We start from the raw sequence: 113,137 nt of genomic DNA, 5'->3' as shown, positions 1-113,137 counted from the left end.
AAACATATTGTTATTCAATGGAACATGCAAATTAGTAATGAAAAACTTTGCTCAATGAATCTCAGTTAATGGATGTGTATAGAGAAGACACATTTTAAAAGGACAGAAAAAGCACCCACAGAACTTAGTATCAATGAGATCATCCTTTTCTTTAGTTCTCTGTAGTGAAAAAACTATACAGATAGATAAGAAACAACAAGTATTGGTGAGGATGTGGAGAAAAGGGAAACCTTGTGCAGAGTTGGTGGGAATGCAAGCTGGTGCAAGCACTGTGGAAAACAGTATGGAGGTTCCTCAAGAAGTTAAAAATAGAATTATCCTATGATCCAGCAATTGCAGTACTGGGTATTTATCCAAACACTAATTCAAAAAGGTATATGCACCCCTTTGTTTATAGCAGCATTATATAATAGTCAAGACGGGGAAGCAACTCAAGTGTCCGCCCATAAATGAATGGGTAAAGTGATACAGATGTTATGTAATATAAAATATATAAAAAGTATATTTTTATATTATATATATCATATAAAAGGTATAATATATTGTATATTATATATAATATATCATATTATGTATTATATATAAATATAAAATATAAAAATCTATAAAAGTAAAAATAGATAAAGATGTATATAATAGACTACTATTCAGCCATTAAAAAGGAATGAAATCTTGACATTTGCAACAGCATGGATAGACCTAGGTGGTATAATGCTAAGTGAAATAAGAAAAGTCAGAGAAAGACAAATATATGATTTCACCCATATGTGGAATTTAAGAAACAAAACAAATGAACAAAGGAAGGAAGAGACAAGCAAAAAAACAGACTCTTATATTTAGAGAACAAACTAGTGGTTACTGAGGGGGGGGTGGTTAGGTAATATAGATGAAGGGCATTAAGAGTATACCTATTGTGAAGAGCACAGAGCAATGTATAGGATTCCTGGATCACTATATTGTACACCTGAAACTAATACAATACTGCATGTTCATTATACTAGAATTTAAAAGAAAGAAATAAAAGCTGGGGAGAAAAAGACTACCAGGATGGTAAAAATTAAGATATTTTATGGCCTTGGGGCACTTGGGGGACCCTTCAGTTGAGTATCAGACTGTTGGTTTCAGCTCAGATCATGATCTCACGTCAGGCTCCACACTCAGTGGGGAATCTGCTTGAGATTCTGTCGCTCCTTCTGCCTCTCCCCCTCCCCCTGCTCGCTCTCTCTCTCAAATAAATAAATCTTAAAAAAAAAAAAAAGGATATTGTATGGCCTTTGTGGTGAATTGATACCAAGTAAAGCTCTATGTTTGCACCACAAATAATTCATATTACCAAACACAGATTTATTCTAAATGTCCAAAATTAACTTTGGTAATATTTCCTCTCTGAAATCTTAACTAGATTTCTGGGTCAGTGTAGAAATTTGTCTGTAAGAAGCAGGGCCCTCAGAAAAAATGACAATTGATTTCGTTCGTTTTACCTTCACTTTCCTCATCTGTTAAATGGAAGTAATAATCCTTATCACATAGAATAGATGACATATACCTAGCTTTAGGTATATTGCTTTAGAAGATATTCAGTAAATGTTATTTTGGATTGTCTCTCTCTAAAGTACTTGAGGTCCAGAAGCCCTTTGAGTAGCATCTGGCCTTCTGGTCTGTGATCTGCTTCAGCCACACTGAGCCCTATGACGGAATGTAACACTAGGGGCACCTGGGTGGCTCAGCGGGTTAAAGCCTCTGCCTTCAGCTCGGGTCATGATCTCAGGGTCCTGGGATCTAGCCCCGAGTCAGGCTCTCTGCTCGGCAGGGAGTCTGCTTCCCCCTCTCTCTTTCTCTGCCGGCCTCTCTGCCTACTTGTGATCTCTGTCTGTTAAATAAATAAAATCTTAAAAAAAAAAAAAAAAGGAATGTAACACTAACAAGGTATCTGGGGTACGACTGAATGGTGTGCATTAGGAGCCTATGCACCCATTCAGACTTCATCAGAGACCACATCAGGAGCAGAACAAAACTGAACCCCAGCAGTGAATTTCAGGGATACCTCCCTAACAAGTGGCAGCCAACTGTGTGAGGAGAGCTCTGACCAACTCATCCCTCTTCCTAACACCTTCCCAAGAACTGGCCCAAGCCCATGACCTAGATATACCTGCCCTCCAGGGCTCTAGAGTGGGAAAATGATTGAAAAAGTCAAAAGTCCCCTCCTAGGTATGTCTAGCTTGTATTGGTCAGAAGTTTTGTATTGGCAGAAAGTTTTGAACCAAACAGGAGGCTGATGTTTTAAGCCGGATGAACTGCACTGTAGTAAAGTCATAGAATCTGCCAGGGGTGTCATTAAGGTTCAAGAGAGGGGGATTTGACATCTCAGTTGAAACTGGTGATGGAAGGGCACCTGGGTGGCTCAGTCGGTTAAGGGTCTGCCTTTGGCTCGGGTCATGATCCTAGAGTCCTGAGATCAAGGCCCACATGGGTCTCTCTGTTCAGCAAGGAGTCTGCTTCTCCCTCTCCCTCTACCTTTCTCCCTGCTCGTGCTTACTCTCTCTCGCTCACTCTCTCAGATAAATAAAATCATTAAAAAAAGAAAGTGGTGATTGAAAATAATAATAACACCTAATAATTGTTGAATGCTTACCAGGGGCCTAGCCTGTTCAAGAACTTTACATATATTAACCTGTTTAACCTTCATAATAACCTTGTGAGTTAGGTCCATGACAATCTCCACCAGACACAAGAGGGAACTGAGGCATGGAGAAGTTAATTTGCCTAATTGCAGCCCCCACAGTCCTGCTCCACAGCCAACCTTCCACCTAATATGCTCTGCTGCTTCTTATGCCTCTGATAGGTTTAGATTTCCTCACAAGCCAATTACTCATGTATGTGCAGCTCACCCCATATCCAAACCATATAATGTGTGAGTTCACAGTTCTCTCTTCCACTTCCTTAAAGAATAAAATCTCTCATGATATGAATTTCAAGAAATCTCGGCTTCTACAAAGCAGAGGTTTTAAAGGTAAGGCCCACCTGGGTTACAGGATCAAGGCCAAATGCTGTCACCTACCAAGAAGAGTTAAGAGGGTGTCTGCCCTTTCTGTTATTGTCTGTGTCCCACTCCTTTTTTTTTTTTTTTAAAGTAAGTTCTACACCCAATGTGGGGCTTGAACTCACCACCCCAAGATCAACAGTTGCATGCTTTATCTACCCGGCTGAGCCAGCTTGGTGCCCCTCTCATTCCATCTTTTAACAGCAAAGAATTTATACAAGAGAACATCTCCCCAAAGGATTAATGTCTTTCTTAAGCTACATTGCCTCTTGTCAAAGATCTCTTCAGTTTTTTAAGTTAGTTTCTTCTATGATTCAATTTGACAAATGCTGTTGGGTGTCTGGATTGTATAGTGCACTGTCGATTTTTTTACTTTTTGGAGAGGAAGAGAGAGAACCTCAAGCAGGCCCCACACCCAGGGCTGAGTCCAGCTGGAGCTGATCTCACAGCACTGAGATCAGGACCTGAGCCAAAATCAAGAGTTGGACATTAACCAACTGAGCCCCCCAAGCGCCCTGTACAGTGCACTATTATGATAGTTTCTTCCCTCAGGAAAAATCACACTCTACCAGGAGAGAAAGGAAAACACATAACTAGCAATAACTCCAACTGGGTTATAGTATTTGTCCTAGTGGTTCTGTGGGAACCCAAAGAAGTGAATGGTGGGTCCCGACAGGGTGTGTCAGGAGGCTCCTTGGAAGAAATCAGCATTTGAGTTGGATTTTGAAAGATGAGTGGGATTTAGGTAGGAAAAGATGGGGAAACAGCATTCCACGAAGAAGGAAAGGAGGCACGGAGGCATAAAATGCATGACATGTTCTGGGAAAGTGGTACCCAACAAAGCAAAAGAAGGAGGATAAATGTTGGGACAAGGTGGCATTTAGACAAGAAAGTGAGAATTGAAATGGGTACTGAGAAAGGGAACCTAGGGGAGAGAAGAGGTGTTGGGAAAGGAAGCCTACAAAACTGGGCGGGAACCTGGAAGAGAGTGGTGGTTTGCCAGAGAGGTTCTGTATGAGAGGTACTGCTGGCTAGAAAAGTAATTTGGTACTAGATTAGGAAAAGGAGAAATTCAGTTTGGGACATGTTCACAGTGTTTGCTTATTATGTAGGTGAAGATATTCATCAGGAAAGTAAAAATTAGGACCTAAAGCTCAGCAAACTTCAAGCCTATGAATAATAAATGAGGAAATGATTCATAGGAATTAGCTTATGAGTGAGACAGAAAATTGTAGGAGTGGATTAAATTATTCAGCAAAGAGGGTAGAGCAAGAGGGCAAGACGTCTAAGAACAGAATCTCAGAGGTCTCTATAGGGCAAGTGGAGAAAAGAAAAACAGTGAAGGATACAGAGAAAGAGCTGTCAGAAAAGTAAAAGGAGAATCCATGCATGGGGGAATCACAGAGACTGAGGGAGAAGAAATTCAAGAAGGCAAAGATAGTCAACATGGCAAAGAAGGGAAATTGAGGGGCACCTGGCTGGTGCATTCGGTAGAGTGACTTCTTTTTTAAAAAATATTTATTTATTTATTTATTTATTTATTTGACAGACACAGAGAGAGACGGAACACGAGCAGGCGGAGTGGGAGAGGCTGAAGCAGGCTTTCCCTTGAACAGGGAGCCTGACTCGGGTCTCAATCCCAGGACTCTGGGATCATGACCCAAGCAGAAGGCAGACACTTAACTGACTGAGCCACCCAGGTTCCTTTGTTTATTTGTTTGTTTGTTTGTTTTTTAAGGGACTCCTCACTGGGCTTGAACTCACCACTCTGAGATCAAGACCTGAGCTGAGATCAAGGGTCAGAAGCTTAGCGGAGGGCACCTGGGTGGCTCAGTGAGTTAAGCCTCTCCCTTCAGCTCAGGTCATGATCCCAGGGTCCTGGGATCGAGCCCCGCATCGGGCTCTCTGCTCAGCTAGGGGCCTGCTTCCCTTCCTCTCTCTCTGCCTGCCTCTCTGTCTACTTGTAATCTCTGTCAAATAAATAAATAAAATCTTAAAAAAAAAAAAAAAGAAGCTTAGCCGAATGAGACATCCAGGCACCCCTCACTGAAAATTTTTTAAATTGAGTTTCTGTTATATGCAATTGAAAGAGTTCAGAATTTCTGATGGTAAAAGTTGTTAAACCCCAGGATGGTTTCAGAGAAAAGCTTTCTTTCTAAAGAAACTCTCCAAGAATTGTCTACAATAGACAATTCTTTTCTTCAAAAGGCCTCAAGTCCAGAATTTTTCCCTATCATTTCAAAAGCAAGTGACCAAGAATAAATCACCCAATTGCTTCATCATCTCCCTGGGGAGGCAAGAGGTATTAAAATCGCAATCTGACCCAAAGATACTGAATTATTTTGTTTTCATCCACCTGTCAATAGGCCTGCTAAGAATGGAAAACCCCTTTTTAGCTTCAGGACTACATTTTTTTTTTCCTTTTCAAGAGTAAACTGCAACAGATCAGCAGTTAACAAGAAGGAAGGTAAACTTCTCGAGCTCATTTATTCCGCCTAAGTAAACACTGGCCCCTCCCTTAGTCAAACACCCTAGGTAGAGTCAGGCAAATGAACCCTTGAGCAGAAGATACGATTGGGAATTAGCTCCTTTAGCATTTAATCTTTTTCACCCAGTTATTTCCACACAGCTTTCCTCCTCTGAATAATCTTTCATCATTTACCCTTCAGGGAATCTGAGCATTGCATTGCCTTTTGAGATCTGGTCGTGAGGCATTTCAAGTCCTTTGGTAAGAGTATGATTTCCCACTGTGAGAAAAGTATTTTGCTAGTAACAGCTGTTACCTTGAATTTGGGGGGGTGGGGGTTGTGCAGGCCTTTACATCCTAAATTAAATATTTCTGACTTGTTTGAAATTTTTACAATGATCATGGATTGCTTTTGTAATCAGAAAGTAATGTGAACATATATTTCTTTAACATGTTCAATGCCAAATAAAAGGCAACCCACAGAAAATAACTTTTAGCTGTGGAGCTCTCCCAGGAGAGTAGTATTTTGTGTAGTATCTTGCATATGCTGTCCTTTTTCTCTTCTAATGATGAAATTCTGTGCTTTTCTAGAAATGTTAATGTCTTAACAGGACTATAATAACCTCAGGTCTCTGCCTCCAGCCTTGCCCTTTTCAAATCATTACCCACACTGTTACCAGAGTGATCTTTTTAAAACATAGATCTGAGCACGTCCCATCCCTGCTTCAAATTATCTGAGAGTCCTGCAAGCCCCAGAGACTCCATGAACTAGTTACCCACCTGCTTCTCTAGCCCCATTGCCCTTTACCTCTCACCTTGCTCCTTAAAGTACCAGACTAAGTTATAAGACACAGGATCTCAAGGTCCAAACTGAACCATCTCCTTCTCTGCCTAGATGAGGAAGGACAAAGACTTCTCCAAACACTTGACTTTGTTGGGATTGGACTCAGGTGTGCTCCTGTGAGTAGGAGTGAAGTTATAGGGATGGAGACTGAGTTGGCACTGAAATGTGTGGAGTGTCATCACGTAGGTGACCATCTGCAAACATCTCCTCATTCCTACCTTAACAGCAGAATCACTAGTGCATCTCTATGTCCCCTTAGTAATGGTTTTCTCTGTGATTTTAGGGGCTTGACATAACTCTCTGGGGGCTGTTGCAATGTCTGCTAAAGGGATCACCAGGTATTTCTAACTCAGAAACAACCTCAAAGTGAATGTCATGTAGATCACAAGCTGCTGTGGCTTACCTCTACTGGGCCTCTAGTGTTCCTGTTGTTGTTAAAGGATCAGGAAGTGGGGAGTGGGGGAAGGGGACTTAAGGAGGAAGAGAGGCCACACCAGGATAGTCCTGTGCCCCAAAAGACTGTGTTATCAAAGACCAGCTTGCTTCTTGCCTGCTCTTACTGTGCAATAATTGGAAGCACCCCAAGCTTTCCTCTTTGTCAAGCACAATTTATTATTGAACTGGTGCACTATAAGAACACAAGAAGTAGGTGCTAGTGATTGCATCCAGGGCAAATACGCATATAAGTGGTCAAGATCTGGAAAGGAATATGCCAAAAATATAATTAGTACTGTGTCAGGTTAGTGGTATAATTGGTGACTTTTTCTTTTAAAATGTTTAAAACAGTTCACCTTTTAAATACTTGCTAAGAGAAGAGGGAGTGGGGAAGGGAATACTATTGCACCTTTGTGACCTGAATTTCTAGCATCCAGAGTAATGGAATGTGTTATACCGTAATAACTCGTTCTACTCCAGGAGTCACTGTAGAGTTCAGCCGAATACACCCATGGAATTAGAAAGTCCCAGAAGGTGACTTAAAGACAGTCTAGTCCAGTTCTTGCTTTTCATAGAAAAGAAAGCTGAGACCCAAACAGAGCAAGTGGCTTCTTTCCACACTAGCCTAGCTAATAAGTGGAAAACCTGAAAAGACAACTCAGGCTTCTTCTTTTTTATCCAAAGGAAAGAACAATTTTATTCTTTCTTACTACTGCCTTTCAAACTCTGTTAACTCTCCCTTCCTATCCCCTTATCTTACCATCTTTGGTCCTCCAGCCTCTGATCTGCCCTCAGGTGGGATAAGACATCAGTCTCTATACCCCGCAACTCCCCAACTCCCAGGGATCAGGTCAGACTGTCCCAAGCACTCTCTCCCAGTCACCTCAGGGCATTGCTTCCATTCAGCACACATGGCCATGAAATGTCAGTCAGTCTCCCCTCCTGGTAGATCCCCACTCTTTACCATCCCTTGACTGGAGAGTGAGTGAAACACAGCACTCTGATAGTTCTCTTCAGAGAAGTCCTCACTTTTTTAGCCTCTTCTCTTTGTCTTTTCTCAGGCCCAAATTGGGTGACAAGCGACAGGTTTCAGAACCAATTAGGGCTCTGCTCCCTGAGCAAGTCACGCATAAATGATCTGACACATCTCCTTATAATATTGGGACACTTGTCACCTATTATTCTAAGCTCTGAAATGAAGGAAATAGGGAAATCTCATTTAACATCCTGCTACAAGGGCATCAAGTTCTTTCCCAGGTCTCTTTGTTTCTTAACACATTCCAGCTGAAATTTTTCAATTTAATTTTTTATTACGTTATGCATTCCAACGAGGGGACACATGCCTCTTACATTTTGTAATTCATTAGCCCCTGTGATGGGACCAACCCTCCTTTCCTTTAGCTGAGACCATCAAGCACCTGCAGCCTCAGTCTTGATCAGTCACTGGATCCTACACTGAGGCAGGAGGAATTTATGGCACTCACTCTAGGGTTTCCTATGGAGGCTGTTGCTCGGCTGAACTTACGCCCAAGTTCTATCAGATAGCTGACCTTCAGTCTCATTCTTAAGACTCAGCCCTGCCTTGGACTCCAGACCCAGTCCATGGATTCCAGCCTTGGTAGCCCTGTCCCTGGGGCAGTCCAGCTCCTTTTGATCACCCAGTCCTTGGGATTGGAATGTCCTGAACTTTAGCTAAGTGAGGGGAGTCCTACTACCTGCTGACCAAACTTATCTGTTTGTCTGAAATGGAGTATTATCTACTAACACAGAATGCTCTGTCTCTCAGTAAGACAAAATGGCATTTTCTATTTGGCTTCAGATACCACCGGCTTGCCTATGACACTGCTTGCTCTTGGCAAGTGTGCCCTCCCAATGGCAGATTTGGCCTGCCCGGTGCTTCTGCAGCTGACACTGTGTCCCCTCTCAGCTGGTCCTAGACCACCACAGACCTCAAGCCAGGCATGAACCATTTCCCTTGAGCAGGATGTTTTCTTATACAGCTGGTCTGAAAAGCAGTGCAACCCTTGGGACCAAACCAGGAAAAGCACAGCCCTGCCTTTGAGGACAGATCATAGAATCTCCCGTTGTCTCTATTCAGGCACAGTTGACCTGGATCAGAGATTGCTGAGTCCCAGTTTGGTGGACATCCATTTTGCCTGCCCATCACCCCTTCTGGTCTGATACCATGACTTTCCCTTCCCCATTCTCAAGCCATAAAGTTCTGGCAGAGTTGACCCATACTTACTCCAGCATTAGCCCTGGTCAACCAGAGCAACACAACACACCCAGAATCAGTGATTGGTGTAGGCATGTGCACGTGACCCGAGCTGGACCAGTGACAATCTTACCTGAGGAGGGTAGAGATGCTTTCTGCCAGGGTTACTAAGTTGGTAGAATGTAACCTGGAGCTGCTGGTGGCCATCTTTGTTCCCACATAGGGAAGCCTCCCTGGGAATGAAGTCAGCTCAAAGGAAAGCAAAACTTAAAGAGAGAAGCAAGTTTCTTACAACACTGATCCAATCCTAAAGCCAACAATCCACCAATGGACTCCTTAGTTTATTAACTGACATATTTACTTTTATTGTGTAAGTCAGTAGGAGTTGTGTTTCGATTACTTTGAAATTAATACAGCTGGGGCGCCTGGCTGGCTCAGTCGGTAGAGCATACAACTCTGGATCTCAGATCATGAGTTCAAGCCCCACCGTGGGTATGGAGTCTTTTTAAAACAAACAAACAAACAAACAAACAGGGGCACCTGGGTGGCACAGTTGGTTAAGCCACTGCCTTTGGCTCAGGTCATGATCCTGGAGACCTGGGATGGAGTCCCACATCGGGCTCCCTGCTCAGCAGGGAGTCTGCTTCTTCCTCTGGTCTTCCCCACTCTCATGCTCTCTCTCTCTCATTCTCTCACTCTCAAATAAATAAATAAAATCTTTAAAACAAACAAACAAATAAGTAAATTAAATTAATACAGCTGACAAGGCTGACCGACAAGACTGACTTATTTCCTCCTGCTTTACCAGCTGGTTAAACCTCCAGGTTCGAAATAGAGCAAAGAAAAGCAAGTTGAAGAAAAATGTGCTCAAAAGATATTCTTTCATTCATTCAACTATTGCATGAGAACAGCAGCATGGTGCAATGAAAACAACACAAGCTTCAGAGCCTATCAGAGCCCTGTTCAAATCCTAAAGCTTCTATAGTCTAGCTGTATATATGGGGCATGTTAATTAATACTTCTGAGGCTTTGTTTCTTCTTTTGTAAAATGGAAATAATATTACCTATGTCATAGGGTTATTATGAGGAATAGAAATAATGTATATGGTGCCTGGCACTAAAAGGCTTTCAATAAATGATGCTTTTTTTTTTTTTTAAGATTTTGTTTATTTGAGAGAGAGAGAATGAGAGAGAAAGAGCATGAGAGGGGTGAGGAGCAGAGAGAGACCTAGACTCCCCACCAGGCAGGGAGTGCGATGCAGGACTAGATCCTGCGACTCCAGGATCCTGACCTGAGCTGAAGGCAGTTGCACAACCAACTGAGCCACCCAGGTGCCCGATGATGCTTATTTTAATCATCAAATATCTTGAGCTACAAGGACTTCAGGCTAGGGCATTTAAAAAACAAAAACAATGGGTACTTAGTTGCTTGTTGGTAGAGTATGTGACTCTTGATCTCAGGGTCATGAGTTCAAACCCAAATTAGGTGTGGTGCCTACTATATAAAAAAAAAAAAAGTTATATAAAAAAAAAAAGCAGGAGCGCCTGGGTGGCTCAGTCGGTTAAACCTCTGCCTTTGGCTCAGGTCATGATGTCAGGGTCCTGGGATGGAGCCCCATGTCAGGCTCCCTGCTCAGTGGAGAGCCAGTTTCTCCCTCTCCCTTTGCTCCTCCCCCCTGCTGTAGTCTCTCTCTTTTGCTCACTTTCTCTCGAGTAAATAAAATATTAAAAAAATAATAAAAATAAATAAATAAGAAGAAAACCTAAGTAAGGGAAGAAACACAATGTTAAAGAGAGACAGGCAGCTGTCTTGTGGCTGGCAGAAGACTCGATAACTTGAAGGAAGGAAGATAATTCCTTCCGGTGTGATGAAATAAAGGCTTCATGGAAGAAGTCAAATCTGGGCCCTAGAATGAACAGAATTTTTTAAAGATTTTTAATTTACTTATTTGGGGGCGGGGCATGAGCAGGGGGAAGAGGAGGAGGAGGAGAAGGGGAGGGGAGGAAAAGGGAGAGGGAGGAGTAGAGAAATAAGCAGATTCCCCACTGATTGCAGAGCCCGATTAGGGGTTTGATCCCAGTACCCTGAGATCATGACCTGAGCCAAAGTCAGACACTTAACTGACTGAGCCACCTAGGCGCCCCTAGAATGAACAGAATTTTTGATCAGCAGAGAGTGGGAGAAAGAGAATTCCAGTTAAATAAAAGACAGCAGTGAAAAAATGGCTCTATCTGCAGGATTACAGGACATGTCAACATGGCTGCATTGTAGAATCCGTATAGGAGAGGTTGCTGAAGCTGCAGAAGTAAGCTACTGCCAATCCAGGGGTGGGGTCTGCTGAGGAATGCAGTTTCTGTCCTCTTCTCAGGGACTAGAGTCTTTGAATAGAATCAGGTGATGGGAAACTTTAAACATTTTTGGACAACCTTTGTACAAGGATGAAAGTTCTGATTGATCAGAAAAATCTCTTGGATCTTCTTTCAAACTGCACATTTCTATCAGTTGTCGCTAGAAACCCTGCCTCAGTGAACCACTGTAACTAAGGAGAGCATTTTTTAAAAAAAGATTTTATTTATTTATTTGACAGAGATCACAAGTGGGCAGAGAGGCAGGGAGAGAGGGGGGGGGAAGCTGAGCAGAGAGCCCAATGTGGGGCTTGATCCCAGGATCCTGAAATCATGACCTGAGCCAAAGCCAGAGGCTTAACCCACTGAGTCACCCAGGGCCTCCTAAGGAGAAAGCATGTTATAACCCTCAGCCACGTGCAGGAACATGAAAATGACTGGGAAACATCCACCCAAAAGCAAACACACTATTTCAGAGACTGTTGTGTGCACTCAAAAGGGATCAGTAAGCTGTAGAAAAAAACGTTAGGGACATATAGGAGAGGACCTGTATTCGTCTGTCCCTTGGACTCCTACAAACATTTCCTCCTAGCTGCTCTTTCTGCCTCTGGTCCTTCTCTATTTCTAAGTATTTTATATTTCACTATCAGATTAATCTTCCTGTTCTGATCCTGTCATCCCAACTCCAAACTCTTAAAGATCTACAGAACAGACTGAAATTCTTTGGTTTCCCATAGAAGGGTCCTTTTAGATGAGGCAGAAACCACTTTATAGACCTCACTTCCTAATATTTGTTTGTTTGTTTTAAAGATTTATTTATGTATCCGATGGAGAGAGAGAGAGTAGGAACAGGGTAAGGGGCAGAGGGAGAGAGGGAGAGAGGTAGACTCCCTGCTGAGTGCAGAGCCCACCGAGGGGCTCCATCAGGGGCTCTATGTGGGGCTCCATCTCATGACCTTGAGACCATGACCTGAGCCTAAATCAAGAGTAGACGCTTAACAGACACCCCAACTTCCTGCTATTTGTTGTCAGGTATCTTCTGGTCCAGCCAACCTGACTATCAAGAGTCCCTTGATTTCTTGCCTCTGTGCCTCTTTTGTGCCATTCCTCCTGCCTGGAATGTCGCTCCACAGCCCCCTTCTCGTCTATCTTCATCTTCTCCATCCCTGAAGGCTCAATTCACAGGCCTTTTGCTTTAGACCAAAACCAAAACAAAACAAACAATTGTAGTAATTTATTTATTTTTTAAATAGATTTTATTTATTTATTAGAGAGAGAGAGAGCACGTGAGAGAGAGCATAAGCATGGGGAACCGCAGAGGCAGAAGGAGAAGCAGGTTCCCTGCATGAGCAGGGAGCCCAATACAGGCCTTGATCCCAGGACTCTGGCATCCTGACCTGAATTAAAGACAGATACTTAACCGACTGAGCCACCCAGGCGCCCCGGTCATTTATTTTTAAGGAATCAAAATTTAAAATGCAAAACAGTGTAATAAAATAAAAATTGTACATATTCTCACCACCCAGAACTACCAATTTTTTAACAGTTTCCCTCCTCTCTCTCTCTCTCTTTCTGCTAAAAATAATAATAATTATAATAATAATTGTGGTTAAATACACATAACATAAAATTTACTATCTTAACTATTTTTAAGTATACAGTTCAGTAGTGTTACATATATTCACATGGCTGTGCAACTAATCTCCAGAACCCTTTTCTTCTTGCAAAACTGAAACTCTAAGGGTATGTACATTTTTAACACATTAAGTACATGACTTATGACTTATTTCACCTACTAAACTGCAAGCTTTATAAGTGCATGATTAACATCTTATTAATTTTATATTAAAGAGCCTAGTACAGTAATTTAATAGGTAAACACATAGCAAGTATTTGTTAAGTGAGTGAAAGAACTAATATTATTTTCACAGTTTTAGTGGAATTTTAGTGAGATAAACATCTAACACAGGTGAGATCCTGGAACTCAGCACTCAGCTCTGGCAATCTTACATATTTGGAGCATATCCTGCAAGCCAGAAAGGGACAGCAATGACCCCTGACCAAAAAAAGAAAAAAAAAAAATCAATGCTCTAAAAGCACATGTACTTTACCATAGGAGAATCCCTTCTGAACATTTATTTATTTGGAGTCTACTTGCTAATTTAATATTTGTATTATTTTTTAAAATGGCACATTTGGTGCCAAAATTAGGAGATCACAAGAAAATGTATAAAAATAGGTTTTTAAAAAATCTGACTTTGTTGCACATAGAAAGATGTACTGGTCAGAGTTCCCCTCAAGAAAGGACTTACTTCCCAGTTGCAGGGAGTGACAGCATTCAGCTGTTAACCTCTTGGTCATCCTCAGCTGTCCAGCCAAGGTCAATCTGTTCTCAGAGTGGCCCAACCAATGAGGATGGTAGGTAGCGGTACAAAGGCCTGTTTATTTCTAGCCATCACAAAACACCTCCAATAGGCCATCTCTCCTCCAAAGTTCCCTGCTGTGCTGGGAAAGATTTTATATCACATCAGCCCAATTCTACTTCCTCTCCCTTTTTTTATTGGTTTAACTCCCCGACAAACTTTTTCACTAATTCCAACTCAGCATTTGCTTCCTATAGAACCCAACTAACACAATCTTAATTCCGTAATCCTAATTCCCAGAGACACACAGCATAAGCATTCTAAAGGACTACCATCGAGTGTCTGTTTACTAAGAATTTATGTACTTTTTCATTGCTTTTTTCCCCTCATTTTAATTTTTTTTAAAGATTTTATTTATTCATTTGACAGACAGATCACAAGTAGGCAGAGAGGCAGGCAGAGAGAGAGGGGAAAGCAGGCTCCCCGCAGAGCAGAGAGCCTGATGCGGGGCTCGATCCCAGGACCATAGGATCATGACCTGAGCCGAAGGCAGAGGCTTTAACCCAGTGAGCCACCCAGGCGCCCCTCCCCTCATTTTTAAATTAGCATTTTACTCTGAAATTAAATAATTCTCAAGAAGCATAATGATTTTATACATTTTTGCACTGTTAGACATTTACATTGCTGCCATTTTTTTGCTGCTAACTAAATTATCCCACAATGACTATTGTATATAACTTGTTGCCCTTATCTGTAATTATTATCTCGGTATATACATAGAAATGAAAATATGGGAGGGGCTCCTGTGTGTCTCAGTGGGTTGAGTGGCTGACTCTTAGCTTCAACTCAAGTAACAATCTCAGGGTGGGGAGGTAGAGTCCTACATAGGGCTCTATGCTCAGTATGGAACCTGCTTGAGGAGTCTCTCTCTCCCTATCTCCCTCTGCCCTTCCTCTTGCTCTCTCTCTCTCCCTCTCTAAAATAAACAAATATCTTTTTTTCTAAAAGAAATGAAATTAGAGAAGTATGAGTTTGCATGCTTTTATTTTTATTCATGTAAAAATTAATTTAAAAAATTTTTAATTGAAAATGTTCACTAAAATATCAAAAAATATTTCAATACTACAATACTACTAAAAAATGTATAGTGAGGGGTACCTGGGTGGCTCAGTCCATTAAGCATCTGCCTTTGTTTCAGATCATGAGCCCGGGGCCCTGGGAGCCCAGCCTTGAGCTCCCTACACAGCATGGAATCTGCTTCTCCTGTTCCTCCACCTTTCTGTTCTCTCTCTCTCGCATGCTCTCTTTCTCTCTCAAATAAATAAATAAAATCTTTTTTTAAAAAATGTATAGGGGTGCTTGGGTGCCTCAGTGGGTTAAGTGTCTGCCTTCAGTTTAGGTCATGATCCCAGAGTTCTGGAATGGAGTCCCGAATTGGGCTCCCTGCTTGGTGGGGAGCCTGCTTCTCCCTGCTTGCTGCTCTGCCTGCTTGTACTCCCTCTGTGTCAAATAAATAAAATCTTTTAAAAGATAAAAATTAAACATTTTAAAAATGTATAGTGGAGAAACAGTTGTCTTCTGCCTTGCTTGGTCTTCTCCAAGCCCAAGGACAACCATTTTCTACCTTCCCTGTTGTTTCGGCTATTTACCTCCAGATTTGAAATAATGTGTTTATTTTGCCATTTCTCGATCTGTGTTAAACATGCTTTATGGCCTCGCTGCCGTGGTAGGTAAGGATGTAGCACCCTTCCAAATACACCAGCTACACAATCCCACTTGTTCTTCCCCATCCTCTCACAATAGTGAAATCATAAATTTTGGCCTTTTTTTAAAGATTATTTATTTTAGAGAGAGACGGCATGCGAGCACGCACACCTTTCGAACCTTTCCCCTTTCTCCTCTATTTACTTAGTTGCTCCCTATCCTGGTCATACTTACATCAAAGCACTTAATACACGGTTTTATAAGTATGCGCTTATGTGTTTATCTCCCCAACCCCCAGCTCCTGCAGGGGTGCCACAATGCAGGATGAAAAGCGAGCATAAAATGTTTATGGGACGGATTGGGGGTGTGGACGAGCCAGGCTTCAGTGCTTCAAATACTAGGAAAAGGACTTTCTACTCAAACCAAATGACAACAGGGAAGTGTTACATTTTCTTGAGCACGGCAATGGCTTGAAGAACATAGCAGTGCCTTAAGAATGTACCAGGTGATTGTGTGAGAGCTGGATGGGAATGCAGCAAAACCAGTTAGGAAGTCACTGCAGTGGCCCTGCACTGGGATGTAGGAAGTGCCAGATGGTTGGGGTGCCATGGTGAGAGGAACAACTACATCTACTAGGTATTTCAAAGGGAAAAAACAAAAACAAAAAAAACCCTGAGATTTGCCAAGGCTGTGACACCACCACCAAGGTGGGTACGGCCTCCCCCTACCCCCCCATTTTGCCCATGTGCAAAGTGAGATTTGGCTAGATTAAATAACTCTCTGGGGGTTTCCACTTCTGCCCAGTGGCGGAGCTGAGCTGGCAACGTATGTCTGTCCTCGGCCTCAAAGACCCTCGGCTGCCCTAGACCTCAATAGCCCAGATCAAGATTGTTCACTTTGCACTGCGGGCTGAGGAATATTTTCCTGAGCTGAGATCTCAACTCCTCCACCAGGAAGGGCTTTGCAGGGCCCAAACCCTGCAGTTCAGGGACGCCTTAAGGAGCTGTCCGTCCCTTTCAGGACCTTCGAGGCCCGCACCTAAGGGCGGAAGAAGGCGCGTCGCGGCGGCGGCGGGTCAGCGCGCTTCGAGGCGGAAACGGCTGAGTCACCGCGGGGCAGGACCGCAGCGCGCGAGGTGAGGGCCAGGCGCCCGACAGCTCCTGCGCCGGGGTAGACCTGACGCCCGGCGTCGGCACACTCAGAGCTTCGGGCCGCAGATCGCGGCCGGAAGAGCTGAGTCAGCCGGGCCGCGCGCTGCAGCTCGGGGGCCCCGGGGCTGCGCGCGGATCCCGGCGGTCGGTCTGCACCGCTCCTCTTGGACGCGATTCGGCGCAGGCTCCGGCAGTGGCGCTCGGTGGGGACTGGAAGCGGAGACCGAATCTTTAGGTGGCCCGAAGCAGCAGGTTTCAGCTACTGACCTTGGAAAAGCGACAAGCTTTGTGTCAAAGACAGGACAGATTTTGAAGATGGAAGGGACCAAAAATGATTTGTCTGACTTAGTTCCAAAATGCCGTGAATAATAATTAAAACAAAAGACTCACACTCAATTATTATTATTTTTTTAATGCAAAAGCAAAACTTCCAGAATTCCAAGAGAAAATAAACCTTGGAATAAAGATTTACCTAAAATAGAGTTCTGCCTGGATGAGAGCACTTCACAGGAAACTTTCTAGAGGTCCCGGGTAAACTGGATCGGTAGCTTTTTCTCCAGTTTCTCCCCACTGCTATACTACTGAGGCCAGAAACCCATTTTTGTATATTTTATTGTTTTTAGTCAAGTTCCTTTTTTTGGTCAAAACGGTACTACAGAAATTTCTGGGGGAAAAAAATCATACCTAATTACAGTCCCTAAAAGTGGAAACCACAATTACTTTTGCTTCTCCCCTTACATTTCTGTTCACAATAAGAGGTTTTTCCATAGCTGCATCAGAGCTATCATTTTCTATTTTGCTGTCTTCAGGTAATGTTCTATAAACATTTGCCCATTTCTCACAGATCTTCAAGATCATTATTTTAAATAACTGCCTTAAGTTCACCACATAAACTACTAAATTATCCTCCTGTGGTGTACTTGTAGATTGTTGACTGGAATCGCTCTTTTCTTGTTTCTGATTGTCCATGTTTGTCTTCCATCAGGAAACCTCACTGAGCAAAATGGTAGAACCTCATGTGGAAAAGTGGCTGCCAACCCTTACACTATAGGAAAGCTCTTTTTTTTTTTAAGACCTGGCATAATTTCTCCAATTATTCTTTTGATATTTTATCCTACTTGAATATTCATAGCCTTTCTTACATCTATTTATTTACTTTTAAAAGCTTATTTACCTATTTATTTATTTATATGAGAGAGAGCACGAGTAAGGGGAGGGGCAGAGGAAGGGGGAAAAACACACTTCCTGCTGAGCTGGAGGGTGGGGGAGGGGGTCACTGGATGCTCTGTGAGGAGCTCCATCCCAGGGCCCTGAGAATAGAACCTGAGCTGAAGTGAGATGCTTAAGAGACTGAGCCACCCAAGTGCCCCTATGAGGTATACATGTAAAAAGACTAGACCTTTCCAGGAGTCTGATACAAATGGGATTCAGAATTGTGTCTGAGACATTCTCAGATTTCCATCAAGCAGTTTATGTTCAGCTGCCACTGTTTACAGTCTTCTGTGTGACTTGGAACAAATTATTTATCCTGTGTTGGTCTCTCGTTTCTTCATCTGAAAAATGGAGTTAATAATAGTATATACCTTGAAAACTGTTGTGAGCACTAGATGAGATCATATTTGTACAGTGCTTAGAATGATGCCTGCACAGAGTGTTCCATAGATGTTTTCTTATAAATATTGTCTTTTTGCTACTAAAGACAACAATAGCTATGTATTGAGCAATGACAGGCACATCTATCATGGCTACCAAGGCTGAAGTTGTAGAAGTAGTTCCTTGCAAACTTTCTGCACCATTTGAAAATCAGCTCAATGTGTAGGTCTTCGCCATCAGATCAGTAATTTCATAGTTAGAGAAAATGGATAAAGCTGAAAAGAGGTATAATGTCACAAGATCTTTGGAACAAAGTTTGTGTATAGAAACTTGTACCTGTTTGGAAGCAGTGGGACTGAAGATGGGGGAAGAGAGAGATCAAGAAGCTGTTACTTTTTATCTTAAACTCTCCAGTACTACATTGTACCTATGCAAATATATTACTTCTTCTTTTTTTTTTTTAAGATTATTTATTTATCTGAGAGAGAGAGATTAAGAGATCTAGTGGGAGGAGGGGCAGAGGGAGAAGCAGATTCCCTGCAGAGCAGGGAGCCAGATGCAGGACTCAATCCCAAGACTCTGGGATCACGACCTGAACTGAAGGCTTAACCGACTGAGCCAGCCAGGAGCTCATTACTTCCATCTGAGTCCTAGATCTGGTTCTGGTATAACACACACTAGAATTCTCTTTTTTCATTTTTCTGTTTTAGGTACTTTTTCAACTGCTGTTATTCATTCCTCCATTCAACACATATTTGGTAAGTGGCTATAATGGACTAGGCACTACACTATGTGCTGAAGATGTTTCTTTAAATAAGCAACCAAAATTTGGAATGTGTGTGCCAGCTACCTATAATGGACTTTTATTCAAGACTTATGTTATTGTAGGGGCGCCTACAATATTGTAGGGGGCTCAGACGATTAAGCATCTTCCTTTGGCTTGGATCATGATTCGGGGTCCTGGGATGAGCCCCACAACAGGCTCCTTTCTCAGAGGGGAGCCTGCTTCTCCTTCTCCCTCTGCTGCTGTTCTCTAGATTGATAGATCTCTCTCTCTCCCTCTCCCTCTCTCTCCCTGTCAAATAAATAAATAAAATCTTTAAGAAAAAAAAAAAGACTTCTGTTATCGTGGTTCCTTGGGTTTGTTTCTAGAAAATCTTGAGATGATCTAATAGAATGTAGCTTTTTCTTTTTCTTTTACTTTGCCTTTTTTTTCCCCCAACAGAGCTGGATCTAGAAATTCTGCTTCAGACTCCAGGGTCCTGCGCATGAGAAATGGAGATACGACTGACTTTGGGTCCTGTGGTGAGGGAGTTGCTTCCACTATTACTGCCTTTCTGGAACTCTGCCCTAAGATAATGTTATACCAAAGGGCCCTGTGGGTACTTTGCTGGAGATATTATTTGATTCAAATCAATTCAATTCAGAAATCATATATTGAGTGCCTACTACTTAGAAGCACTGGGGTAGGAGTGGGAGATCAGCCAAAGATGAAAACAACCCAGACCTTGAAGCTCATCATCATTTAAGAGTCTTAAATCTTCCTGAAGTTTGTTCTGATCCAGACACTTGTCTTTTTAAAATCTTTAATGGATATCTTTTGCTTTCAGATTTTTTTTTTAATCTCAAAAAACACTAAATTTAACTAGACACTATGGTTGGGGCTGATGATACCATTTCAAAAAGTTACATTGCTGATTGCAATGTTGCTGATGACATCTGAGTCACCAACACAACAAGCTTGTATCAGTCCAAATTGCAACTGTACCATTTATAGTTTTGCTATGTATAGTTGCAAGCATCTGACTACTGCTTTATGACTTCTGGTATAGCTATGCATGAGCAATTACATACTGAAGTACATATTATTTTATTATAAGTAACTTTCTTTTGGGTTTTTTGTTTGTTTGTTTGTTTGTTTGTTTTTGGTAATACAGTTAGAGCACTTTGTTGATTTTAAAAATATATATGTGTTTGTGTAGTTAGACTATAGTATCTATGTACCCCATTTAAGAAGAGTAGAGAGTTTGAAACAAAAACAAAAACAAAAAAGGAAAAAAGAAAGAATAATAGAACATTACAAAAAGGGGTCTGAAAGGGTTGAGAACTCTGGCCTAGTTAATTAAATCTAGATGACTTATCCTGGCACTTATGGTCATCATTGTCTTGTCCCAGGTTTATTCCTCTTTGTTATACCTAAGATCAGGCAAGTTGCTCTACTTAATATGTCTAGCATTGGCACAGTGCCTTCACCCCCACAGCTGTGAGGTCACCTTGTTCTATACCACAGGACTCTCTCACCTTTGACACGTGTAATTGACCATTCTATTCATAGCCTGTTCAAATGCCCAAGAGAGTTGCTCAATGAGAATGATAATAATTAACCAGATCAATTAAGTTTTCTCTTGCAAAGATTGAATTTGAGACCTAGACAGTAAAGTGGTTAATAGCAGGGTCATAAGATGAAAGACATACAGAGGAAAAAGTGTAACTGGAAGTTCGGACACAGCAGAAGCCAGGAGGAGACAGACTCTTGAGTGTGCAGAAACAAAACAAGACGTTAAATGGTAGTAGATGCTGGGAGAGCATCCCTATGTAGTGACAGACCACAGAAAGGGATCCAGGCAAAACACCTGATCCTTTCAGCTGCCTTGGATCCAGTATAACCTCCCAGTTCCCAGATAGAATTTAATCCCCCATGAGGCCTCAGTCCCATGTTGAGATTCCTGTGTTCTTTATTTCCCCGCATAGCCTTGAAAGTAATCTTTTTTAAAAAAATTTTTAAATTTATTTGACGGGAGAGAGAGATCACAGGTAGGCAGAGAAACAGGCAGAGAGTGGAGGAAGAAGGCTCCCCACTGAGGAGAGAGCCTGATGCAGGGCTCAATCCCAGGACCCTGAGATCATGACCTGAGCAGAAGGCAGAGGCTTAACTCACTGAGCCACCCAGGCATCCCTTGAAAGTAATCTTTATCACTTAAAGTAATATCACATCACTTAAGGTGATACGATCTTTGCAACCAAAGATCCTGACTACCACATTCTCACAAACCATGCTCTCCCATTGCTGGGCCTTTGTCATGTCCTCTGCTTGCATTGTTCTGCCCTCGGTCTTGTTACTGCGCCACGCATGTAGAGCCTAGCTCAGATGCCACCTCCTTCATCTACCCAACCCAAAGTCTCAGCAGCGAGGGAGGCTTCCCTCTCTCCTCAGAGCTCCCTTTTCTACTGCTTTTAAGAACATTTTCCCCTCCCAACTCTATATTATATAAAAACATCATCTTTATTGATTTTAGGAGCCCATTGAAGTAAATACAAAGACTGTCACGTACATTTCCTTTTTAGCAGGGCTACACATGCACAGAATGGGTGCTTAATTATTCACTCTTCCTTCAACTGATATGTTGCTTATCTTCTCCCCATTTCTCAGATCTCAATCCTTTCATGGTGTCACTATCCTTTGGAACATCGCATTGAATCAAAACTAGTGGGCACATAGTAGATTTTCAGTATGTGTTAGCTGAATGGAAGCTCTGTGTTTTACTTGAGACTAGCTCAGCATCACATCCTGTGTAGCAGGCATCAAAAGGATATACCCAATATTTGAAATTAATGTTTTGAGTAACAAACATGTTCCTCTTACTGCATTGCACATTTATTCTATTTTTTAAAAAGATTTTATTTATTTACTTGACAGAGAGAGAACACAAGGGGGAGCAGCAGAGGGAGTGAGAGAGGCAGGCTCCCCAGGAGCCCGACATGGGGCCCCATCCCAGGACCTCAGGATCATGACCTGAGCTGAAGACAGACGCTTAACCCACTGAGCCACCCAGAGGATGTTTATTCTAATAGTGTTACCACCCTCTAATCACTCAGACTTAAAAATTTTATGTTGTCGGGACACCTGGGTGGCTCAGTTGGTTAGGCGGCTGCCTTCGGCTCAGGTCATGATCCCAAGGTACTGGGATCGAGTCCCACATCGGACTCCTTGCTCAGCAGGGAGCCTGCTTCTCCCTCTGCCTCTGCCTGCCACTCTGTCTGCCTGTGCTCACTCTCTCTGACAAATAAATAAATATCTTAAAAAAAAAATTTGTGTTGTCTTCCCAGTTCATCTAAAGTTGCATTGCCATAGTCTGGGTTTCCCCCGAAGTAGAGCCTGGGCCATAATGCCAGTAGTTTATTTGGATGTATAATTCCAGATGGCAGGAGTGAGGAATAAAACTAGGAAGGAGAAAGAGCCAACACAAGGAAAGGTTTCAGTTGTCTGCTACTAAGGGAGATGGCCTGTGGGATTGTGAGATTTATGAAATGTATCTTGGGACCCTCTGACCAAGAGAAAAAAGAGAGAAGAATCAGCTCTTCTATTCTCATGGTTATAGGATTTGCCTCACAGACTATTAACTTTCTAGTACTTCTAGGTTGCACATGCAGAAGAGCCAAGCATGTTTCTGTGGACATACTGTAAGATAGCATCACAGATGCCCTGGGGTAGGAAGTGAGAGGCCTGACGTTCAGGCACGAGGCAAGGCCCTGTCACCTAGACAGGTTTATACGTATATGTCAAGAACTGTATTTGCAGGCGCTGGGGTGGCTCAGTCGTTTAAGTGTCTGCCTTTGGCTCAGGTCATGATCCCAGGGTCCTGGGATCAAGTCCCGCATGGGGCTCCCTGCTCAGTGGAGAGTTTGCTTCTCCCTCTGCCCCTCCCCCTGCTTGTGCTCACAGTCTCTCTCTCTCTTGCAAAAATAAATAAACAAATATTTCTTAAAAAAAAAAAAGAACTGTATTTGCAAGGCACAATTATAGGGATGCTGACAGAAGTTGAAAGACTCCTAGGTCAGAGGCAAAGGACTTTATTACTCACTGCACAACAGGCAGCAGCAGTTTTATGTTCACATCAGTACTTTATTTCTGGAGTCATGGTCAATCTCAGTGAAAGCTAACTGCTGTCCCTCCAGGGACAAAGGGATCTGATGTAATCAGTCTGCTACCAAGTGTCCAACTAGTTTCCTCAAGGAATAAAGTGATATTGTGGGCTCAGCATTCATCTCTTCTGCTGGTGGGTTGGGCACACATTAGGTAACAACAGCCAGATCAACTCTGATTAGAAGGAACCCACCATGTTGGACCCATGTGGAGCCTCCATCCCTGCTCTTATGGCTGCTCCATTTGGCCCATTGTTTAAGCACTGGGATGGCCATGGAGAAAGACTGGCTGCCATCCACAGGACAAGTCATCCTGCCTGCCTAGTTTCTGAGTGCATTTTTTGTGATGTTTAGTCTCTGGTGGACATTATAAGGAGGCACAGAGATCTACACACTTTGTGCCTATTTCTTTACGTCCAGCTGTTTACGTTCCCCAGTTCTCTTTGTCCCCATCTTCCAGTGTTTCTTTTTCTAGCACCGTGATTAACCAGATAAAACATTCAACCTAGAGTCCGAATATATCCATATCTCAAGCCACTTACCTTGCCATATAAAGTGATGAGCAAGTGTACTGTTATCAACTCCACCTGCTGGGAGAATTTTCCTTCACCACCAATGGGCTCTTTAGAGCCACCCCATGAGTAGAGCTGTGGTTCAGCATAGTCCATTTTTCATTAGGACCAGCATATTAGGGGCTCTTTCTGTGAACCAGGCCTACCTTTCCAGTCCCCATCATTGAAGTGAATTGAAAGAGAGGCTTCAGTGCTACAGAGGTAAGTGACCCAGGAGTTGGGGTCACATGTTACTGTAATTCACTTATGCCTTCCCACCCTACCTAGAACCAATCCCAAATCCAGCATTTCTACTGGACTACAGAATGCTAGACCTTTCTCTTTTTTTAAAGATTTTGTTTTAAAGTAATCTCCATATCCAAGTGAGGCTCAAACTCACAACCCCAAGATCAAGAGTCACACTTTCTACTGACTGAGCCAGCCAGGCGTCCTCGGAATACTTGACCTTAGGACATGGTAGATCTTGTAACACTTGGCACATCACTGGGACCTCTGATTGCATGGTCACCAGTGTCCCATGGAATAGCACTTGGGCTCCACTGGATCCCAGTTAGACACAAGAAATTGCTTCTCAAACAATTATTTAAAGGATCAAATAATAAATATTTTATACTTTGTTTTCTTTTTTTTAAAATATTATATTTATTTATTTGACACAGAGAGAGAAATCACAAGTAGGCAGAGAGGCAGGCAGAGGGGGAGGGGGAAGCAAGCTCCCTGTCGGGCAGAGAGCCCCATGTGAGGCTCCATCCCAGGATCCTGAGATCATGACCCGAGCTGAAGGCAGAGGTTTAACCCACTGAGCCACCCAGGTGCCCCAATATTTTATACTTCGTAGACAACATATAATTTCTGTTGCATATTCTATTTTATAATATCCTGTTAAAAAAAACATGAAAACCGCTTTTAGCTTATGAGTTGTAAAAAACAAACCCAAACAAACTGAAATAAAAACCAAACAACGCGACAGGATGAATTGACCCCCCAGGCCATAGTTTTCCAACCTTTGGTCTAAAACCCTAAAAATATGTGGCAACTCTCCTTTAGAGCTTGCAAGAGTGGTTTTACCCAGCATGGATCCCTCTGATGTATCCCATCTACTGAGTCATATGACCCAGGTGACAGGACAGCTTTTCTCTGTTGCTTGGACCTTCTCTGCAGCAGGGTCTCCCTCTTGCTCTTGGTCTGTCTCAAAATTGGGAGCTTTCTTACATAGCTGGTAAATGGATAAAGCAATATCCCCAAATGTGGGATAGACTGCTTTCATAACTGAAAGAAGTCCACCAAGAACAAAAGAATGCTGTCTTTCTTTGTGTAAGGGGAAGCAATTTGTCCTTTAACTTTTAAAGGATGTCTCAGGCCATCGGATCCCTAAACACTTCACCAATGTGGTAGTGCCTTAAGTCTTCATGTGTTTTATCTCTCACTCTCTGGTCTGCATTTGTAAGACTAGGGTATTTGGGGGGATATTTAACACTTCTGCTCACCAAGTCCAATTAGTATGATGTATATTGGACCAGTGTTACGCTCTGTAGAATATTCTTAAGAGATCAAGATCACTGCAGACTATATAAGTACAGAGCAGGAGACTTAAATAAAACAGTCATGAGGCAAGGCAGTAAATAGGTATGAATGTCTTTTCCACTAAAGGCAAACTGGTTTTGGTCTTTACTTTCTACAGCGCCATAGCCACTTACTAATTACTAGAAGCTGTGTTCATGTGTTGATATACATTCCTTATGTTCAAGCTTCAAAAGAGCCATTCCTGGCAGGGTGCTAGAACTAGCTCCAGGGTTGCTCTTGCCAGAACACTGAATTTGAGTTTTGGGCGAATGCCTCCATGCTAATAAATTCTCACCTACTTAGCTTTCTGTCTTACCCTGCCTCTTTAACACGCTCGAGATAGACTCCTTTGGTTTCTGTTGGGGCATATTAACCAATTTCTAGAATTCTTTTAGTATATAATTGATTTTCTCTTGGAGCAGCAATGATCTTTCCCTTCCAGGGCCGTACTGAGACCAAATCCTAGGTACCAGTATTAGCCTGAAACAATGAAGGGTGGCAGGGGTAGATTTTAAGAAGGACAAGTGTCATCTTATGAGAGATCTGCTTCAGATTACATCTTCAGATTACAGATCCTCAGGTGAAGGGAAGAACCGCTTCTAGATGAACTTTTTCCTGGCTTCTGCGAGCTTGAAGGGTTTAAGAGAATCCAGCGGTTCAAAATTCTCATGCTTATCCATCTAATTATCTTTATCCTAGATCTCAGAGTTCCACTTTTTTTTAAAATTTTTAAATTTTTATTTTTTTTAAGATTTTATTTATTTATTTGACAGACAGAGATCACAAGTAGGCAGAGTGGCAGGCAGAGAGAGAGAGAGAGAGAGAGAGAGAGAGGAGGAAGCAGGCTCCCTGCTAAGCAGAGAGCCCGATGCAGGGCTCAATCCCAGGACCCTGGGATTATGACCTGAGCCGAAGGCAGAGGCTTTAACCCACTGAGCCACCCAGGCACCCCTCAGAGTTCCACTTTTTATTGGGGATTGACTTTGACATAAGAGATCCATTGAGACTTTGAAGCAATACTGTCCTTAGGATTAGAACCTACGCCTGATTTTCAACACAGGCTACAATTTTTTACCGGCCTTGGGGGTCTCCTGAAATGCTGTTGTAGAGACCCTCTCTTTCATAGCTTAGAGTGGTTAATTGGCTTATAGGAGTTTGTGCTTTTCCTTTTTAATTCCAGTCTACCAATGCCAACAAAAGTGAACTCCATCCATAATTTCAGAATTATCATTGCCCTATGCTGTTCAAGTGCCACAACCACTGTATATGTAGCCAATAGTTCCTTTCACCTGCACTTCATCCCAATCAACCACAGGTAAGATTCTTAGTAAATGGGATTCCAGGGCAGATCAGAGGTCTTCTAACCCGCCTAACTAAGCCTGTTACCAATAGCAATGACGTCCTCATTGGGTGATACAATTACCTCCCGAGGGTCTGCTTTCTAAGACCATTTTCTGTATCAGTGCTCTTAGCCTGGGTTGCCCTGGTAGCAGACCCTGAGACAAAGCTTATGTATTCATTTTAGAGTGTGATTCCGAGGGCAGAAGTGAGGGACAGCATGAGTTATAACAAGGAAAGAGGCAGAAATCAAGACAGAGACGGGCTATGGAGTTAGTCACTGTCCTGGACTACAGAACGCTAGGTTCTGGGAGGCCATCTAAGGAATTATTTGAAATGTATCTCAGGATTGTCCACCTAAGGGGAGAGAAGGGGGACCATCTGTCCATTCCTGTTTTCACTGGTTAAGCGTTGCCCCACAAGGCTGAAACCTGCGTGGGCACTTCAGGGTTACTCATGTGCAAATAGCCAAGCAGGTGCCCTGAGATCCCAAGATGGGAATTAGAGAAGTCCTAGGGCAGGAAGTGAGAGGTAAATTGCAGGCTTGAAATGAAATGCTGACAGGGAGACTGAGTGGCGCAGTTGGTTAAGATGAAGTGTCCTACTCTTTGTTTCAGATTAGGTCATGATCTCAGGTTGAGCCTCAAGTTGGGCTCTGTGCTCAGCGTGGCAACTGCTTAAGACTCTCCCTTCCCACCTGCACATTCTCTCTCTCTAAAATAAGTAAATAAATCGTAAAAAAAAAAAAAATGGAGTGCTGTCATGTTGTACCTTGACGTGAGGGTAGATGAAACCTGCACAGAACTGGTCACTGTTACTGTAGTTATGAGGATTTGAAGTGGTGTATAAAGAGTATATAAAAGACCCTTGAACTTTACTTCCTGAAATATTACTCTCTAGCAACACTTAGATCTATATTGTCCCTTACCTAGACAGCTGCAGTTCACTTTTATCTGTTATCTATTCTTAGTCTCAGTCCTTCCAAGTCAACCTTCATATTATTACCAGAGCAATCTTTCTAAAACACAGGTAACTCTCTGATTCAAATAATGGGCATGATGAGGACAATGATGATGATGATGATGACAAAGATAATAAAAATAATAATAATACAACTACTAATAATAATTCAAGTCCTGAATATTTACTATGTGCCAGTTACAGTGTTTATTTTTTTTAAAGATTTTATTTATTTGGGGGTGCCTGGGTGGCTCAGTCAGTTAGGTGTTTGCCTTCAGCTCTGGGTTCTTCATGGTAGGTGTCTGCCATGATCTCAGGGTTCTGGGATTGAGCCCCACATCGGGTTCCCTGCTCAGTGGGGAGTCTGCTTCTCCCTCTCCATCTGCCTGCTGCTCCCCCTGCTTGTGCTCTCTAGCCCTCTCTCTGTCAAATCAGTTAAAAAAAAAAATCAGCTTGGGTTTTAAAAAGAGAGAGAGATTTTATTTGTTTGTCAGATAGAGAAAGCAAGCACAAGCAGGGGGAGCGGGAGGCAGAGAGAGAAGCAGGCTCCCTGCTGAGCAAGGATACTGATGCGGGACTCCATCCCAGGACCCTGGGATCATGACCTGAGCTGAAGGCAGACCCTTAACTGAGCCACCCAAGTGTCCCCAGGTTCAATGTTTAGAGCTTTACGTGCATTTATGCATTTCTCACAATTCGCTGAGATAAATATTATTATTACTTAAATATTCATGAGAAACTGAGTCTCACTGAGATTAAATAACTTGCTCAAGGTCATTTACCTGCCATGTGGGACAGTTCAAATTCAAGTCCAACTCTTTTTTATTTAAATCTGAGCTTTTCAAACACACCACAGTACTGTCTTAAATACTTTTACCTATAGCAGAACGTTTAACATAACACTTTAACGTTTCAGCACCAACTGACCTTTCTGGACTCATCTTTGATAATTGTCCTCCCTGTTCCTCTCCAACAGACTCTGTGCTCTCATTACTCTATGTCCGTAAACCTACTATGTCTTCTTCCCGAAATACTCATCTTAACTCCATTTGCAGAAGTGCCTCTTTCTCGTCCTTCAAGTTCAAAATAGTCATCTGAAAATCTTTCTGGACACCTTAAAAATTTTGAACTATAGTCGGTTCTTCCATCTTTTTAGCCTTACATTTTTCCTTCTATTCCTCCTACCTCTCTGTCTTTCTTTCTTTTATACTTTACTTTCTGGGTGGCAGATGTGAAAAGTTGAGTTAATTATATATAATCTCAGTTCTTAGCACATTATCATCATCAGCCTATGTGAGACTCCTTTACTTTTCCTCCTTTCATCTGAGACTCTCATTAGCATCTCCTTCCCTTCCACAGGCAACACTTTAATATGTTTGATATGTATCCTTGAATAATTATAATCTTTGTAGAATATATAATATTATTCTGTATGAGGATGCATTTAAAAAAATTTTTTTAAAAGATTTATTTGTTGGGGCACCTGGGTGACTCAGTCGTTAAGTGTTTGCCTTTGGTTCAGGTCATGATCCCAGGGTTCTGGGATCCCTCTCACTGTGTCTCTCTCTGTGAAATAAATAAATAAAATCTTTTAAAAAAGAGATTTATTTATTTATTTATTTATTTGAGAGAGAGCAAAAGAGCAAAATGAGTGCGGTGAGGAGCAAAGGGAGGAACAGACTCCCCACCAATCAGAGAGCCCGATGTGAGGCTCTATCCTGGGTCCAGGATCATGACTGGAGCCAAAGGTAGACGCTTAACGGACAGAGCCACCCAGGCGCCCCGCGTCTTTAAATGTGGAGTACAACAGACTTTAATGAAAAAAATTATTGAGATAAACAGAATTATTTCATAATGACAAAAGTTTCAGTTCACCGGGAAATAATATAGCCCCAAATATGGAATATAAAAAACCTATTGACAGAATTGTAAGAATAAATTTAGAAATCCACAATCACAGTTGATTTTTTATTTTTTAAAATTTTTCAAGAAACAAAGAGGACTTAGAAAGAGGAGAAGAGGGGCGCCTGGGTGGCTCAGTGGGTTAAAGCCTCTGCCTTCAGCTCAGGTCATGATCCCAGAGTTCTGGGATCCAGCCCCCCCCCACCCCACATCTGGCTCTCTGCTCAGCAGGGAGCCTGCTTCCTCCTCTCTCTCTGCCTGCTTCTCTGCCTACTTGTGATCTCTGCCTCTCAAATAAATAAATAAAATCTTTAAAAAAAAAAAGAGAGAGAAGAACAAGGAATGTTATATTGTGTCCCCCCCAATATTCCTATGTTGAAGCTGTATGGGTACCTCAGAATGTCACTGTTTTTGGAGATAGGGCCTTAAAAGAGGCAAAGTTAAAATGAAACCGTTAGAGTGGGCCCTCATCCAATCTTACTGGTGTCCTTATTAGAAGAGGAGATTAACTCTACAAAAAGAGATGCCAGAGAAGCACATACACAGAGGAAATAGTATGTGGGGACACAGTGAGAAGACAGCCATCTGCAAGCCAAGGAGAGAATCCTTGGGACAAACTAACCCTGCTGACATCTTTTTTTTTTTTTTAAATAACCTCCACGCTCAACCAGAGATCAAGAGTTGTGTGTTCCTCCTGACACAGTGAGCCAGGAGCCCACCCTGCTGACATCTTGATCTTGAACTTCTAGACTCCAGAACTGTGAGAGAATACATTCCTATTATTTTTTTAAAAAAGAGTGACAATGTGGTATATTTTATTATTGTTTATTATATTATTTTAAATGTATTAAAAATTAAAAATTAATATATAAAATAATGTTATTTTATGGTATATATAATAATATTTTATTATTTTATATATTAACGTATACTTTAAAATAATTATATATTAATATAATATGTGTGGTATATATTATATTATTTTATATATATTATATATATATTTTTAAGTAGGCTCCACAGGTGTGGAGCCCAATGCAGAGCTTGAACCGACGACCCTGAGATCAAGATGTGAGCTGAGATCAAGAGTCAGACGCTCAACCCAGTGAGCCACCAAGGTGCCCCTCATTATTTTTTTTTTTTAACTTTTTACTTTGAAAGAATGGCAAACTTTACAGGAAGAATCCAAGAATTCTCATATACCCTTTTACCCTGATTTTCCAAATGTTAACATTTTACCACATTTGCTTTATCATTCTCTTTGCATATATTTTTCAAAAAAGTTTGAGATTAAGTTGGCAGACATGGTACACCTTTACTACTAAGTTCTTCCATATATATTTCCTGAAAGCACATTAGACATCTTTGAGGGTTTGTTTTTATTTTATTTTTTTTTTGAGGGTTTGTTTTTAAATTTTAAGGTGAACCTAGTGTCAGTTTTTCTTTAAGACATGATCCTTGGGTGGCTCAGTGGGTTAAAGCCTCTGCCTTCGGCTCGGGTCATGATTCCAGAGTTCTGGGATCCAGCCCCCCCAACATCGGGCTCTCTGCTCAGCAGGGAGCCTGTTTCCCTCTCTCTCTCTCTGCCTGCCTCTCTGCCTACTTGTGATCTGTATTTGTCAAATAAATAAATAAAATCTTAAAAAAAAAAAAAAAGACACAATCCTTGGGACACCTGGGTGGCTTAGTCAGTTAATCTCCCGCCTTCAGCTCAGGTCATGATCCTGAGGTCCTAGGATCCAGTCCTGCATTGGGTTCCTTGCTCAGCAGAGAGCCTGCTTCTCTCTCTGCCCGCCAGTCTCCCTGCTTATGCTCTCTCTCTCTGACAAATAAATAAATAAAATCTTTTTTTTTTAAAGATTTTATTTATTTATTTGACAGAGATCACAAGCAGGCAGAGAAGCAGGCAGAGAGAGAGAGAGAGAGAGGGAAGCAGGCTCCCCGCTGAGCAGAGAGCCCGATGCGGGGCTCGTTCCCAGGACCCTGAGATCATGACCTGAGCTGAAGGCAGAGGCTTTAACCCACTGAGCCACCCAGGCGCCCCAATAAATAAAATCTTAAAAAAAAAAAAAAAGACGTGATCCTTACACCTAAGCTATAGTCTTTCTAGTGATTCTGCTGAAGTCCAGGGATATTCATGAGATTTCTCCCCGTTATCAGGACAAAAACTCCAGTGACCCCCAGACTGCTTAGTCTGTAGTATCTCTGTTCCATTCTCAAGCTTCTAGGAGCTTCTATCTGGCAAAACTTCAGTGGTCTCATGGTGTGTGTGTACGGTACAACCAGCAGCGATATTCTAATGGGAGACCACTACCCAGACTTCCAGGGATCATCTCTATAAAGCTCCCTCTTCCACAAAATACTCCAAAGATCCTAGTAATTTCACCTGTCTTGAATTCTGACCTCTGCCTCCTCAGATCGGCAGGATCCTTGGGTTCTGCCAGAACCGAGTTCTGTGAACTCGAGGTAAGAATTATTCTCAGACAGGTAAATGAATAATCACGAGACTCACTTTCTAAGTTCCTTTTCTCCAAGGAATCACTGTCTTACACTGTCTTTTTCTTTTCCTTTACCCCAAAATCGATATCTCATATATTCTCTCCAATTTTATCATTGCTTACAATGAGAGGTCTATTCCTGTAATTACTCCATTGTGATCAGAAGTGGCATGTGTGGGGCGCCTGTGTGGCTCAGTGGGTTAAGCCTGTGCCTTCGGCTCAGGTCATGATCCCAGGGTCCTGGGATCAAGCCCGATACGGGGCTCTTTGCTCAGCAGGGAACCTTTTTCTCCCTCCCCCTCTGCCTGCTTCTCTGCCTACTTGTGATCCCTCTCTCTCCATCAAATAAATAAATAAAATATTTTTTTTAGAAGTGGCATGTGTATGGACTTGTAATTTACATCAATGTCATTATGCTATAAATTTCATTGAGTTGCTTCCTTCTTCGCACAACAGTGTGTTTTCAAAGATCTGTTCATATTGTTGTGGGTAGGTACATAGAGATTGTTGCTTTAACCTGCAGCATAGTGTTCCACGGTGTGAATTTACTACTTTTATCTTTTCTCATGCTCTAGTGATAGATATCTGGGTTACTGCCTACTTCCCCCTACAACAACAGAAAGCCATGAATAATAAACTCTGAAATATAAACCTTTGGACTGGGAGTATAGCCTTATAGTATGTAAACATTATTTAATTTTGTTAAGTACCAACGGATTATTTTCCAAAATGGTTAAACCAGTTTATACTCTCATGAGCAGTGCACAAGAGTGCCTTTTTTTTTTTTTTTGAGATTTTATTTGTTTATTTGACAGACACAACAAGAGAGGGAACACAAGCAGGGGGAGTGGGAGAAGGAGAAGCAGGCTTCCCGCTGAGCAGGGAGCCCGGTGCAGGCCTCCATCCCAGGACCCTGGGATCGTGACCTGAGCCAAAGGTAGCAGTTTAACGACTGAGCCACCCAGGTGCCCCAGAATTATGCTTTTCAAAATGATGTCTTTGATCTTTCTGGGATCCACTTATGGATATGGTGTGAGGTAGCGAACCAATTTAATTTCTTTCCTTATAAAGGGCCATTTTTTCCGAAACTACCACTACATAACCTGTACTCTCCGCATTACTTTGGGGTGTCCACTTTGTCATATATGAAATCCCCATATATATAAGGATCCAGCTTATAGCTTTTGGTTCTGTTCTGTTCCTGTTTGCCTATTTCTGAGCAAGTGATTGTTGCATGCTTTAAATTACTATGATTTTATGGCATATCAATATAGTGTTATAGTGAATCATATCTTATTTCCTATTATCTTTTCTAGTTGGTTATGGTTGATGTAGGCAAGATTGTTTCCTTTAAAAATTTTTATTGAGGTATAACATGTATAATAGAGTACACAAATCTTAAGTGAAGAACTAGGTAATTTTTGCATGTGTGTATTTAACACTTGTAACCACTATCCAGACAAATAGAAAACACCTCCATTATCCCAGAATGTTCCTTGTGCCCTATTTCTGTTAGTGTCTCCTCCAGGGGTAGATGCTATTCTGACACCAATGATTAGATTTGCATGTTTTTGAATTTAATGTAAGTGGAGTCATATAATACGTATAATATATACATATAATACTTGTGTGTGACTTCTTTCATTCAGCATTGTCAGGGAGACTCATCCATGTTGTGTGCATATCAGTGGTCTGTCCTTTTTCATTGCAATGTAGCATTCCATTGTATGAATTTATTTGTTCATTCTTTTAGTCGATATTTGGGTCATTTCCAGTTCTGAACAATTACAAAGAAAACTACCATAAACATTGTCCTACCTGTCTTTCGATGGACATAAGCACTAATTTCTTTATGGTATATATCCAGGGTCATATGTATGCTTAGTTTTAGTCGGCACTGCCAAACATTTTTCCAAAGTGATTGCACCAAATTAAATTATACTCCACCTGCAAAGCACTCCACCTGCAAAGAATTCTAGTTGTTCCACATCTTAACCAACCTTTATATTGTGAATCATTACATTTTATTTTTTTAAAATTTTTTAAAGGGAATCTTTTTTAATTTTTATTTTAGATTTATTTATTTATTGGAGAGAGACTGAGCATGAGCAGGGGGAGGGGCAGAGGGAGAAGCAGACTCCCCCTGAGCAGAGAGCCCGATGCAGGGCTCGATTCCGGGACCCTGGGATCACCACCTGAGCCGAAGGCAGATGCTTAACTGACTGAGTCACCCAGGCACCCCATGAATCATTAAATTTTAGATGTTCTTTGGTGAGTAATGCTACCTAATGGTGGTTTTAATTTGCATTTCTTTGATGGTTAATGATGTTGAACACCTTTTTATATGTTTATTGTGCATTTTGTTTTTCTCTTTAGTGAGATGTCTATTTAAGTCTTTTGTACATTTTTTAAGATATTATTTTATTTTATTTTTTAGAGAGAGAGAGAGAGAGAGAGCATGAGCAGTGGGTGGGGAGAGGGAGGGAGAAACAGGCTCCCTGCTAAGCAGGGAGCTCAATGTGGGGCTTGATCCAGGACCCTGGGATCATGACCTGAGCCAAAAGCAGATGCTCAACCGACTGAGCCATCCAGGTGCCCCTAAGATTTTATTTGTAAGTAATCTCTACACCCAACATGCAACTTCGACTTGCAACCCTAAGATCAAGAGTCAAACCTTCCACTGACTGAGCCAGCCAGGCACCACAGTCTTTTGTACATTTTTAAGTTGAGTTGTCTGTCTTTATTTATTTTTTTTTTTTTGAGTTGTCTGTCTTTAAAAAAAAAAAAAAAAAAAGAGGGGCATGTGGGTGGCTCAGTGGGTTAAGCCTCTGCCTTGGGCTCAGGTCATGGTCTCAGGTTCCTGGGATCGAGCCCCTGAATAGGACTCTGTGCTCAACAGGTAGCCTGCTTCCTCCTCTCTCTCCGATTGCCTCTCTGCCTCTTTGTGATCTCTCTCTCTGTCAAATAAGTAAATAAATTCTTTATTTAAAAAACTGATCTGGGGCACCTGGGTTACTCAGTGGGTTAAAGCCTCTGCCTTCGGTTCAGGTCATGATCCCAGGGTCCTGGGATCGAGCCCCACATCGAGCTCCCTGCTCAGCAGGGAAACTGCTTCCCCCCCACCCCCGCCCCCGCCTGCCTCTCTGCCTACTTGTGATCTCTGTCTGTCAAATAAATAAGTAAAATCTTAAAAAAAAAAACTGATTTGTAGGAATTCTTTATATATTCTGGATATAAGCCCTTACCTAGTTTTGTGTATCTTATTAGCTTGCCACTATTTATTTATTTATTTGTGTTTTTATTTTTTTTAATTTTTTTTAAAGATTTTATTTATTTATTTGTCAGAGAGAGAGAGAGAGAGAGCGAGCACTGGCAGACGGAGGCAGAGGGAGAAGCAGGCTTCCTGCCGAGCAGGGAGCCCGATGTGGGACTCGATCCCAGGACGCTGGGATCATGACCTGAGCAGAAGGCAGCTGCTTAACCAACTGAGCCACCCAGGCATCCCTATTTATTTGTATTTTTAAAAAAATTTTTTTTCAAGTAATCTCTATACCCAACATGGGGCTCGAACTCACAACCTGGAGATCAAGAGCCACATACTCCACCAACTGAGCCAGCCAGGTGCCCCAATTTATTTGTTATTTGTTATTTTTTTAAGATTTTATTTATTTATTTGTCAGAGAGAGAGAATGTGCGTGCACAAGCAGGGGGTGTGGCAGACAGAGGGAGAAGCAGGCTCCCCACTGAGCAGGGAGCCCGATTTGGGACTCAATCCCAAAACCCTGGGATCATGATCTGAGCCAAAGGCAGATGCTTTAACTAACTGAGCCACCCAGGCATCCCTATTTGTTATTTTTAAATAACACTTTCATTTTTAAATAGCTTTAGATTTGCAGGATTACTGCAAAGATAGTACAGAAAGTTCTCCTATACCTCACACCTAGTTTCCCTTATTATTTTTTTAAAGATTTGTTTATTTGAAAAAGAGAGAGAGATTGAGAGAGAGAAAGAGAGAGAGAGAACATGCATAAACCTGGGGGAGGGGCAAAGGGAGAAGGAGAGAATCCTTAAGCTGACTCCCCATTGAGCACAGAGCCCGAAGCAGGGCTGGATCCCAGGACCCTGGGATCATGACCTGAGCCAAAGGCAGATACATAACCGACTGAGCCACCGAGGCATCTTGAGAACAGTAATTTAAAAAGATATATGCACCCCTATGTTGTTTGCTTTGTTTTGTTTTGTTTTGTTTTTTAAAGTTTTATTTATTTATTTGTCAGAGAGAGAGAGCAAGTAAGCACAAGCAGAGGGAGGAGGAGAGGAAGAAGCAGACTCCCGCTTGAGCAGGGAGCCCAATGCAGAACTTGACCAGGACCCTGGGATCATAACCTGAGCTGAAGTCAGATGCTTAACCAACTAAGCCACGCAGGTGTCCCTGTACCCCTATGTTTATTGCAGCATCATTTACAATAGCCAAAATATGGAAGCAACAAAAGTGTCCACTGATAGATGAGTGGATAAAGAAGATGATAGATAGATAGATAGATATCTCAGAATAGTACTCAGCCACGAAAAAGAGGTGAGTACTATTGCCATTTGCAACAACATGGATGGATCTAAAGGGTATAATGCTAAGTGAAATAAGTCAGTCAGAGAAAGAGAAATAAAAGGATTTCATTCATATGTGGAATTTAAGAACCAAAACAAATGAACAAAGGAAAAAGGAGAGAAAAAAACCAGACTCTTAAATTTAGAGAACAAACTGGTGGTTACCAGATGGGAGGTGGGCGGGAGGAATGGGTGAAATAGGTGAAGGGGATTAAGAGTACACTTATTGTGATGAGCACTTAATAACGTACAGAACTGTTACATCGCTGTATTGTACACCTGAAACTAATATAACACTGTACATTAATTTAAAAAAATAGTACAGAGAAACCCAGTGTACACTTCACCCATTTTCCCCATTATATCCTAAGTAGGACAATATTAAAACCAGGAAAGTGACATTGGTGCAATGAATGTACATAGTTCTATATCATACTATAACACACATAGATTTGTGTAGCTACTGCTGCAATCAAGATAATGTTATCACCACATCACCATTGTGCTACTCCCTTCATACACAACTTCTTTTTCCCCTTCTCCATTACCATCTCTAACCCTTGATAACCACCCATTTGTTCTCCACTTACATAATTTTATCGTTTTACCACTATTGATTTTTGAGTTGACTTTATGTTTTTAGAGCATTTTAGAAAAAGTGAACAGAACATACAATGGGTTCCACTTGTCCCTTTACCTCTCCCTATATAGTTTCTCCTATTAGTATCTTTCATTGATGTGGCACTTCTATTATAATTCATGAACTGATATTGATATATTAGTAACAAAAGTCTATCATCTACATTAGGATTCACTCTTTGTGTTGTACATTCTATGGGTTTTGATAAATACATAGAACCATATAGTCTCCACTGTTATAGTATCATGCAGAGTAGTTTTACTACCTAGAAATCCTCTGTGCTCCTCCTGTTCATCTCTCTCTCCATCCCTTGAGTCCCTGCCAAACACTAATATTTTCACTTTTTCCATGGTTTTGCCTTTTCCAAAATGTCATTTAGTTAGAATCATAAAGTATGCAATCTTTTCATGTTGGCTTCTTTCACTTAGCAACATACACTTAAGGTTCTATTTTTTTGTGGTTTGATAGCTCATTTCTTTCCATTGCTGAGTAATATACCATTGCACGAACATTGTGGTTTATTTATCCATTCACCTATTGAACAATATCTTGGTTCCTTCCAAGTCTGGCAATTATGAATAAAGCTACCATAAACATTCATGTACAGATTTTTGTATGGAAATATGTTTTCAACTCATTTGGGTAAGTACTAAGGAAAACAATTGCTGGATTGTGTGGTAAGAATATGTTTAGTTTTGGGGCACCTAGGTGTCTCAGTCACTTAAGTATTTGCCTTTGGCTCAGGTCATGATCCCAGGGTCCTGAGATGGAGCCTTTCTTTGGGCGCCCTGCTCAGCGAGGAACCTACTTTCTCTCCCTCTGCTGCTCCCCCCGCCATTTGTGCTCTCTCTCCCTCTCGTTCTCTCTCAAATGAACAAATAAAATATTTTTTTAAAAAGATTTTATTTATTTATTTGACAGAGATCACAAGTAGGTGGAGAGGCAGGCAGAGAGAGAGAGAGGAGGAAGCAGGCTCCCTGCTTAACAGAGAGCCCAATGCGGGGCTTGATCCCAGGACCCTGGGATCATGGCCCAAGCTGAAGGCAGAGGCTTTAACCCACTGAGCCACCCAGGTGTCCCTAAACAAAATCTTAAAAAATAATATGTTTAGTTTTGTAAGAAACTGCCAAACTTCCAATGTGGCTGTACCATTTTGCATTTCCACTAGCAATGAAAGAGAGTTTCTGTTGCTTCACAGTCTCGCCAGGTTTTGGTGTTGTCGGTGTTTTTGACTTTACTTGTTCTGATAGGTGTATTGTGATATCTCATTGTTTTCATTTGCAGTTCTCTAATGACGTATGATATTGAGCATTTTTTCATATACTTATTTGCCATCTGCATATCTTCTTTGGTGAGATGTCTGTTCAAATTACAACTTGTTGAGTTTCCTGTACTCTGTGTTCATGGCTTGTGCTAACTGCTTGGTATATATGATCTTACAACAATCTAATAATAGAAATACTATTGTTCTATTTTACAGAATAGAAAATTGAGGACTTCAGTCATGTCAAAGCTAAGAAGTTAAAGAGTCTCTCTCTCTGTCAATGTATATAATAGAGTATACATCAGCCATTAAAAAGAATGAAATCTTGCCATTTGTGATAATATGGATGGACCTAGGGGACTAGGCTAAGTAAAGTAAGTCAGAAAGAGAAAGACAAATACTACATGATTTTACTTATACATGGAATCTAAAAACAAAGCAAACAAACAAAGTAGAAACATTCTCATAAATACTGAGAACAAACTAGTGGTTACCAGAGGGGTGGGAGTGGGGGAATGAGTTAAATAAGTGAAGAGGATTAAGAGATACAAACTTTCAGTTATAAAATTAAAAAGTCGGGGCACCTGGGTGGCTCAGTGGGTTGAGCCTCTACCTTCAGCTCAGGTCATGATCTCAGGGTCCTGGGATCGAGCCCCACATCGGACTCTGCTCTGCAGGGAGCCTGCTTCCCCCTCTCTCTCTCCACCTGCCTCTCTGCCTACTTGTGATCTCTGTCTGTCAAATAAATAAATAAAATCTTAAAAAAAAAACAACCTTATAATTTAAAAATAAATAAATAAATAAAATTAAAAAGTCATGAAGATAAAAAGTACAGCATAGAGGAAATAGTTGATAAAATTGTAAAAACTTTGGTTACAGATGGTAACCACACTTTATCATGGTGAGCATTTTGTAATGTATATAATTATCAAATCACTATGTTGTACAACTGAAACTAATACAATATTGTATGTCAACTGTACTTAAATTTTTAGAATTCTATTTGAAAAGGAGAAAACATTAAGGAGAGAACTAAAAATAATAATAACAAAGTAAAAATTTAGTGTACGTCCTCCCCACGGTCTAAATAGTCCTATTCTATTAAAACTTATATTCATAATTTAAAAATTTTTCCAGAAAGAAAACTCCAGGGCTCAGATAGTTTCACTGTTGATTTCTACCAAATATTTAAAGAAGAAATTAAATGCCAGTTCTACACAAATTCTTTCAGAAAACAAAGACGGAAGAAGTGTATTTTATGAGACTAACTTTACCTTAATATTAAAACTAGGTAAAGCCATTTAGGAAAAGAAAACTACTGACAAATACCCCTCATGAAGATGGATACAAATGGCCTCCAAAAAATTAGCTAATTGAATCCAGAAATATATAAAAATGTTTTTTAATGTTAATATATTATGACCAAGTGAGGTTTATTTTAGGAAAGCAACATGTAAAAAATCAATTAATATAATTCACCACATTAACAGAATAAAGAAGAAAAGAGATAGAGTACAAGTATTGATACGATGGTATCAATAGCTCTAGAAAAAACATTTGACAGAATTCAATATCCTGTTCATGTCAAAAATTCTAAGAAATGAAAAGGAAACTTTTTAACCTGGTAGAGAGAATCTATGAAAACTCTATGACTAAAGTATGGGGAGAAACTAAAGCCATTTTGAAATGCAGAAGATCTAATTATATGCACAAGAAATTCTTAAGAATTTAGGAAAAAATACTAAAATCAGTAAGTTAACTTAGCAAGACTGTAGGATACAAGGTCAAAATACAAAAAATCAATTGTCTTTCTAGACAAAAGCAAAAACAGTTAAAAATAATGAGAAATGGGGCACCTGGGTGGCTCAGTGGGTTAAGCCTCTGCCTTCCGCTCAGGTCATGATCTCAGGGTCCTGGGGTCGAGCCCCGCATCGGGCTCTCTGCTCTGCCAGCAAGGAGCCTGCTTCTCCATCTCTCTCTGCGTGCCTCTCTGCCTACTTGTGATCTCTCTCTCTGTCAAATAAATAAATAAAATCTTTAAAAAGAAAAAACTTAAAAAAATGAGTAATGAAGTAATACATTTAAAAAACAATTTCAAGGGACGCCTGGGTGGCTCAGTTGGTTAAGCGGCTGCCTTCGGCTCAGGTCATGATCCCAGCGTCCTGGGATCGAGTTCCGCATCGGGCTCCTTGCTCAGCGGGGAGCCTGCTTCTCCCTCTGCCTCTGCCTGTCTCTCTGTCTGCCTGTGCTCACTCTCTCTGACAAATAAATAAATAAAATCTTTAAAAAGAAAAACAAAAACAATTTCAAATGATACATATATATAACATGAAATATTCAAGGATACATTTAAGAAAATATGTGTGAAATCTATGCACTGCAAACTAAAAATATTGCTGGGAGAAATTTTTTAAATATCCAAATAAATGGAGAGATATACTATGTTCAAGGATCAAAACACTCAATATTGTTAAGATGTTAATTTTACCCAGGTTGATGTATACATTCTTTTTAAGATCTTATTTTTAAGTAGTCTACACACCCAACGTGGGGCTCAAATCCACAACCCCAAGATCAAGAGTTGCACCCTCTACCAACAGAGCCAGTGAGGTCCCCCTGGTGTGTAGATTAAATGCAGTATCGATCAAAATCTCAACAGACTTTTTAAAAAAGATTTTATTTATTTATTTGAGGGAGAGAGTGTGCGGGTGCACATGAATAGTGGGGTTGGGGGACGGGAAGGGCAGAGGGAGAGGGAGAGGCAGACTCCCTGGCAAACAGGGAAGGGGGGGGTCCTATCCCAGGACCGTGGAATAATGAACTGAGCCTAAGGCAGACACTTAAACTGAGCCACCCAGGCGCCTCTCAACAGACTTTTTTAAAAATTTAATTTAATTTATTTTTTTAAAAATTTTATTTATTTATTTGATAGAGAGATAGAGTACAAGTATGCAGAGTGGTAGGTTGAGGGAGAGGGAGAAGCAGGCTCCTCCCTGAGCAGGAAACCTGATGTGGGACTCGATCCCAGGATGCTGGGATCATGATCCCAGCGGAAGGCAACTGCTCAGCGGACTGAACCACCCAGGCGCACCTCAACAGACTTTTTTAAAACTGGAAATTAACAAGCTGAATTTTCCAAATGTATTTTGAAAGGCAAATAACCTAGAATAGTTTAAACAATTTTGAAAAGAGTAACAAAGTTGGAAAATTTACACTACTTGACTGTAAGACTTACTAGAAAGCTACATTAATCAGGACACTGTGATATTGACATAGACAGATAAATAGATCAATGGAACAGAGTAGAGAATTCAAACATAGAACTATACGTATTTGGTCAATTGATTTTCAACAAAGGGGCCAAGGTAATTCAATGGCCAAAGATAAACTTTTTAAAAAATTCTACCCAGTACTAACTAACTGGGTATCCATATGCAGAAACAAATAACTTCAACCCTACCTCCATCACACACACACACACACACACACACACACACCCCTCTCAAACTGGACCATAGATCAAAACATAAATGTTAAAACTATAAGATTTCTAGAAGAAAATATAGGAGAAAATCTCTTTCTTTCTTTCTTTTTTTCTTTCTTTCTTTTTAAGATTTTGTTTATTTATTTGACAGAGACAGACAGAGAGAACTCTCACTTGAGAACACGCACACACAAGCAGAGGGAGTAGCAGGCAGAGAGAGATGGAGAAGCAGGCTCCCTGAGGAGCAGGAAGCCAGGAAGCTGGATACGGGGCTCAATCCCCAAACCCTGGAATTATGACCTAAACCAAAGGCAGATACTTTACCGACTGAGCCACTCAGGCGCCCTCAGCAGTTTCTTGTAAAGTTACATATACACTTAACAATACAAATCAACCATTCCATTCTTCACTATTTACCAGAGAAATGAAAACATGTATCTACATTCAGATTTGTACATGAATGTACATATCGGCTTAATTCACAATAGCAAAAAACTATAAATGACCCGAATGTCCAGCAACAGATGGATGAATAATTGTTGTATATCAGGTAACGGACTGTCATTTAGCAAGATGGGAACTGCTGATAACCTCAACATCATGGAAAGAAAAACCAGACACAAAAAGCACTTACTGCATGATTCCATTTATATGAAACAGTAGGGAAGGCAAATCTAATTGATAGTAATAGAAAGCACATCAGTGGGCATATGAGGCACAGAGCTGAACACATAAGGATTAATCGGGAAGGGCTAATGGAGATAATCTATATGTTGATTGTGGTAGAGTGACATGAGTGTATAACTCTGTGAACCCTCATTGAATTTTAAGTAAATAATACTTTGATGAAGTTGATCTTTAAAATTGTTTATATGGTTTAGGACATGAACTCCAATTTTGTGCACATCATTTTATTTAAAAGAAATGCAATAAAGAATGGTCTTCATTCAACAATTTCTGTACGACATTGTCTTTTACCTTTTCTTGCACATACTAAGCTTTACACACGTACCTACCAAGCTGCTGAACGTGCAGAACCACAGCTGCTAGGAAGGATACTCTGAAGAAAGTCCTCCTTTCATCACCTTCTATAACTCTCCTTCCTTGCCCTCTTACTTTCCTTTCTCCTCAGTCCTTGCCTTAAAATACCAATAACAATTTACTTTTGTTCTGAGCTTTTTTTTTTAAGATTTTATTTATTTATTTGACAGACAGAGATCATAAGCAGGCAGAGAGAGAGGGAGAAGCAGGCTCCCTGCTGAGCAGAGAGAGCCCAATGTGGGGCTCGATCCCAGGACCCTGGGATCATGACCTGAGCCGAAGGTAGAGGCATTAACCCACTGAGCCACCCAGGCGCCCCTGTTCTGAGTTTTTAATTACAAAGCACTCCCCAACCTTGTTTGATTCTCAGAATAATTTTGGGAGCCTAGGTAGGATTATTTAACACTTCACAGGAAAAACAAAACAAAACAAAAACAAAAACGAGGGCCAATGGGATAAAAGTTTTACTTAAGGCAACACAGTTGGTACATGGCTCAGAACATAATCAATCACTCTTTTTTTTTAGCTTCCTTGTCTTTTTTTTTAACCTCTACCTTTTTTTTTTCTTCCACTGTGGTCCCAGGAGTTAGCAGACACTGAGAAAGGATATTGCACAGGAAAACTTATTTTATTTGTTTATTTTTAAAGTAAACTCTACCCCCAAGGTCAGGCTTGAACTCACTACCCCAAGATCAAGAGTACCAAGCTCTACTGATTGAGCCAGACAGGCATCCTAACCCCTACATTTTGAATTGTTTTAGAGTAAAAATCTTACCAGGGTGTAAAAATGAATTTCATTCAGTTAACAAGTATAATGATAACCATTATTGAAAAAATTACATTTCATGAAAAATTTTGTCTGAAATATTTGGGATGTCTGAAATAGGCCTAACAAAAGATTTATAGGATATGAAGCTTCAGTAATTGTGGAATGTCTTGACAAAATCCAGTCATCTCGGACACATCCGTCTAGGTCTTAAGATACCTTTGGGTGCTAGGTATTTATCCTCAAAGCCTTATCACTGGTATTCATCCACAAAAGCCTCCAATGGAAGTTTGTAAAGAGAAAATTGATTCTTTTTGTTTCCTTATATTATAGCTGTATGGTCACTCCCTGAACCCTCCTTTCCTTTCATACCTGCAGAAGATATGCCTTTTTTCTGTTTGAACAACAGAACCATCATTTATAAGATTAGTTAACCAAGTCACCCCTACATTGTTCCTTACCTCTGTTTTTGTCCAATTCCATTCCAGCTCAAAATTATTTTATACTTTTCTGAATTCCTCAGACTAATCTTGCCCGAGAAGGTATTTTATCTCTATTGGCTATCGTGGTACTAAGAATTGGGATTGAGCGATGAGATAAAAAGTTTATCTATTGATGTTTATACTGACCTAATGTGGCAGTTTTTTCTTTAATCTTCACACATTTATTTGTTGAGCACATGTTCATTTCTGTGTTTGCCACAAAGAGATAGACATGGTCCCTGCCCTGGAGGAGCTCACATCTCTATTTCCAGTCATATAAGTAACATCCTCTCTGTCACTTGCTTGACAAAAAAATAATAAACCTACAAATAAGTTGGGTATACTAATCACCCTGCAGCTAACCTTTTGAAGGGTCCTGGAGCCAAGTTCCTTGTGTGGATAAAGGAGCTCTGGCTCCCCAGATGGTATCTAGCATCCTATGGGCTCTATCTGAAGCATGAGACAGGCCCCACTTCAGCTTTAGATCTGCAAAACTTGCTGGTTCCCAGTTCCCAGTACTATAGCTTAAAAAACCTATTTCCCACTACTACTTCTTTTCCCTTTCAGTTTCAGGGAAAGGGAAATAACATTTTTGGAGCACTTTTATACATTGTGCTATGCTATAATTGTCACAATTTCATAATGTACAAGTTAATTCTGGAGTCTAAAATAGATATGTAGTAGTGCAAAGAGGACTGGCTTTGGAATCATGAAGATTGAGGTTTCAATTCTGGCTCAGCCACCAAGTCATCACTAGTTCATTTATTCCTTTCTTCATTTATTCACTAAAATATTTATTGAACTCTTAGCAGACATTTAAGCTTCATGATGGGAGATAAGGATACAAAAGTTAATAAAACATAATCCTTACTTTTAAGGCTCTTACAATCAAGGGATGCGTAGGGAGAGGAAATTATTTTTTTTCAAGTTTATTTATTTTTAAGCAATCTCTAGTTGTAGACCCAATGTGGGGCTCAAATTCAGGACTTCAAGATCAATAGTTCACGACCCCAAGATCAGGAGTCGCATGCTCTTCCTACTGAGCCAGTCAGAAGCCCCAGGGAGAGGAAATTCTTAAACAGATTGTATCAGTACACTGACAGAGCTAACAACAGGTTATATTATGGAAATTTTATGATTTTTCACAATTTAAGTAGCTTATATGAGCCTTTGATTCTTCATTCGTAAATTAGGAATAATTATATAAACCTCACTTCCAGGCACAATGGTTGGCATATAAGAGATATTAATATTGGGGCACCTGGGTGGCTCAGTGGGTTAAGCCGCTGCCTTCGACTCGAGCCCTGCATCGGGCTCTCTGCTCAGCAGGGAGTCTGCTTCCCCCCTCTCTCTGCCTGTCTCTCTGCCTACTATGTGATCTCTGTCTGTCAGTTAAATAAATAAAATCTTAAAAAAAAAAGAGAGATATTAATATTGCAAAGTCCACTATTCCAGGGAAAGGCTTTCTTGCTCCCCTTTCTCCTTTCTGCAAACTGAAAACAATAAGTGACCTTTTAACAAGTTGCATTTGAAGATTTATGATTAATTTTACATAACTATGTTTCCATAACCTTATTACAATGATGACAAATATAAAAGGGAATTACTCAAAAGCTCACCATCCTAGAAAATCAATTGATTTTATTTGCCAGCTTTGCTTTCCAGTTTTTGTCCATGTTACAAAGCCATAGCATCACATAACTTTTAGTGTTGTTACAATGTATATAATATTTGTAATTTTTAATGGCTGTGAAATATTTAATTGATTGAATCTTTTAATTTGCTTGACAATCCCCATATTGGCATTTTTTTGAAAGGCAGAGTGATTCAGTGAAGAGAATGAAAACTTTCGAAACAGAAACATCCTAGGATTTGAAATCCTAGGTCAACTGCTTAGGAAGTGAACTTCGGCAAGTTATTTAAACTTTCTGAAACTGTTTAACTGTTTTAAAGAAGATGGGATTCTAATAGGGATTATGTCTTATTCTGCATTTACAGGTGATTTATATAAAGGTCCTAACCAAAATCTGGATACTCAATAAAAACCCTCTTAGTATTTGGTAATCATAAATATGTAGTGTTATAATACCTTTCACACATAAAGCTCATTTAATCTTTTGTGTTATTTTCTTAGGATAAAGTCTCATGAATGGTAATTCTTGGGGCAAAGATGATGAGCATTTTTATGGCATTTAGAAACACATCTCAACTGCTTTCCAGAAGATTACCTTCAATTACAAAGCTACTAACAATGGATCGCATCACACATTGCATCAGATTCACTAAACGGTCACTATAGGTATATTATTCTGGGAAATTTTTTGCGTTTGATTGCTTTAATTTTTTCCTTGCAGTTTGAACATTTTTCCTTTTTGAAAAACAAGACTAGTCTGTAGGAGAGACAGTTCAGGGCCACGTGGGCTGCGTAAAGCTCTCGTGGACTACATCTCCCAAGGTGCCCCGCGTGCGCGCCGACAGGAAGTGGCTGGAGCATCTCCCGCCTCCACGCCGAGGCGAAGAGGTTCTATCCGGGGCCTTGGCGCTTCTCTTTCCTTTCGCGCCGGTTGCCGCTGCGGAGCGCGGCGGGTCCATGTGCGCAGTGAGCGGCGCTATTCCTGGCACAGTAGCACCCGAGCCCCGGGTTTGACCGAGTCCGCGCTGCGATGGACCCCAACACCATTATCGAGGCCCTGAGGGGCACCATGGACCCAGCCCTGCGTGAGGCCGCGGAGCGCCAGCTCAATGAAGTAAGGACGCCGGGCGGGCGGCTGACTGTGGCAGGCCGAGCCCTCTGGGCCTGGCCAGAGGCGCGGACGGCGTCGCTGAGGGGCCCAACTGGAGGGGTGGGGCGGGGACCTGACTGCGAGTGCCACGCCAGGGCGCCTCAGGCTGCTGCGGTGGTGGTGGCGGCCAAGGCAGCCTTTGCGTCGGATCCTGAGCTGGGCCTCTGGCTGCGGTCAAGGCATGAGGAGCCGGCTGAGGCGAGGCGGGCGTGACGGGCTGGACACATGGCTGGCTTGGGTGGCCGGCCGCCCTCTGGCTCATTCCCAGCTCGTTCCTCGCGCCCAGGAGGGGGCGAAACTCACTGGGAGGTTTTTCAGACGTTTCCGGGAGCAGTCTCGCTGGCGCCGGGGTCGGAGGGGCTCCTGGGAATGCAGAGCCGGTCCTTTGGGGGTTTCGCCTGTCAGCTTGTCACTTCAGTGGGCTGATCCGTGATCTGCACAACTTTCTTCTCTGCGACTGAGCGGCCAGGGAAAGCTTTCAGAGGCAAGCCCCCGCCTCTTGGGCAGGGCTAGGGTAGTGCGGGCTACCTATATCAGTCTGATTCACTGTTCTACTCTGCTAATGCCTCAGTCGGGGAGGCAGGGCGATGTAGTAGAAAGTGTCAGGTGAAGTGCACCCTTCTAGGTAGAGCTGAACCACTAATTTTCCTGACTGACCTTGGACAAGTCACTTAACCTCTTGATACTGAATTTCTCCCATTCATAAAATTAGGCCACAGGGTTGCTGTGACGGTCAAAGCGAGACAGTGTAAAGCAGGGTGCCTTAAAACGTGCCAAGCTCCTTAATCAGCTTGCGGAGGATTGGTTCCCTTTTCCCCCTTTATTTTCGGGGGACCGCCCTTTGGAAAACCGCCGTAATATGTGGGGTATATTACTGTACTATCTTCAGTTTCATTGTTTGTTTCTAAATTTCTGAAACTTTTTATATTTCAGTGAGTATTTTAAAGGCATCTTAAAAGGACCCCTGTAATTTCCTATGCCAGTTAATAATTGTCTTTTGGTATCCCACTGAGTCTGCAAGCTTTAGTGAAGTTCAGTGTACATTTATTTTTAAATGGAAAAAGAAGCCCCTCTTTAAGGTAGAAATTCAATTATTTTACTGCTCCTCTTATCTAGTAGGAAACTCACTTAAAAACATTATTTATGGGGCGCCTGGGTGGCTCAGTGGGTTAAAGCCTCTGCCTTCGGCTGGGGTCATGATCCCGGGATCCTGGGATCGAGCCCTGCACCGGGCTCTCTGCTTGGCGGGGAGCCTGCTTCCCCCTCTCTCTGCCTACTTGTGATCTCTCTCTCTCTCTCTGTCAAATAAATAAATAAATAAATCTAAAAAAAAAACAAACATTATTTATATTGACTTTACAGAAGCCACAGGAGTATTCTTGTGGAGTATTAGGTATTAGGAGTATTCCTAATTGGACATCTTAAATGTACAGTGCTCTTTTTAGAGATCTCTGCCCTCAAGGAACTTATATTTTAAGACTACCCACAGAGTTTAGACAAATTAAGTGTAAAGTTGTTTTAAAATAAGAAAGTTAAGTCTTATATATATAAATGCGACTGTCATTAGCTCAACCAAGAGTGATATTCAAAAAAAATTTTTAAAGATTTAATGATTACCTACACCCAACATGGGGCTCCAATTTACAACTCCAGGTTGGTGAGTCCCATGCTCCACCCACTGAGCCAGCCAGGCCCTAGGCCTCACCCCCCATACTCAAATTTTTAGGCTCAAAGTCACCTTGGGAGGAGTTTAGATTTCTTTTATATAAAATAATGTGCTGAAACAAATTCCTCTTTTGAACCATTATGAAAATATGGAGGGAGTTATGGATCACTTTTTTTTTTTTTTAAGATTTTATTTATTTCAGAGAGAGAGAGACAGAGTGAGAGAGCATGAGAGGGGAGAAGGTCAGAGGGAGAAGCAGACTTCCCGCTGAGCAGGGAGCCCAATGTGGGGCTCGATCCCAGGACTCCGGGATCATGACCTGAGCCAAAGGCAGTCGCTCAACCCACTGAGCCACCCAGGTGCCCCTATGGATCACTTTTTATTTTGATTTGTTTTGTGATACACACAGGATAAGATGAACATTATTTTGTTCATGAAGTATTTATAGATGTGTAAGTTAAGGCACCCTAAAAGTTTAGTTACAGTGATTTCTACCATGATTTTATTATTCTGACTAAACATGCTGTGTGTGATAATTTTAAAAATTATTTGAAAAAACAGTTGGTTCCCTTGTAGAAAAATCTGAAATTCATTCATTCCTCAAGCAGGTATTGAATGTCTAGTTATATGCACTGGTATCTTGTAATTGAGACCTGGAATAAATACTTCACAAGCTGATCTTTAGAAGATGAATAATCAAAATAGTATTCATAGCATTTATTTGCTTAACTCTTAAGCTTCTGTTAGGGTTTTGGAATACTCTGGAATAGTGAACGCTGCTTTTCTGTCAAAGAAAATTTGTGGTCTAGCCTGTATTTCTGTGATTGTTAGCAGTTTACATTTTACAAATTTCTTTCAATTATTCCACCTTAACTTATTAGTAATTTTCCTAAGGTAACTTTTCTTTTAATTAGAATATCCTCAGCTCTAGTCTTCATTCTGTTTTAATGAAGTGCTTCCATTTGAACACTTAACTTGCTTTGACTTTCTTTGTGGCAGAACCTTGATTTAAGAAATAGATCCCAGTGGGCTGCCTGGGTGGCTCAGAGGGTTAAGCCTCTGCCTTCGGTTCAGGTCATGATCTCAAGGTCTTGGGATCAAGCCCCACATCGGGCTCTCTGCTCAGCAGGGAGCCTGCTTCCTCCTCTCTCTCTGCCTGTCTCTCTGCCTACTTGTGATCTCTGTCTGTCAAATAAATAAATAAAATCTTTAAAAAAAAAAAAAAAAAAAAAAAAAAAAGAAATAGATCCCAGAAAAGTCTTGAAGAAGCTTGACTGAAGTAAGAATGAGGAAGTAACATTTTTATTTCCTTCAGGCTCTTCTCGCTTTGGATAAGACAGGATGAAGCAATCATTCCATACTGTTTTTATTTGACTGAAATTATATTTTGGTTCACTTAGTTAAAAGAAAAAGATTACTGAAAAAAGATTACTTCAGCTAAGTGAAGTAATCACTAGCTGTAAAAATTATAAATGTTATCAAAGTATTCTAGTGCAGATAGTTAAAAACAAAGTGCTCTGCTCTTGCCTCACAGTGATTGCACTTAACTGTTCCATCTGTTTGGATCCGCTTTTAGTCAGTGATCTCCCAGACTTGATCTATCATCATTTAACTTCCTTCATATCACTGAGGAGTTCCCCTGACTACAACACACTAGATACTCTACATCTCTCTTCATTTACTTTACTCTGTAGCACTAGTTTATCATGCATATTTTTATTCTCACTAGTATAATTTTAGAGTTTTATGAGATGAGGAATTTTTGTCTTTTGTTACTGTAATTCTTTGATTTGTCAGTATTAAGCCTTATTTAATTATAGCAGATAATATAGGCTTTAGCGCTGTTATACCACCCCCCAATCAAGGATTTTTAGATTATATATTTTTTTATATTACATACAGATAACATTAAGAAAGTTCCATTAGACTGCTGGAGACCACAGTAAGGACTCTCTTTTTGGCAGATATTTTTGAGATAAATTTTAGTATTAGGGCGCCTGGGTGGCTCATTCACTTGAGTGTCTGCCTTCAGTTATAGTCATGGTCCCAGGGTCCTGGATAGAGCCTTGCATTGGGCTCCCTGCTCAGCAGGGAGGAGCCTGCTTCTCCCTCTCACTCTGCCTGCTGCTCCCCCTACTTTGCCTCTTCTCAAGAAATAAAATCTTTTTTTAAAAAAGCTGAATTTTAATATTCCCCACTGACTTACTACTCTGTAGCATAGCACGAATTTTGGTCCTTTTTTTCCCTAATACTGTTAACATTTTTTGATCACGTTGTCATTTCCCAATTTGAAATACCCTCATGTAACAAGCTTTGCCTCAAACACTGGAGAAAACCAATAAAAAGTACAAGCTTTCTTGAAAATAAAACTGAAAACTGCTTAGTTATTTGATTTTTTTTTTTTTTAAACTATGAAGCATTATGTACTAGCTGGGGGATGTTAGGAAAGTTACTTCTAAGCATCATTTTCCTTATGTACAAAATAAAAATAGTAATAGTATATATGCCATAGTGTCATGTGGGTTAAGTGAGATGCATGTAAAAAATTCAGCAAAGTATTTGGCACCTACTAAGTTCTCTCCAGATTATTTGAATCGCGCGTAAGTGCCCACTGATTAACCCATCTACCATGCCATACATTTTATTTCCTGTCTCAGTCTAACTGTAGTAGTTGTATATTTCTGTGGAAAACAATCAGCACTAATGGAGAAAGAACATAAGTGCCTATTTAAACAGTGAGATCATTAGTAAGTAGCTTATTGTAACTTGAAAATTGGCACAATTATAAGCACAATGCCTGGCACACTACGGACTCTCAGTAAATATTTGTTGTATGCAAAGAGAAGTAAGAACTTGCATAATATTAGAAATGTCTTTCAGGGGCACCTGGGTGGCTCAGTGGGTTAAAGCCTCTGCCTTTGTCTCAGGTCATGATCCCAGGGTCCTGGGATTGAGCCCCGCATCGCATGGGGCTCTCTGCTCCGCGGGGAGCCTGCTTCCTCCTCTCTTTCTCTCTGCCTGCCTTTCTGCCTACTTGTGATCTCTGTCTGTCAAATAAATAAATAAAATTAAAAAAAAAAAGAAAAAAGAAATGTCTTTCAGTCTTTAGAGTTGTGTACAGGAATCTCATTTGTCACTTAAATTATATATTTTGAGATTAATTGACTTCTGTATATCTTGAAGTACAGTTTTAAAAATTTGGTTTTTGGGGCACCTGGGTGGCTTAGTTAAGTGTCTGCCTTCGGCTTGTGTCATGATCCCAGAATCCTGACTGCTTAAGGCAGGGTCCTGGGTTTGAACCCCACGTCTGGCTCTCTGCTCAGCAAGAGAATCTGTTTCTCCCTTTCCCTCTGCTCCTGCCCCCGCTTGTGCTCTTTCTCTTGGTCACTATCTTTCTTAAATAAATAAAATCTTCCAAAAAAAAATTTTTTTTAAAGGAAATCTAAAATCTATGGCATTTGGTATTCATTCATTCAACATTAATTGTTATGTTACCAGAGACTGCTACTTCCTACTCTCACTCAGAAATACTTGTTTCTTCATTTATAAGATAAAGTTAATACATCTCTGAAGATTTTGGGAGATTATTATAACAGACATAGTCTCTGCATTCTTCCTGCTTTCACTACCCGTGTTCTCAGTGGAAACCTTCTATACAAACCTTTGCTCCTGCTGCCCACCCCTCCTGTTAAGCTCTTAGCACCTAAAACTTAAAGTTTTCCTATTCAGGGAGACCTGGGTGGCTCAGTGGTTAAGTATCTGCCTTCAGCTCAGGTCAGGATCCCGGGATCGAGTCCCGCATTGGGCTCCCTGCTCCGTGGGAAGCCAGCTTCTCCCTCTCCCATTCCCCCTGCTTGTGTTCCCTCTCTCTCTGTCAAATAAATAAAGTCTAAAAAAAGGGGGGGGGGTTCCTCTTCACAAATCTCATTAATCCCATCTTAAATGCTATCTTTTCCTACTCTGACCTTCTATGATAGTTTGTAAACTGAAAGTTCATACCTTTTTAACACCTAGTTTTATGTGTTCCTTAAATTTTAACTCTTTTTATTTGAACTAGATGATTGCTCTCTTTTCTACTCTAAAAGTTCATGGACTTTGAACTTATCTCTAATAGGAATAAAATCAGTAGATGAAGATTTTTTTTTAATTAACTGAGAATGGACACTAACAACTAATTGTTTCTGATTATTTTCAAATATTTTAAAAGTATTTGCCTATCATGTGGCAGATTCTGTCTTTATGCTGTGGATCTGATACTTCAGAAGACCAGAGTCCTCTTTCTCAACAAGCTTACATTTGAACTGAAGTTTTAAATGTAATGTCAGAAGAGGGGCCTGGGTGGCTCAGTCAGTTAAGTGTCTGCCTACCGCTCAGGTCATGAACCCAGGACCCTGGGATGGAGCCATCCCTCAGGCTCCCTGCTCAGCGGGGAGTTGGCTTCTCCCTTTTCCTCTCCTCCGGCCCCTCTGTCCTCATTTGTGTGTGCTCTCGCTCTCTTACTCTCAAATAAATAAGATATATTTTAAAAATGTGATGTCAGGGGGGGCACCTGGGTGGCTCAGTGGGTTAAAGCCGCTGCCTTCGGCTCAGGTCAGGATCCCAGCGTCCTGGGATCAAGCCCCGCATTCGGCTCTCTGCTCAGCAGGGAGCCTGCTTCCTCCCTTCTCTCTCTGCGTGCCTCTCTACCTACTTGTGATCTGTCTGTCAATAAATAAATAAAATCTAAAAAAAAAAAATGTGATGTCAGGAAAATTTTTTTTGAAATGTTTATTCTGAATAACAGTTCCCAATCTGGTTCTTCTTTTTTAAAAAACTTAATTAAATTTGATTAATTTATTTATTTTTAAAGATTTTATTTATTTATTTGACAGAGAGAGACACAGCCAGAGGGAACACAAGCAGTGGGAATCGGAGAGGGAGAAGCAGGTTTTCCCGCTGAGCAGGGAGCCTTACGTGGGGCTCAATCCCAGAATCTTGGGATCATGACCTGAGCCAAAGGCAGACTCTAAACGACTAAGCCACCCAGGCGCTCTCCCCCACCCTTTTTTTTTTTTTTTTTTTTCTTAAATTTCAGAGAGGGAGACAGAGGGCAGAGGGAGAAGGGGAGAGAATCTTTTTTTTTTTTTTTTTTTTAATATTTATTTGATAGAGATCTGCCTTTCTGGAGTTTCATAGTCAACACAGCCTTCACAAATGCATGTGGTTGGGACTTATAATAGAGCTATGTGTAAGTTTTAGATGAGGAGATTCTTAAATTTGACTTTGCTTAAGGCAGCTATGATCTCAGCATCAGTATTCCTTCCCCTCTTACACTTGCAGCAAGAAAAATGCTCTAAGTAGAATTAGGAGGCTTACCTAGGAGCCTTTTAAACCTTCAGTTCCTAAGCTTAATGTGCTGTAAAATGGTTATGTAGGTAGAAAGCTGCTCACATGCTTTATGTGACAAAGTAAGTGGTCTTAGCTTTGCTAAGTTTCTTGATACTTTGCATTTACCTTTTAAATTCATAAACTACCTAAGTCTCTTCTAGGATTTTCACAGATGATTACAATTACTACTGTAAGTGATACATTTTACTTATAAGTGATAAATTTGATTTTTCTTTTATTAAAGGACCTATGAAATGTTCAGTTAATAAAAATGTTAGTTCTGGAGAAGTGCAAAATGATGGCACGTTAATAGTAAATTTGGCATGTCTAGAAATTCAGCAAAATATTTATGAGAATATAATGTATATTTAACATTCCTTAATTAGGAATATCCCTAAGTAGATACTGTTTTGAATTTGGGAGAGGGGAAGTCCCTGGATACTTTGGCTGTTACACAGAAGTTATTCAGTGACATACCACGTGAAAGATCTGAAAGAAAGATAATCACCATATTAATATATTTATAAGAAAATTTCTTTTTCAGATACAGTAGATGTATATATCATTTTACTTATTGTTTGCTTCTGTCGGTGGCGCATTAGTGATGAGTTTGATTTAAAGTGTGTTTTTTCGGGACGCCTGGGTGGCTCAGTTGGTTAAGCTGCTGCCCTTGGCTCGGGTCATGATCCCAGGACGAGTCCCACATCGGGCTCCTTGCTCATTGGGGAGCCTGCTTCTCTCTCTGCCTCTGCCTGCCACTCTGCCTGCTTGTGCTCTCTCTCTCTCTCTCTCTGACAAATAAATAAATAAAATATTTTTTTAAAAATGTGTTTTTTCTTTTGGTTACTAAAGTAATTTGCTTTTGTTTTTGTTTTTGTTTTTTAAAGATTTTATTTATTTATTTATTTGTCAGAGAGAGCGAGGGAGTACACAAGCAGGCATGGCAGGCAGAGGCAGAGAGAGAAGCAGGCTCCCCACTGAGCAAGGAGCCCAATGGGACTTGATCCCAGAACCCCGGGATCATAACCCGAGCCAGAGGCAGTGGCTTAACTGACTGAGCCACCCAGGCATCCCTGTTTTTTTGTTTTTAACTAAAGTAATTTGTAATTAAGAAGTTATTTTAAACTCCTTGTTGAAAAGCATTTAAGTATTACCACTATTTAATGAAAAGCTGGAAGACATAATGAAGAGTCTCAAGCCTGGCCCTGATTCTACCACTGTGATGATTTAACCTCACTATGCCTAATATTTTGTGTAGATAAAATAGGGATAGTATTGTCTTTGTCATATTATTTTTATTTTTATTTTTTTTAAGATTTATTTATTTGAGAGAGGCAGCACACTAGAGGTTGGGGGAGACAGAAGGAGAATCTTAAGCAGACTGTGTCAGCTCCATTTCACACTGAGATCACCATCTGAGCTGAAACCAAGAGGCAGATGCTTAACCAACTGCCCCGCGAAGGCGCCCCTGTCTTTGTCAGATTCTTTAGTACAACAGAAAAATTAGAAATCACTTTGCTCTTGAATTGTCTGGTTATATTCATTGACGTACTTTGATGTCACAGTGCCCTTATGCCTCTGTTTTTCCTTATAAATAGTGTAAAGTACAGTAGCAATTGAAGCTCTCTTCGATTGCATTCCAATGGAGAGAAATAATAAAAAGTTACTTCTTAAAGAGTAGCTATAAAAGATACTGACGTTAGGTAATTACATTGAAAAATGGGGGAGCAGAGGGGAAACATTGGAGAAAAACATGACTTGAGTATTAAGTCGGATTTGAGGAGCTGGTAAACATTAGATAGAAAATATATAGCAGGCAATAGGGAATGTGGAATTGAAGGTTAGGAGGGAAACCAACAATGGAAAAGTTATTTTTCTCAGTAAATTAAGAGGAAGGAAGTATGATCTAGAGGTGTAGGGTGGACTGGAGGGCTTCACTGTTGGCCATGCCCATTTTTGGAACTTTGAGAAGCAGGAAAAAGGAGAATTGTGTGTAAAAGTAGGAGGAAGAAGGGCACGTGGGTGGCTCAGTTGGTTAAGCAACTGCCTTCAGCTCAGGTCATGATTCCAGGGTCCTGGGATGAAGCCCCACAAAAGACTCCCTGCTTAGCGGGGAGCCTGCTTTTCCCTCTCGCTCTGCTGCTCCCCCTGCATATATGCTGTTGCTCTCTCTGTCAAGTAAATAAATAAAATATTTTTTAAAAAGTAGGAAACAAGAAAAGGCATTTTAAGTAAGAAGGTTGGTTGTGGGTAATTTAGTTTTCTTTTTACTTAAATGAATTTCATAGATTTTCTACTAGTAAACATGAATTACTTATGTAATAAGTAAAAAGCTATTAGAAAAAGAAAGGGTTATTGATATTTCTAAATGAGGGGGGTTAAAGCAGAATGAAGACTTTTGGGGGAAAGCTTGTAAAATATTGGTAACCTTGGAGAAAGCAATTTTCTGAATACAGTGTTAGAATGCTGGAAAGGAAATGGGAATAAGACTGTAGGTTAAAGGCATAGTAGGGTCAGGGGAAATTTGTTTATGTATGTGTATTTTTCATCTTTTTCTTTTGTAAAGTTAGACATATTTTGGGGAGTGGGGAAAGGCTGCCCATGGAGTAGTTTTGTTTTTGTTTTTTTTTTAATTAATTTATTTATTTGACAGAGAGAGATCACAAGTAGGCAAAGAGGCAGGCAGAGAGAGAGAGAGGGAAGCAGGCTCCCCGCTGAGCAGAGAGCCCGATTCGGGACTCGATCCCAGGACCCTGAGATCACGACCCGAGCCGAAGGCAGTGGCTTAACCCACTGAGCCACCCAGGCGCCCTGGAGTAGTTTTTCAAGCCTATTACTATGTGGTAATAGCTTTCCACCTGTGATGTTTTATAGTCATATACCCAGAATTACATCCTTGATACTGCTTTAAGACCTTATCTTCCAGGATGCCTGTGTAGCTCAGTCCTTAAGCATCTGCCTTTGGCTCGGGTCATGATCCCAGGATCCTGGGATCAAGCCCCACATCTGGCTTCCTGCTTAAGGGGAAGCCTACTTCTCCCTCTTCCACTCCCCCTGCTTGTATTCCTTCTCTCACTGTCTCTCTGTCAATTAAACAAATAAATAGAAATTTTTTAAAAAGACCTTATCTTTATCTGATTGTGTAAAAAAAATTTTTTTTAAAGATTATTTATTTATTTATTTATTTGAAAGAGCTGGAGCGAGAGACCACAAGCAGTGGGGAGTGGCAGAGGGAGAGGGAGAAGCACAGTTCCCACCTAGCAGAGGGTCTGATGCGGGATGGGATCCCAGCACCCTGGGATCTTGACCTGAGCTGAAGGCAGTCGCTTAACGGACTGAGCCACCCAGGTGCCGCTGTGTAAAAATTTCAAAAAAAAGTACCAGTTACTAGATCATGATATGGTCACAATTTACCTATTTTTGTCTTTCATTGTTGTCTTTCATTCTCTTAATAATCTTTTTTTTTTTAAGATTTTTATTTATTTATTTGACAGAGAGAGAGAGAGAGAGATTACAAGTATGCAGAGCAGCAGGCGGGGGCTGGGGGGGTTGGGAAGCAGGCTCCCTGCAGAGCGGAGAGCCCAGTGCTGGGCCCCATCCCAGGATCCTGAGATCATGACCTGAGCGAAAGGCAGAGGCTTAACCTACTGAGCCACCTAGGCGCCCCTCTTAATAATCTCTTTAATATAACCCATACTTTGGGATGCCTGGGTGCCTCACCAGGCAGAGGGATAGGGCAGGTTCCCTGCTGAGCAAGAAGCTGGGTGCAGGACACAATCCCAGGAACCTGGGGTCATGACCTGAGCTGAAGGCAGACCAACTGAGCCACCCATGTGTCCCCACAATCTAATTTTGGAATATTTTCATTATCCCAGTAAGATCCCTCCTTCCAATTGATTTTTTTTTCTAAAGATTTTATTTATTTATTTGAGATTGAGAGTGAGAGCACGAGCGAGGGGGTGGTGGCAGAGGGAGAGGGAGAAACAGGCTCCCCACTGAACAGGGAGTCCAACTTAGGGCTTGATCCTAGGACCCTGGGATCTTGACCTGAGCTAAAGGCAGACACTTCACTGACAGAGGCGCCCAGGTGCACTAATCCTTCCTTCCAGTTTAATCTCATATCCCAGGCCTAGGTGATCGCTAATCTACTTTCCCTCAGAATTTTAAGAATCTCATGTCTGATATTATTACTTTATGTGTATTTGTTACTTTGGGAAAATAGAAGGCATTAGGAATTCCAGCTGGATGGAAATTTGTATGGGTCAAGTAGATAGATGCGCCAGGTTGAATTTGCTTCTGTGATTTCTGCTGTCAGAAACATTCTTTCTTACCCCTTGGCCCAGCTCAGCTGTCTGAAAGTAACTTTTCCTCAGTTGGACTTTTTAGATTTGTACTTGTGTATTTTTGAAGGCAAATGACTTTGAAGAGTAGTAAAATCAGTACTTATTTTCATAGTTCAGTTTTGTTGACTTTTTTTTTTAATAACTTACTGAATTCAGCCACTTAATGTATCCAGTTCAGTGGTGGTAGTGGTTGTTGCTATTCTGTAAGATTTTATTGGGGCACCTGCTAAGTTCAAGCCCCAGTTCGGGTCCTTGCTCAGCAGGGAGCCTGGTTCTCCCTCTGCCTGCCACTTCCTGCTTATGTTCTCTCTCTCTTGCTCTCTGTCAAATAAATGAATTATTTATATCTCAGGTATTTATTTGAGAGAGAGCATGAGAACCTGGGTGCACGCTGGGGTAGGGGCAGAGGGAGAAGCAGAGTCCCTGCTGAACAGGGAGCCCAACATGGGACTCAATCCCAAGACCCTGGGATTGTGTCCTGAGCCAAAGGCAGATGCTTAACTGACTGAGCCCCCTAGGCACCCCAAATCAAAATTTATATAACATCTCTATTGGCTTAGAATGTTCCTTTGAGACACTTCCCAATTAATACCTTTCCTCCTTCAGGTTGCCATTATTCTGACTTCTGTTAACTCTAAGATTAGATTTGCCTGTCTTTGAACTTCATATAAATAGGATCACCTGGTATGTACCCAAGTAGTCTAGCTTCTTAACATGTTTTTTGAGATCCATATTACTTGATTCCATAGGTAAACTTTATTTTTTTAAGTTATTGTATAGTATTTCATTGTATGACTTCTACAGTTTGTTTTTGCATTCATTTGTCAGTGGACAGGTACTGTGGACACAAGCACTTTTCTTGGATATGTAAAGGTGAGATTGCTGGGTTGTACGGTAGGTGCATGTTTCAAAATGCCAGTTTTCCAATAAGGTTGTACTGTTTTATGCATCTGCCAGCACTGTGTATGAGTTCGATATTTTTCACATCCTCACTAGTACTTTCATGTATTGCATACATTGTTTTCTGGTAGGACTGTCTGCTTGTACTGATTCTTTCATAATTTGCCTGCATGTGTTTGCTAATTTTTTTTAAGATTTTATTTATTTTTTGACAGAGAGAGAGGGATCACAAGGAGGCAGAGAGAGAGGGAAGCAGGCTCCCTGCCGAGCAGAGAGCCCTATGCGGGGCTCAATCCCAGGAGCCTGAGATCATGACCCGAGCCCAAAGCAGAGGCTTAACCCACTGAGCCACCCAGGCACCCCTGTATTTGCTAATTTTTGTTTTGGAGTGATTTTAACTCTTCCTCAGATATTGCAGATATTTTCTTCTTTTTTTTTTTTTTAACACTGTTTATATTGATGGGGGTGGAGCATCTATAATTCTTACTTTTTTTATCTACTTGAGACAAAAACTATTTTATGGCCTTCAGTCTTTGGTGTCAGGCTTAGGTTTTTTTTTCCACCAAGATGATAAAAATACTTACCGTTGAAACTAAATAAATAAATAAATATATGGAGAGAGAGAAGGATTTTTTTTTTTAAGATTTTATTTATTTATTTGATAGACAGAGATCACAAGTAGGCAGAGAGGCAAGTGGTGGGGGGAAGCAGGCTCCCTGCTGAGCAGAGAGCCCAATGCAGGGCTCGATCCCATGACCCTAGGATCATGACCTGAGCCAAAGGCAGAGGCTTTAACCCCCTGAGCCACCCAGGTGCCCCTGTTTTGTTTTGTTTTTAACCTTGGTTTCCTTCAAGTACTCTTGGGATTTTCTTTTCTTTATTTATTTATTTAAATATTTTATTTATTTATTTGCGAGAGGGAGAGAGCATGGGGCGGGGGTGGGAGAAGCAGGTTTCTGCTGAGCAGGGAGCCTGACATGGGGCTCAATCCCAGCATCCCGAGATCCTGACTTAGCCAAAGGCAGATGCTTAATTGACTGAGCCACCCAGGTGCCCCTGGGGTTTTATTTTTTATATTTAAAACTTAAGTTAGAAATTGATAAAGGTCTTTTGTTGATGTAACATTGTGGAGTACCTGTTGTGCTTGTAGGAAGATGTAGTTAGTGTCATATGCTCATTTTTAACTCACATGTGCCTGTATATGTGGCTAGCCAACAAAAACAGTGTTGGTTTTGGTGGTTTTTGTTATTTTAACATGACCCCTAAACATAATCCGTCAACTTCATCTGGGGTTCCAATCCTAGAAGTCCTTTTTAACTCAGAAGGAAAAACTGCAGTATTGGGACCTTGAGAGAACCCTGTATGTACAAAACCACAAATGTTTGTTTTTTAAGATTTTATTTATTTATTTGACAGAGAGACATGGTGAGGGAGGGAACACAAGCCGGCAGGAATGGGAGAAGGAGAAGCAGGCTTCCTGCCAAGCAGGGAGCCCGATTTGGGGCTCCATCCCAGGACCCTGGGATCATGACCTGAGCTGAAGACAGACACTTAACAACTGAGCCACCCAGATGCCCCACAAATGTATTTTTTAAGTGATTTAAAGAACTAAGAACCATTTGGCAATACTCAGTTTATGCCAGAACATACTCTGAGAAAGATGAGATTCTACTGTGTATGGAGATAAAAACAGCATAACAATTTGTTGTGTCTTGACGTTTACTATAATAATTTACGTATTTCACCTTTTTTCAAAAATTTTGTTTATTTATTTGAGAGAGAATGAGTGAGAACTAGAGAGCACAAGCTGGGGGGAGGGACAGAAGGAGAGGGAGAAGCAGACTCCCCGCTGAGCGGGGAGCCCGACGTTGGACTCCATATCAGGACCTTGGGATCATGACCTGAACCGAAGGCAGACACTCAACCAACTGAGCCATCCAGGCACCTTGTTCACTTACTTCTTATAGCCATCCTGTGAAGCAGATTTTGTTACACTAATTTTGTAATTAAGTCTTAGATTTACTGAAGCAACTTGCTCAAGATTTAAAAATGTTGGAAATAGCATCACTTGTATTTATAATCAGACTGTCTGAATCTAGCTGTCCTTTCCAGGGATTCATAATTTGATGCAGTAGATAAGATATATACTATAATATAAATGTCCTAAAAAGAGCCACAGTGTTAGTGTGGATAGTAGTGTCCTTTGTGGGCTCATCTATCTCTTTAATGTAAGTACTCTTTTATACTATACTGCTCCTAGGTGCTCACTGCTGCTTCCAAGGCATTTTTTTTGTTGATTCACTTCATTTCTTCACTTAATAAATTTGTTGAACACCTTAAATGCCAACCATCATGAGGAACTGGGAATAAAAATAGTAATAGTTACGGTCAATGAAGCTTAAAATCTAATTAACAGAAGAGATGGACATAATAAAATCTAATTAACAGAAGAGATGGACATAAACCAGTCTACAAATATGTAGTAAATGTTACAGGAAAAAAAAAACCCTGGAGATTATGAGAGTAATAGGAAGCCCTTCTTTAACTTGAATGATCAGTCAGGAAAGCCTTCTCTAAATGTTTAAGTGGAAACTCAAAGAATGTGAAGCTGTGAATCAGTTAACTCCAGTGGAGCTGTGGACAGAAGAGTGTTACAGGTAGAAAGTCACAGCATGGACAGTGGAGTAATTATGTTTGTTGTTGAAAGAACCTAAAGGCGGCTGATAAGGTGGGACAGTGGGAGGTGAGAAAGTTTCTTTAAATGAGATGAAATAGGTAGGGGCAAGATAATACAGACCCTTATACAGCCTTTGGGAAGTAGAGTAGAAAGCCATTAGGACGCCTAGGTGGCTCAGTTAGTCAACCATCTGCGTTCAGCTTGGGTCATGATCCCATGGTCCTGAGGCCAATTCCCACATCAGGCTCTTTGCTCAGCAGGGAGCCTGCTTCTCTCTCTGCCTGCTGCTCTCCCTGCTTTGTGCTCTCTCTCTCTCTCTCTGACAAATAAATTTTTTTTGAAAAAGGGTTTATTTATTTGACACAGAGAGGCAGAGCGAGATAGGAAACACAAGCAGAGGGAGTGGGAGAGGGAGAAGCAGGCCCCTGCTGAGCAGAGAGCCTGATGAAGGGCTCTATCCCAGGTCCCTGGGATCATGACCTGAGCCAAAGGCAGCCGCTTAACAACTGAGCCACCCAGGAGCCCCTGACGACAAAAAAAAAAAAAAAAAAAAAAAAAAAAAAAAAAAAAAAAAAAAAAAAATTAAAAATTAAAAAAAAATATATAGGCTTTTTTTTTTTTTTTAAGGGGGTTGGCTGTTAAAAGGGGAATGGTGGAGGTGGGGAGTACTTACATAAAGGAAGATGATAGTCGTTTGGATGAGGTTGACAGGTCCTGACATATTGAATTGGGATAAAAAAGAGGGAAGTATTAAAGATATCATTTAGGTATTAGACGTAAGTAACTGAGGTTAGTGATGAAAAAGGTGGGAAGAAGTGGTACAAGAAAGTAGTAACATAGCTTTTAGGGGAGAATATGCTTTGAACGTAATAAATTTGAGAAGCCTGTGAAGGTAGGGATGTTAAAGAAATCTCTTAAGAGTGAAGTGGACTGGAAATAATATATCTGACATAGTATTTAAAGACAGTGGTTGAATGAAATCAGCTGAGAAGTGTAAAAGATAGCCTATGACTGAGCAGTTACAGTTTAAATAGGATAAGAAACCAGCAAAGCAATCTGAGAAGGAACAGTGGTGTGTGAATTGCATAGTTAGAAGGGTGTTTCAAGAAAGTTATAGTGGTTAATGGTGTTTAGAGTACCAGAAAGGACAAATACCTATCATTCATCCACTTAACTACTCCCATTTGGGTCTTTACCCGTTACTTCTAGGTTAGAAGATTCTCCTTTTGATTCTCCCATACTGTGTCTACCTCTTCTACTGTACTTTACTGTAATTACTTGTTTGATTATCTTCACTGTCTTTCACATTAAACTCTTTTTTCCATGAGGTCATGGAACCTTATTGTTTTGTTTCAGCTTTGTATTCTCAGCTCCTGCCATGGGGTCATGCACCAGGAACATTTAAATAAACAATTTTGGGGGTGACTGAATTCCAGCTTCTAATGTAGAAGAAATTTTTTATATCCAAAGGAAAATTTTTGTTTCTAAGAATGTATGGAATATTTTTGTGGGGGAAAGTCTGTAAAGAAGAAACTAAAATAAAAATTACTATTGTTTATGTGAACATGTGCAGAAAAATACTAAAACTTGGGCAGAAAGGAAGAGATGACATAGGTGGTAGATATATTGGGGGAGAGAGAATGCAACTGTGAAAACATTCAAGAAGGGATATAACTTGAGTGTTTGGTAGTTTTTTAAAAAAAACAGAAGCAAATATGACAAGTTTAGGAATCATTAAATAACTTTTTTATACTGTTAATGAAAGTGTCCAGGGTCTGTAGTATAAACTGGAAAATAGAAAATATGTGAAGAATAGCCCCTTTATAATCCAACCGCCCAAGAGATAACTATATTAACATTTTGGGTGTATTTCTTTATTTTCTGTATATGCTACATCGGAATTTCATATAAATGTATTTATTAAATTATCAACATATAATTTGTATCCTACTTTTATTGTATGTTCAGAGCTATTGATTTTTAATTTTCTATTTAAATGTAACATGCATATGGGATAGTCATTGTAAGGGTACTGTTGATTAATTTTTACAAACTGAACACACTTCGGTAAAATAGGCACATTCCAAAATAAAACATTATTAGCACCTTGGAAACCACTTCCCAGACTATTAATTTCTACTGATTTAGTTTCTCTGGTCACTCAGTAGAACATCTCTATGGAGAAATTATTACTGAATTGGGGAAGTAGGTATTAAAGAGGATATTGTTCTTGAGCTGTTCATGTAAGTTAAGTGTAGGTAGGTTAAGAGTGCCAGTTAGGATAAATGGGAAGTGGAGCAGTATGAAATGAAGGCAAATGCAAACATCCAGAATATTTTAGGAGTTAGGTTATTAATTTTTTTTAGTTCATTGTCAGTGAGTGATGGGAAATAAGGCTTGGACCAACTTGTGGATGGTTAGCCTTTTGTGCCAGTCAAACAGTAGAACAGAGTACTGGGAATATTTATTTGCAGAAATTTAAAACCTATTTTTTTGTTTGTTTGTAGGCACACAAGTCTCTGAATTTTGTTTCAACACTGCTTCAGATTACTATGTCGGAACAACTGGATTTACCTGTGAGACAGGCAGGCAAGTTACTGAATTATTTTCTTGAGATTGTGTAAATCAGTTATTTAAAAGGTTCATAGTTGAATAGCAGAGGTATGTTGGGATGGCCCTTCAGTGATTTTCTTCCCTGAAAATCCGTTGCCCTCATGTGTTTACTATTAACAGCTAGTTCCTTGGTATTGGTGGCAGAGTTAAAGGAATGTGGTATTCCGCTGAATTAAAAGAGAAGCTGAAAAGAGAAATTGATAGGGTTTATTAAAAGATTCTTTGTAGCCCGGTGGATGATTCTAAGATACAAACCCCTTTGTTTATGCAGTTGCTCCTTAGAGCTTGTGCATTTACTGTTTCCATCCATTTAAAAAGTACTACATTGGCCGCCCCATCCATGACTGATACATTTTAAGGTCCACAGTGGGTGCCTGAAACTGTATAGAACTGATGCTATATGTACTGCATATTTTCCTATATGTACATACTTGTGATAAAATTTAATTTGTAAATTAGGCAAGTAAGAGTTTAGCCACAATAATTAATAATAAATTAGAATAGTTATAACAGGATACTATAATAAAAGGTATGTGAATGTGGTCTCTCTCTTAAAATATCTTATTTTACTGTACTCACTCTTGCGATAATGTGTAAAGATCAAATCCCTATGTAATGAGATGAGGTGAGATTAATGATGTAGGCATTTTGACATGGTCAAAATATATTCTGATAATATGTCAGAAAAGGTCATATGCTTCTTGACTGGGTGACCACGGGTAACGAAACCACGGAAAGTGAATCTGTGCATAAGGGGGCGACTACTGTATTTCTTAGTTCCAGTTTCAATAAGATATTGAGCAGTTCTCTCAGTACCAAATGGTCTGTGAAAATGTTGTGGGTTACTTCTCATATTATCTGTTGGTCTGCAAAATAATGGAATTCACATCTTCAGTGTCCTGTTACTTAATTTGCAGGTGTATTAATTTTGTTATAGGACATATAAAGTTAATAATAATTTCACCATTCTAGAAAAACCAGTTATGTTATGGTACTATTTCTTGCTGTTCTTTTTCTGTCCATCAGTTTTGTTAAAAAAATTTTTTTGCTTCATTTAATGTATAGTAAGCTGATCCCTTTTCTTTACATAGTGTTAGTCTTAAAATTTATTTCAGTGATTAAATAATTTACCATAATGTGCCATATGAAGTGAACCATTTTTCAAGTGTTAGCATTTAATCTTAGATTTGTTTCATTAACAGTTGTATTCACAGTACCTAAAATACTGCCTGACATACCAAACATACTCAGTAAATAAATGAATGCATATAAGTTTATTATTTTTTAAAATATTGGTATTATATAAGTAGCACAACAATGGAACATTTTTGGGGGCCTATGAAATTTCACTAGTAATTTCATTAGGCCCTGGTCAGCTGTTAAGTCTTTTTAAAAAATTTCTAATTAATAGAAAAAAGTTGCCTTTATTTTTTTTAATTTAATTTAATTTTTTCAGTGTTCCAAGATTCATTGTTTATGCGCCACACCCAGTGCTCCATGCAGTATGTGCCCTCCTTAATACCCACCACCAGGCTCACCTGTCCCCCCACACCCCCCAAAACCCTCAGTATGTTTTTCAGGCCACAGTCTCATGCTTCGTTTCCCCCGCGATGTCCCCCAATTCACTTTTCCTTTCCTTCTCCTAATGTCCTCCATGTTATTCCTTAACGCTCTACAAGTAAGTGAAACCATATGATAATTGACTCTCTCAGCTTGACTTATTTCACTCAGCGTAATTTCCTCCAGTCCATCCATATTGATACAGAATTTGGGTATTCATCCTTTCTGATGGAGGCGTAATATTCCATTGTATATATGGACCATATCTTCTTTATCCATTCGTCTGTTGAAGGGCATCTTGGCTCTTCCCACAGTTTTAGCAATTGTGGCCGTTGCTGCCATGAACATTGGGGTACATATGGCCCTTCTTTTCACTACATCTGAAAAGTTGCTTTTATGCATTTAACTGTCATTTCTCTTCTGCTAATGAAGTTGGCGTTTTCTTGTTTGGTTATTTTGTAGATAAGAGTCTTTGCCTCAGAAAAATACCATATGATTTCACTCATGTGGAATTTAAAAAACAAGACAGGTGAACATTTGAGGAAGGGAAGGAAAAACAAGGTGAAAATTGAGAGGGAGGCAAACCATAAGAGACACTGAACACTAGGAATAAACTTAGGGTTGTTGGAGGGAGGTGCATGGAGGGAAGGGATAATTGGGTGATGGGCATTAAGGAGGGCCCTTGATGTAATGAGCACTGAGTGTTATATACACCTGATAAGTCACTAAATTCTACTTCTGAAATGAATAAAATAATTGCCTTTTAATCTCAGATTTTTGCTAAGATGTTGAAAGGAGGAGGGACGACCTTAATTAACATTTTGAGACTTGATTTTGTGCATTAGCAAAATTAAATTATACTAGAAAGATGTGTAGTTAGTATGTACAAAACCAGAAGCAGCCAAACTGTGGAATTAGTCAAGAATTTTAAAATCTAATCATTACTTTACAAATACATTCTTTTAATAATTGAATGATACTCTTTAGTGTAGAGGTGATATGGCATATGGTGATGCCGTCTGCTAGACTTGAGAGATGCATTTGGTCTTTGTAGCAGAGTCCAAGCATCCTGGATGGAATAGACTTTGAATCACGGTATTCTTACAGTGCAGTTCTCACTTGTTTATGCGTTTTGGAGACCAAACAACTTAAAATACTGAATCATAATTATACAAATAAATATATATACCCATTCTTTTTTTTTTTTTTTTTCAGATTTTATTTATTTATTTGACAGACAGAGACACAGCACGAGAGGGAACACAAGCAGGGGGAGAGGAAGAGGGAGATGCAGACTTCCTGCTGAGCAGGGAGCTGGAATGTGGGGCTTGATCCCAGGACCCTGGGATTATGACCTGAGCTGAAGGCAGACGCTTAACGACTGAGCCACCCAGGCGCTCCTATATACCCATTCTTTTATGTGTTATGATAGAAAGAAATACTCAGAGGCTCTATGCAGAAGACGTAGGACTGTGTCACGTCTTAATTTTAATCTGTTCTGTTTTGGAGTTAGAGAATCAAAATTCTGGAAATAATACTAACCTAAAACATATTACATATACTGAGTATTCTTTACTGTAGAGGTAGTTTGTCTGAAAACTTTTGTTGAAGGGTATTTTAATGTGCAATCAATCTTTTTTGAGATACTATAAGGTGGAGTAGTATTTTGGGGGGGGGTAGTATTTTAATTCCCAAGGTAGAGCCAAGTAGAATATAAAAGTCATAGATATGGGGCGCCTGGGTGGCTCAGTGGGTTAAAGCTGCTGTCTTCAGCTCAGGTCATGATCCCAGCCTCCAGGGATCGAACCCCGTATCGGGCTCTCTGCTCAGCAGGGAGCCTGCTTCCTCCCTTCTCTCTCTGCCTGCCTCTCTGCCTACTTGTGATCTGTCTGTCAAATAAATAAATAAATAAAATTTAAAAAAAAAAAAAAAAAAAAAGTCATAGATATATGAGTTATGCTATTCAAATAGGTGTAATACTCCAGGTAAAAGTTAATTACTAATCAGAGAAGGGCTGGTGTTTTGTAGAATTTAGTAATTGATTAATTTTGAATAATTTCCATTTCCTATACATCATATACATTTGTGGTTGAGGATTCTTTTTCTCATTTGGGGGTAGAGGACTGGATAAAAAGCATTGTTAGCAATCTAGTTCATCTTGTGTTAACCAGCAGTATTCAAGATAGTGGTGTGATAGCTAACAGAAAAAGTAATCTGTAATTTTTGAACACAGCACATTTTCCCATAAAATAATATGAATTTGAAGTGGTTAATTGTGGTATATTAATGAGATGCTTAAATTTATAGACTAAAAATTTTTATGCTGTAATTTTCCTGTGATAAAAATAACAGCCTTTGTGTGTCTTAGTCAGTTTGGGCTCCTGTAACAGAAAATTATAGGCTGGATGATAGATATATTCCTCAAAGTTCTGGAGGCTGAGAAGTCCAAAATCAAGGAGCAAGCAGATTTGGTGTCTGATGAGGACCCACTTTCTGGTTCTTAGAGCCCAACATGTTGAGAGGAGAGGAACCTCTCTGGTGTTTCTCCTATAAAGGCATTAATCACAAAAGACCCCACCACTAATACCATCAAACTGGGGGGTTTGGGTTTCAGTATGAATTTGAGAGGGCCACAAATACTCCGTCTATAGCAGTGATATTAATTGTGGGGACAGTATAGTATGTATATGTAGTTTTGTCTTTAGAGGCTTCATTTGGAAAATTAATAGGGTTAAATCAATCCAAATAGCTTTTCTACAGAAAGCAGGATAAAAAGTATAAATGTGATGTAAAAAGTCTTAATAGTTTGTTTGTATAGTGTGTTTATTTGTAGAGTTTCTTAGGCTATATGTTTAATAATAACTTCAGGGGTGATTACTGTAGCTAAGAATTAAACTGTTTTGATTATCAACTTTGAAAATAATAAAATATGCAGTATTTTAAATGGAGGTGTGGACACTTAAAAGGGATATTCACAGTACTTTCACAGTAAACACTCTTTTGTCAAATTGATCTACATTTTAGGTGTTATCTATTTGAAAAATATGATAACACAGTATTGGCCTGATCGGGAAACAGCACCAGGGGATATATCCCCTTATACTATTCCAGAAGAAGATCGACATTGTATTCGAGAAAATATTGTAGAAGCTATTATCCACTCTCCTGAGCTCATCAGGTATATGTATATTTTAAAACTTACCCATTGTTTCAGGTACATAATTTGTGGAGTTTGGGAGGGAACAGCACAGTGGGTCCTTTCAGAACATAAAAACCTGTCGTTTTTACAGCAGTAAACTTAATAACAGGCAAATTCCTTTTTTATTTTCTTACTGTAGTTTTTATGTTTATAAAAACCAAGAACAACTTCTTTTATTTTTAAACCAAGAACTTCTAAACTTCTTCATGTGAAATTTATGAAACAGTGTGATCAGGTGAGAGGGGTTAAAGAAAACTGTAGAATGCTGACCTTTATATTATGTGGTCTTGATCACTAAAAGTTCTTATTTTTATATGATTTTGTAGAATTTTTTTTTAAGAATTGTATTTATTTATTTTAGATAGAGAGCAGAGGGGCAGAGGGGAGGAGAGGGACAAGCAGACTCTGCACTGAACATGAGCCTGATGCAAGGCTCAATCTCACAACCCTGAGATTAAGACCTGACCCAAAATCGAGGGTCAGATGCATAACTGACTGAGCCATCCAGACACCCCGATTTTGCAGACTTTTTAATGAAAATAGCTGTGTTTTAAATGAAACTCATCATTGATGATAGGGATGAAAAATAAGGAAAAATAAAATCATCTACATTTGTAACATTTGTTGGGTTTCTTTTAAATCAGTAGGAATGGGTAGTTTTTTCTCAGTGACTTATTTATTTTTACCTAACCAGCCATTTTCTTTGTGTGAGCAGAATTTTATCTAGGTACTATTTCTTTCTCCTTATTGTTTATTTTTTACTTTCAGGGTACAACTTACTACATGCATTCACCATATCATCAAACATGATTATCCAAGCCGCTGGACTGCCATTGTGGACAAAATTGGCTTTTATCTTCAGTCTGATAACAGTGCTTGTTGGCTAGGAATTCTTCTTTGCCTTTATCAGCTTGTGAAAAATTATGAGTAAGTGTCTCTCAATTCCTACAGAGATTTGAGAAGTAGGAAAAATTTGGAAATTTTAACGTATTTTGTTTGAACATTTAAAATTACATTTGGTATATAAAAATTAGTGAATTATATGTTGATTTTAATGCAGTATTTTCTTTTTAAAGTAGCACTCTTATTTTAATTCTTCAGTCACTTCTGTTGATTCGGCTGAGAAACTTGTTGTGCCCTTTTTTTCATATTATCTGTTTCCCTATTCAAAAACTGGGTTATCTCTAATTCCTCAATCAATATGGGCTCCTCAGTTTGTGCTGATAAAAGGCCTAAACATAAGCTTTTTTAAAATGTGAAGGGTATCAGAGTACTTTGAGCATTAGAGCTCCTTATTTAACTTCTGGCTTTCTGTGAATTTTTTATCTTAATTTGGGATCTTGATAAGTTTCAAGAACCTACTGTAATTCTTTAAGAAGGATATGTTGTAATTTCACATGATCAATTTTAATCATTGTGTTTTGAGGGATTCAGTCACCTGTTTCAGTGTTTGCATATTTGAGCAAATTATAGTTCATATAAGTAATTAGTATCAGTAAGAAAGATTTTAGGCCAAGGGATCATTTTAGATCTAGGTTTAGGGATGAGAAAAAAGATCTAACCTTGGAAGCTGAGGTATAGCATTAATAGTGGTACGCTATACATTGAAGGGATTATCTCAGTCGTGTAGTGGAAGTAATGAAATTTGTAGGCACTTGGAAGTTTTGATAACAGAAAATTTTGAGGAAGGCATGAGGAACACTTACACCATGATGGTGTCCTTATTTCCAGTCCTGACAGCTGCACAGATGCCATTGTGAGCCCGCTAATTCTGGGGCCTGTAGTTAGCCTCCGATACCCTTTTTGGGTCCCAACTAAAGTAGCTGATGAACTGCTGCTTTTCTTCTGAGCAGGAGAGAAGTATACCATTTACAGCATTGGTACTGGTGTTTTCTTGTGTTCCCACCAGCTACCCATCTTCCTGCTAAGGAATGTTCCAGCTGTTGCTCCAACTTCTATCAGAGTGCCAGTTGTTGTAGTTCTGGTAAGTGAGTGACTAAAATGAGAGAGAATAACAATAATAAGCTGTTATTGTCATTGAGGAGGTTAAGTCTCTCCTGTCCTATAATCTTAGCAGGAGAGAGTGTGACAGATTTTTTAAAATGGGAGACGTAGGAGGCTGCTACAATATTGGAATTCCAGTTCATTTTCATCCAACGTTCAATTGTGGAGCACAAGGTGTTCACAAGGGATCTGTGTGGACTGAAGCAGTTCTAAGAAAATTCATGGAGAAATTGGAAGTTGTGGTGGTCTTCAGGAGCATAGATCCTCAGGAAATGCTTGTCAGTTGAAAGAGCACAGTAGGAGCATTTGAAGAGGAAGGCATGTCACACCCTACGGAGTAGTATGAACAAAGAAAGGTACAGAGGTGGAAATGAGATGTTATCTTTAGTGGGTAGTGAGGAGACCACCAATGGTATGGATTATTTCTGTTTAGAGGCGGGGGATAAATTTGGAGCTGGTAAATTGGGACCATGTTAAAGACAGTTTTGAATGCTGTGATGGAGAATTTGGATGTAATCTTTTAGATACTAATGTACCATTGAAGATTTTTTTTTGTTTGTTTTTTTTTAATGGTAAAGTGATGGGCTAGTACTTAGGATTTCCTGTGAGCATGGCTCACCAGATTGACACATTGTAGCCTTGTGGTAGTCCGCTTTTATTAGTGTTACATTTTCGTGCTTTCAGGAACTTTCAGGTCTTAGGGGTTAGTAATTTGTTTCTTACCATAATTACTTTCATATACCAATTAGCGTAGATTAGCAGCTAGTACCACCTAATTTCAAGTCCTCTCCTGAATGTAGAGAGGGAGGTAGGAAAGAAGAATGTGTACTATGGACTGGATACTCAAACCCTTTTAATGTGGGTGATCATCTGTGTTGGGTAAATGGAGAGAAGCTCATAATACAGTTCTGCCTTTGTAGTTAAAAGGAAATACTGTCTATAATCACTGTAGTTTGTGTAATCAGATTGGAGACTGCAAATGGCTTCCTTTCATAAATTGTTAATTGTTTTTACTGACTGAAAGAACTGTACAGATGTTTTAAAATATATGCTAGGTGTAATTTCTCAGCATGTTAAAACAATATTTTAAATAATCTGTCAGTTAATTGTTCAATAGTCTCAATCATTATTAGAGCATTTGTTGTGGTGGGGTTTTTTGTTTTGTTTTGTTTTGTTTTAGATTTTTACTTATTTATTTGACAGAGATCACAAGTAGGCAGAGAGGCAGGCGGGGGTGTGGGGAAGCAGGCTCCTGCCGAGCAGGGAGCCCGATATGGGGCTCGATCCCAGGACCCTGAGATCATGACCTGAGCTGAAGGCAGAGGCTTTAATCCACTGAGCCATCCAGGCGCCCCTGTGGTGTGTTTTATTCTTGGCAATTTATTTCGGTTCTGTTTCCATCTAGTAGGGGAAAATAATCTAGCCTTTTTACCTTTACCTTTTTTTTTTTTTAAAGATTTTATTTATTTATTTTGGAGAGATAGCGTGTGTGAGTGGGGGTAAGGGCAGAGGGAGAATGAGAGAATCTTCAGTGGACGCCTGCTGAGTGCAGAGCCTGTCGTGGGGCCTGATCTTAGAACTCTTGAGATCACGACCCAAGCTGAAATCAAGAGTCAGGTGCCTAACCATCTGAGCCATCCAGGTGACCCTTACCTTTACCTTTTAAAAATGTGCTCACATACTCAATTCTTAAATATATTTTGTTCTTCAAGAAGGCTACCAATAGATAAAACTGGAATCTGGTAGGAAAAACCAATTAAAAAGCAGTTTAATCTAAAAAGATAAATTCAGTTTTTTAGAAAAATGACTTAACCACTAGTCTGTATTTTGTAAAGCTATTCTGCCTATCCACTCCTTAATAATAGAAGGTGGGGTGTCATTCCTATAGTTCTTTTTCTTTAAGATTTTATTTATTTATTAGAGAGAGAATCAGTGATGGGAATGGGGAGAGAGAGAGAGAAGCAGACTCCCTGCTGAGTAAGAAGCTGGGCTCTGGCCTCTCCCAGGACTTGGAGATCATGACCTGACCCAAGGGCAGATCTTAACCAACTGAACCATCCAGGTGTCCCCCTATAGTTCTAATCTGTTAATTTACTTGTTTAAGGTTTTTTTTTTTTCATTGAAGCATAGTTGACACAGTGTTTTTTAAATTGAAGTACAGTTTAATTAAAAATAAATCAACAGACCTTTTTAAATAATACTGTTAAAATGCTAAGAAATCTGTACATGGAAATTTCTCACTTAGAGGAGCAGTTCTTTACCCACATCCTTGGAGCAAATGTGATTCAGAATTCAGAAGTTTTTGGATTTTAGAAAGATAAGAAGGTTCACATAATAATACATGTTAAACACTCCTGTTGAAATTGAACCAACACCCAGTAGTCAGATGCATATTATCATATCTGCTATAAAATACATGAATATCCACTCCGGATGGGATAAATGAAGACCATAAATAACCTGTTGAAGTCAGGTTTTGTTACCAAATAGGTTACAAAAGAACTTCCTGTATATAAAGTGCTTATTTTCTGCTTTCTAGATGCCACTTCTGCCTTAATGCTTTTGGTATGTAAATAACCATACGGAGGGTAATAGATAATCAATTTTATATCAGTTACTTGCTAATATTTAAAAGCCAAGTCATTGTAGCTCCTCAGTTGTATAAGTATTCACAATTAGAGACTGTAGTGAAGTGGTTAAGAGGGCAGACCTTGGATCTTGACTGCTGAAGTTCATACCTAGAGGAGTATGTTGAGAAAGATACTGCTCTGTGCTTCAGTTTCCTCAAACTATTGAAGTGAGGATACTAAATGGAGCCTTGAGGATTTTTTTTTTTTTTTAAGATTTTATTTATTTGACAGAGAGAGAGTAGGCAGAGAGGCAGGCAGAGAGAGAGGAGGAAGCAGGCTACCTGCTGAACAGAGAGCCCGATGCGGGGCTCAATCCCAGGACCCTGGGATCGTGACCTGAGCTGAAGGCAGAGGCTTTAACCCACTGAGCCACCCAGGCGCCCCGGAGCCTTGAGGATTATTGACTTCATAATGAATGCTCAGAAAATTTTAGATACTTTATTATTTGAGGTTTTTCTTAGGTTGCTTTTGCTTGTGATATAGTTCCATTGTTGGTTTTTCCTTTTCTTTCTAGGAATCTAAAGTTGCTTAGGAAGTATTTGCTTAGATTTGTATGGACAAACAAGCAGTTTAATTTTGTATCTCATTCATATAAATGAAATTGTGATGTAAATTCTTACAGAATTAGTTTGTATTCCTACCCAAAGGTACAAGAAACCAGAGGAACGGAGTCCACTGGTAGCAGCAATGCAGCATTTCCTGCCAGTTCTAAAGGACCGTTTTATCCAGCTTCTTTCTGATCAGTCTGATCAATCTGTCCTCATCCAGAAGCAGATTTTCAAGATCTTCTATGCTCTTGTTCAGGTAATTTTTATATATAAAAGTCTTTCATTTGCTACATTAAAAGATAACAAAGAATTTCCATGTCTTAATAATAATTTCATTTGAAAATCTAGATTAAATGGATGATTTGCTAGTCATATATAAATTGCCAAAATTATGTGTGCATTAAAAGTCTAACGAAGCACACTTTCCTAAATACATAAACAAGTCCAATAAATCTTTAATTATAACTGGTCAGTCTTAAGTTCTCTTAAATCATCTGACACTATTTACAAAATTTTAGTAAAAAATTTTTATGCCTTTCACCTTAAGAATTCACAAGCCTGAAAATCAATTAGCAATAATCGCGCCTCGGATAAACCTCATTGGCTACGATACTGCCACTGTGTAAAGCTCACAAGTCTGAAAATCAATTACTGAAATTACAGTTTATAACTAGCATTAACCTGATGTGCCAAATATACATAGATTGTCCCAGTGATTACAAAACCTATTCCTAAACAAACAAACAAAACAAAACCTATTCCTAAGTTTAACAAAAATACTAGTACTGTGGCTTGGCTGGCACACAGTGATGGGCTTCATCATTTTTACATATTCTAAATCTTCCTGGGATAAAAGATATCCACTGAGGAAATGATTGTGTGTATTTTTTCAGTGGGATATAATTACTTAAATGAAACCGGTTTAGATCAAGATTAAAATTTTAGTTCTTTTTGTGCCATATAGCCATAGAAGGATTCATCTCATCTACTAGAACCTTTGGTTTCATTTATACACTTACTTTAACTTCAAAATCTCATTTAAATAGACCTGTGACTTCCACTAAGATTGTAACTGACTCACCATATTGTTTGGTTGGATTTTGCGTGTCTTTGCTAGATTAGTAAAGATAGTCTATTATCTCCCAGTCTTAATCAGAGGACACTTTAATGCCATTCCATTGGTTGCTTCTTATAGAATTTTTACAAGTGATTTGGGTATATAATATACTGTTTTTGTTTGCTTTTTAATTGGTAAGATTATAACTTTTAGATTAAGAATAAGTTATTTTTTTAAATTGTTCTAGGAAATAGGGCAAGATACTTATCTTCCCAACTAATTTTTTGATGCTAGCATACCCTGATATTCAGTATAGCCCTTTCCCACTTGTGAAAATAGATATTCTAAAGTCCCAAATAGGGTATTGATTTTATGAGCCTGTTGAGAAGATTTATCCAAGGAATGCAAGAGTGGATCAGTGGTTAAGAGATCAGTTTCTATGATTAACTCTTTTTTTTTTTTCTTTTGGTAGATTTTATTTATTTACTTGACACAGAGAGAGATCACAAGTGGGCAGAGAGGCAGGCAGAGAAAGTGGGGGAAGCAGGCTCCCCTCCGAGCAGAGAGCCCAATGCATGGCCCAGTCCCAGGACCCTGAGATCATGACCTGAGTCAAAGGCAGAGGCTCAACCTCCTGAGCCACCCAGGCGCCCCTATGATTAACTCGTAGAAGACCTGTAACCATCTCTAAGATTGCCAGATAAAGCATTTGATAACATTTAATAACCATTCCCACTTTAAAGAAACAAAAAACAAGCTGAGTGTCCTGGAATACAAATTTTCTTCACTTGATAAAAGACATTCGTTAGAAATCCACAATATCACTCTTAGGGTAAAAATAAGATGTATTCCCAGTAATTTGGGACTAAGACAAGGATGGTCACTGTCAGTGCCACAATTCTCGGTTGTGGATAACTGATCAAATCAGCCAGATAAGAAATTTGCTTGTGTACTAAAAATGGGAAATGTGGATTGAATGAAATACTTTGTGTAGGTTTTGTGAAGAGTTAAAGGAAGTGGGATTTTCTTTTGTAATGATTTTAAAGTATTGATTCTTGATTTTCATTTAGTATACACTACCATTGGAGCTGATAAACCAACAGAACCTGACAGAATGGATAGAAATTTTAAAGACTGTTGTGAACAGAGATGTACCAAATGTAAGTCTCTATGTGTTCTTATATTACTGAAATATCTAATTATCTTGGGAATTTTAACTGATACTTTCTGTAACATTTTTATGAGTTTATATAATTCTTGATGCAAATTCTAGATAAAGAGACCATTTTATTTGTTTACATATGTGCAATACTAATTAAAAATTGTGCAGTGTCATTTCATATACTGTTGTTTAGGTACTTATATCTTAGGTATTTATATCCTAATGCTTCTGTTTCTTCTCAGTTTTTAATTTTATTTATTTATGTATTTATATATAAAGTTTTTTTTTTAACGTGAGAGAGAGCACATGATTGGGGGTGGGGAAGTGGGGGCTGAGAAGCAGACTCCGCAGTGAGCAAGGAGCCCAATGCAGGGCCTGAGATCATGACCTAAGTGAAAGGTAGACATTCAACTAAGAGCCACCCAGGAGCCCCTTCATTAAAAAAAATTTTTTTTTAAGTTTTATTTAAGTAATCTCTATACCTAACATGGGGCTCAAACTCAAACCGTGAGGTCAGAAGTCACATGCAACTGAGCCAGTCAGGCACCCCATCTTATCTTCTCAGGATTTAATTAAGAGTTCATAATATATATCACCCCACACAGCTACAGAATCCTTTTCTTTCTTTCTTTTTTTTTAAGATTTTATTTATTTTTTTGACAGAGACCACAAGTAGGTGAAGAGGCAGGCAGAGAGAGAAGAGGAAGCAGACTCCCTGCTGAGCAGAGCCCGATGCAGGGCTCGATCCCAGGACCCTGGGACCATGACCTGAGCTGAAGGCAGAGGCTTTAACCCACTGAGCCACCCAGGCGCCCCACAAAATCCTTTTCTTATGAGAAATGTTTTTAAAGATTAATTTAGAGAAAGGGAAAGCGAACATGGGCGAGCAGGGGGAGGGGCAGAGGAAGAGAGTATCCTCAGACTGCCCCCTGAGCGTGGAGGTCCACACAGTGCTCAATCCCAGGATCCTGAGATCATGACCTGAGCTGAAACCAAGAGTCGGAAGCTTAATCAACTGAGTCACCTAGGTGCCCTATGATGAGAATTTTTTTTTTTTTTAGATTTTATTTATTTATTAGAGAGGACGCATAAGCAGGGGGAATGGCACGGAGAGTACGAAGCAGGTTGCCTGGTGAGCAGAGAGCCTGACCTGGGGCTCAGTCTCAGGACCCTGGGATCATGACCTGAGCTGAAGGCAGATTCTTAACAAACTGAGCCACCCAGGTAGCCCATGATGAGAATTTTTAAGATCTACTCTCTTAGCATCCTTCAAGTATATAGTACAGTACTGTTAACTATATAGTCCCTATGCTGAACATTACATCTCCAGGACTTATTTATCATACAACTAAAAGTTTTGACCTCCTTCTTAAATTTACTGTGGTAATCATTTCACAGTGTATATATATATCACATCGTTGTGTTATATACCTTAAACTAATACAATTTTATATATTAATTATGTATTTTTTAAAAAGTGCTTGCATCTGGAGTTTAGCCTAATAATTTGTCAGCTACTCATGAACGAGAAGACTCGTAGTTAGTTATATTACTTGTTTTTTTTTTTAAGTTTTATAGAGAGATAACACATATTCCATAAATTTAACCTTTTCAAAGTGTACAATTCAGTGGGTTTTAGTACATAGAGAATTGTACATACAGAATTTAGTATGTAGGAATTGTTTCATTTAGTCACGTTTTTTAAAAAAGATTTATTTTTGCGAGAGAGAGAGGAAGAGAGAGAGCGCGCGCAAGTTGGGGGTGAGAGGCAGAGGGAGAAGCAGACCTCTATCTGAGCAAGGACCCTGAAGCAGGACTCAATCCCAGGAAGACACCCAACCAGCTCAGCCACTGAGGAGCCCAATTTAGTCACAATTTTTAAAGTAAATGCAATTTTTCTTTATAATCTAGTTTTCTAGAGAGGTAAGGGAATTTATAAGTCCTGAATACAAAATACGCTTTAAGTGCTTTAATATTCCTTACTTATTTAATCCTCAAAAAAATCTCTCTGAATTAATTTTTCTCCCTATCCCCTCTGAATTTATTTTGAATGGAGACATTGAAGGGTTATATAATTTATCCAAAACAATTTTATTAGTGTCATTAGTGATACCCCCTTGTTTTATTTATTGCTTAAATTCCTATTTAAAAGGAAAAACAATGTAAGGGCGCCTGGGTGACTCAGTTGGTTGAGTGTCTGACTCTTGATCTCATTTGGCTTAGTTCTTGATCTCACGGGGTTGTGAATTCCAGCCCAGTGTGTTTGGCTCTGCAGTGGGTGTGGAGCCTACTTTAAAAAAACAAAACAACAGTGTAGAAGAAGGGAAAGAACATTTCTTCCTCTCTGTAGGAAACTAGTTTGTTGTATATTTTTCTGGACACATTTAATAGGTACAAAATAAAATGTTAAGTTTTCATTTATAACCACTCTGTACTTTTGGGGTATAATTTATAAACACACATATTATAAATAAGCAGTCCAATGAGTTATCAGTTGCATATATCCATGTAATCATCACCTAGAATATTTGCTGGTGGCTAGTTTTAGTCATTCCTATCATCACCATTCTCATTTCTAGCACCATAGATTAATTTTGCCTGTTTTAGAACTTAAAATAAAGCTAATTTTTGGTATTTACCTTCTTTTGCATGATATATTTATGAGATATGTCATGTTGTGTTAGTCTGTTTCTTACATATTTATGTTGTGTTATAGTAGTTTGTTCCTTTTTATTACCAAGTAATATTTTATTGTGTGGATATACTACAATTTATGTATCCATTCACAAGTTGATGGACAGCTACGTGGTTTCAGGATTTTAGTAGTACTAATAGAGCTGCTATGGATGTCCTTACACAAATCTTTTTGTAATCACATGTTTTCATTTTTCTTGACCAAATTACCAAAGAGTAGAATCGGGTCATAGGATAGGTATATATTTAACTTTATCAGTAACTTCTAAAGTGATTTTCAAAGTGGCTGTATCATTGCTCTCACTTTTAGTTTTAGTTTGTTAAACTAAGACTTGGTTGCTCCAAGTCTTACTTTCCATTGTAAATTAAAAATATGTCGGGATGTTGTAGGTCAATATGTAAGGATCCAGTCCTTTTTTTTTTTTTTTTTTTTTTAAGATTTTATATATTTATTTGACAGAGACACAGCAAGAGAGGGAACACAAGCAAGGGGAGTGGGAGAGTGAGAAGCAGGCTTCCAGCAGAGCAGGGAGCCTGAGGAGGGGCTCAATCCCAGGACTCTGGGATCATGACTTGGGCAGAAGGCAGACTTGTAATGACTCAGCCACCCAGGTGCCCCAGGATCCAATCCATTCGGTTAGTGGTTGTAAGGTAGTATTTTATAGGTGTTCCATGATTAAGCATCCCCTTACTTGCGAATGTTTACCGTGGTAGTTTTTCACTATTGTTTTTAAATTAATGTCTTCATCTGTTTATCCTTTTGTGTTTATACCAATATTTCTGAAATTGGATTTTTGAGATGGTGTTTCTCATGCCCTTTTGATTTGAACTATACTTTTTTTTTTTTTTTAAAGATTTATTTATTTATTTGACAGAGAGAAATCACAAGTAGGGAGAGAGGCAGACAGAGAAAGATGGGGAAGCAGGCTCCCTGCTGAGCAGAGAGCCCGATATGGGTCTGGATCCCAGGACCCTGAGACTATGACCTGAGCTGAAGGCAGAGACTTAACCCACTGAGCCACCCAGGCGCCCTGAACTATACTGGTTTTGATTAAACTACTTTTCATGGCCTTGGCTTTATGTTAATTGGATTTTGACTAAAATGTTTGTGTTTGAGCTTGCTACGTAGCCAAGTAGTGAAGCAGATGAAAGTGCCTCTTATATTTAAATAAGAGTTAGTACTTTTCCAAATCTAGCCTTTTATTTCTAAAGGCCAACATAAATGTTTTTTGTCAGTCTCTTCTCACCTCATGCTCTTCTTCTTAGATTGTATCATCTCTTACTGTCATTAAATAAATCTCTTTGAAGGAAACACTTCAGGTTGAAGAAGATGACAGACCAGAGTTACCATGGTGGAAATGTAAGAAGTGGGCTTTACATATCTTAGCAAGGCTTTTTGAAAGGTAAGCGTCTCTCAGTGTATGATGACTTAAGTTTATTTTTTCAAGCTCTTAGTTTTATAAGTGTCAATATATAAGGCATTATAAAGAAACAGTGGGCATTTTAATGTTCTTTTAGGTATGGAAGCCCTGGCAATGTTTCCAAGGAGTATAATGAATTTGCCGAAGTATTTCTGAAGGCGTTTGCTGTTGGTGTCCAGCAAGTAAGTCTAAGAATTTTTCTAAATTGAAACATTATTATTAGGTGAATTTCTGCCCTTTTTCCTGATTTATTGGTACCCAAAGATTGCATGTAGCAGTCTTTAACATTTTGAACCCTGTACCAGTTCTCATTTTTTGGTCTTAGGTCTTCCTTACTCCCTAAATTTTTGAGAGCCTCAGCAAGCTTCCATTTATGTGATTTATACCTATGTTACTTATCATACTAGAAATTAAAATTTAAGAGTATTAATTCATTTAAAAATAATTACAAACCTAATATATATTAACACAGAATATGTATTTTTTTTTAAGATTTTATTTATTTATTTGACAGATAGAGATCACAAGTAGGCAAGAGAGGCAGGCAGAGAGAGAGAGAGAGAGGAAGAAGCAGGCTCCCCACTGAGGAGAGAGCCGGATGTGGGGCTCAATCCCAGGACCCTGGGATCATGACCCAAGCCGAAGGCAGAGGCTTTAACCCACTGAGCCACCCAGGTGCCCCCAGAATATGTATTTTTTTTTTTTAACTGTTTCCCAAAATGAAAAGTTTTTAACAAAAGGAAATGGTATTGTTAAACATTTTTTTTAATTTTTTTTTAAAGATTTTATTTATTTATTTGAGAGAGAGGGAGATAACAAGTAGGCAGAGAGGCAGGCAGAGAGAGAGGAGGAAGCAGGCTCCCTGCTGAGCAGAGAGCCTGATGCAGGGCTCGATCCCAGGACCCTGGGACCATGACCCGAGCCGAAGGCAAAGGCTTCAACCCACTGAGCCACCCAGGTGCCCCGGTATTGTTAAACATTTTTACTAAATTTTTAATGTATGGCTTAATAAAAGGCAGTTATATACTCATCTACCTATGTATTTAGTCTTTTTAAATTTATTTTGGTGGACATAACTGCAGACACTGTGGCCCAGATAAGTTGGAAAAGGAAAGACTTGTAAACTTTTCACAAAATTGTGGAAATTCTTTGATATCACATCAAAATATGATAATGGTAGTTTTGTTTTTGTTTTTAAGTAAACTCTGCACCCAAGTGGGACTCGAACTCATGACCCCAAGATCAAGTGACATGCTCTACCAACTGAGCCACTCAATAGTGGTAGTTTCTTAAAAGTTAATTGTGGTATAAAATTTGTTAACAAGCATTTTATATTCTTTTACATTATCACCTGTTGATCTATATTGCACTTTGAATGGATCATTTATCCATACATGATTTTGTAACAGCTGGTCATTTGGAAAACTGAGTAAATGAACATTTTCCAAATGTTAATATACTTCATTATGCAATTTTATTTTATTTTATTTTTTAAAAGGTTTTTTTATTTTAGAGAGCAAGGAGAGCATGCATGAGCAAGCGGAGGAGCAGAGGGAGGAGCAGGGGGAGAAGGAGAGAAACAGGCTACCCACTGAGTGCTGAGCTTACTTAACAAGGGGCTTGATCTCACAATCCTGAGATCATGACCTGAGTGGAAATCAAGAGTTGGAGATTTAACCTACTGAGCCACCCAGGCGCCCTTCATTATGCAGTTTTAAAAAAGAAATTGGGGCGCCTGGGTGGCTCAGTGGGTTAAGCCTCTGCCTTTGGCTCAGGTCATGATCTCAGGGTCCTTGGATCGAGCCCCACATCGGGCTCTCTGCTCAGCAGGGAACCTGCTACCCCTCACTCTCTGCCTGCTTCTCATCTCTCTCTGCGTGTCAAATAAATAAAATCTTTTTTTAAAAAAATCATATTTGCTAATATTATCACTGATGTTATCAGAAATATCTTTAAATATTGGAAACTAATTAAGCAGATCTAAGTCTTTGCATCTAAGATTTTTGAGAATTCTAATTTTGTTTGAAAGCTCAGATTTTAACACCAGTAACATACTCTCAGTTATTTTCCTTGAAGTGACAGGCTCATTTTATTCATTTTTGAGGAAAAATATGCCATATACACAAGTCTAAATAACCATAATTTGTCTGTCAGTTTTTCTTTCAAGCATATGATAGCATTTGATAGGAAAGCTATTTCAGCTTTTCTTCCAACCATTGTACTTTGGTATGTAGAAGAAGTGCTATATGTTGTATACTCCCCGTTTAACATTTATATTTCTGATTCATTAAGAGTATTCTTAAGGAATGAATGTTTTGAATTTAATGTGGCTGTGAAGAATATGATGACTGCTGGTACACTTGGGTGCCACTCCTTGATTCATGTTAGGCACCAGAGGATTTGCCACCATTGCTTTTGTACCATCGATGCAGATGTCACATAGTGAAAAGGGCAGATAATGTCTTGGCCTTATTATGAAAATAGTTTTGACCTCACAGACCCTTCAGGAGGTCTGTGGGCCAAATCTTGACAACTGCTATTCTCAAATACATAGAATTAGAACTCTTGCCAGACTGCAGACATTAAATTGGTAAGTGGTTTGCATAAGGTTTTTCTGGGAGGTAAACAACAATGCAGGGCTATCTCAAAGTTATAGCATGTTCAGTAAGTAACCTGTGGTTTTCTTTTTATACTTAATCAGAAACTAGTCCTTTGACATAGAATTAATTCAGTTTGCTTATTTGACTACCTTGGGAATAAATATGGTTCTCTGACACAAAATTTTCAAAATTACTTTCTTTTTAAGAGAATATGGTTATTATTTTAGGATGATGATCTAGGTATTAAGATACGGGTCAGATGGTTTTGCTGACTTATAAAGTGGTTAAAATGTCTATTTAAGTTTTGGTTTCTGATCAAATATTTTTTTTGAAGGTCTTATTGAAGGTATTATATCAGTACAAGGAGAAACAATATATGGCTCCTCGAGTTTTACAACAGACATTAAATTATATTAATCAAGGAGTTTCTCATGCCCTCACCTGGAAGAATCTGAAGCCTCATATACAAGTAATAATTTTCTTTTTTTTTGTTTGTGTTTTGTTTTTGTTTTTGTTTTGTTGTCATTGTTTTTTTGGTTTTTTGGTGAGGGGGGTTTAGTAATAATTTTCTATCTGAGATGTTTTTCTGGAAAATATAATTGAAATAACATTATAAAGGTTGAAAAATGCTTATTTTTTACTTGTGTTATTCTTGTTCTGTTAATTGTTTTGAAGGTATACTAGGAAAATGAGAAAATACCTTGACATAAACTTATAAGAGGTATTTTGTAAATATTCAGATTCCTTTTAATCTAAAGCTATTATCTTAAAATTTGCATTTAAATTCTTAGTGCTGGCTTATGATTATGACATTTTAGTCATGTAATTTGGAATAAACTAAGGACTTTCACCAGATTGGTTTTGAGGGTAATTAGCTTATGTATTATTTCTGTGAGTGATTTATTTGCTTTATTTAGAACTATAGGATTTGATGGACTAAAATGTCATAATGTATTTTCTTAGAATACTTCATTGCTGCCTATATGCTCATATGTCTTACTTTATAATTATTTGTTACACACAATACTATGTACCTTAATAGTTGATCTGAGAATCATTACTAAAGTTTAGTATTAAGTTTTAAAATATATATTATTGGGGAAAAAATTAAAAAATATATACATATAGATAATATTATTGGGTTGCTTTTGTTTCAGCACTTAACCAAAATTGAAGGTTTAAATTTAAAGACTGACCTAAGGTTACTTTATTAACTTTTAAATTTCAGGGCATTATCCAAGATGTTATTTTTCCATTGATGTGCTATACAGATGCTGATGAAGAACTTTGGCAAGAAGACCCTTATGAATATATACGCATGAAGTTTGGTAAATTTTCACCTTCTTAGAAACAAAATATGTCAGTAGCTAAGTTTGTATATAGTATTCATAGTGGTATCTTAAGGCCTCTCCTTTGGTACTGAAAGATCTTTGTTGTTTTAATGTAATTTATCCATTTTTTTTAGACTTTTGGGGGTGTGTTCACTAGTTATGGCATTTAATAGTGACAGTCTTCATTTTTAGCAGACACTGATAGTAGTGTTATTAAGTTACAATTATTGGATGTGCTTTTGGCACATGCTAAAACTTAGAAATTCAAGATTACACCTTAACACTAAGTGTCAAAACTATACTTTTGGATCCCATGTCAGTCATCATATGTATGGGAATTGAGAAGACATGTATTGGAAGCTGGAATCACATGGAATCTCTGCATGGAACTAAAGGATTGTAATTTGACTAATGTTGAATTTTAGTCCTTCATACCAAAATTTTTTGTGTTTGTAGTAAATTGTACTATTGTGACCATATTGTGAAAATTCTCACGGTAGTTGTGTTTTATATGAAAGATAATGATCATTAAGAGAAATTAATGGATTAACATTTAATTTGTACTGAAGAGACATGAAATTAGGCTATTGCAAAATTATATAGGAATCTGGTTTCCTCTTTATACCTAGCATGAACATTCAGCATAATTTTTAAGGTCTTACTTTTACAGAGCATCATTTGTAAATTACTTGAAAATGTGTAAGAAATTGAAATTACTGGTTTTCGTATTAATTTTAAATTTATTCTCCAGATGTGTTTGAAGATTTCATTTCTCCTACCACTGCTGCCCAGACACTCTTGTTTACAGCTTGTAGCAAGAGGAAAGAGGTAGGTTATTTAATATAGAGAAGTTTTGCTTTAATATTTAAAATCTGTTCGGATATACACTAAGCTTTTAACGTTTACCATGTAAGTCATTTTGTCTTTTTTTATTGTTGTTAAGGATTGTTAGGAAATCGAATAAAGCGTTAACTTCTCTTTTTTAATCTAGGTACTGCAAAAGACAATGGGATTTTGCTACCAGATTCTTACAGAACCAAATGCTGATCCTCGAAAAAAAGATGGAGCCCTGCATATGATTGGCTCTTTAGCTGAAATACTTCTGAAGGTATTTCTTCTTTTGTGTGCAGGTAGTTTAATAACAGTTTTATTGAGATACAGTTCACATACCATACTGTTTGCCCATTAAAGTGAGTAATTCAGTGGTTTTTATTATAGTCACAGAGTTGTACAACCATCAACCCCGAAAGAAACTATTAGCTGTTAATTTCCATTTTCTTCCAAACTTCTCAGCCCTGGGCTACCCCCAGTCTACTTTTCGTTTCTATGGATTTGTCCATTTTGGACATTTCACGTAAAGGGAATGCTATGTAATATGTGCTCCTTGAGAAATGGCTTTTTCACTTGGCACAATATTTTCAAAGTTCATCCGTGTTGTGGCATATGTCAGTACTTCATTCCTTTTTGTTGCCAAATAATATTCCATTGTATCTTACACCACATTTTATTTATGCATTCATCAGTTGGTGTACACTTGCACTGTTTCCATTTTTTGGCTGTTTTGAATACTGAAGCTGATCATTTATGCACACATCTTTGTGTGGACATAATATTTTCACTTCCCTTGGGTCACATACCTAGGAGTCAAATTGCTGTCATATTTTGAGAAACTGACAGACTGTTTTCCAAAGTGGTTGTATCATTTTAAATTTTTTACCAGCAGTGTATGAGGGTTCCAATTGTCCTCACCAACAATTAATACCTTTTTATTGTATCCATCCTAGTTGGTGTCAAACAATACCTCATTGTGGTTTTGATTTACATTTCTCTGATGAATAATGATACGGTGAATCTTTAATGTGCATATTGGCTATTGTATATCTTCTTTGGAGAAATGTATATTTAAATCCTTTGTCTATTAGCAGAGTTATTTGTCCTTTCATTGTTGAATTGTTAAGAGTTCTTTGTATATTCTAAATATTAGACCTTTTTCATATATCTCATTTGCAAGTATTTTGTGGGTTATCATTTCACTTTCTTGATGATGTCCTTTGAAGTACAAGTTTTGATAAGATTCTGAAATTGTCCAGTTTATGTTTTCTTTTGCTGCTTGTGCTAAAGGTACTCCTTTTGGATGAGTTGTTTTATATTTATGTTGTAAGATAATTATGAAATAGTGTTTTTGACTCCAAAAAATTTATCTCTAAAGAAATTTATAAACATGAATGAATCCATTCATGGCCTAGGAACGTCATGCTTTTGTGACATAAATTTCTAAAAAGAATGACCCTGGATTAGATTTATTTTTAGGAACCTCAACTTAATTGTACACATTGTGTCTGACTTCATAAATGCGATCTGAAATTTATTTTGCTTAAAAGCTGATAAATGGTGGGGCGCCTGGGTGGCTCAGTGGGTTAAAGGCTCTGCCTTCGGCTCAGGTCATGATCCCAGGGCCCTGGGATCGAGCCCCGCATCGGGCTCTCTGCTCCGCAGGGAGCCTACTTCCCCCCCTCTCTCTGCCTCCCTCTCTGCCTGCTTGTGATCTCTGTCTGTCAAATAAATAAAATATTTTTTTAAAAAAAGTTGATAAATGGTAACCAAAATGTTAGTGAATATTTAGTCACAGAATCATCTAACTCCCAGGAACCTTGTTCCATATCACCATGAGTTTGTAGGTATATTTTGTTCATATTTTAGTTTTTTTATACCTGTCCACCCATCCTTCTGTTAGTTTATAAATTAAAGACAGTGTTTATTTGTTACATGGCAGGCTGGTACTCTTTAGTGAGTTCTCTTGGCAAGTTCAGATTTTTCTGTTTTGACTTTCTATTTTTAAGTAATTTTAGACTTACAGAAAAATGGCAAAAATAGTTTTTCATTACTCTTCATCCACCTTCCCTTAATGTTAGCATCTAAGATAGCCATATTGCAATTCTCAAAATCAGGAAATTAATATTGATAGCCTACCAGTCACTAATCTTACAGACCCCTTTCACATTGTGCAAGATTTCCCACTAATGTCCTTCTTTAAGGTCCGTGATCCAGTCTAGGATCCCACATTGTATTTAGTTCCTATGTCTCAGTCTTCAGTTTTTCAAGCATATATTTTCAAATTTGATATAATATGCAATTCCAGGATTTCTTCTTCTTCTTTTTTTTTTTTTTAAGATTTTATTTATTTATTTGACACAAAGAGAGAGAGATCACAAGTAGGCAGAGAGGCAGGCAGAGAGAGAGGGGGAAGCAGGTTCCGTGCTGAGCAGAGAGTCCGATGCGGGGTTCGATCCCAGGATCCTGAGATCGTGTCCTGAGCTGAAGGCAGAGGCTTTACCCGCTGAGCCACCCAGGTGCCCCCAGGATTTCTTCTTAAAAGCTTGTTACCACTTAGAAAAGACGCTAAAGATTCATGAGAATATCTTTTTTTTCCTTAACCATGCATTTTTAAAAATTTAAAATGTTATTTATTTATTTATTTTTAAATTTTATTTATTTATTTTTAAAGATTTTATTTATTTATTTGACAGAGAGATCACAAGTAGGCAGAGAGGCAGGCAGAGAGAGAGGAAGGGAAGCAGGCTCCCCGCCGAGCAGCGAGCCCGATGCGGGGCTCAATCCCAGGACCCCGGGATCATGACCTGAGCCAAAGGCAGGGGCTTCAACCCACTGAGCCATCCAGGCACCCCGGAATTTTTTTTATTTTTTAAAGATTTTATTTATTTATATGAGAGAGAGTGAGAGTGCATAAGCACAGGTTGGGAGGGGGAATACGAGAGGGAGAAGCAAACTCTCCCTCCCCCAGCAGGATACCCAACATGGGGCACGATCCCCAGACCCTGAGATCATGACCTGAGCTGAAGGCAGATGCTTAACCAAGTGAGCCACTGAGGTACCCTGAGAATATCTTTTTAGATAACCAGATAATTACCTTGTAAGCAGGGTCTTTTCTCAAACTGTGTTGTATTCATTTAGAACTTTTTCAGTGAGGCTTTTTTCATTATAATCGTTTTATAAGGTAAGGAATAAAATTAACCACACTCCCATTACTCAAACATGATTGCTGTTAAGATGTAGTATAAAAACTTTCTAAGCAAATGAGGTAAAAAGATTAAAGAAAAGGTATTTAGGGGGCGCCTGGGTGGCTCAGTGGGTTAAAGCCTCTGCCTTCAGCTCAGGTCATGATCCCAGGGTCCTGGGATAGAGCCCCACATCGGGCTCTCTACTCGGCAGGGAGCCTGCTTCCTCCTCTCTCTCTGCCTGCCTCTCTGCCTACTTGTGATCTCTGTCTGTCAAATAAATAAATAAAACATTAAAAAAAAAAAAGAAAAGGTATTCAGTGTTTTTTGATGGTGAAGTTTGAGAATGAGAAAATTAGATATGGATCCTGAGGTACAAAGAATCAGAATAAATGTGTTTTGACATGGTTATTTTTAACATTTGTGTATTTATTTGACATTTGAGTTTATTATATTTGGAATTCTTTGAAAAATAATTGTTGTTTATATTTACAGAAAAAGATCTACAAAGATCAGATGGAATACATGTTGCAGAATCATGTATTCCCTCTCTTCAGCAGTGAACTAGGCTATATGAGAGCGAGGGTATGTTTTCATCCTTATTCACTTATACATTTATGTTTTGTAATGAATGACTGCTTATGTGGACTTTTATGTGGAGCCTTTTTAATGCCCACCTTAATAAAAGCCTTATTTCCTTTTAGACCTCTGTTTCATGTAAATAATAAATGGCTGCTGTAATGTGTGCATAGTTTTCATCTATGTCTGATAGCAGTGTCTGTCTGTGTTTTGCATTCAGACCTTGCTGTCCACACAAATGTCATGCAGCCAAAGAATAATTTGGGATCATAGTACTGGTCTAGTGTTGTGTCTCTGGGCATATCTACCACTGGCCAGCCTCCAGATTCCCACACAGAACTTTTGGAATAGACATGCTGTAGCTTGGGGCAATTTAAGGAAAGGATATCTATAGTAACTCACTGCATTTTTTTAATAAAAGGCTTGCTGGGTCCTTCACTATTTTTGTGAAGTAAAGTTCAAAAGTGACCAGAACCTGCAAACAGCCTTAGAGCTGACAAGAAGATGTCTGATTGATGATAGGGAAATGCCGGTGAAGGTGGAAGCTGCCATTGCACTTCAGGTGTTGATCAGCAATCAAGAAAAAGGTAAAGGATTTATATCTCAAAAATGGTGCAGTGTTTTTACAAATAATTTTAAAAGACATAATCCTAGAAACTTGACACAATTTCTTCCCCTTTATGGGAAAGTATCTATTTATTATTTGATATATGTTATATCAGGTTTTAGGAGGTTTTCGCCAAATTTTTTTTCTCTTACAGCTAAAGAGTATATTACACCATTCATCAGACCTGTAATGCAAGCTCTACTTCATATAATAAGAGAAACAGAAAATGATGATCTTACCAATGTAATTCAGAAAATGATCTGCGAGTATAGTGAAGAAGTTACTCCTATTGCAGTAGAAATGACACAGCATTTGGTATGTTATTTGAACCAATCATTTATTCAGTACTTAATCTTTTAATAAGTATTTTCATAGAGCTTACTGTATATCAGGTACTGTTTTAAGCCTTATATCTGTATTTAATTCACACATTTAGCTCATTTAATTCTATATAAAGAATATATTTTTTAAAAGAATATATTTTTATATATTTATATATAAAATATATTTGTATATTTTTAATATATTCATATACTGAGAGAAAATGTGAGCTCTAAAAAGAGCCATTCAGGTACCCCAGGTAGTTTTTCTTTTTTTTTTTTAAAGATTTTGTTTATTTGACAGAGAGAGAGCACAAGCAGGGGGAGCAGGAGAGGGAAAAGCAGACCTCCCGCCGAGCAGGGAGCCCAATGTGGGCCTCGATCCAAGGACCCTGGGATCATGACCCCAGCCGAAGACAGATGCTTAACAACTGAGCCACCCAGGCGCCCTTGTTGTTGTTGTTGTTGTTGTTTTTTAATGAAATTTATAAACAGTAGTTACTCAATAGTTGGCCTTTGTTTACTGTACATAGCCCCAAACTTTTGAGAATTAACAATGTAAATTGTTTAAGGGTAATAGAAAGTATGAACATGCCCTAACAATTACCATTCATAATCCCAGTACAGTGATTTATTTGATGCAGTTTATATTCTTGCTGAGTATTGAGGTTTTGGGAATCTAGGTCTTGGTATCTGCTGTGGATTTAAGCAAAAGCAGAGTTTTGTGAAAACCTGATTTTGAAATGGGGAAGGATATTTGAATAACTGTAGCAGCATTCATTAAATATGTATATTGCATTTATAATAAGCTGGTTATTAGTTAGCACTCCATCCTTTACTTCTCAGAAGTTTGGAAACAATTTTGTGACAAAAAACCTTGATTAATATACCTATATTTGGGTGTTGTCAAATGTTAGTCAATAATATTAATAAGAATATTGGTAATATTAGGCAATTTCTATGCCTTGCCTCATTTAAGCCTCAAAGTATCTCTATGATAAAGTTCTCAAATGAAATGTCAGGAAACAGGTCAAGTAACTTAAGGTCACCTAGTAAGTGGTAGTACCTTCTGATTGTAGAGCCCAGACTCTTAATATTAATCAGTGGTAACATTGATTGGTTTTGCTGTCTCTGTGAGAACATTTTAAAAATTAAGTTTTAGACCAAAATGTGTTTATACTGCTATAACGGCAAGCCTAAATTATATTCTCTTGACTCTAGGCAATGACATTTAATCAGGTAATCCAGACTGGGCCAGATGAAGAAGGAAGTGATGACAAAGCAGTTACTGCTATGGGAATTCTGAATACCATCGACACACTTCTTAGTGTAGTTGAAGATCATAAAGAGGTAAAATGATTCAGTGTTATAAGGTTTTGATCCAGTTAATGATCCAAGTTTTAGGGAATTTAAAGCCGTTTTTCAGCAATAGTTCTAATGCATTTTTAGGCAGCTCTGGCTTATCTGAATTCTCTGGTTATCTTTTTTTTTTTTTTTTCAAAGATTTTATTTATTTATTTGACAGAGAGAGAGAGAGAGAGAGAGAGAGATCACAAGTAGGAAGAGAGGCAGGCAGAGAGAGAGGAGGAAGCAGGCTCGCCGCTGAGCAGAGAGCCCGATGCAGGGCTTGATCCCAGGACCCTGGGACCACGACTCGAGCCGAAGGCAGAGAGGCTTTAACCCGCTAAGCCACCCAGGCGCCCCTCTCTGGTTATCTTTGACATGCATCCTGATTGTTCCATCTTTTAACTAGTTCCCTTTTTTAAGGAGAAGATTGGTATCTTACAAATATTTTAGGTTCTTTAGTATTAGAAGGAATAGGAAGGAGGTATTTGTATTACCATATCTTTACTTCAAGGCTTTGGATTTTGGCAGCCTCTTAGGTTAACGTATCTCAGATCCAGATCCAATAGTGCGGTGATTCCTAGAAAAACCTTCCTAGTTCCTAGTTTTCCCATTTTGTTTTTTTTTTAGGATTTTTACTTATTTATTTGACAGAGAGAGATCACAAGTAGGCAGAGAGGCAGGCAGGGGCTGGGGGGTGGGAAGCAGGCTTCCCGCTGAGCACAGGGCGAGATCCCAGGACCCTGGGATCACGACCTGAGCCGAAGGCAGAGGCCTAACCCACTGAGCCACCCAGGCGCCCTGTTTTATTTTATTTTTTTGAAAGGGGAGGTCAGAGGAAGAGAATCTTATACAGACTCCATGCCCAGCACAGAGCCCGTTGCAGGGCTCAATCTCAAAACCCTGAGATTTTTTTTTTAATTTTTTTTTTTTAAGATTTTATTTATTTATTTGAGAGAAATTACAAGTGGAGGGAAGGGGCAGGGGGAGAAGCATACGGGCCTTGGTCTCAGGACTCCAGGATTATGACCTGAGCCTAAGGCAAATGCTTAACTGATTGAGCCACCCAGGCATCTTTCTAGTTTTTATTTTTTAATTAAAAAAATTTTTTCTTAATGATGGTAAACTACACATAACATAAAATTTACCATCTTAACCATTTTCAAAGTACAGTTGAGTGGCGTTAGGTATACATTGTTGTGCTACCATTACTATCATCTTTCTAGTTTTCTCTTATAGTTGTCTATTTTTTTTTTTAAGATTTTATTTATTTGACAGACAGAGATCATAAGTAGGCAGAGAGGCAGGCAGAGAGAGAGGAGGAAGCAGGCTCCCCTTGGAGCAGAGAGCCCGATGTGGGACTCTATCCCCGGACCCTGGGATCATGACCTGAGCGGACGGCAGAGGCCTTAACCCACTGAGCCACCCAGGTGCCCCATCTTACAGTTGTCTTTAAAGAGAATGATAATCATGAATTTTTAAAAATGGAGTAATTTAAGACGTTCAAAAAGGATAAAGAACAGAAAACTATAACCAATACCCTTTAGCTACCACCTAAATTTATTAGATTTTAACATTTTATAGTATATCCTTTAGACTTTATTTCCATTAAGAACAACAATTTCAGATAGATGTAATTGAAGCCCTTGGAGGACCTCTTCCTAATCTCATTTCCCTGCTTCTTTCCCTTTGAAGTAACCAGTGTCCTGAATTTGGTGTTTATAATTCCAATGCAGATATTTATGTCCATAAATTGTAATTCCATGTTATCTGCAAATTGCCTTTTGCAACCACAGATTTTTGGTAAACTATTTATATTCTGCATTATAATTGAAGATAGGAAGAAGCCATGAGGAATTCTATAGCTGTCTATGGTTAACAAAACAGATGTTACCATATTTGAAGAGTTGAAAATGTTTTAAGTATATGTAATTGAAATGGATGTCCTGGTTCTGTGTCCAGTTAGTAAATTTTATTTTGTCTCCCCTCCCAACTTTTTTTTTTTTTTTAACATTTTATTTATTTATTTGACACAGAGAGAGATCACAAATAGGCAGAGAGGCAGGCAGAGAGAGAGGGGGAAGCAGGCTCCCCACTGAGCAGAGAGCCCATTGCAGGGCTCAATCCCAGGACCCTGGGATCATGACCCGAGCTGAAGGCAGAGGCTTTAATCCACTGAGCCACCCAGGCGCCCCTCCCTTCCCCACTTTTTAAACATTCTCATGGCTTCCAGAGATTTGGGATCTGATCGAGGATCGTACTGATAGTTAAAGAGGAATTTGTGTTTTTGGTCTTGGGGTGTGGATCACTGTAGCTAACAATTGTGTAAATAGAGGTGACTTAAGAATTAGTGAGAGTGATAAAAATAATGCCTTCTTTCAAATAATTTTTCTGTAAGCTATTGAGAGTGACTTTTCAATTACATCAGGGCCGAGTTGATCTATATTTAAACACAAAAAGGTCTGTAATCTATCCGCAGAATGATTTGGCTCCTGTATTTTCATAATTACTTACATTTCCCAAGATACTGTTTTTTCCTTTACTTTTTAGGTAAACTGTGCAAGTGATTTTTTGTGTTTCATTATAATGGTATTTTACTAAATTTCAATTCCACATTGACCCACAATTGTATAATGAGTCACTTCAAACAAAGATTTAAAATGATTTAAGATACTGACTTTGTATTTTAATAAGCAGTGAATTGCATTATACATTATTTATTAATTAATTCACTGGTGTGCTACAGTTACATACATTTTTTTCTTCTCTTTTAGATAACTCAGCAGCTTGAGGGAATCTGCTTACAGGTCATTGGAACTGTTTTACAGCAGCATGTCTTAGGTAAATACCTTTACTTATGCTTAGAATTTCCTGCTTTTCATATCAGCAAGCATTGTCCTAACGACTCCATACTCTCTTTCAGAATTCTATGAAGAGATCTTCTCTTTAGCACATAGTTTGACATGTCAGCAAGTGTCTCCGCAAATGTGGCAGTTGCTACCTCTAGTATTTGAGGTTTTTCAGCAAGATGGCTTTGATTACTTTACAGGTAAGTCAAGTAAACATAGACATACTGATGATTTCCCCGTTTTGATTTATTTTTAGTGTATCACTTGAACATACACTTTTGAATATTCTAAGGCTTCTTTATTTACAAGTCTTCACTTATAGTTAATGCTCAAAGATGATAACATTGATTTCCATTATATATTTTGATTTAGTTATCCTTTTAGATTTGTTTCCTTTAACACATTTTCTCAGTGTCCTGCTCCTGTCAGTCTTTTTGTACAATATATAATAATACTCCTTGCATTACACACACACACACTCTGTTACAGACCAATCGCATATTTGCTTTCTTTTTCTAAGGACATTTTTCAGAAACAGCATTTGTATTAGTAAAGATATTTGACTTATATTACTTTTTATGTTTTTAACTCATTTTTTAATATTTTTATACTTTTTGTTAATACAGATATGATGCCTCTGCTCCATAATTACGTAACAGTTGATACAGACACACTTCTCTCTGATACCAAGTATCTTGAAATGATATATAGTATGTGTAAGAAGGTAGGTCACTTTTTAGTTAATATAAGGATATATGTCATGAGGCTGGTGCTGTGATAAGTATGAAATTGTGAAGAGTCACATGACACATTATAGTGAACACTATATGGGTCTGACAGAATAAGGGCTTTAAAAGCTATAAACTAGAAGACTGATTCCTACATGCCACAATAATGGCTTTGACGAGTATTTGTCTTCTGTCTGCCCTGATTTTTTTTTTTTTTTTTTTTTTTTTAAGATTTTATTTACTTCAGAGAGGGCAGGCACGAGAGGGGCAGAGGGAGCAGCATACTCCCTGCAGAGCAGGGAGCCTGACATGGGACTCAGTCTCAGGACCCTGGGATCGTGGCCTGAGCTGAAGGCAGACACTTAACCCACTGAACCACCCAGGTTTCCCTGTCTGGCCTGACATTTTATTGGAGTTATAAATGTTTTTCTGTTTAGAGTGCCTGGAGCTTACCTTAGCCTAATTCTTTGAATCAGAAGAAGGAAAGAATCAAGAATTTATTTGAGAGATATTTGAAAGGATCAGAAATAAAGATGTTTTGTTTTAAGATTTTATTTATTTATTTGACAGAGAGAGACAGTGAGAGAGGGAACACAAGCAGGAGAAGCGGGAGAGGGAGAAGCAGGCTTCCTGCCGAACAGGGAGCCCAATATGGGGCTCTATCCCAGGACCCTGGGATCATGACCTGAACCGAAGGCAGACACTTGAAGACTGAGTCACCCAGGCCCCTCTAAAGATGTTTTATAAAGAAAATTTTTGGAAGATACAGGTTTATGAAGGCTTTACAGTGATTATTTAGTAAATAGCAAAATTTTAAACCCAAGGGTTTACTTAAAGTCAAAAGTACTGTGCCGTTTCTTGGAAAACTACAAGTAAATGTATGCCAGATGTTTTGTGTGTTGTTTTGTTTTATTTTGTTTATTAATGATTTTCTTACACAAGAGATAGGGGATACAGTTGTTGAATTGGGGTCCTTCGGTATCAAAGTCAGTATAATGGGGTTTGCATTTCTAACAGTGCTGAGAGACAGCTAGCTGTTTAACAACAGGCATTTTAGGGGCGCTTGGGTGGCTCAGTCAGTTAAGTGTCTGCCTTCAGTTCAGTTAATGATCCCAGGGTCCTGGGATTGAGCCCCACGTCGTCAGGCTCCCTGCTCAGTAGGGAGCCTGCTTTTCCCTCTGCTCCCCACTTGTGCTCTCTCTCTTGTGTGCTCACTTGCTCTCTATCTCAAATAAATAAATAAAATTATAAAAACAAAACAAAAACACCAGGCATTTTAAAAATGGTTTTGGGGGTGCCTGGGTGGCTCAGTCATTAAGCGTCTGCCTTTGGCTCGGATCATGGGATTGAGCCCCGCATCAGGCTCCCTGCTTGGCAGGAAGCCTGCTTCTCCCTCTCCCACTCCCCCTGTTTATGGTCCCTCTCTCACTGTCTCTGTCAAATAAATAAATAAAATCTTACAAAAAAAAGAAAGAAATGATTTGCTCCATGGAATTTTTAGAGGGGTTTGTCTTCATTGATATCTTTTCTTTCTGAACATCTAGTCACAAAATAATCATCTGGTGTACTATTCATTATTTATTGTCAATTATACAGTTAATGTTAATACTCTGGAAACAGTGATTATCTATCTGTACCAAATCCTTTCTTTTCCAGAAGTTACTCATAACACTTGAGAGTTCTCTAAGTAGCAAGTCAAGTCCATGTTTTTTATTTCTTGTTTGGGAATAGCATTTGCCATCAACAAGCTGCTGCTGCTTCCTCCTCTCCCAGTCCAATGACACTATTTTTTATTTTATGAGACTTGTGTAAAGAAATGTCTTTCCTAGCAATGTCAGCTTATTATTATTACTTATTTTTTTGTACTTCTTTACATAAGAGCCTAATATCCCTGAGAAAGGTAGGGTGCTTTAGCTATGATGGTTGTATGAGAAGATAGTGTTTTTCAACGTGCTGTAGTCCAGAATGGCACTACAAGGAAGGTGATTTGATTATGTAGACTAAGGTGTGGGATTGCTGAGATACAGCCAACCAGTAACTCCAAATCCTCACAGTTGCTTTAGATTCTAGTCTACAATGAATATTGTAATGATTTATATTAATTAAAGTATCTTTAAAACTCCAGAGACTATAGACGGAGGACAGATATTCTCTGATTTAAAGGTTTCATGATGCCTTATTGCAGTTTTTTTTTTCTGTGTTGAGCAGGTTCTTACAGGAGTTGCAGGAGAAGATGCAGAGTGTCATGCAGCAAAATTGTTAGAGGTCATTATTCTACAATGCAAAGGGCGTGGCATTGACCAGGTCAGTGAGGCTAACTATTTATTATTCCCATTTGAGGCTTCATAGAATCTTTCCCTCCACTTTTTTTTCTTTTGGGACAGTTGTGTATTTTGTGTATTATTGTTTATTACACTAGATAACACTTTTTAATTATTGGTTTAAAATTTAACCAATATATAATGATCATGTGTTTAAATATATATGAAAATATGACTGACAAGTTTTATGGCTGTTTGTTATCATGCATGGTAAGATTTATAGTTGGCCCTGAGAGTATTGTTTGCCACATTATCACTTTACAGTAAGATAGATTTAGTTGTTAAATTTCCGTGGTCAGTTTCCAGCTTTACTGATAAAATTGAAATACAACATCATATAAGCTGAAGGTGTATAATATGATGAATTGATACAGATGTATATAGTGTTAAGTGATTACTACAGTCAGATTAGTCAATAAGAATACTGTGAATCCAGCTGGCTATCTTGATGAGGCTCTGATAGCCCGGTGAAGACTTGTCTTCTCTAAAGTTAAATTTCTCAGTGAATGCCTCAATAGTAAAAACTATTAGGTTGGGGCGCCTGGGTGGCTCAGTGGGTTAAGCCGCTGCCTTCGGCTCAGGTCATGATCTCAGGGTCCTGGGATCGAGTCCCACATCGGGCTCTCTGCTCAGCAGGGAGCCTGCTTCCCTCTCTCTCTCTGCCTGCCTCTCTGCCTACTTGTGATCTCTCTCTGTCAAATAAATGAATAAAATCTTTAAAAAAAAAAAAAACTATTAGGTCATCTAATGAAGAGAAAAAGAGGTTAGTTGAGGCAACAGTTAATATGGGTAGGATGGTTAGACTGCTGTCACTTAAGGTTTTGGAATATTTTGCTGTCTTTCTTTATAGTGCATTCCCTTATTTGTGGAAGCAGCTTTAGAGAGACTGACAAGAGAGGTGAAGACGAGTGAACTTCGGACAATGTGCCTGCAAGTTGCCATTGCAGCTTTGTATTATAATCCACACCTGCTTCTCAACACCTTAGAAAATCTTCGCTTCCCTAATAATGTTGAACCAGTTACAAATCATTTTATTACGCAGTGGCTTAATGATGTAGATTGTTTCTTGGGGTAAGTGACACATGTTGGATCTTTGTTTATTTAACTTTGTGAGAAACTCTGCTTATTAAAAAAAAAGAAGAAGAAAATATTTTATTTTATTTTTTAGGCTTCATGACAGAAAGATGTGTGTTCTGGGCCTTTGTGCTCTTATTGATATGGAACAAATACCACAAGTTTTAAATCAGGTTTCTGGACAGATTTTGCCAGCTTTTATCCTTTTATTTAATGGATTAAAAAGAGCGTATGCCTGCCATGCAGAACACGAGAACGACAGTGATGATGATGATGAAGCTGAAGATGATGATGAAACTGGTAAGGGATTTGTGGTGGAAGAAGCCAAACTTACCTAGTTAGAAGTCAGTGTACTTTTTTTTTTTTTGACCCTTCTAAAGAAATGTGGAATCATACCCAAATGCTTTCATGTTTGTTCATTCATAGAGAAACTACCTTATCTTCCTGCTAGAGAATAAGATCTGTGAAGGCAGGAACTTCGGCTAAGTCTCCTGACATGTAAAGCAGTTCTAGCCATTTATGGTTTTTGCTGTTGGCAAACATCTATCATTTATTAGTGCTAAAACCTGAGTATACCTCCACCATAAAATTAATTTGATTAGACGTTGGCTAATATATTCCTTCTTCTAGACACCAGACTATAAGAGTATAAATTGATAGAATGTTGGTTAAGAGAAATTATTGTAATGGTTTCAGAATAAGATAGGTATTGCCATTTTGTCTTTTATCATTCACCAACTTGGCCTTTTAAATAAAAATTCACAGAAAGTGTTCTATGGATATAACATAAACTATATTATTTTAGGGGCACCTGGGTTGCTTAGTGGTTTAAGCCACTGCCTTCAGCTCAGGTCATGATCTCAGGGTACTGGGATTGAGCCCCGCATCAGGCTCTCTGCTCAGCAGGGAGCCTGCTTCCCCCCCGTCTCTCTGCCTGCCTCTCTGCCTACCTGTGATCTCTCTCTCTGTCAAATAAATAAAATCTTAAAAAAAAAAAACAACTATATTATTTTACTCTTGGTGTTTGGTTTGGTATATACCATAAGGCCTAGAGCACAAGTGCTGAATCTCAAATTATGTAATCCTTTTTCAAACCTCTGGTATTAGGAATTATGGTTGGGTTTCTTGGATTTTTATGATAATTTTTTATTTATTCCCAAATATTGTATTTATTTAACTGTTTATATGAAAGAGAGCAGGAGTAGGAGGGGTAAAAGGTGGGGCAGAAAGAATCTCAAACAGATTTTACGCTCAGTGAACCACAGCTTGGATCTTGATCTCATGACTTGATCCGATCATGACCTGAGCCGAAACCAAGAATCAGATGGTTAACTAACTGCACCAACTAGGTGCCCCGCAGAATATTGTATTTAAACACCAGTTTCTGGAACTTGAATTTATTCAGTTGTGATTTGTAATTTACTAACTGTGATCACTGTCAGTTTGTTGAATAAGAGAATACTTCATTGTTAACAAATGTACCTATTTATGACTTACAGAGGAACTGGGGAGTGATGAAGATGATATTGATGAAGATGGGCAAGAATATTTGGAGATTTTGGCTAAGCAAGCAGGTGAGGATGGAGATGATGAAGATTGGGAAGAGGATGATGCTGAGGAGACTGCTCTGGAGGGCTATTCCACAATCATCGATGATGAAGATAACCCTGTTGATGAGTATCAGATATTTAAAGCTATATTTCAAAGTAAGTCGACTTATGTATGATATGTAATTCAGATAGCTCTGTATGACCCATTTCTCTGCACTTGTCTGTTCTTATTTGTGTGTGTCACTTAAAGAAGGGATTTTAGGTATATCAAACCCAAACTTAGTTGATTGATTGAGGGGATTGGTAACTGAAGTATCCAAAGTTACTATTGTTGCCATAGAGTTGTAGAGCATTTCCTCGTTTTATTATTTTACTTATATTTAAGTTATCATATTGAAACATGCACATTATAGGAAAGTAGTATATTTCAAAATTTATACAATGACAATTCCTCTTTCCCACTTCTGATTTCTCTTGCAGCTTTCCCCAGAAGTATGCACTCTTGTGTCTGTTTGTTGTGTGTTTATGTATGTGTATCTTTCTTTTCCCCTCCAGCTAAAACCACAGTTAACTTACTGAGAAGTTGACCATTTTTAATATTAATGGTCTTAGAATCCCTTTTTTTCCTGTAATACATTGTGTGTGGCTTTGCCATCCTTTACTTGGACTTCAGCAAAATATAACATCTCTGTTCTGTCCAACTTAAGAAATTAAAATTAGCATTATATTTGAAACACCCTTTTCTCCACAGAGTTATAACTCTATTATCATTCCTATGTATTATGAGAACTTTGATGTGGAATAAATTCTCTGATAACCAAGGCATTAGTCATCCAAACCCATGACAAACCAATTATGATGCAAGGTTACAGAAACACAAAGGAATGGTTTCTGAGCTACATGGCAGGCAGCAAGAATTGATTGGGTGCCATGAATTACTGACTTGTTTTTGTCTGTGACTTTGTATTTTATAGACTTATATACATGTTAATCCCAAAGGATGGCTTATAGTAGAGGGCCTGTGAATAGTAAGTGCAATGAAGTAGAAATAGAAAAGCATGTGATTAGATGTCCTATAACCCCCTTATCCCCCGCCCCCACCCCAAAAAAACCCTGCCATCTGGTACATGGGGAAATCAGTTTTCAGTCACGGAATTACTGTGTTAAAAACTTCTTTTGTTGAAAGTCTTTCTAGAGAACTTTTTTCTCTGACTCAGCAGACACCTACCCCTTTATATAGCTGCTTAATTGAAATAGAGAAATACATGGTCAGACTTGATACACTTATATGTCAATTTATTAGTGCATAATTTTTATGAAACACTGAGATTTTAATACCTGGTCTTGTCACATGCTGGCAAAATTTGTTAACCATTTAGGCTGTAATATAAAATGTGAGCATTTCAATACTGCAGAGCTATCATTGGAAAAAGACAGTAGATGTATTTAAGAAAAGTTTTTGACAAGGCAGCGCAGAACAAAATAAGGCATTTATTTTGTACCATTCACTCCTTTCTTGATCTACTTAATGCTTCTGATTTTTGTTTTTTAATTTTGGAATTTGAGAATTCTAACCAAGGTAGCCTTTATCAGTTGCTTTTAACTCTGAATCTTTTATACAGGTTGGTTTACTTTTAAAGTTTCCCTACTTTGTTACTTAATTATATAAGAACTGGTTCAGGGGCGCCTGGGGTAGCTCAGTGGGTTAAAGCCTCTGCCTTCGGCTCAGGTTATGATCCTGGGGTCCTGGGATCAAGCCCTGCATCGGGCTCTCTGCTCAGCAGGGACCTGCTTCCTCCTCTCTCTCTCTCCCTGCCTCTCTGCCTACTTGTGATCTCTGTCAAACAAATAAAATCTTAAAAAAAAATAATAAAGGGGGCACCTGGGTGGCTCAGTGGGTTAAACCTCTGCCTTCGGCTCAGGTTATGATCCTGGGGTCCTGGGATCGAGCCCTGCATCGGGCCCACTGCTCAGCGGGGAGCCTGCTTCCTCCTCTCTCTCTGCCTGCCTCTCTGCCTACTTGTGATCTCTCTCTGTCAAGCAAATAAATAAAATCTTTAAAATAAAAAATAAAATAGAAAAGAACTGGGTTCAGCTCTGATTTCTTTCTTTTTTTTTTTTAAGATTTTATTTTTTTATTTATTTGACAGAGAGACACAGCGAGAGAGGAACACAAGCAGGGGGAGTGGGAGAGGGAGAAGCAGGCTCTCTGCTCTGCAGGACTCGATTCCGGGGATCATGACCCGAGCCAAAGGCAGACACTCAACAACTGAGCCACCCAGGCGCCCCAAGCTGATTTCTTATTTGCTGGAAATATGAAGTATGATAATGATTAGATTTTTTTGTAGCATAAAGCCAAACCAGAATTTTTTTTCTCCCTCTATCTTTTGCTTCACAAATAACTTAAAGTAACTTAAATTACTTTTGGGAAAATATAAAGTAGATCAGAATTTCAGAACTGGAGGTGAAGTAGAAGGAACATATTATAAAGGAACTACCAGGCCTTTCATATTATTGCCCTTTTCCCCCTTGTTTTTTTTTTTGATAGCTATACAAAATCGTAATCCTGTGTGGTATCAGGCTTTGACTCACGGTCTTAATGAAGAACAAAGAAAACAGTTACAGGATATAGCAACTCTGGCTGATCAAAGAAGAGCAGCCCATGGTATGTCAATTGACCACAACCCCTCTTTAATGCAATTGATGACTTAATACAGCTTTAACATTTTATATTAAATGATTTAAAATTGTATAAATCTACAGATGTTACAGGTGATAGGAATAATGAAAGAATGAAATGTAGAAATGAGTTTTGGTTTTGGCCGTAGTTGACTGATTTTAAGTGTAATTTCAGTGTGCAATAGCTTTGATAAAGTTGCTCAAGCTCTTGGTGATGGCTTGATAGTAGAATATTCTATTAAAAGTATAAAAAAAATTTTAGGGTGTGAAAACTGTGCATTTTCTTAGAAATATTAAAGAAATCCCAGACATCATGACATCTTACCATCTTTAAACATTTCGGTATCCATTTCAGGAAAGGACATTTTAGATAATACACAGCCTAACAGTTTTCTGTAGGTCTTAATACTATTAGGCAAATTAGTATTCAAAAAAGTATCCTCCTTACAAGGAAGGCACAAATTTCTAAGGTATTTTATATTTGGATTTCTAAGGTATTTTATATGTAGATTCATTAGCTGTTCTTCCCTTTGTTGAAGACTGAGTTCTGATTCAGTATTTGACTCAAAAGGGTATATTTAAAGATTTCTTTTTACCATCAGGAAGTGAAAGTTGGCTAAGAAGTCTACTGCATATAACTTGAGGGTTTATCTTCTCTCTATAATGTACGTCTTCCTCTCTCTTACTCCTATAAAGGAGAAGGAGGGAGAGGACAACTTTGGGACTTTCTGTTTATTAAGTGGGTTAAGCTTTTGTTAATGTCTATCAATTCCTTCTGTTCTCCAAAGTAGTAAAGATGATTAAATACTCTTTCAAACTTTCACTTACTTGTTTTTTTAGAATCCAAAATGATTGAGAAGCATGGAGGATACAAATTCAGTGCTCCAGTTGTGCCAAGTTCTTTCAATTTTGGAGGCCCGGCACCAGGGATGAATTGAGTTATCACTTTCTTTCCTGCTGTGTGATTGTAGTGAAGAGCTTGTGTTCCTCCTAGTAGCGGTTCCAGAACTGGTTCATGTTATCTACTCTAAACTAATTGATCAATAGATGGACAAAAAAACCCAGGAGGTGGGACCTGATCATGCAACTTGGCACTGAAAAAGAAACCAGAGGGATTTTGGGGGGGGAGGGTGGTAATTTGGGGGTGGTATTTTCTTTATTTTTTGAAGAAAGTAAGATTCTGACTGAAAGTTCAAGTGACACTGTGGAAATCTGAAACGAGGGGATGTCATGAAGGCAGCTTTTCTTTTTCTGAGGAAAAAATAGGCATGGGCTACAGGACTACTTAAAATGTCTCATTTACAGTATACGCTCAAAGGTAGATGTAATTTTTACACCTATGAGTATTTGTCCGATTTCTGTCTCTTCCTCACCATTGGGTATCTATTCTTTATATGTAAATAAGATAAGGTAATCGATAGCCTTATTCAATCTTCATCATTTTCATTCATCAAAGATTGTTCCTATGTAGATTATTGGACATTTATTGTAGCACTACATAACTGATTAAAAAAAAATCTGTAAATGAATTAGCACTTTCATATTGAAACAAGCCTGCTAGCCTATGTATAAAATAGCAAAATGTTTGCTGTTTATAAAAAGAAGGGATGTAATGGGGTGGGGGGCAGGGTAATTTCAAGTTATTAATTTAAAAATGAAATAGCAATTTTGTACCTGGTGACTTTGTGGTGCACTCACCTCTGATAGTGACTTGAATTCGGTATGTTAAAAGGGGTTAGTGATATTTCATTGCTGCTAAAAATGGCAACTCCCTCTGTGTCCTGTTTTTTCTTAAAGCTCTCAGTGTACAAGTGGAGACTTGGATACAAGACCTTACTGTACCAAATAAGAAAGGTGATATTTGAAGCATGTAAATTGGATATAAAGTTCTACTCTTAAAGAGTTGATCAAAGAGTATGGCTAAACATCTATATATGCAATCTATTAAAAGAACTTAATTCGGCTATTATGTCTTGATTTGATTGCAGTTTTTTCCTAATTATAAAACTTTTCCTTCATTGGCCTGTTTTTATTCTGTACCTAGAAAGAGTGCAAAATGCACACTTTTAAAATTTAACACCTGCTCATATTCCTCTCCCCCCATCTTCCTTGCCCCTCTTGTTGATTGTGGTATCTTATCTTAAATAGCTAGGCTGAAGGCACACGGTTCCCTCCAAAAACCACTATTGATACCACTGCAAAAACAAGCCAGCAACAAAGACAATGTGGAGAGGTTGGCTTGCTTCCCTCTCTCCTAACTGCATGTTGAAAAATAAGCCTTTATTGATCTTAAACATCTGTCAGATGAGTCATACATTGGGTTATTTTTTTATATACATGTATACACACAATATTTCAAATTGAAAGCAACATCTCAATGGATTCAAAACTATTAAATGCTGTTGTCTATAACAGACTAGGAAATTTATAACTGTAAAAATGAAACAAATGCACATATTGATATTTAAAATGCATAATGAAGAAAACCCATTGGTGTTGTGTTTTTCTTGTATGCCAATAATTAAGCCACTACTGTTGGCACTGTTTGGTTTTCTATTTTAACACTGAAGGAGTGAAAGTATTTCCTATATTTATGAATTTACTATGAAAATCTTGGCAAAAAACAAACAAAAAAAAAAAACAAAAAAATTGTCTGTCTAAAATGTGTGGGTGAAAACTGTTAATCAAGTGTGTTTCTACTTTTTTTTCCCCCAAGTTGGACACCATCTGTATACCCTAGGTTGCTTAAGGGGATTTCACTATTATATAAAATCAATAAAATTAAAATGGAGTAGTTGTATATATGCAACATTGTGTACAGAGGGGATATATTGAATAGTATTAAACATTTTCGTCTTCCTTTACCTTTTATCCCTTAATATCTAGTCTACTTTTTTAAACTTCAGACTTCAATGCTCTTTGAATTGATAATTCCAATTTTCACATTGTTATTGGAAAACCATATCTAATAAAGGTTTTAGTTATTACCATGCACAGTATGAAAATTCTCATTTGCTGAGCTTTTATTCTAAGAAAATGTACTGGTATGTCTTTGAGAAGTTTTATTGTCTCCTCTGTCATACAATCCAAACTAATCTCCATTTATAGATTGTAATTGAAATTAAAGACCGCTAAATTATATTAGTTTTCAAGTGTTAGTTTCTAATGTATCAAATATATATATCAGTTATTTACAGTATTCCCTTAAATTTAACATCAAATTATAGTTTCTTACAGATTATGCACCTTGATATTTGTCAGTACTTCTGAATAAGGGTGTAGGACTTTGGATGAGTATTTACAGACTTGTAATGGGTTGCATGTAGATATTATTTAATATACAGTCTTTCCCACAATTTCATTAACCTGTAACTTATTTAATTTATAGAAGTTAATTCTGAGTTTATTTGGGTTTCAATTTTTGTTTTGTCAAATGACTGACAGCATAGAATCTTCACTTTTTGTTAAACTTAAGCTGTCTATTTTTTTTCCAAAAGCTATTCGTTGATCACTATTAAAGGAAGTTATTAATCTGTTTCTCTCCAGGTAATAAAATGGTGATTGCTAAGCTACACACCTTATCAAGATAGTGACTGCTGTGCTCTCCTCTGGAAGAGACCAGAGTGTAGAGCTGGGGTGGCTAGACCACAGCCTTATGATTGTATGCTTCTGTTCAGCCCTAGATGTAGGCCCTGAAGCAAGCATGAAGAAAAAGTCATTAAGAACTGTATTAATACGACTAAACCATGTCTTTGGGAAGATCTAACACAATGCCTTAAGCATAGTAGGCGCTCCATAAGTGTTTGTAAAATGAATGGCCTAAAATTACATTAAAACATCCATCACAAGAATGTCAGTTCTGTTTTATATCATTTAAATTTTGGTGAAGATATCCGTGACTTTTTTTTTTTTTTTTTAAAGCATTCCTGAATTCTGTGTTTTACCTTTGATGAGGTTGGCCACTCTTGTAATAGCACTTTGCTGAATGTGGTTCTTGAAAAGGGAAACTAGATATTTAGCTAGAAATCCAGGATTTTATTAATATGTAAGGAAAAAGTGTCTTTTAAATAACTTTTTTGTGAAGTAACAGACACACACCCTTCCACGTTTGTTTGTTTTTTATTTTATTTATTTATTTATTTGAGATTTTATTTATTTGACAGTGAGAGAGGGAACACAAGCAGGGGGAGCGGGAAAGGGAGAAGCAGGCTTCCCGCAGAGCAGGGAGCCCGACGTGGGGCTCGATCCCAGGACCCTGGGATCATGTCCTGAGCCGAGGGCAGATGCCTAAGGACGGAGCCACCCAAGTGCCCCTCAATTTTATTTATTTTGACAGAGATCACAAGTAGGCAGAGAGGCAGGAAGAGAGAGAGGGGAAGCGGGCTCTCCACTGAGCAGAGAGCCTGATGCAGAGCTTTATCCTAGGACCCTGAGATCATGCCCTGAGCGGTAGGCAGAGGCTTAACCCACTGAGCCACCCAGGCACCCTTCCAGGTTTTAAAGCATAGGTGACCTTTTATGTATGTCTGGATTCTGCTTTCATGTATAGATTGAAATTTTGTCAGTTATACTCAGTTTGGATCCTGTATTTAAATGCTTCCCATCTGAGTCTTAAGATTTTTTTAAAAAACCCTTTAATAAACTCAAACTAGAAGTACAAGGGAATTCCTCAAACTGAAAAATGACATCACCAAAAGCCTAAAGCTAATGGCTGTAATGAGAAACTAAAAACCTGGCGCTGCGATCAAGAACCAAACAAGCAGGTTCCCTGTTGCCACTTATATACAGCACTGTACATATAAGACTGTAGCCAGGGCAATTAGGCAAGAAAAAATAAAAAGCTTCCTTCTAGATTAGAAAGCAAGTGAAACTATTTGCAGTTGACATGATCTTGTAGAAAGCTTATAAGAATCCTCACACAAAAAAGCTGACTTCATCATGGTTGCAAGACACAAGATTAATATTTAAAAATCAGTTGTACTGAAACACCAGTGAAATTAAGGAAATTTCATTTATAACCCATCAAAAATTTTAGCAAAACTGAAAAACCTGTGAAAACTATAAATACTTGAGAGAAGAACTAAATAGATGGAAAGATGTCCTATATGCATGAATTGGAAGACAGTATCATGAAGATGCCAGTCCTCCCCAAATTTATCTATGGGTTCGATGTAATTCGTATGAAAGCAGCTAATTTTTTTTTCAGGAAATGACAATTTGTATGGATATTCAAGGACTCAAAACTAGTCAAAACAATCTTGAAAGCGAACATGATTTTGTAATCATGGCAGTGGTCTTAGGTATAAGGATAGACATGCTGAGAGATGGAATAAGATTGAGAGTCCAGAAATCAACGCTTTGACAAGGGTGCCAAGACCATTCAATATAAGAAAAATCTTTTCAACAAATGGTTCTGAGACAGTTGGATATCTACCCTCACACCATATGCACAAACTCAAAGTGGTTCAAAGATGTAAATATTCAAACTCCAACAAAACTCTTAAGAAAAAATATTGGCATAAATATTTGTGACCGAATTAGGCAACAGTTTCTTGGATCTAACACCAAAACACAAGCCACAAAAGGTTAAACAGGTAACTTGAACTTCATCAAAATTTTAAACTGCTTCAGAGGACCCTTTCCAGAAAGTGAAAAGATAGCTCAGAGAATGTGAGAAAATATTTGGAAATCCTGAATATATAGAGAACTCTTAAAACTCAACAAAGAAACCCCAATTTAAAAAGGAATAAAGGGGGGGGGGGCGCCTGGGTGGCTCACTGGGTTAAAGCCTCTGCCTTCTGCTCAGGTCATGATCTCAGGGTCCTGGGATCTAGCCCCGCATCGGGCTCTCTGCTCAGCGGGGTGCCTGCTTCCCTTCCTCTCTCTCTCTGCCTACCTCTCTGCCTACTTGTGATCTCTGTCAAATTAATTAATTAATTAATTAATTAAAAAGGAATAAAGGGGTACCTGGCTGGCTCAGTAGAGCCTGTGACATTCTGGGTGGTGAGTTCTGGGCCCATGTTGGGCATAGAACCTACTGAAAAAAGAACGTCTCCAAAAATAAATGGCCAGTTTATTTTTTTTTAATATTTTATTTATTTATTTGACAGAGAGAGAGATCACCAGCAGGCAGAACATCAGGCAGAGAGAGGGGGAAGCAGGCTCTCCACTGAACAGAGATCCCGATGTGGGGCTCGATCCCAAGACCCTGAGATCACGACCTGGGCCAAAGGCAGAGGCTTAATCCACTGAGCCACGCAGGTGCCCCAAATGGCCAGTTTATAGCAAAAGATGTTGAACATCCCTAGTCATTAGGGAAATCGCAAGTAGATATTTCATACTTTAATAATGTCTTTAATCAAGAAGGTGAACGTCACAAGTTTGGTAAGGATGTGGAGAAATTGGAACCCTCATACATTGCTGGTAATATGAAAATGCTTATTATAGAAAAGTTTGGCAGTTCTTCAGAAGATTGAAAATAATGTAATCCAGAAATTCTACTAGATAAACATAACGAAGAGAAATGAAACACATCTGCACAAAAACATGCACAGAATTGTTCATAGCAGCACTATAGCCAAAAGGTAGAAACAACCCAGATAACCATTAACTGATGGATGGATAAATAAAATTTGTGGCCATACAGTCAGTTGGATATTAGGCAATAGAAAGTAACAAAGTACTGTTACATGCTACAATGTGGATGAGCCTTGAAACAGTGAAAGAAGTCAGACAAAACATTCCATTTATATGAAACGTCTAGAATTGTCAAGTGCGGAGACAGTCGTGGCTGTGGAGGTGGAGAAGGAATGAAGAAATAAGGCTAATGGGTGATACAGGGTTTCTTCTGGGGATGATTATTTGGATTAGACAGTGGTGGTTTGTACAGCCTTGTGAATATACTAAAAACCACTAAAGTGGAACACTTTAAAATGCTGAATTTTATATAAATATCTCGATTTTCAGTTTTATTAAAGTCAAATTTGGTTAAAGTTCTCTAAAAAGTAACCTGAAATGTTTCCAAATTAAAAAGTTTTACTTGTGGGGGCACCTGGGTGGCTCAGTGGGTTAAGCCTCTGCCTTCGGCTCAGGTCATGATCTCAGGGTCCTGGGATCAAGTCCCACATCGGGCTCTCTGCTCGGCGGGGAGCCTGCTTCCTCCTCTCTCTCTCTCTCTCTCTCTCTGTCTACTTGTGATCTCTCTCTGCCAAATAAATAAATAAATTCTTTAAAAAAAATAAAATTAAATTAAAAAAAAGTTTTACTTGTGGTTATTCAGTTGTAAATAGTATAGAGATTAGGAGTAGGGTCACCTGGGTGGCTCAGTAGTTAAGTTGCTGCCTTCAGCTCAGGTCATGATCGGAGAGTCCTGGGATCAAGACCCGCATGGAGCTCCCTATTCAGCAGGAACCCTGCTTCTCCCACTCCCCCCCTGCTTGTGTTCCCTCTCTTGCCATCTCTCTGTCAAATAAAATCTTAGAGAGAGATTAGGAGTAAATAGTTTGAGTGATTTTATCTCCCCATATTTCATTTGCTACTAGCTCATGTTTTTTTTTTTTTTTTTTTTTTGTTATTTATTAAGTAACTCTAGGCTCATCGAGGGGCTCAAACCCATGACCCCAAGATCAAGAGTCGCAAGCTCCACCAACTGATCTGGCCAGGTGCCCCGTTCATGTTTTAAATTCCATCACCCTATCAAACAGCCCTATTACTGTAACTGGTGCCAAACTTTTGGAGGCAGATACCTTTTTTAAAAAATATTTTTATTTAATTGACATAGACTCAGCAAGAGAAGGAACACAAGCGGGGGGAGTGGGAGAGGGAGAAGCAGGCTTCCCATGGAGCAGGAAGCCCGATGCAGGGCACAATCCCAGAACCCTGAGCCGAAGGCAGAGGCTTAAAGACTGAGCCACCCAGGCACCCCTGAAACCAGATCCTTAACATTCTCCTTTTTACTTTTTTACTGTAAATATTGCAACTTTTTTTTTTATGATTTTATTTGTCAGAGCACAAGCAGGGGAAGCGGTAGGCACAAGGAGAAGCAGGCTCCCCTTTGGGCAAGAAACTGGCTTCGGGACTGGATCTAAGGCCTCTGGCATCATGACTTGAGCTGAGGGTAGACACTTAACCGACTGAGCCACCCAGGTGTCCCTAGTATTAGGAATTTAAGACTGAACCAAACTTTTTTCTCAAAAAAATTACAGCAGTTAGTGTTTTTCTATAAAATAGTACCAATCTTAATGCTTATTTGGAGACGTGAGTTGTGTTTTTTAAAAAATTATTGGGATACCTGATGCCTCAGTTAAGCGTCTGACTCTTGATTTTGGCTTAGGTCATGACCACAGGGTCATAAGATTGAGCCCCTGGTCAGGATCTGCACTCACTGGGGAGTCTGCTTGTGATTTTCTCTTTCTCCCCCTTTGCCCCTCTCCCGGAGCCCAGGTGTGCACCCTCACTCACTCACTAAAAAAAATTTTTTTTTTTTTTAAGATTTTATTTTTTTGACAGAGACACAGCTAGAGAGGGAGCACAAGCCCGGGTAGTGGGACAGGGAGAAGAGGATTCCCACAGAGCATGGAACCCAATGTGGGGCTTGATCCAGGACTCTGGGATCATGACCTGAGCTAAAGGCAGATGCCTAATGACTGAGCCACGCAAACGCCCCTAAAAAATGAACCTTTAAAAAAATTCTCACTTTGTCTCAAGATTATGTTTTCCCTGGAGTGCCTGGGTGGCTCAGTCAGTTGAGGATCTGATTCTTGGTTTTAGATCAAGCCCCAAGTCAGGCTCTGTACGGAATTCTGCTTATCTCTGTCCCTCCCCCTGCTTGCGTGCTGTCTAGAATAAATGAAATCTATGGGGTGCCTGGGTGGCTCAGTGGGTTAAGTGTCTGCCTTTGGCTCAGGTCATGGGCTCAGGGGGACCTAGGATCATGCCCCGAGTTGGGCTCTCTGCTCAGCAGGGAGCCTGCTTCTCCCTCTCCCTCTGCCCGCCTCTCCACCTACTTGTGATCTCTGTCAAATAAATAAACAAAATATTTTTAAAAATCATAAGCTTATAAACAAAAGTCTAAAAAAATGAAATCTTTTTTTTTTTTTTTTTTTGAGATTGTTGGGGCATCTGAGTGGCTCAGGTCATGATCCCAGGCTCCTGGGATCGAGCCCAGTATCAGCCCAGTATCGGGCTCCTTGCTCAGCAGGAAGCCTGTTTCTCCCTCTTGCACTCCCCTGTCTTGTGTATCCTCTCTCACTGTCTGTCAAATAAAAAATATATATATTTAAAAAATAAAAAAAAATGTTTTCCCAGAAAAATAAAATCATGTTAAAACCAGTCGTTTCATTGCTGGACTAACTACTTATTCTGCTGAAATGCTGCAGATTTACTATGCATATTAATGAAACTGGTTTTCCTTTGTCTGTAATGCTCTACTTTGAGTAAATGTTAATTAGAAGCCAAAATGGTAGCTAGAACATCAAAGTAGCCAGTTTCAAAGGAATACCTGAAATCTTAAGGGGCTTTACAAGTTTTGTAATTTGTGGATTGAGTGTATTTTTAGTTTGCCACTAAAATAAATAATACACATTAACCACAACTGGTAAACTCTGAAGCTCACTACTTGGGTGATTTTTTTCAAATGGGGTTAACAAATTAGTCCAAGGACAGAGTTGGCAAAAAGAAAAAATTGCATTCATATGGGCATTATCAGTTTGAAGTAATTAGTCACTAACATTACCAGTTTTTCTTTTAAGATTTAGCAGAGACCTAGCAAGAGGGAACACAAGCAGGGGGAGTGGGAGAGGGAGAAGCAGGCTTCCAGCAGAGCAGGGACCCTGATGCAGAGCTGGATCCCAGGACCCCGTGATCATGACCTGAGCCGAAGGTAGACGCTTAACGAATGAGCCACCCAGGGGCCCCAACATTACCACATTACCAGTTTTATGATACCTATGCTTATATTGGCATATATACTGAGATCTGAGATGGGAATTTTTTTTTTTAAGATTTTATTTATTTGAGAGAGAGAGAGAGAGACAGAGTGAGAGAGCATGAGAAGGGAGGTCAGAGGGAGAAGCAGACTCCCCATGGAGCTGGGAGCCCGATGCGGGACTCGATCCCAGGACTCCAGGATCATGACCTGAGCCGAAGGCAGTCGCTTAACCAACTGAGACACCCAGGTGCCCCCAGATGGGAATGTTTTAAATAATCATACACTTCCTAAAGTACGTTCTAATTAAACCTTGATTAATGTGGACGCTTAATGAGGTTAATGCAATGAGTTTATTACAAACCAAAAACTCAACTCAGAGTCCATGAGACCT

The 113,137-nt window shown here is 39.1% G+C and overlaps 1 protein-coding gene across 1 annotated transcript; it reads left to right on the top strand.

Annotated features, from left to right (window-relative positions):
- Nucleotides 1-46,701: 46,701 nt before the first annotated feature.
- IPO7 (importin 7) lies at nt 46,702-105,810 on the top strand. Its single transcript, XM_080815481.1, has 25 exons — nt 46,702-46,943; nt 64,440-64,521; nt 69,130-69,283; nt 70,073-70,231; nt 74,586-74,742; nt 76,614-76,703; nt 80,708-80,802; nt 80,918-81,002; nt 83,755-83,889; nt 84,649-84,748; nt 85,503-85,579; nt 85,743-85,859; nt 89,263-89,352; nt 89,768-89,933; nt 90,108-90,268; nt 91,495-91,623; nt 94,392-94,458; nt 94,541-94,666; nt 95,093-95,190; nt 97,403-97,498; nt 98,366-98,586; nt 98,684-98,889; nt 100,089-100,295; nt 102,688-102,804; nt 103,659-105,810. The coding sequence occupies exons 1-25, from the start codon at nt 46,860-46,862 to the stop codon at nt 103,754-103,756; spliced, it is 3,117 nt and encodes a 1,038-aa protein (XP_080671607.1). The 5' UTR covers nt 46,702-46,859; the 3' UTR covers nt 103,757-105,810.
- The last annotated feature ends 7,327 nt before the right edge of the window (nt 105,811-113,137 follow it).

Source organism: Martes martes (genome assembly GCF_963455335.1).
Source record: "Martes martes genome assembly, chromosome: 10".
Classification (NCBI taxonomy): domain Eukaryota; kingdom Metazoa; phylum Chordata; class Mammalia; order Carnivora; family Mustelidae; genus Martes; species Martes martes.
This window is presented reverse-complemented; position numbering and strand designations above follow the sequence as displayed.

Bases quoted from the DNA above. Each gene is read 5' to 3' on its own strand.
- IPO7 (XM_080815481.1), top strand. From the start codon at position 46,860: ATGGACCCCAACACCATTATCGAGGCCCTGAGGGGCACCATGGACCCA. The intron at 74,743-76,613 runs GTAATTTTTATA...ATTTTCATTTAG, and splicing joins TCTTCTATGCTCTTGTTCAG to TATACACTACCATTGGAGCT. The intron at 83,890-84,648 runs GTAATAATTTTC...TTTAAATTTCAG, and splicing joins ATCTGAAGCCTCATATACAA to GGCATTATCCAAGATGTTAT.